Source organism: Nycticebus coucang, chromosome 8, assembly GCF_027406575.1.
Source record: "Nycticebus coucang isolate mNycCou1 chromosome 8, mNycCou1.pri, whole genome shotgun sequence".
Lineage (NCBI taxonomy): Eukaryota > Metazoa > Chordata > Mammalia > Primates > Lorisidae > Nycticebus > Nycticebus coucang.
This window is the reverse complement of record NC_069787.1, coordinates 125,300,814-125,444,992: the sequence shown is the minus strand read 5'-3', so window position 1 is coordinate 125,444,992 and position 144,179 is coordinate 125,300,814. Positions and strand designations below refer to the sequence as shown.

Sequence of the window (144,179 nt, the reverse complement as noted above, 5' to 3'; positions counted from 1 at the left end):
AAATGATAGTGGTAGAAACACTAGCAAAAATGAAGTTCTAGTTATTGAAAAAGGCAGCAATGGGAAATTATAATTAAACTAGAAAAATTGAGAAAGAAAAAAGATCTGTATGGAAAAGGTTAAAATTAGAAAACAAAACAACATCAACATCAAAATAAACAAAAAAACAACCAAACCCCCCCCCCCAAAAAAAAAAACCACACCCACAACCAGAAACAAAGCAGTATGTATATGTTGTTGAATATTGTCTAGTCAACATGTGGTCTTCTGGGGTATGAGATGTTAATCACAGTTCTGATACGACTGGAGGCTGCTGATTTCTCAAACCCCAGTAGGTAGACACCCTAAATCTCTCTTCAGCCCACTTAAAAGGCACTTTGAACTTGTAAACTTGCTGAGCAGAAGCTTTCCCAGGAAAGTGCTTGTCGCTGGAATCACTGCTGAAGTGGCTATCCACTTACCCAGTGTGTCAAAATTGGTCTCACTCTGCCCCTGAGGGTTAGGGCTGCAAGGCGGCTCAGACCCCACCCTTAGGCTACTCAGTTGCTAGGTTACCAGCTCCCACCTGGATTCTAGCTCTGCCACCCTGAGGGCGGAGCCTGTGGGGCAGATCACTCATAATGGCTCCCTGTGGCCCACAGCCAAACACTATTAGCTCTGTCTGGCTCAGCGACTCAGACTGGGGCCCTAGACAATGGCTAAAGTTCTCCACACTCCCACTCAGGCTCTCCCCAAGGCAGTTCAACTGAATGCCAAGTCCAAAGACACCAAAACAGTTCACAGGTAAGGCCTTTCTGGTTTGTAGTCTCACTGCTACTGAACTTACAGATGCGGGCGGGTTTAGACACACGGGACGAATCACCATTTTTCCACTGTTTTAGTCCTCCTCTTGGGGTCCAGAAGTCTCTCGCTGACTCCCTGTATCCTTACAGGGGTGACGATAGGCAGATCCCACCAGCCAGAGGTGCCTGGAGTCCTATCTCCCCAGACTCACAGTGCCCAGATGCAAGGAAGCTGTTACTCGGCCGCCATCTTGCTCTCTCCTTCACATGTTAAAAGATATTTTAAATATATTGGATTATATAAGGTAGAATATTAAAGTTGATTCTACCTGTTCCTTTTCATTCTTTTTAAATGTGGCTACTAGAAAATTTTAAATTGTTAATATGTATGTGGCTCATATTCATGGGTTGTATTACACATCTATTGGACAGAACTATCCAAGACGCTATTTTCACCAAGAATACAAAAGAGACCAGAATAACGTCCCCGCTCTTGTAAGAGGTTACTTTCCAAAGTACTGCGATTGCAAATCAATCTAAAAAACAGAAAGATAAACACATTCTTTATCATATATACAATCAATCCCCCATAACCCAGAACTGCAATGTTACACGGATATCCAAGTCTTACATGGGCACCAAGGAGTCCTTCAGAGATTGGCCTGACTCATCGAGAGTGTCTTTGTACCTAGCAGAGGCCACAGGACTTCACAGGCAAACAGAGTGAAGTGATTCTATTAGACAATGTGCCAGAATAATCAAATCATGCCCGGACACAAAAAGTAGAAGTGGACATGTCAAAAAAACCTATCGTGTCAATACCATAGATGTCGTCATTATAAGTTGTGGCTATTCCGGCAATTCAACAGTATCCATCATGTTAAATCAGGACTGCTGCCTTGAGTTGTATTGGTATTGTTTTTCACCTCCATTTGTTTTTGTTACGTTATTTTAGTTTTATAATTCATAAAGATATCAGAAATTCATAATTGGTTTTGTCTGAACCAATTATCATTATAGAATAATTTTATTGAACACCAGAGATATATTATAATATTTTTCCCTTAAAAGAGTCCTTATTTTACTCAATTTTGAGAGATCCTGTCCCAGATTGTGGTGCTTATGCCGTTCACTGACCCTCTCCCACCTTTCGTCATTCCCCCCCTCCATAATTCAGGAGCTTCTCAGTCGCTTTCTATCTGTCTGCAGCACCTGACAGCCCAGTGAACAACCAGGCCTCTCTTCTGGCCTAAAAAAAGATTCATGGCAATTCAGGGACCCATCATTGGGATCATCAAGCCAGCCATGGCTCCTGGGGGAAGAATATACTCCAGGAGTGATGCTGAAAACATGCCAGGACTGTGAGCCTCGGCCCTGCCAACCTAGAATGGATGCTGCTTATAAGAAACAAATTTAGCCTCATCACTGTGTCCCTGCTGAACACCGTCCTGCATGTCCCACCACCACCCCAATCCCACCTTGTTTCTCAGGCAAGGGAGGGCTCCCAAGAGCTCCCAGTTGCCTGGCCCGCCAACTGTCTGCAGGCCTTCCCTGGGAGGGTCCCTCTCTCTGTATCACTCCACAATGACTCTTAGATCAGCACAATGGAAGGTAGCAGAGGCGCATACATCCTGCAAGGCTGGGAAACAGCAGAATATAATAATGTTTAAAATAATAAACTCTGGAGTCAGAGAGCCTGAATTTGAATCTCAGCTCCCGTAATGAGCAAGGGTGGCCTAAGACAAGTTCTCTGTACCTCCATGTCCTTTCCTGTGAGGTAGGTGTGAGATAAAATCCTCAGCTGGATTTATGACAATGAATTAAGATATTGCTCTGAAAACTCCTGCAACAACAACAATTAACAGTTACTACTGTTGGGAAGAGCAAGGATATCTTTTTCTCCTACAATGGAATTAAAATGTGGAACTCAGAAGGCCCAAACCCTACAGAAAATCTGTCTTCCCTGACTGTGGATTGCATCCCCAGCTGCCTTTGATTAGGGAAGCCTCCATCCCTGGTCAAACAGGGAAGACAACCCTATTGTCGCAGTTGGTTTACACAGTCTCCTCTTGCCCCACACATAGCCACAACCAGGGTCCCTTGGCAGAAAAACAGACCTGGGAACTCCTATAGCAAAAGATGCATTTGTTGGGGAAAACAAGAATTGCCTTGGCACAAACCAATACATCACCTGTGAATCCACACACTTGCAGTCATATCAACAGAACTCCAGAATTCCTGAGCTCAGTTTTAAAGAAAAGAATGCATGAGGTCTTCCTGGGCATGAAGCATGCGGAGCCTGCTGACTTCAGACACTTTGTAAAACACCATGCTTCTGGAATGCAGGAGCTGGATATCACAGCTAAAGCACCCAACTCAATGGGCACAATGGAGTTAGCCTCCTCATGTATCCTGTGCAGAATCCAGAATCATTGACCCCAAATACTAAAGCAGTGGCTCTCACACTTGGGTGGATATATAAAATCCCTTGGGCAACTTAATGAAAATGCAAAAGGCCTAGGCCCTCTTCTGTGAACTTGGACGTTTGTGCTCTCTGCTGGTTCTTTTGAGTGTTTCCCAGAAGCAACCAAATGTGGAATCCACTGGCTCTGAAGCAAAGAAGGCTCAATAGCTCATTCCTGGGCTCTAATCCAGCCCTTCGAGTCTGAGTTTACCAAGCAGCCCTTAATCTCAAACTCAGCCTTTCAATACTCTGATTAATAATATTAATAAAGATATAAAAGTACCAGTCATGTTTGAGTAATGCTGTCTACATACCCTGTGGCATTTTGAAAAAGTATTTGCATAAGTTTATTTTAGACTCGGGGATTCTTAAAGCTCTCATGTTGTCTCACTATTACTGAAAGAATACTTTAAAATTATGACGTGAAAACATTTAATTAACTTTTAATTGAAATGGCTTCAGGAAGAAAATTATAAATAGCACATTTGTCTTCACTGTGTTTACCTTACAAGACACAGAAAGTGATCGGTGGACGAGAAATGCCGTGAAACTCATCACACAGAGAGTCTGGTTACCAAAAACGGAAACCCAAGGCTTCCCAGAATGGTGGTTTAGTGTGGTTATTCCCAAAATGTGAGGGCCAGATTCAAGGAATGAACCACCTGGGTCCTAGGAAGCATCTTTTAAATATCAGAAAGGACCGATAGAACACACTTTTGGACATACATACCAAAGAGACTCCAGATGGTTCTCCCACAAGGCAGAACTTGGTGAGCTTCTTTCTGTTCATGGATATTCCCTGGGAGTCGAAGCCCAAGTCCTCACCATGACCTACCAAGCCCTGTGCCCTCCCTCCCCTCCTCCACTCCAGTCCCATGGCTTCCCCACTTCTCTCCAGGCCACCCAGCCCCGCCCTCCTAGGACTCTGCACTGCCTGCTCCCCCTGCCTGAAACCCCCACAGGACCCCCCGAGCTACACAGCTCGCTTCCTGTCCTCCTGTCACACTTCCAACGTCACCTTCTTGGGGACCCCTATACCTACTGTAGTTGTGTATATATAGGAAACATCTGGAGAACACATAAGAAACTGTCAGTAGCAGAACATTTAGTATAAGTGGGATTGGTTAGGGGAGAAGGGTGAAGGGAAAGACTGCTTACGCTATACTGTTCAGTATGCTTTTTGACATTTTGACAATAAAACAGTTAATGGTAACTAATAGGATGCTGCTGCTGAGTGAGTAGGTTCCCAGTTCACAGAAACCCAGGTGGCCCTAACAGTTCTGCAGCCTTAGCAGAGCTGTAACAGAGGACTAGAGCTCAGATGCCTTATGTGTTGAATGGGATTTGTATGGGCCAGCCTGGGAAGGAAGCTGGACTTGAGTCCATTATCACTGAGGGGAAAAAAAGTAGCTTGCTTTAGCCTATGAGAGGTGCTTTTGCCCTTCTCTTCCCCTCTTGTTGCCTCCGCACCTGTCCCCCTGCCACATTGTTCCTCATCTCTGAACACAGCACCACACCCAGACAGTCCAGCACTGGCCAGGTGTGTGGCAAGGCTGCAGTACGACGGCTCACGATGTTTCACCTTCCTCGTGGCCTAAGGCATAGACAAGCCACCTGCTCGTGTGTCTAGGACATCTATGAGCCTGGTGTTCTCAGGTTCCAGCCTGGCAACCTGGGAGGGATTGGCAAGAGAGGTACCCTCTCTCTGGAAGGCAGCTTTGTGGTTAAAAGTCACGTTGAGCAGCCTATGAACACATCAGGCCAGGTGCCCTTCTGCTGCATTACAATGCCAACTCAGGATTGAAAAATAGGAAATAGCCAAGGTTAGAACTGGGATTCTCATAAACTATGGTAGATGCATAGCATGGGACACTATTTAGCCTAAAGAAGATGTAGATTTTGTACCTTTTGTAACAACCTAGGTGGATTTGGAGAACACGCTCCTAAGTATCACAGGAATGGAAAAACAAACATCATATGTGCTCAATACTAAGTTGAAACTAGTAGAATAAAAATTACTGACTCGCTTAAGAGAAAAACCCAATTAAATTCAAGAAGGGGGGAGGGTGGAGAGCGTTTGGCAAGTTCCCACCCAAAGGGCACAATGTGTGGGTCTATGGCACACTTCCTGGGAGACGAACACAGATACCGCTCTAACTTTACCTTACAAATGCAAACAAGGTGGCCGGGCACAGAGGCTCACACCTGTAATCCAAGCACTCTGGGAGGCCGAGGCTGATGGACTGCTTCAGCTCAGGAGTTCAAGACCAGCCTGAGCAAGTGCAAGACCCTGTTTCAAGTAAAAATAGAAAAAAATAGCTGGGCATTCTGATGGGCACCTATAGTCCCAGCTACTCAGGAGGTTGAGGCAAGGGGATTGATTGAACACAAGAGTCTGAGGTGGCTGTGAGGGATGACACCACAGCACTCTACCCAGTGCAACAAAATGAGACTTTGTCAAAAAGAAAAAAAAAATGCAAACAAGGCAACCCAATCGTTTATACCTTCACATTAATCTGAAATTTTTAAGAAACTGAAAAACAAAATAAAATTTTCTTGGGCTAGGAAAAGAAAAAAAACACAGGATTTCCCTTGTCAGTGGTTAGTGTGTGATGGAGAAACATGCTCCACGGACCACTGAGGAAACCAAGACTGAGGAAGCCTGTGTGCCCCACAGCTGTGACGCCCTGGCCACATCACCCATCCGTGGGATCTGGTGCCCACCTGGGTGCTGGCAGATGATGCCTCCCATCCTTAATGGTCACTGCAGTGCACTGAGCTCATACTATGTGACCGACCCTTGATGGCTGTCACACAAATCCCCTTGCAAAGCTTCATCATCACAAGAACCCAGAGGGGCAGATATTACAGAGAACTAACACTCAGGGGTAATTATAAAACTTATCAAGGTGGTGCTTAGGCTGCTTGGCTCTGGGACTCAAACTCCTGCTCGTTCAGTTTTGCTGCCCTGCCTCCTCCCTGACACCGGGCCTTCCCAAACCTCTGCCCTGCACAAGCCCCTCCCACCAGGAGCCCACTCCCCAGGGCGGGCAGGCATTTACTCACCCACTCGCTCATTTAGCCAATTGTTAGACACCTGCTTAGAACGTGCCTCAGTGGGCTTAATCCTGAAGGAGGCCGTGGGAATCAACTCTGACCAGTGCTAAAGCCCAGCACTGTGACCTGCTCAAGTGGCTCACAACATTCAGAGCAGATGGGGTTATGATTACTGACACAGTGGCATTTGGAACCGGAAGGAGTGGAGTCAGGGCACAGACCTGGCTGCACCACACAGGCTGAGCTCTAGGAAGCTCTCCTTGGTTCCAGTTGTCCCACAGGGATGCTAAGGGGAAAACAGTACCCCAGACAGTGATCTGTTAGAGTCAGAGGAGAGGCCAGGCCAGGCAGCACAGGCCACCTGGCTTAAAACCCTCCCCTCCTCTAGGCAAAATTCCTAATGTCCAGCACTGTCTCTAGATTCCTACTTCCTCCCTGCTGCTCCAGCTAGCACCCAGGTGTGGGCCTTCAGGAAGGGACATTTCCCAAGGCCGGGTGGGGCAAGCATTGTTTCAGCATGGGTGCTCCCAGTGTGCAGCCGTGTATGTCCAGCCCAGAGGATAGATGGCATCGCTTTAAGCAAATGTAGACTTTCCTTGCATCACAGCCAGGAGGCTTGGACATAAGAGTGCTAGGCTCAGTGTGCAGACGTGAGCCCAGCTCAGAGCCAGGGCTGCCACCGAGGGCTGTGATCTATGCATGGGTCTATCTTCAAAGACATTTGGAAACATTACGTTAAACAAAGTGAAATGGATTTGATTTCCTTTCACTGTGGTCATGGGCTTTTTTGTTACCTCCTTAAAGACTTGTCTGTGTCTTCATTTGACGACAGTTCCCTCTTCACCATGGAGCTCTGTCAGAACCAGGGTTTCAGGGACCTCACTCTGGGAAACGTCCCATCCCACAACATTCCAGCATCCAAAAAAGGTTGGCAACTGTTTCCAGAAAGGACCAAGGAGTAAACATTTTAAACTTTTTGCACCATGAGACAGAATCAAACATATAATAGAGGCACTTAGGTAAAAGAGAGGAAAACTTCCACAAACAGTTAAAATTTAAAAATATATTTTAAATTCTATAAAATTTCTACAAGTATTCAAAAAGTCAGAATATAACCATTATGATAGAGTAAAATTTCTTGCAATACAAGTCTATTAATGAAAAGATTAGGCTTGATGCCCGTAGCTCAGCCACATACACCAGAACTGGCGGGTTCAAACCTGGCCCGGGCCTGCTAAACGACAACAACTACACAAAAAAAAAAAAAAAAAAAAAACTACCTGGGCCTGTAGCAGGCACCTATAGTCCCAGCTACTCGGGAGGCTGAGGCAAGAGAATCGCTTAAGCCCAAGAGTTTGAGGTTGCTGTGAGCTGTGATGCCACCGCACTCTACCGAGGGCAACAGAGTGAGACTCTGCCTCAAAAAAAGAAAAGATTAAAATTATTGTGAGGGCAAATAACATTTTTTTAAATCAGGATTCAAAATATGTCTGCCCTATTATTATGGAAAAAAACTGTAGCCAATAAGTGAATGATCTAAAGGAGGCGTCCCTTAGGTTACAGAAGGATAGAAGGCACCTCCTCAAGGTCTCTCACGGCCACACAGAGCCAAGAAGCCTGGTCCTGAGACCTGTGTTTCCACTGTTCCTCTCTCTAGAACCTCCATCCAGAAGTGCCTGGACACACATCCAGGAGAGCCTTCTTTAAGAGGCCATGCTCTGTAATTAAACCCATGCAAACGGCTCCTTAAGACTTTGCCCCACTGTGGCTCATTAGAGCCATGCTGTTCTTATTCATCCATAAGACTGTCTTTCTCCACTGGACTGTAGGCACCTTGAAGACACAGTGCATTATTCATCTTTCTTGGCACATGGCACTTAAAATTAATAAATGTTTGTGAGCTCAATAAGTCATGAAGTAGATAATTGCTCTTCTTTTGCAAAAATGTTTGCCACTCCTTCACATTCAATGAGGTGTTGGTCAGGTCATCACTCCCTGCTCGAAACTCTCCCATGGCCTACGTTGAACTTAAAACCCAAGCTCCTCACCCTGGCCCAGAGAGTCTTCTGGATCTATGGCTGGCAACCTCTCTCACCTCATCTGTTCCCACTCTCTGCCACAGCAGCCACACGAGCCCTTTTTCTTCCCATCCAGATGCTCTAGATCTATTTCTGCCCTGTGCTTAGATCTCTGCATGCTTCTCCCTGTGTTTCCCTGCCCCTTTTCTCAATCATCTATCACTTCCCAAACCTTCTCATTGTTTATATCCTCTCATTTATTTGTAGATGAGTTCCCCGAGAGAGGAGGCCTTTGCTGTCCTTTGCACCACCACTATTTCTAGCCTTTCAATTTATGTCTGGAGTATAGTAGGCACTTAATAAACGTTTGCTCAATAAAGGTATTCATTTCTCTAGGATTCCTTAGCCCTCCGTTCAGTATATTCATTTAATACAACTATTTGTTTAATAAGTAAATTAAGTCTTAATCCATCTTCCTCTTGGCTTCAGAGTGAGAACTTGGCCTGGGTGAAATGTTTTATTTGGCTAGAAACATGGGGGCAAGGATGTGGTGAGAAAAAACAAAAAGAGCCTAAGACAAAACTGATGGTGCTATTGTGAGTCTATCAAGTCGCCTTTCCGATTTGTTTTCATCTTAGTTTACGTTGCTTTAAACCAATGACCCCAAAATTACAGCCTCTGACTAGCTGGCACATAAATTTCTGACTTTAAAACCACTTTACTTCAAGCTTGATAAATAGCTTTTGTCACTAGGTAGAGTAATTAAGGGAGCAGCATGGGCCCTTACCAGGTGGGGCTGACAGTACGTTCTTTTCAGTGTTTTGTTACCTGCCTGTTGGATCTGGCAGAGCTCACAGAAAAGCTCAGGGCTGAGTTACGTACATTTTCTCCTGGCAGGAGCTTTGTCAGGAAGATGTATCGCCCCCCTCTACCAAGCAGCCTGTTTTCCAAGAACCATAGCAGGCGTGCCTGGCACAGTGGCCAAGCCTCTCTCTTCATCAAAGTGACTGCTCGGTAAGTCACAGAGATTGGTACCCAGTGCAAAGGATAGACATTCCCAGTTGAGATCTTCGTACTTCGTGACCTTCTCACTGTCTTCTAGCCTTACTCTCCACAGATAGTAATTTGTTAATAAGTCAATATAAATTTCAAAACAAATGCTTCAGAGCACTGGAATTGCCATCTTGTAAGAGTGAGACAAACAAATTCAATGAACTTTTCAAAGCGCAATCTCTATAGCACCTTCCAAGAAAGAGAGACACACAGGGCATCAAAGGGAGCCTTGGGCTATCTGTTAAAGCCAGACTTTAGGAATTTGAATGCATCCTTTTGTGGATGATGAAGCTGAGTCTCAAGAGATAAAGTGACATTTTTATGCCACACAGCTAACCAACGGCGGCATGACTGTGTGTACACAATTACCCCCTTGGTGTCCTAGGTGGTTGGCTCCAGAATCCCCATGGATACCACAATCTGAGGATGCTAAGTCCCTGACTTAAAATGACACAGTTTGCTCGTAGCCTGCGCACAACCTCCTTTATACCTGAAGTCCTCTTGGAATTATTTATTATATCTTATACAATGCCTGCACTTCATTCATTCACATGCACTAAACATAGTTCTTGGTGCATGGAAAATTTAAGTTTGTTTTTTGGGAACTTTGTGGAATTTTTCCAAATGATTTAACATATTTGTTTTTGTATAGATTGAGTCAAAGTTATAAATATGCCTTTCAATCAGATAGTGTGCACTGTACCCAATAGGTGGGAATTTACCCATCTTCCCTCCCCCCAGCTTGACTTTCATTGAAATTCATTTCCACATAAGCAGTTACATATTGGTCGATTAGCTCCATGGTGGTGTTGAGCACATGTGTTTGTTTCTTCATTCTTGTGATGTTTCACTTGAAAGAATGGTTTCCAGTTTTATCTACCCATGTTGCCACAAAAGATATTAGATCATGATTTTCTTTATGGCTTACTAGTACTCTATAGTATGCATATGTGTGTACTACATTTTATTAATCCCTCCATGTATTGGTAGGCACTTGGGTTGTTTCCACATCTTTGGGATTGTGAATTGTGCTGCTATAAACATGTGAGTACAAGTAGTGTCTTTTTTTATAAAATGACCTTTTTTACTAACAGTAGGATGGCTGGATAAAATAGTAGGTCTATTTTAACTTCTTTGAAGTTTCTCCATTCAATTTTCCATAGAGACTGCACTAGTTTGTGGTACCACCAACAGGGTATACAATTAGCAGACAAATACATTAGTGACATATCAGGGAAAACATCAGAGAAGTAACAATAGAAACTATTAAATGTAAAGCAAAGGAAGGGTGCAGGAAATACGGAAAATCAAAATTAACAGACTTCCAGTGTGGGGAAAAAAATAAATTTATAGATTCGAGAGACTCAGAGAACCTCAAATGATAAGAATGACAAACTCAAGAATTCATGCCCAGATACTTCATAGACAAACCACACCAAAGAAAAATTAATGAATCTAAAGTTCTCATCAAAAAACATTAACACCAGATGAAAATGTAACAACACCTGTAAGGAACTGAAAGAATATATTGTTAACACAAAATTCTGTCAGAAATATCCTTTGGGAACAAGGATGTTTTGTTGTTGTTGTTTGTTTGTTTTTGAGATAGAGTCTTACTATGTTACCCTTGGTAGAGTACCGTGGTGTCATAGCAACCTCAAACTCCTGGGCTTAAGCAATTCTCTTGCTTCACCCTCCCAAATACAGGGGCCTGCCACAATGCCCAGCTATTTTTTGTTGCAGTTGTCATTGCTTTTAGCTTGCCCAGGCTGGGTTCAAACCCGCCAGCCTTGGTGTATGTGGCTGGCACTGTAACCACTGTGCTACGGGCACAAAGCCTGGAACAGCCATTGTTAAGAGAATGACAATTCAAATAAATGGTGAGAAATGCCATGTTCATGTGCCAGAAGACTCAATATTGGTCAGCTACCAATTCTCCCCAAATTTATGAATAGATTCAATATAGTTCACATCAAAATACCAGAATTTTTTAACTGACAAGATGATTCTAAAATTTATATGAAACATAGGACATAGGACAGCCAAAATATTAGAAAAGATAAACAAAGTTGAAGGATGTTGTATCTTGATTGCAAATTTTACTACAAGGCTATGGTTATTTGGAAAATGCTGTATTGGTGTAGAGACTGACATACTGATCAATTGAATTGAATAGAAAGTCCAGGAATATATACACACATATATGGTCAATTCACCTTCAACAAATTTACCAAAGTAATTAAAGAAGGAAAGGAACATTTTCAACATATGGTACTAGAAATGGATATTCATATGGAAATGCATAAACCTTCAACCTATCTTACATGACAAACAAAAATCAACTCAAAATGGATCATAACCATAATGGTAAAAATTAAAATATATAGAAGAAAACAGAAGTAAATATTTGAATTGGATTAGGTAATGATGTCTTAGATAAGGCATAAAAAGGATAAAGCATAAAAGAAAAAAATTATAAATTGAACTCAATCAAAATTAAAAACTTTTGCTCATTGTAATACAAAGAAATTAAGGAGGCTAGGTGCGGTGGCTCATGCCTGCAATCTGAGAGCCCAGAGAGGAAGGATGGAGTTCGAGATCAACCTGAGCAAGAGTGAGACCCCATGTCTTCCGAAAATAAAAAAATTAGCCAAATATAGAAAAATCAGCGTAGTGGCGGGCACCTGTAGTCTCAGCTCCTCAGGAGGCTGAGGCAGGAGGATCACTTGAGCCCAGGAATTTGAGGTTGCTATGAGCTAGGCTGATGCCATGGCAGTCTAGACTGGGCAACAGAGTGATAATCTGTCACAAAAAGGAAGGAAGGAAGCGAAGGAGGGAGGGAGGAAGGGGGAAGGGAGAAAAGGGAAAAAGAAAGAAATTAAGGAAATAAAGAAGCAAGACACAGACTGGGAGACTATTTAAAAAATATACATCATATATCTAATGAAGGGCTTGTATCAAGAGCATATAAAGAACTGTCAAAACTCAGTACTGTAATAACTTTGTAAAAAATCAAATTTTTAAAACAGGCCAAAAATTTGAGCAGATACTTCACGCAGGAAGATACATAAAATGGTAGAAATGTATGTAAAAAGAGAAAAATCATTATTCTCTTTTGCAAATGCGAACTAAAACTACAATGAGATAGTATGACCCAGTACTTTAAAACTCAGTGGAAAACAATAACCATTTAATCCTGTTTCATGATTGTGTGGATCATCAATTCAGGAAAAGCTCAGAGAGGTGATCCTTCTGCTCTCCGTAATATCGCCTGGGGTCAGTTAGTGGTATTCAGCTGGCAACTGGGCTGGCCTTGAGGGACAATGATAACTCCACTCACTACACAAATTGTTTCAGAGAATATAAAAAGCAATGGAAGACGGTCACCATAACTTCTATATTAAAACATCACAAGGATATTTCAAAAGTGGAAAACTACAGCCTAATCTCTCTCATGAAAATGTACATAAGAAAACAGCAATATGGATATAGGTATTACAGGAAACTACACAATTATCAAATGGGATTTGTTCTAGAAATGTGAGGTTGGTTGCATGCCTAGTGGCTGTAAGACCACTAACATTTGAAAATTATAATTTGCCACATGAACTAGTAGGAGAAAAATTATATGATCATCTTAATAGATGTAGAAAAGGTATTTGACAAACATCAACCCTCGTTAATGATTTATAAATAACTCTTACTTAGCAAACTAGAAAACTAGCCTCTTGTTTAACCTGGTAAGAGGTATTTACAAAAATCCTATAGCTATCATACATAATTATAACATTTTAAATGCCTTCTCCTTGAGAAAACAAAAATTGTTCACAGTCATCATTCATAGTGAACCTTGTACTGGAAGTCCTGGCCAGTACCATGAGGTAAGAAAATGAATAAATGCTGTAAAGTTTGGAAAACAAGATAAAGGACTCTAATGTTGCCACATGACATTCTGTATATGTAGAAACTCCAAAAGACTCTGACTTATTATAATTAATAAATATGGTAAGATCACTGGACAAAAAGTAAATATATGAAAATCCATTTTCTTTCTATACACAAGCTTAAGCAAAAAGAATTAGAAAAAGAAGATTTAAAAATGGCACTTCTCTTATTAGTACCAAAAATCACCAAATAGCTAACACTAAATATTACAAAAGATATGCAAGAGCTCCACACAGAAAACTTCAAAGCATTATTAAGATACACACGTATTACAGAGAAACTGAATAAATGGAGCAGGGGTTGGCAAACTGCAGCACCACGGCCTGTTTTTGTACTGCCCATGAGCTAAGAAGGGTTTTTTTCCTTGTTTTTTTTTTTACATTTTTAAAGGGTAAAACGAAAAGGAAGAATAAAAATGTGTGACAACAACAGTATGTAATCCTCAAAGCCTAAAATATTTACTATTGGACCCTTTACAGAAAATGTTTCCATCATTAATTACAAAAATAAATAATTTCCATTGATTAGAAGACTCAATATTATAAAGATTTCAATTCTCTTTAAATTAATCTACACATTCAATAACTCCAAATCAAATTCCTAATAAGTACTTTCTTTAGAAGTTCATAGCCGATTCAAAAATTTGTATTGAAACACAAAAAGCCAAGAATACCTCAGTCTTTAAAGAAGAAGAGCAAACTCAGAGATCTTACGCTACTAGTTATATCAATAGGCCAGTAATAGGACATTTATACTAAATGAAGCTATAGTTACAAAAACAAAATTGTATTTGTACAAAATTAGACTAGAAAGTTCAGAAACTGACGCTTTTGTGTACAATCAGCTAACTTTCAATAAAAATGGGAAAGTACAATCTTTTCAATAAATGGTGCTGGATCAATTAGATTTCCATGTGAAAAAAATAACCTTGACTTCTATATCACACAGATATACAAATCAATTCCACATAGATTATAGGCTTAAACACAAAAAGGAAAAATAAATATTCTAGGAAATAACGTGAGACTATCTTAATGACCTTGGCGTGGGCAAAAGATTTTTTGACATTATAGCTCACGGCAACTTCAAGTTCTTGGGCTCAAGAGATCCTCTTGTCTCCATTTTTTCTTTTCAGTAGAGATGGGGTCTTGATCTGGCCCAGGCTGGTTTCGAACTCCTGAGTTCAAGTGATCCACCTGCCTTCACCTCCCAGAGTGCCACGATTACAGGCGTGAGCCATCATGCCCAGCTGGCAAAAGATTTCTTAAACAAGATATCAAAAGCTCCCACCAGAAATGAAAAGATAGATAAACTGACTTGAGTAGAAGATGCCATTAAGGAAAACAAACCACATATATATGACAAGAACCTATATCCAGAATATGTAAAATACTGCTATAAATGAATAATCAAAGGACAGAAAAACCTAATAAAATGAAGGGGAAAGGCTTAATTAAAAAGATACAACACAAAAAGAACATCTGAATGCAAATAGTGAAATATGCTCAATGCCATCAGTCATCAAGGAAATGTAAATAAAAGGCACAATGAGATTTCATCGTATATATGTCGGAGCATGATGCTAGGTCACCGCCCCGGCCCATGAAACTGCCAGGACGCAGACGGCTGTACAAGCTTGCTGGTGGTATGGCTCCCCATAGGGGCCAGGGGGCCATTGTCCCAGTCAGCTAAGGCTCCCCATCAGGAGGAGCCAGTTGTCTCAGTCAGGTCAGAGGTACCAGAGCGCCTCAAAGGTGCAGCAGTCAGTAGGAGCCCAACTAGCTTCTCCCATGGCTATTTACCCCACAGGTGTGGAGACTGCTGAGCAATGATGTCTGTGTGCTCTCGTAGTTTTTACTGAGAGACCAATCCCTTCCCCATTCCCTTATGACCAAGGTGTTTCTTTTCAGGTGTTTCCTACATATATATTTGCTAAAATGGCTAAAAAGAAAAAAATTCAAATGTTGGCAAATATGTGGAGTAACTGAAACTTGTCTACGCTGCTGGCATGAGTGTACACCGCTGTAAACCACTTTGGAAAACCGAGAGGCTCTGCTAATTCTAAATAAATACAAACTCTAAGACCTGAGGATTATACTCTAAGAATGCAGGTAACACAAACACAGATAGAGGAGCAGTGTTCACAAAGTATATTCACAAGCAAGAACCGGAAAGCAATTCAAATGCCCATCAGCAGGAGTATGGAAAAATAATTGTGCTGTATTTATATACTGGGATATTAGGCACCACCCCCCAAACTACAACGATTCCTAATAACATGGATGAAACTCAGTCACAAAGTCAGACAGAATAGGCCAGATACAAAAGAGTATCCACGCGTCCCTTTCAGGTTCAAGTAAGACTAATCTATGGTGAGAGAAGGCACAATAGTGGCTATTCTAAGGGGAGAATGACTAGGGGAGGGCGTGAGGGAAGTTTCTGAGCTGCTGATAATGTTCTGTTTCTCAAGCTGAGTAGCAGGTACGTGGCTATGCATGCTCTGTAAAACTTCATTCACCTACAATTTGTGGATGTGTTCAATATGTATGTTAAATTCCAATTAAAAGTTTACCAAAGGAAGAAAATTACACCATGTACTTAAAATATTTCCTAGAACAAAAGCCTTAGGCTAGAATTGCTAATACCACACCACATATACACTCCAGCAAGAAGAACCCTGGGCAAGTGTACTGGGTTGAATAGTGTCCCCCCAAAGCCAGGCCCACCTAGAACCTCAGGATGAGACCGTATGTAGAAATACAGTCTCAGCAGATATAATCACACAATTACAGTGTGTCTGTAATCCCAGCTACGTAAGAGGCCAGGGTGGGAGGATTGCTTGAGGCCAGGAGTTTGAGCCTGTAGTGTGCTAAGATCATGCCACTGCACTCCAGCCTGCGGAAGAGAGGGAAAGGCTCTTTCTAAAATAAACAGAGAGATAGATTAAACGAGGTCATACCGGATTAGGGGGGACCCTAATCCAATGACTGGTGTCCTCATATGAACAAGAAAAACTCACAGAGTGATACAGGAAAAAAACACTATGGGCAGACACAAAGGCAGAGATGGGAGTGATGGGCCTATATACCACCCAAGGAAACCAAGAATTGCTGGTAAGAGGCAAGGAAGGATTTTTCCACAGAGCCTCCTTTACAGAGAGCATGAGCCTGCTGACACCTTGATTTCAGATTTCTAGCCTCCAGAACTATAAGAGGATCAATTTCTGCTGTTTTAGGCCACCCAGTTTGTGATACTCTGTTATAGCAATCCTAGCAAACTAATACAGCCAATAGAGAAGTTAGAGTGCAAGAAGAAAACTCATTTAAAAAACAAGCATCCAGAAGTTTGAAAGGGGGGATGATGGGCTGGGGCAGGTGGGGGGAGGAAGGGCTGGAGAAAGCACACCTGTCTGAAACCATGAGAAAGTCAGCCCTCAGTCTCACCCACCTGGGCTGTGTTTGGTGCTTTAAAGAGAATCCATTGATTTTATAACACTGTCAAGCCCTATTTCAAAGCCAAGATATGGACAAATAGTCTCTTTAGGGGAAAACCACACAGAGAAAATAGAAAACAGATTTCTTAGAAAAGGGAAGTAAACAGAGTTTGGACATTTTTTTAAGACGTGGTCTGCACACCTGTAAATCAAAGACAAAAGTGTTTTGCTTATAGAATATCATTCTGCCATGGAGAGACAAATGTTTTTACATATTAAAAGTTAACAGCTGTGTCATTTAACTGCACAGAGAAAGTACATGCAAATACGCCACGCTGGTGACCCTGCAGCAGATGACTTGGAGCTGTGAGCCGGGGCAGGCAGCAGCACAGCGCTGGGACCTGGTGTCCAGCGAGCGCTCTTCTGTGCTGGGGGAGGGAGGAAAGGGTCTCTCAAGAACTCCCCCAGAAAGTTCAAATCCTGAAACTGGTCATAGCACTGAAAGGATAGATTGCACTTGACCTCTTCAGCATCTGACATTTATTGTACCTACTGAAAGGAGAAAAGGGAAGTTTGCAATAAGGTGAAGGCTAAGAGGAACTGTATTTCTCATACTGATTGCTCATCTTCACAATTAAGCTTCTTGATAAATTAATAGCAACCTTAATGTTCTAAAATGGCAATGGCAATCAAAACGCACATTCCCCCAGATTTGAACTGCAACTGTCAGATAATGCAATTTTTGTTATAAACTTTATGCTCCTGTCAGAATGGCCATTATTTAAAAATCCAAAAACAATAGATGTGGTGAAAAGGGACCACTTATACACTGTCAGGGGGAATGTAAACAGTACAAACTCTACAGAAAATAGTATGGCGTGGCAGAGCCTGTGGTGTCAGTGAGTAGGGTGCCAGCCCCATATACCGAGGGTAGTGGGTTTGAACACAGCCCCAGCCAAACTGCAATAAAAAAAAAAAAAATAGCCGGGCATTGTGGTGGGTGCCTGTAGTCCCAGCTACTTGGGAAGCTGAGGCAAGAGAATCTCCTAAGCCCAAGAGCTGGAGGTTGCCGTGAGCTGTGACACCATGGCACCATACTGAGGGCAACAAAGTAAGACTCTGTCAAAAGAAAGAAAGAAGAAGAGAAGGGAAGGGAAGGGAAGACCATGGAGATTTCTCAAAGAACTAAAAGTAGACCTACCACTGGTTCCAGCATTCTCATTACCCAGTATCTACCCAAAGGAAAAGTCATTATACACATATTAAAAAGACACCTGCACTCGTATGTACATTACAACACACTTCACAATTGCAAAGATATGGAACCCACCTAAGCACCTATCAACTGATGAGTAAATAAAGAAAATGTGGTGTGTAGGCCGGGCATAGCGGCTCACGCCTATAATCCTAGCACTCTGGGAGGCCGAGGCGGGTGGATTGCCTGAGCTCACAGATTCAAGACCAGCCTGAGCAAAAGCAAGCCGCATCTCTAAAAATAGCCAGATGTTGTGGTGGGTGCCTGTAGTCCCAGCTACTTGGGATACTGAGGCAAGAGAATAACAAGAGCCCAAGAGTTTGAGGTTGCTGTGAGTTGTGATGCCACGGCACTCTACTGAGTGCAATAAAGTGAGACTCAGTCTCAAAAAATAAAGAAAAGAAAAGAAAATGTGTGTGCAAGGGAAGTAATTCAGGAATGAAAAACCAAACACTTTATGTTCCCATATACACATAATGGAATACTACTCAGCCATTTAAAAGAATGAAATAATGTCTTTTGCAGACTTAGATGGAATTGGAGGCCATTATTCTAAGGGAAGTAATTCAGGAATGGAAAACGAAATCCCCTATGTTCTCCTTCATAAGTGGGAGCTAAGCGACAGGTGTGCATGGCCATACAGAGTTGTGTAATGGACCCTGTCAACTCAGAACCAGGAGGTTGGTAGGAGGTGAGGGATAAAAAAAATATCTATTGGGTACAATGTACACTACTCAGGTACTGGGTACACTAAAACCCCAGATTTCACCACTGTATAATTTATCCATATTACAACAAAACCATTTACACTCTAAAAATATACAGAAATAAAGACAAAAAGCCCTCAAAAGCTTGGGCATAAGAGTTACTTTAAAATGGGGTGATAACACATTTGGTAACTCTCTTTTCTTAATAGTTTTTTTTTTTAATATATATATACACACACACAAAACAATCAGTGAATCCAAGTAGGATAAACTAAAAAAGAGGAGCAGAGCACAATCTTCTAGATTTAAACACCTTTTACTTGAAAATTGTGACAACCTGCCTGAGGCCTGAGCTACATCTCCATTAGTTGTTTAAAAAATATGTGATTCCAGCAGATCCTCAGTGCAAATTAGATGACAAGGAGAATGCCAACCCAACTACAGAAATCATTTGTGAAAGGCTCTCAGACATTTTGAAAGCATTTATTTACATCATTTGCATATGCTAATAAAATATTCTGATTATTAATTCCAACAGGTATAGGAAGAGCCTCCTATGCAACACTGTTGACTTGCTTACAATTAGACATAGTTTAAAATAATAAATCTTTTCTAAAAAAGATTCATTGGGGGAGAGGAGACAAGATGGCTGACTGAAGCCAGCTTTCCACAGAGGCTCCCGTCCAGAAGGAGAGTTTAAGGACAAAAATTCAGCAAGTAACCTGGTGGATTTGAGCTGCACTGAGAGAGAAGGTTGTAGAACGCACGTCAACCCCGCTGAGGGGAGCTGCGATCACAAGGATACAAACAAAACATACAAAATCCATCACCAAGCGGACGGGAGTCCCCTCCCCCATGAGAATGGCTCAGAGTGCCCCACAAACAACCGGGCAGAGTTCAAAGGTCCTCCCACTACATTCCACAGGAGAGACCCTCTAAAAACTGGACCTACCTCCCCTACTAGGGTGCCACGGCGTCCTCCTGCCAGGCATAAAACTGTATAAACTGTATATAGTCTCTACCTGGAATTCTGAGCTCCCAGCACTCCCCTTCACTCACACTGGGGTCTGGAGGCCAGTCCCAGTTGGTCGGCAGAGAGGGGACTGCACTGGAGTGGCAGTTCCCTGAGGCACGGTGCGACAGCCATCTTTTGGTGACAATACGGCCAGGCATAAAACTGTATAAAGCTGTGTGTGTTCTCTGCCCAAAACCCCAGGCTCCCAGTGCTCCGCGCGCTCCCCTCTGCTCTCGCTCCAATGTCTGGAGGCCTGTCCCTCAGGGGTCCAGACTCTTGGGCAATTGCTCGAGGGGTGTAGATAGTGCTGGGCTGCAGCTGGTCGGTGCAGACTCTGGGGTATGGTAGCGGAGAGAGGACTGTTGGCCGGAGGGGAGTACACGGGAGCACCTGTTGCCTGAGCCATAAAGCAGCAGCCCTCTTTTGCTAGCAATACTGCTCACTACTGAATATTCTGAAGCCACACCCCCTGTCTCCCTGGGCAACCAGAGACTCTGAGTTTGCCTGAGGCAACTCCAACTTGCAAACCAGGGAAACTCCCAGGGCGGGGCTGACCCAGAGGTCCGCTTTACTAAACCTAAGACGCACCTGGCCCTCAGGGGATCGTCAGCCTAAAGACAATACAAAAGCAAAGACAAGCTGATTTGGAACTCAATTCTGCTTCTCTTCTGCAGGGGAACCGCAGAGTTGTTCTGTTCTGTTCTGTTCTGTCAGTAACATTAATCAGGGGCGAGACTGGACCTGGGTGAAAACCCCTCAACCTTCAACAAGTGCCCGAGGTTGTCAGGCCTCACCTCCTCCTGGTGGAGAGAAGCAGAGCGCAGCGGCCTGGCAAACTTCCTTGTGATTCAGGCAGGTACAAACTCCTGGAGTACCGATTCACTACAGGCAACTGGGTCAGCCAACTGCAGGGCTATCAATGACTGGGTTTGAAGTGGTGCAAGGTGGGGAAGGAGGCAGCAACCTTCCCAGACTGATTTATTGGCTGGGTGGCTTCTCCTGACTCCACACAGCACTGGAGCAAGCCACACCAGAGTAGTCACCAGACCCTGTGATCCAGCTCCCAGAGACCTCTTAAACTCTCTCACCAGAGACAGGTGCAGACTGAGACAATTGATTTGGACCTTTTTGAACTCAACCAATCGCCTGAGGTGCATGGTGGTAGGAAGGTTTGATTTTTCTTTTCCACTTGTTTGCCGGTGGGGGGCGGGGTGACCTAATTGCTGATATTTCTCCACAGCTGAGAATTCAATCCAAAGTATCTGTTTCACTAGGGTGGAACAGAAACCAGCTGAAAACAAGACAGAACCACTTAGCCCCACCACACCAGACAGGGCCCCAGTTTCTCAGGCCACAACACTGTACAGGCCCTTGACAAAGCCCCAAGGGAAAAAATCAGAGGGAGTAAAACAACCATGGGGCGGAATCAGAGGAAAAACTCTGGTAACATGAATAACCAGAATAGACCAACCCCCACAAGGAAAGATATGGCAGATGCAACTGAAGATCCCATTCATAAACAACTGGCTGAGATGTCAGAAGTCGAATTCAGAATTTGGTTTGCAGACAAGATTAATAAAATGGAATTAGGAATTCGAGGAGAAATTCAAAAGTTCTCTCAAGAATTTAACGAATTTAAAAACAAAACCACCAAAGACTTAGACACACTGAAGCAAGAATTTGCAGCCCTCAAAGATATGAAAAATACAGTAGAATCCCTCAGCAACAGAATGGAGCAAGCAGAAGAAAGGATTTCTGGCATCGAAGATAAAGCCTTTGAACGCTCCGAAACTCTCAAAGAGGAAGAGAAATGGAGAGCAAAAATGGATCCTTCTCTCAGAGAGTTCTGGGATAATTCAAAGAAAGCGAATATCCGAATCATAGGAGTTCCAGAAACAGATGAAGTGGCCTCACTGGGCACAGAGGCCCTTCTGCATGAAATTATGAAAGAGAATTTTCCAGACATGCCTAGAGATTCTGAAATTCAGATAGTGGACAGCTTCAGAACCCCAGCACGACTCAACCCCAATAAGACATCCCCGAGGCATATCATAATTAACTTCACTAAAGTTAATATGAAGGAGAAAATCCTCAAAGCTGCCAGGAGAAAGAAAACCATTACCTTCAAAGGGAAGAATATTAGAATGACTGCAGATCTCTCTGCTGAAACTTTTCAAGCCAGAAGAGGGTGGTCACCGACTTTTAATCTCCTAAAGCAAAATAACTTTCAACCCCAGATCTTTTATCTAGCTAAATTGAGTTTCATTTATGATGGAGAAATTAAATACTTTAATGACATTTATATGTTGAAGAAATTTGCCATAACCAAACCAGCTCTTCAGGATATTCTCAGACCTATACTCCATAATGACCAACCCAATCCTATAGCACAAAAGTAAACTCACTCAGAAACTTCACATCAAACTCCAATTTCCACACTGGCGAAAGGATTAAAAATGCCCACTGGACTTTTGAAAAACTCGATACCCAAAACTTCACCAGACTTATCAATATTCTCCATTAATGTGAACGGCTTAAACTGTCCTCTAAAGAGGCATAGGTTAGCTGATTGGATACAAAAACTCAGGCCAGATACTTGTTGCATACAAGGGTGACATCTTAACTTAAAAGACAAATATAGACTCAGGGTGAAAGGATGGTCATCCATATTTCAGGCAAATGGTAATCAGAAAAAAACAGATATTGCAATTGTATTTGCAGATACAATAGGCTTTAAACCAACAAAAGTAAGGAAGGACAAGAATGGTCACTTCATATTTGTTAAGGGTAATACTCAATATGATGAGATCTCAATTATTAATATCTATGCACCCAACCAGAATGCACCTCAATTTACAAGAGAAACTCTAACAGACATGAGCAACTAGATTTCCTCCAGCTCCATAATCGTTGGAGATTTCAACACTCCTTTGGCAGTGTTGGATCGATCCTCCAACAAGAAGCTGAGCAAAGAAATCTTAGATTTAAACCTAACCATCCAACATTTGGATTTAGCAGACATCTACAGAACATTTCATCCCAACGAAACTGAATACACATACTTCTCATCAGCCCATGGAACTTACTCCAAAATCGATCACATCTTAGGTCACAAGTCTAACCTCAGTAAATTTAAAGGAATAGAAATTATTCCATGCATCTTCTCGGACCACCATGAAATAAAACTTGAGCTGAGTAACAACAGGAATCTGCATACTCATACAAAAACATGGAAGTTAAATAACCTTATGCTGAATGATAGCTGGATCAGAGATGAGATTAAGAAAGAAATCGCCAATTTTTTGGAACAAAACAACAATGAAGACACGAACTATCAGAACCTCTGAGACACCGCAAAGGCAGTTCTAAGAGGGAAATTTATAGCACTGCAAGCCTTCCTCAAGAGAACGGAAAGAGAGGAAGTTAACAACTTAAGGGGACATCTCAAGCAACTGGAAAAGGAAGAACATGCCAACCCCAAACCCAGTAGAAGAAAAGAAATAACCGAAATTAGAGCAGAATTAAATGAAATTGAAAACAATAGAATAACACAACAGATCAATAAATCAAAAAGCTGGTTTTTTGAAAAGGTCAATAAAATAGATAAACCTTTGGCCTACCTAATCAGGAAAAAAAGAGTAAAATCTCTAATCTCATCAATCAGAAACAACAAAGACGAAATAACAACAGACTCCTCAGAAATACAAAAAATCCTTAATGAACATTACAAGAAACTCTATTCTCAGAAATATGAAAATCTGAAGGAAATTGACCAATACATGGAAGCACTTCCCCTTCCAAGACTTAGCCAGAATCAAGTGGAAATGTTGATCAGGCCCATATCAAGTTTGGAAATAGCATCAACCATACAAAACCTCCCTAAAAAGAAAAGCCCGGGACCAGATGGTTTCACGTCTGAATTCTACCAAACCTTTAAAGAGGAATTAGTACCTATATTACTCAACCTGTTCCAAAAGGTAGAAAAAGAAGGAAGACTACCCAACACATTCTATGAAGCAAACATCACCCTGATCCCCAAACCAGGAAAAGACCCAACAAGAAAAGAAAATTATAGACCGATATCACTAATGAATATAGATGCAAAAATATTCAACAAGATCCTAACAAACAGAATCCAGCAACACATCAAACAAATTATACATCATGACCAAGTCGGTTTTATCCCAGGATCTCAAGGCTAGTTCAATATACGTAAATCTATAAATGTAATCCAGCACATAAACAAATTAAAAAACAAAGACCATATGATTCTCTCAATTGATGCAGAAAAAGCTTTTGATAATATCCAGCATCCCTTCATCATCAGAACACTTAAGAAAATCAGTATAGAAGGGACATTTCTTAAACTGATAGAGACCATCTACAGCAAACCCACAGCCAATATCATATTGAATGGAGTTAAATTGGAATCATTTCCACTCAGATCAGGAACCAGACAAGGCTGCCCATTGTCTCCATTGCTTTTTAACATTGCAATGGAAGTTTTAGCCACCGCAATTAGGGAAGAAAAGGCGATCAAGAGTATCCATATAGGGTCAGAAGAGATCAAACTTTTGCTCTTCGCAGATGATATGATAGTGTATCTGGAAAACACTAGGGACTCTACTACAAAACTCTGAGAAGTGATCAGGGAATACAGCAGCGTCTCAGGTTACAAAATCAACATTCATAAATCGGTAGCCTTTATATATACCAACAACAGTCAAGTTGAAAAAATGGTTAAGGACTCTATCCCATTCACAGTAGTGCCAAAGAAGATGAAATATTTGGGAATTTATTTAACAAAGGACATGAAAGATCTCTATAAAGAGAACCAGGAAACTCTAAGAAAAGAAATAGCTGAAAATACTAACAAATGGAAAAACATACCATGCTCATGGCTGGGAAGAATCAACATTGTTAAAATGTCCATACTACCCAAAGCAATATATAATTTCAATGCAATCCCTATTAAAGCTCCACTGTCATACTTTAAAGATCTTGAAAAAACAATACTTCGTTTTATATGGAATCAGAAAAAACCTCGAATAGCAAAGACATTACTCAGAAATAAAAACAAAGCAGGAGGAATTACGCTACCAGACCTCAGACTATACTACAAATCAATAGTGATCAAAACAGCATGGTATTGGCACAAAAACAGAGAAGTAGATGTCTGGAACAGAATAGAGAACCAAGAGATGAATCCAGCTACTTACTATTATTTTATCTTTGACAAGCCAATTAAAAACATTCAGTGGGGAAAAGATACCCTATTTAACAAATGGTGCTGGCTGAACTGGCTGGCAACCTGTAGAAGACTGAAACTGGACCCACATCTTTCACCATTAACTAAGATAGATTCTCACTGGATCAAAGATTTAAACTTAAGACATGAAACTATAAAAATACTAGAGGAGAGTGCAGGGGAAACCCTTGAAGAAATCGGGCTAGGTGAGTATTTTATGAGGAGGACCCCCCAGGCAATTGAAGCAGCTTCAAAAATACACTACTGGGACTTGATCAAACTAAAAAGCTTCTGCACAGCCAAGAACACAGTAAGTAAAGCAAGCAGACAGCCCTCAGAATGGGAGAAGATATTTGCAGGTTATGTCTCCGACAAAGATTTAATAACCAGAATCCACAGAGAACTCAAACGCATTAGCAAGAATAGAACAAGGGATCCCATCGCAGGCTGGGCAAGGGATTTGAAGAGAAACTTCTCTGAAGAAGACAGGCATGTGGCCTTCAGACATATGAAAAAATGCTCATCATCTTTAATCATCAGAGAAATGCAAATCAAAACTACTTTGAGATATCATCTAACTCCAGTGAGACTAGCCTATATCACAAAATCCCAAGACCAGAGATGTTGGCGTGGATGTGGAGAAAAGGGAACACTTTTGCACTGCTGGTGGGAATGCAAATTAATACATTCCTTTTGGAAAGGGATATGGAGAACACTTAGAGATCTAAAAATAGATCTGCCATTCAATCCTGTAATCCCTCTACTGGGCAGAGTACTACCCAGTACTACCCAGAAGACCAAAAAGCACATCATAACAAAGATATTTGTACCAGAATGTTTATTGCAGCTCAATTCATAATTGCTAAGTCATGGAAGAAGCCCAAGTGCCCATCGATCCACGAATGGATTAATAAATAGTGGTACATGTACACCATGGAATATCATGCAGCCTTAAAGAAAGATGGAGACTTTACCTCTTTCATATTTACATGGATGGAGCTGGAACATATTCTTCTTAGTAAAGTATCTCAAGAATGGAAGAAAAAGTACCCAATGTACTCAGCCCTACTATGAAACTAATTTAGGGTTTTCACATGAAAGCTATAACCCAGTTATAACCTAAGAACAGGGGGAAGGGGGAAAGGGAGGGGAGGGAGGAGGGAGGTGGGTAGAGAGAAGGGGATTGGTAGGATTACACCAGCGGTGCATCTTTCAAGGGTATATGTGAAACTTGGTAAACGGTCTGTGAAGCTAGTGAATGATGCCCCATGATCATATCAATGTACACAGCTATGATTTAATAAAAAAAAATAAATAAAAATAAATAAATAAAACTGAAAAAAAAAAGATTCATTATTCACTAGTCCTAAACTAATCTTCTTACCAATTATTCATCTATAGCATCTTACCCTAGATGTGGGTAACCTTCTCAAAGTGAATTCAATTTGTGAAAACACACTTAACCAGGTGGTCCAACCTTGTTTTCTCCACTGAGTTGTCTTGGGCCACACATTAAATACACAGACACTTAGGCAAGCTGATTGACCACAACGAAAACTGTCCAGGGGCCTGCAGATTGGATACCCTTGTAAGGCATCATTATTATCATTATTCATTTTACCAGTGAGACCTTCATTTTAGAGAGAGATTCACCACAAACAGATCTATAATAAGCTTCCCTATTATGCTCAAGATAAATCCATACAACTTTTTAGGACCGTATCTGAGTAAAAGGAGACACAAGTCTGCTTCCCACAGATCTCTATGGTCACATGGCCAATCCTTCACTCCCATAAATACCCTGACTCCGTGAGAACTGCCCTGATCAGCCTCTAACCGCGTCCCTGCCCATGATTCCACCTCCCCTGTCTCTCCTTTATCATTTCCAAAGTCCTTACCACCACCTCCCATACGACTTCCTTGTTAGTCTTTACTGTTGATAATTCTGCTTCTCCTCATTAGAAGGAAACCACCTCGAGGGCAGATTCTTTGCTGAGCCCCAACACCAAGAATAGTCCCCAGCAAATAGAAGGCAATACTGATAAATAACTGCTAAATAAGTTAATAAATGCCATGAAGTAATACGAAATAGTCCTAGAAGCGATCATGAAAAGAAGCTGGAACATGTGCTTAGATGTGCAGTACTAAGTTGGGAAGAAATTATTCCACGTGGGGTATTAATAACACAGCCATCCAGTTTCCCATAATTATCCTCCATGGCGTAAAAAGCTTCAGGGTAGATCTTTCAGAGCCAGCTAGCAACACTTTCCATTTTAAGTCAACAGAGATAATTAACTTAATGCAGGTTTAAAAAAAAAAAAAAAAAAAAAACAATAAAATGATTTAAAACTTTACAACCCTTCACAGTGGCTGTGGTTAAAACTCTAGGGGTAGGGGCGGCGCCTGTGGCTCAGTGAGTAGGGCGCCAGCCCCATATGCCGAGGGTGGCAGGTTCAAACCCAGCCCCGGGCCAAACTGCAACAAAAAAATAGCCGGGCGTTGTGGCGGGCGCCTGTAGTCCCAGCTGCTCGGGAGGCTGAGGCAAGAGAATCGCGTAAGCCCAAGAGTTAGAGGTTGCTGTGAGCCGTGTGACACCAGGGCACTCTACCCAAGGGCAGTACAGTGAGACTCTGTCTCTACAAAAAACAAAAACAAAACTCTAGGGGTATAGAATAAATCAAGTCTCTCCCAAGACAGAATAGCTCTTTGATTCAGGTGCAGCCCATTTTGCCTAAAGAAGGAGAAATTGCAGTGTCTCCCTTGTGAGAATCCTGACCTCCAGCAGTCGACACTGGTGATGAAGCACTTGTCATTATTATGCACTTTGTGTGGGTAATGGATGGCTTCTTTATTTTCCTGAAGGCAGAACTCTGTTTATGAGTCACCTCTCAAATCTGTTTTCTTTCTTGGGTGGCCTTTCATTGTGCTCTACTGAGGTGACAACTATTCTTCATTTTTGCCATGCATAGGGTAAGGGGGCATTTCAGAAAATAAATCTGGAGTATACTTTGCACCACAAATAATATGCACCCCATAATTTTTCAATATGTTCATGCTTACTATGTTAGGTGGTTTGTGTTATTCTTCAAAGAGCTGTTTTTGACCTCGCACACTCCCCCCCTCCCCCCATCAGTAATTCTTTCCTGCACACACCAGGCAAAGAAAAACGGGTGCACAATGGCTTCCTCTACCAGCGGGAAGCCTTCCGAACCTGCAAATGGCCTCTCTGACTTTTAATAGGTGAGCCCCACAGGACTAACTGTCTTTATTTCCGTCTCCATGGGGAAACCTTGAAGGACCACACAGAATCCCTAGGAAAGATGTGTCACTTCTAAATGGACTAAACAAACCATAGGAAGCTCCTTACACAGGGCTTTCAGAGGGTGCTCTGTTGAAATCTGAATGCAATTCAGGCTCCTGATTATTGGATCAGTCAGTTCAAGCAAAATTATGCTGCCAGCAACAAAGAACCTCCAAATCCCAGGGACTTACAATGATATGGTCTATTTTTTACTCCTATGATACATTCAAAAAATTAACTTCTGCTCTGGCGCCTTCATTCCCAGACAGGGCAGCCAGTGTGCACCTTTCTGGGACACGCCAGTCTCGTGGCAGAGTAAAGAGTGATGGTGGGACCAGGCAATGGCTTAAAAGCCTTTGCTGAGGAGTGGCACATGTCAGAGCTACTCATTGCCTTGGTCAAAACAAGTTCCGTGGTCAAACCCAGCTTCAGCAGGGAGAACTCGAGGCCTCCTGCAGGTAGAGGCCCACAGGGCAGCACAGGGAAAAGTTCTGAACAATAATAGCATCGACCACCCCAAGGAGCTAAAGCCCTAAAGCACTGAAGACATGGCATTAGAGATTCACATCCCTCTTTGAGGACCTGATAAAAATTACAGACCCTACCCCTAGAAAAGGGTACACTCCTATAAACGTGTTCCCAGAAAAAAAAGCACATATGCAAATACCTACAGCAGTTTGAACATTAATTTCAAGGATCAGAGACTCCTGAACTCCATATATGAACCCCAAACCCAGGATAATTGCTCTTTTTTAAAAGAGAACATTTCCCCATAGGTCGTCAAACAAACTGCTGTGTGTCACCATGAGGCCAGCTTCCTCATTCCACCTGAAATGAGAGGGAAAGGCCCATCTGGGAAGGGGTCTAGGTCTCTGCACCCTACCTGCTGTGCCTGCCCCGAGGCTGGGACCCTAAATCACCACCCTGCACATCACCTGCAAAGCTCACAGAATGAGGGCTTTGTTGCTTTTAAACTTTAAAATGCATTTTCTTTCTATTCAAATTGCGTGCTAATTTGTCACAGTGCCTTTCATATTACGGTATATATACAAGCATACATATATATTTATAAATATATACAACCCTAAGTCATCCTGAAACTTGGTAATATTTAATAAGTCATGCCACTTTATTCTAAAGCAACTAACCATTTGTTGCCTACACACACACACACACAAAAATACCTGCACATCTGTGGCCTTCTCGTTTCCACGAGCCTGAGGATCATACACAACAATCACCATTTTCCTAAATTCCAGCTCGGTCCTCAACTGTGGCCGTGAGATGAAGGAGCTCAGCGAGACGGGCCAAGGCCATCTGTCACCCTACCCAGAAAGCACCTCTAGCAGGGGACCCTGCCCACGTTGTGGCCTGCCAGGAACATGACATCTCACTGAACATCAGTGAGCAGTCGGTTACCTACTAATGCGATAACAATGAAACAGGATTGTCAGCTGGCTCCTGGTGGGAGCCATTTTTGTTCACACTGTGGTCTGAGCTCCCCTGATTTTGAAAGGTTTAAAAGTACACTTGCTTCTTTCCTTGTGATTTTGAGCCAGAAATTCAAAGGATGTCAGTGTTTTCAGAAGTGTGTGAGATGAGGCTACGTCCCAGTCAGAGGTAGGTGGCCGTGTGTGCCCTGAGCAGAGCTGGATGTTGTTTTGACTTTTTGGCCTGAATGTCTCTCTGCAGGGTAGATTAAAAGATGGAGAAATTTAAATTTCTTTTTTTTTAAGAGACAGAGTCTCACTTTGTCATCTTCCATAGAGTGCTATGGCATCACAGCTCACAACAACCTCCAGCTCTTGGGCTTAAGCGATTCTCTTGCCTCAGCCTGCCGAGTAGCTGGGACTACAGGTTCCTGCCACAACACCAGGCTATTTTTTTGGTTGCACTTTGTCTGGGGCTGGGTTCAAACCCACCACCCTTGGTATATAGGGCTGGTGCCCTACTCACTGAGCCACAAGCACCGCCCATTAAACACACCCTGAACACCTGTTGACTTCAAATTTCAATGTGGAGCACCCAAACTTAAACATTCTGCTTCTGGATGTGGAAAGCAAGCACCGTGATTCACAAGGCGTCTCCCGTCAGACTGGGCTCTGCTCCCTGCGTGGCACAGGCAGCCTCGGCCTATGCATGAAGACAGCACTGCTAGTTCCAGGGGGAGGGAGGGGCAAAGCACTCCCAGCAGAGAAGCCTCCTCCCTCAGCTGCACATGTATTTCCTATGAAAGCATGCACATACACACACACTTTGAGGGTGCTACCAGATTTCATTGCGAATTAAAGCAAAATAACTTTACTTTGAAATTTAGACACATTCCGGAAGGATTCTATAACTCCATTTGAATTTCACATATAACTGCATGCACTGCTCTAAACCCAACATATAAACATCCTGATTAGTGGGTAAGAATTTGCTTTGCAAAATACCTTCACTAAGGAATCCTTTAACAGCAACAGTCTCTGACTGCCTGAAGATATAATTTACACACATTTTGATACACAGCTAATGTTTTAGGAAAGTAAACCACACACCTCGGGTTTAGTTTTAATATTGTTGCTGAAAAATTTGCTAATATCTCATTCTAAAACAAAAATACAAAAAGAAACTCTAAATGTAAAGAATAGTCATACTTCTGTTCTTGTTTTCCATCTTTCCGCCTCTTTGAATGCTTTGATCCTGCAGTTCCATTAATTCCATTTTCCCAGAAGAATAAAAATCATTTTATCACAAAGACATTAGCACCAGAATGTTTATTGATGCCCAATTCATAATTGCCAAGTCATGAAAGCAGTCCAAATGCCCATCCATCCATGAATGGATTAACAAATTGTGGTATATGTTTACCATGGAATACTATTCAGCCATAAAAAAGATGGAGACTTTACATCTTTTATGTTTACATGGATGGAGTTGGAACATATCTTCTTAGTAAAGTATCTCAAGAATGGAGAAAAAGTATCCAATGTACTCAGTACTATTATGAAACCAATGTATAAAGACTTACACATTCATACAAATGATAAAACACAAATATAATCTAGCAAAAGGAAGGGGAGAGGAGGGAGGGGGGAGGTTGACTGGTGGGAGGAGGAAAGGCATTTGTTGGAATCTCATCTAATGTGCACAATGCAATGGTACACTTCAAAATAACTAAGAGTAAATTATAAATGTCTTACCACAAAAAATAAGTGAGGTGATAGTTATGGTTAAACAGTTTGATTCAAGCATTCCACATTGTATATCAAATCATCACATTGTACCCCATAAATGTATACAGTTATGATGTAATAAAAAATTAAACTGAAAAAAAGAATAGTCACATTATGATCAGCAGAATAAATAGCTGTTTAAGGTATTAATAAAGGAGTGATATTTTTGCAAACTATACAAAGTGTAAGTAAATACTATTTATTTTCTAGAAATATGGATTAACTATTCTTAATTTCACTTCAATGGATTAAGTGTCAAAACCAAATGGCATATTGCAATTTTTACTTTCTGACTATAATGGCTGTGAAATGAGTGAGAACACTTGTCACATTTTTGTCATGTGGTTCCACTTTAAATCCCTTTCCAGCCATTATCCCCAACTAACCATCTACTCCATCCCAACTACCTGGAACTCCACCTTTGCCAGGGCCCAGAAATGGTCAGCTATGGAACAGGCATGATAAGTCACCTTTCAAGTTTTTATAAACCAATGAGAAGATGGGATTCCGGATAATTGGCCCTTTTAACACTCCAACGCCTCAGATTCAAATGTATCCCAGCATAGAGATGTCATGATTAGAAAATTCGAACAAAAGAAAATCATTGTACATAACTTATGTCTCTCCTGTATTATTTTAAATAAATAAACATAAAATATCACATAACCTTCATAAGATCTTATTATATTACTTAATAGCAAGGCAGGCTACCTGGTGGTATCAGCTGAAAATTGGATAAAATGCCTGGAGTGGGAGGGTGAGAAGGTGTATCAGGGAAGAATTAGAGCCCAGAAATCTTGATTAGCAATCACTTCACCTTGTAATGAGTTTCTGGACGAGGAGAGGTGAAATTGCATGCCGAAAATGACAATAAATTATCCTCCATTGGGACACAAACTAGCCATACTATCACCTAGTTCCAGATTTAGAAGACTGAACTTACCAAATATATTACTGAACAAAAGCTCACCCTCATTTTCTAGTGTATTTGTGCTTCAGTGACTGATGGTGAATGGAGGCTCAGTAATATGAAACCACGATCAAAGACCATATATCAACCACTGGACACGTGATGCTGTTGTTATGGTGTCAATGAGTAAGCACAGTTTTCAAAGAGACTCTTCTAGTAATGGTAATTCAAGAGCTAGGCTGGTCCATAGAATAACAGCTCCACAGATAAACGTATGACACGGTGCCACAATTCCAATGTCCTTTCCTTCAGTTAACATCATCTGACACCGCAGTGAGCTATCTATGTCTTCTGGATACTTTTTAAACACTGAATAACCTTTTTACCAAAATGGTTTTAAACAGCCTTGAAAGCAGATCTTAAAGAAACCACTTAAATATTTGTATCTACATGTACCAATATCTCCACTCCCCTATTAATCTATGTCTTTCAGCACCATCACAATAAGAGGACACACTTTGGTATTTTTTTGGGGGGGTGGGGGACTGTTACACATGTGTCAAAGAAAATAAAACCAATTAGACAAACAGAAAGAAAAAAATGTATTTTTCTTTAAGGATCTCTGCTTCAGATTCTTAATTAATATGAGTAAGAATGCGAATTTGTATTTATATCTAGTTTAATAAAAAATGTTTCCTGAGGTATTTTCTGAGTCAATAACACTATGTTATCTGTGTACAAACAGTCCTTGAATTTCAATCATTCATTAATTCATCCAGTCAAGATTAATTCAACAAGCACTGACTCAGAGCATGTGCTAATCTCTGAACACAGCACGGGAGACACAAGATGAAAGCATTTATCCCTCTGTAAGTTGGCCACCCAAGGGACTGTAACAAACCAGTCCACGTACAGAGGTGGTTGACACAAGGAACTGGGCCTGCTCTAGTGATAGGTGCATGTGGTGCACGTCCAGTCTATGAAAATTAGTCAACTTAAAGAGGTGCTCAGTGTAGGGAGGTGGCCAACTATGGAGGTTCTACTGCCATGGGTAGGAGAAAGAAAGAGTGGGATAAGTGCAGTGATGGAGATGGAGCAGAGGATTTTTAATCTCCTACAAGATCACCCCAGCAGGACAGAGAGCCCTCGGGGGACACTCCCCAGGAGATGATCCCTGAGCTGTCTTAGGACAGTGGTTCTCAACCTTCCTAATTCCGTGACCCTTTAATACAGTTCCTCATGTATTATTAATTATTAAAAATTTTATGGTTGGGGGGGTCACCACAACATGAGGAACTGTATTAAAGGGTCATGGCATTAGGAAGGTTGAGAACCACTAGTCTTAGGGGAAAGTAATCATCACTTCATGACAGATGAGAGGGGGGTGGATGGAAGCCACAGCCTGAACAAGCGGCAGCTCTTCTGCACTGGTGAATGTGAAAGTGCCAGGCAGGGAAATCACTCTGGTGGGAGAGAGGGAGGCAGGACCCAGCAGAGGGTCTTCCAAGGCAGCCCAGAGTGGTCTGAGCTTAACCCACACGCAACAAGGAGCAATGGGAAAGGAGTGGCTTCTCAATGAGATACACGTCCTGAAGAGACCCCTTTAACAACTGTATGAAGAATGGATCTGGCCAGAATCAAAGTGCCCAGGTGTGAGTGGCTGAAGGCCTGACTAGGGCAGCAGAAAGAATAAGTTCTAGACACGGGAGACAAAATGGCCAGACACTGGTGCTTCCCTGGTGTGAAGGGAAGGGAAGGAGAAGAGGCACTGAGACCCAGTTTGAGGTCCTCCTGGGCCACTGAGTGAAGGTGATGCTGTTGAAGCAGATGGAAAGTGAAGGAGGACAAGGGGCTAAGATAGAATGCACATGCTGAGTCCAGTCCTCATCGGGGTCCTGGGGCCTGCAGGACCACAGTCAGTCAGCTGGAGTTTTTAATCTAGAGCTCAAGGTGGATGCCTACTGGGATATAAAGGTAAAGAAGTTGTATCTAACTATACAACAGTTGGTGTCCAATAAGTGCATGATAACAGCTACAAAGAGTATGGGAAGCGGAAGAACAATGGCTGAGGCCAAACCCTGGGAACTGCTCAATATTTAAGAAATAAGAGGAAGAGGAGACCCTTTTGAAAAAGAGAAAGGGTAGTCAGAAGATGAAAGGGAGGACACCGGAACCTGAGAAAGGAGGGATGAGCAGTGCCCAGGGCAGGAGTCCAGCACAGAAAGAGCACAGAGCTCTTTCTCTCCCACACAGGGCCTGGAAATAGTCACCGGCTCTGGCAACCAGAGGATGGCATTGTTGCCCCAAACGATAGTCACATTAATGGTTTGCCAGGGGGTTGAGAAATGAGCGTGCCAGGGAAGCAAGCAGGAACTGTTCTTCAAAAACTTAGATAAGAAGGGAGCCATCCCAGATTTAAGGATTTGACATAAAAATTTTAAACTTTAAATTTTCAAAAGAAAATATAGAAGAATGTCTTTATGGTTATAAAGAAAGATTTTTTAAAAAATAAAATGTCTTAAATGAGAACAAGAAAGAACTAATGTAAGTGGTCATTGAAATTAACTTATATCCTACAAAAGTTATCATAAATAAAAGTAAAGATAAGAGACGGATGTGAGCCCCTTGTGATACATACAATTACCAAAAGGATTAATGTCTAAAATTCACATAGAACTTCTACAATTTGATAGGTAAACAACACAATAGGAAAATGGGCAAAGGATGTAAACAGACAATTCACAAAAAAGGAGCAAATCTGAATGAACCGTCAATCAATGAGAAAATATTTGAGCACAGTGGGAATCAGTTGCAAATGATGTAATATTTTACACCAATGGACTTTCCAAATTAAAAATTTTGATTACATAAGTACTAGAGACCATTGATAGCGACAAGAATGCCCACCTACTGTTTAGGGATGTATCAACATCCTTGGCCTTATCTAATAAAGTTGAAGATGAGCTACGATGCAACAAAGTGATTCTACTTTTAAGGACAGTGTGCACTGCAGAGAAAGGCCACATGTGTGTACCAGCAGAGAAGAGCATTCATTGTAGCCCTGCAGTGAAAACAACATAAATATCTATAAACAAGAAAAAGGATTAAAAAAGAAAAGGGGGTGGGGTGGAGGGAGCCAGGCTAGTGGCCCACTCATGCCAGTAATCCCAGCTCTCTGGGAGGCCCGGAGGAGAGGCTCACTCAGACCCAGGAGTCTGAGGCTGCAGTGAGCTGTGAGGACGCCACTGCATTCAGCCTGAGCAGCACTGCCAGATGCTCAACAAAAAGGAAAAAAAAGAAAAAAGCTTGGCTAAGAAGAGGAAGGAAGGGGTAGAGATCAAGCCCTAGTTCAAAGAGGCACTGAAAAGGCTGAGGAGAGTGGGTTTGTTCTGTAAAGATGGCGGTTGGATGTGTTCATCAGCTGTGGGGGTGTGGGAGAGAAGCTATGACGGGAAGGAGGGTAGAAGGCTGGAGGCCCAGGGGGATGAGAGACGGAGCAGAGGATCACAAAGGAGGTGGGAGGGGGCATGCCAAGAGGCAAGCAGAGTGGACTGAGCCTGGCGCCGGCCTCAGCTCTCTGGACACCATGCGTTTTGCCTCCCTTTCTTCCCAATAACAGACACAAAAAAATCATTTGTGCCTTCTCAGAAAAGTTGCTGCCAAAAGAGGGATGAGGTCACTCCAGATCCCCTACTGAAAAAAGACCATGCAAAGAATAAAAACCCACAAGACAATTATTTATATTGATACGTGACATGTTTACCCGTAAAGACATAAGCATGTTCATTAAGTACATGTGTGTGCATGTCACACTAACTTCTAAACAATGTCCTATAATAAATAGCTGTTTAGGTCAAGATTTGAAAAACACAGCAAGTTGGCCACATCTCAACAACCCGAGAATCTTTTTTTTTTTTTTTTTATTAAATCACAGCTATGTACATTAATGCAATCATGGGGCACCATACACTGCTTTTATAGACCGTTTGACACATTTTCATCACACTGGTTAACATAGCCTTCCTGGCATTTTCTTAGTTATTGTGTTAAGACATTTATATTCTACATTTAGTAAGTTTCACGTGTACCCTTGTAAGTGGTCCCACCAATCACCCTCCCTCCGCCCCCTCCCCTCTCTCTCACTTCCCCACATTCTTAGGTTATAACTGGGTTATAGCTTTCATGTGAAAGCCATAGATTAGTTTCATAGTAGGGCTGAGTACATTGGATACCTTTCTTCCATTCTTGAGATACTTTACTAAAAAGAATATGTTCCAGCTCCATCCATGTGAGAATCTTGACTGTCAAATAACACACAGCATCCAGCCTCATAGGCACCTAGGCTGGGCCGGCCTTGTCAAGGCCTCACTGCATACACAGACGCGTGCTCTGCACCTGTGGACAGATGTGTATTCCGTGCCTGAACCTTCTTCCTTTCTCCCAACAGGAAGCAGGAAGGCTAATCCAGTTCACTCTGGGGGCCAGAGACTATTGCAGAAACACCCAGGAATTAGACAAAGCAAGAAAAATCAAGAGCAACCCAGGTAGGAGCAAGACGAAGGGGAGAGAAAAACAGCTTAGAAAAAGGCAAGTGCTGGAACTCATCACTTGTATCCCCCAGAGCGCCCTGAGCCTGCTCTCACTGCTATAAAACTCACACTCCTCTAAAACCATCTTCAACAGCTCTGTGTGGTGAGACCACTGACTAGCCTGCCAGAGGGAAAAACAAGAGCATGAGGTCATTCCCTCACACTTTCTAATAAAATCAATTCTAAATGGATCAAAGAGATACATCTGAAATATCAAACCATAAAAGCATAAAGAAGAAAACCCGGGAGAATTTTATTTTATTGTTCGGGATTCGTTGAGGGTACAAAGAACGAGGTCATGGCCCAAGTATGGCACAAAAATCCAGCAACAATAAAAAACAAAAGAGCCATGAATTTGACCAAAGTTTAAAATTTCTGAGTAGTTGAAAAAAAAATAAGCAAAATGAAGAAAAATATTTGCAACCCGTATCCCAGACAAAGCATTGATTTCTTGAATAAATAAAGATGTTCTTAAAATCAGGTAAAAAATGCCAACAAACCAATAGAAAAAGGAGCAAAGAATATGAACACATTCTCCGCTGAAAAAGAAAGAAGAATTCCTCTTAAACATGTGAAAAGATGTCCAGGCTTATTTAACATAAGAGAAGTATAAATAAAAACTGTCTATAATGAGATGTCACTTTATTAGATAGGCAAAGATCAAAGTATCTGAAAACACAGAGTACTGAAGTCTAAGGAGGAAGGGAACAGCATACATTACCTGTTAGATTCTGAGTTGACACAACACGTGGGAAATAGAATTGGCAACATCTATCAAAATTGAAAGTATGCGTGCCCCTGGACGCTGCGGTGTCACTTCTAAGGACTCATGTGTAAGATATTTGTAGAAGTATCTTTACTGAAACATTTTGTGTAGGAGCAAAAGATTACGAACAACCTAAATGTCCACAAATAGGTAACTCATAAATAAGTTCCAGTTTATTTATACAATGAAATACTATGAGGCTAATTTTAATAAAAATGGGATGTACGGATTAATACGCACACGTCTATGTTTATGAATTTTACACGTATAAATTATCTCAGGAAGAGTAAACAAAAAAAGCAATTGCCTTGGAGCAAGCAGACCCAGCTGACAGGGGCCAGGGCAGGCAGGAAAGTGGTTATTATATGTCATTTCACATCCTTAGAGTTAGATGGCATGCCCTTATGTTACCAATTTAAGAGGAAAAATTTTTAAATATGTCTGCAGTAACATAGACTCTTCATGCTACAGTCATATGATAGTCTCTGTCATAGGGAGATTTATTTTCAGGACACAGATTTTTTTTCTTTTATGAATTTTCAAGATCCTGTTTCTATTTTCGTTATTTGTCACCACTAGAGGACAAGCACAGGTGCCTGGGAATTTGCAATGGCATCTGCACCACTTGGAGGCTTAAACAATTCAGAGACAACCACATCTAAAGTTAATCAAAATAATTTTAGAGCCTTCTTAAATCCCTTTTGGAACTGAGTAAGGTCTGAATAACCAAATCACAGCAAGCTGTAATTTTATAGCCATTGTCTTCAAAGTAGACCAAAAGCCCTAAGAAGGAAGCACTGTTTTATTGGTTGGCATGAAGTGTGTGCTTAATCACAACTTGTTGAATAAATGAATGAACGATGCAATTAATTAAAGGATAAAATGTTATTTCCTTTGAAACAGTCATAAAAAGAACAGAAGATTTAGATGGAATCCTCCCAAATTCAATGAAGTCCTTCCCTATAATTTTTTACAAAACTCTTTCAAGGCTAATTGCAAGTCTTACCCGGGCCCTTCCTTCCTTCCTTCACACTCGCCTACCCTCACCCTCTTCCCAGCTCTTGCACCTTTACTCTGGAATTTAAATGAACAGCTGTTAATATTGGCCCCTAGACGCTATTTGGTAATTAGATACCTTAATGTGAATACATTTTTAGTTTTACTGAAACCCTGCTGGAAAGCCTTCACAGTTTTGCCTGCTCTGCAAAGGCATCAAAGATGCAATGGGGATTTGAGTGGATCATCGCGGAGTAGCAGATATCCTCATTTATTTCACAATTTGGATGCATATACTCTTCTCTGTTCCCCTCTAGCTTTTCTTACTAGAAATGAGCCTTGAGGGCAGCAAAGCCCTTCCTGCCTGATCCCCAAACTTTCCCACAGGATCAGGAAGGAGCCCACGACCATATGGTTCTACACGGAGGTGGTGTATCCTCCCCCTTTAATGAGAAATCCTGCATGCAAATTGGTCTTATAATACCATTCTGTGGTTTTTGATATTTTAGACTTAGATTTTCTCAGATACCATTCATTGAGAAAGCAAAACTCATCAGACTCTCTGTTGTAGTGTGCTGGCCACATGCTGTTTTCCACACCAATCAGATGATCAGAGATCATTTCAGCTTTGTGTTCATCATCGACAGACATGTTAGGTGGTTCTACAGCAGAGCTGAACACACTCACTCCAAGGAGAAGGCAGACCCACAGTGGAAATGGACATTGTTACCTTTAATTTTCCTTGGAATGTTATCAGAAGAGCTGGTGGTAACACCTCCAGTGGATACTGTCTTAGCCAAGGATGTTTGGATTTAAATAATAGGAGCCCATTCTAGACCATCCTAAGGGGGACAGGGAAGGGAAAGGGCATTTACTACAACACAGTCTCTCACACCCTCCACTCTGTGCTCCTTTCTTGACACCTGTCCTCCTCTTCTCTTCGCCTACAGGTGCCCAGCAGCCCCCAGTCAGTGCCCCTTGTCACTCCATGAAGCCAAACCCAGGACTGCACTTCTCTCCAGGCCTACTCCAAATTCCTGCGAAAAATAATTCCACCGGCCCCTTGTAAGGTAATCAATCAACTACAGCCAAAGGTCATATGAGCTTGTGAGAAAGCTGAATGCACACCTATGGCCTTTCAGGAGTGCTGTGACAGCACGTCCCAGCACCGAGGACAGGCCTCTGTCCACAAAGGTTAGCTAATCCTGTCATGGGTTAATGTGCAATTGGGTTGCTTCCACATCTTGGCAGTTGTGAATTGAACTGCAATAAGCATTCTAGTGCAAATGTCCTTGTGATAAAATGATTTTTTTCTTCTGGATTAATAACCTAATAATGGGATTCCAGTAGTGATTAATAAACTATGATGTATGTATGCTGTGGAATACTATTCAGCCATGAAAAAGATAAACACTTTACATCTTTTGTATTTACCTGGAGTTGAAACACGTTCTTCTTAGCAAAGTAGCACGAGAATGGAAAAGCAAATATCCAATGTACTCAATACTAACATGAAGCCAAAAATAAAACAACTACAGGCCCACACAAGAGAAAAGCACAAGTATATTCAAGTGGGGGAAGGGGGAGGAGGAAAAGGGGCCAAGAGAAGGAGGGGGAGGGACTGGCGGGCTCTCACCTAATGTGCACAATGTAAAGGCATACAGCACATCCCCTGGGCAAAGGGCTCAACTACAACTTGAACTTTACCTTAGAAACACAGACAAGGTAACTTAACCATTTGTACCCTCATATTAATCTGAAACGCAAAAGGAGAGGTAAGCTAGACAGTGCCGTAGCAAGGAACAACCTCCAAATGGCGCAAGGCCTCACGCAGCAAAGTCTCAGTTCCCAATCACAGTCTCTGTCCACTGCACATCAGCACCAGGCTCTTTGTGTCACCCTCACTCTGGGAACCCGGCAGACAGGAATGTGGTCAGGGCACACAGCTCCCACGTTCAGCCCAGACGCACACATGGCACTTCTGTTCAGATTTCATTGGCTAAAGTGAGTAGTGACAACACCGACTTCACAGGAAGAGGTGTGTCAAGGCCAGGGTGGGGGAGACACAGATGACTCTTGTCACAGCAGCAGAGATGGTTACCACAGGCCTCGTGACAAGGAAACCCTCTCCACTCAGAAATGCCACTGACCCACAGCCCATGGAAAGCTGGAGGCCAGTTACACCCCTTTACGTTCACTTTGAGCCCTATTTATCTCTTTTCCTCTCGTGTAGTCCTGAGTTATGACTTTATAAATAAAGTAACCTTGGCTGTGGCTCACACCTATAATCCCAGCACTCTGGGAAAGGCAGGCAGATCGCCTGAGGTCACCAGTGTGAGACCCCTTCTTTAAAAATAGCCGGGCGTTGTGGCAGGCACCTGTAGTCCTAGCTACTTGGGAGGCTGAGGCAAGAGAATCGCTTGAGCCCAAGAGTCTGAGGTTGCCGTGAGCTGTGATGTCACAGCACTCTAGCAGGGGCAACAAAGTGAGACTCGATCTCAAAATAAATAAATAAAGGAACCAAAAATAATTTAATTATACTTTTATTAGCTATCGTCAAAATTAAAATAAAGAAAATAGGGAGAAATTATGATTTTTAAGTTATAGGAAAAAAATCATTTGTATGCCTACTTAATTTTTGGAATTATTTCCTTAAAGACTGGTTCTAACCCAGTTATATGGGCGATACAGAAATCTGTGGGACAGCCGTCCATTAAATCAATTACCACAGTGGTATAAACAAAATCTCAAATCAATTTAACTTCTTAAATAAAATCAAGAATATCCCATTAAGTAAGAGTTCAACCATTTGAAAACCTTCATCAGTGTAAAAATTCTCATGACTTTTGGTTACCTTTATGTATCAAAAGATTGTTAGTACAACTTTACTTACCTAAACCACCATAAATATACATCATGAAATAATATCAAATCAAAAGCAAAGTGATTATGTAAAATGTATCTGATAAACTCAGATACAGTTAAAGGAATATATAAACAAAAAAGCTCTCTTAAGGTGTTTAGATAATGAATTTTTGGTTTATAATTTATATTGTCAACAAAACTTTATGATTAAAACGCTATACAGGCTATAACGCCCCAAAACATCCAGTAGTAAAAATGGCCTTCCCCACTGGCTACAACTCAGAAAGTACAGGAATGAAATTAATGAACAAAAGTCATTAATAAACCACATGCATTATAGGAATTTCAAAGGCAATTAGTAAAAAAAGGCGCTGGTGTCACATTGGGAGAGTGTGTTTATGGGTACCCATGTACATTGCTTTATTTATTTTTTTTTTTTAATGTTTCCAACCTAACTTTTATTTTTTTTCATGCAATTATCTATTTATTTTTTTTATTTTTTTTTATTAAATCATAACTGTATACATTGATATGATCATGGGGCATCATACACTCGCTTCATAAACCATTTGACACATTTTTATCACAGTGGTTAACATAGCCTTTCTGGCGTTATCTCAGTTACTGTGCCAAAACCTTTACATTCTACATTTACCAAGTTTCGCAAATACCCCTGTAAGATGCACCACAGGTGTGATCCCACCGATCCCCCTCCCTCTACCCACCCACCCCCCTTTCCCACTTCCCCCTATTGTTAAGTCGTAGCTGGGTTATAGCTTTCATGTGAGAGTCCCAAATTAGTTTCATAGTAGGGCTGTGTACATTGGGTACTTTTTCTTCCATTCTTGGGATACTTTACTAAGAAGAATATGTTCCAGCTCCATCCATGTAAACATGAAAGAGGTAAAGTCTCCATCTTTCTTTAAGGCTGCATAGTATTCCATGGTATACATATACCACAATTTATTAATCCATTCGTGGATCGATGGGCACTTGGGCTTTTTCCATGACTTAGCTATTATGAATTGGGCTCCATTAAATCACATTAGTCCGCTGGACTGATAAAATATATACTGCAATGTTTGTATTTAATTATCTCTACCTACAGCAGAATAAAGGCAGTATTTAAATGTAAATTGAAAGGTGATTTGTTTATAAATGGTGCTCAAAGAATTATTTATGCACCTGGAAGGAGAATAAAGGTAGACGTTCATCACACACCACTTAAAAAATTAATTCCAGAGTGGCTCCTGTGGCTCAGTGAGTAGGGCGCTGGCCCCATATACCAAGGGTGGTGGGTTCAAACCCAGCCAAATTGCAACAAAAAAATAGTCGGGCATTGTGATGGGTGCCTGTAGTCCCAGCTACTTGGGAGGCTGAGGCAAGAGAATGGCCTAAAACCCAGGAGTTGGAGGTTGCTGTGAGCTGTGTGATGCCAAAGCACTCTATCTAGGGTGATAAAGTGAGACTCTGTCTCTACAAAAAAAAAAAATAATTAATTCCAAATGAATTTAATGTTAACAAATAAAGTGAATAGAGTAATATAAAGTTTTAAAAATATATATGGTAAAATATTTTTATAAACTGGGAGTGGAGAGCTTTCTTAGGCAGGAAATCTAAAAACCAGAAAGAAAAAGATTGAAAGAACTGATAACATAAAAATTACAAATAGTTTAACAAAAGATACCATTAGAAAACTTAAATGGCATGAAAAGATTGCAGTCCAGATGGCCAACAAAAGTTTATTATTACATGGGCGATATTGATAACATAAATATCAATAATTAATAATAAAATTGATAATTGATAACATAAAAATTACAAATAGTTCAACAAAAGATACCATTAGAAAACTTAAATGGCATGAAAAGATTGCAGTCCAGACGGCCAACAAAAGTTTATTATTACATGGGCAATACTGATAACATAAATATCAATAATTGATAATAAAATTGATAATTGATAACATAAGAATTACAAATAGTTCAACAAAAGATACCATTAGAAAACTTAAATGGCATGAAAAGATTGCAGTCCAGATGGCCAACAAAAGTTTATTATTCATAAAATACTTAAGCCTCCCATATATTGATAGGAAAAAAAACAACCCAAACAAAAATGTGCAGAAGCTATATACCACCAAGCAAGTGGCAAGAGAACAAATTTAAATGACCGATAGACATAGAAGAGACGTTCACCTTCACTACTAGTCAGAAAATGGCAACTTAAGTAAAAATGAGATGTCCTTGTTCAGTGATCAGATTGGTACAGATTTCTAAGAGCAATAACACCCAGCATGGCCAGCTTTGGAGGAACAGACTCTGTGAGAATCAGACTAGCCAAAATTGTAACCCAATAAACCGTGATTTGACCCAATAATCCTCCTTCTGGCTATTTATGCTAAAAGAAAAAAAAAAAGTTAAGAGCTCTGGTATGTGAATAAGAATATGCTAACTGCAGCTTTGTTTGAAGAAGCAAAACAAGTGCCTTTTCTTCAATATGAAGTGCTTATAAACTGCATCAAATCCTTTTCTAAATTAAACAAGATATAGATTATGCATAAAATATTTCAAAGAAATTCTCAAATGTACATGTGTATGATATAATTTGGCATAATCATGCCTAAGCAAGAATAAGACTTTGATCTCTTTGATCTGTATTTTTAAAAATTCAAAGACTGCACTAACATATGTATTAACAGTGAACAAAAAGCCATCTTTTAAAAGTCTTGAAAACTAGTCTATTAATTAGTTTCAAAAGCCATATTTCTTAACCTAATGGAAATTCTAACTTTCAATTTTTCTTCTTTATTTGTCTGTTAGTTTTAAAATCCTAAATCAAAGTATCACTGGCCTTTTACAAATAAGTCAGCTTTCTAATTCAAATTAAAACATGTTTGTTTGACCAGGGTTGGTGGCTCACAACAATTCTAGGACTCTGGGATGCCAAGGCAGGAGGATCCCTTGAGTTTAGGAATTTGAGACCAGCCTGAGAGTGACCAGCTTGATCAAGAGCAAGATCCTGTCTCTACTAAAAATTAGCCAAGGTCTCTACTAAAATTATCTAGAGTGTTGTGGCAGGCACCTGTAGGCCCAGCTACTCGGAAGCCTGAGGCAGGAGGATCACTTGAACCCAGGAGTTTAAAGTTGCTATGAGCAAAGTTAACAACACAGCACTCTAGCCTGGGCAACAGAGTGAGACTGTGTCTCAAAAAGAAAAAAATGTGTGTTCAGTATAATCCTACATGATAGGTAAATTACTCCCTAAAATAAATGAAGCATTTGATAATTTTAGCAGTTCCAACCCTTTAGGGAAACCAAGTACTGGAGATGCAGTTAACACGTCCATGAAGAATGTAACTCTGTTTTTTGACTCATCCAATTTAACAGCCCCGCGGCTGGCAGAATTACGTCCAATGCGTTCATCGTGACCTGATATCAAAATACGCTATTACTATTACAGCCGTTTAGTTTTCACACTGCAAAAGTAATTCATGTTCATAAAAAAAAATTTAGAAAATAGAGGGGGTGGGGAAGACAATAAAAATCACCCATAATGCCTATGGTCAGAGATGATGACAACAAACCTTCCGGTTCATTTCCCTCTGATGTCTGTTCTAGGCATATATATACACACACATATATGTATGCATGCCTGTATATAAAAATATAATTTTTTTTGAGACAGAGTCTCACTCTGTCTCCCCCTAGGTAGAGTGCTGTAGTGTCATAGCTCACAGCAACCTCTTGAGCTCAAGAGATCCTCTTGCCTCAGCCGGTAGCTGGGACCACAGGTGCCTACCACCAAGCCCAAAGCCAGCTTATTTTTCTATTTTTAGTAGAGGCAGGGTCTCGCCTATGCTCAGGCTGGTCTTGAATATCTGAGCTCGAGCAATCCACCTGTTTGGCCTCCCAGAGTAATGGGATTACAGGCTTGGGCCACCTGGCTCAGCTGTTCTAGGCAGATAATCAACAACAGCAGGTGTTTGAAAGAAAGGAAGTCATGGTTGATCCCAAATCACACTGAAAACAGCCAGTCAACAGGAGACCCAGCATTTATTAAACAGGGGAAACATATTTTAAGATTTGCCATTTTATGGTGACTTTTATATTCACTTGAATTAACTTCCTCATTTCCTAGCTGATCTTTTTCCAAAGAAGCCTGTGCATCATTTCTTCATTGGTGAGCAAATTATTCTTCCACCTTTCTAAAGAATCCAGAAAGATGGTACAAACAACGAAAGCCAGCATGAAGCATGACTTTGTCTGTGTTCACTGGCTTCAGGCGTCTCCATCCTCATGAACTCTGCCCTCCTCCCAACCCCCACCAAGAGTCCCCCTAGTCCTCATTCTCCTCCACTCAGCCCAGGCCAGGACCTAGTCCAGCAGGTAACAGAGATAACAGCACAGTCAACCCTTAGTACCTCAAACCTCACAGGCAGCTCGGCCTAGCCACTAATTAATGTTATTTTCATCAGCTTTTCTCTCCTAGAAAATTGATTTACTGTCGCAGTGTGACAGGTCCACTGTGTAGTTCCCAAAGGCAGAGATCTCCTACTACATCTCTGCTTTCAGTTATTTCAGAAACGTTTTGTTTTAACAACACTGTTTAACTACACTTTTCATTATTATTTCTATCACCATGAAACCAAAGCCAAGTTGATCTATCCCAGATAATTAAGAGGTTTTATTTGGAAGGGAAAAAAATGGGCTCTATCTGTTTTATTTTACTTTCTAAAAACTTCTTCCAGCTGCTGATCAATCTGTTTCAATGGGCAATATTTGTAATCTTTTTTCTTCCTCTTCTTTTTTTTTTTTTTTTCAAAAATGGGATCATTCTGGTTTTGTGTTTACTGTATTGTAACTTACTATATTGGTTAATCAGCAATGGAAATAACTGGAAAATATAACGTGTTCTCACTCATATGTGGGAGCTATAAGAGTCGATCTCATAGAAGCAGAGTAGAAAAGTTATTGCTACAGGATGGGAAGGGGAGGAGGGAAGGGAGGAAAGGAGAAGTTGGTTACAGGACACAAAATGACAGACAGAATTAGTTATAATCTTCTACAGCACCATAGGGTGACTATAACCAACAATAATTTATTATATATTTTCCCATAGTTAGAATAAGGGATTTTGAATGTTCCCTACACAAATAAATGATAAATGTTTGAGATGATGAATAGGCTAATCAGTCTGACTCAATCACGTGTTATATGTATCAAAATATCACCATATGCCTCATAAATACGTACAATTATTATGTGTCAATTTTTTAAAAAGAAGAAAAAAGAAAGCCAAGTTTTGTGAAAAAGATCTTTTCACCCATCAAGACTAAAGGGCACACTTATAATTTTGACTTAAAATATGTACAAGCAAACTAAGTAAACAAAATGTGTGTATCTCCATAATATTTGGAAATTAAAAAATTTTTTTGTAGAAACTTGAATTTTGCTGTCAATAAAACTGTTTCTATAATAGGACTTTTTCTTCATTTAGGACTATCATGCCACCAAGAAAATACATATTTCCATAACATAGAATAAATGCAATTAGGAGAAACCAGTCCATATTAAAGTTTATAGTTTGTTTGTTTGTTTTTTGGTAGAGACAGAGTCTTACTTCACTGCCCTCGGCAGAGTGCCATGACGTCACAGGACCCACAGTAACCTCCAGCTCCTGGGCTTCTGTGAGTCTCCTGCCTCAGCCTCCCGAGTAGCTGGGACTACAGGCGCCTGCCACAACGCCCGGCCATTTTTTGATTGCAGTTCAGCCAGGGCCGGGCCCGAACCTGCCACCCTCGGCATATGGGGCCAGCGCCCCACTCACTGAGCCACAGGCGCCAGCCTAAAGTTTATAGTTTTAAAATAAAATTAACCAAAGAAGATAATGCTTAGCCAAAAGTTGAATATATCAAAAATATGATGAAGTAGAATTTCAGAGACCCTAGAAATAGGAGAGATTTCCGGGCAAGGCTTTCCCATGCTGCTCTCTCATAATATCTGCAAGGAACCATCCATAATGTCTGCACAGAAACCAACTCTGTCAACCACGACCCTAACTAAACAGGGTGAAATTTTAAGGGTACACTGATGTATCTATGGTCACAACACAGTGGCAATCAGTGTTAGCACATTCTGGAAAGCAAGACCTCCTTCTGAAAGATGCACAGGCGTACAAGTCATGCAAAATCCGTCAGGAGGACATCCCAAAGCCCCAGACAAATACAAGTCACAAACCAAGAGGAAAGCCAGAGAATGTCAACTAGATTGCCATAGTCCAGCACGATGTAGTAGCAGACAACCAAAGCTTCAGATGCTAGTGCACTGGTTACTGACTGCGTGAGCAAGGTGAATATCTGAATGATTCAAAAATTTAACTATGGTTCAAAACTGTGTTTTGTGTTTACTAAAATTCTTCATGATACATCTAATGTTTAGAAGTACAGTAAAACCCTTCAAGAGAGGCCAGTTTTTTTAAAAATGTTCAAGCTTATAAATTTCTCCATTTGCCCTTTTCCACTTAATTGCATTTATAGCTTAAGTCCCAAGCCAGAAAAATTATTTGAATACCCAGGTGGATTTTCTAGAGATTCTGACAGCACTAAGCTATAACTTCCTCAAGTGGAAAGTGTCATTTGATAGCTACAAGCAGAAAAGTGCACAGTTTAAACAAGCAATCCCGGGCGGCGCCTGTGGCTCAGTCGGTGAGGTGCTGGCCCCATATACCGAGGGTGGCGGGTTCAAACCCGGCCCCGGCCTAACTGCAACCAAAAAAAATAGCCAGGCATTGTGGCGGGCGCCTGTAGTCCCAGCTGCTCGGGAGGCTGAGGCAAGAGAATCCCTTAAGCCCAGGAGTTGGAGGTTGCTGTGAGCTGTGTGAGTCCATGGCACTCTACCGAGGGCCATAAAGTGAGACCCTGTCTCTACAAAAAAAAAAAAACAAGCAATCCCTTCCGCTCATCTTCAAGACAGATCTCTCTCCTCCTCAGGGTAAGATTATTTGTCAAATCAGCAGGATTTCACCAGTCAGGTCTTTTAGCCTGTTCATTTCATTTGGTAGTAGGTGTTGGTTCTGGTGTTGTTTAGATAATTAGACTTTATGAATAGGAAAGTATCAGATATCTAGACCTGTTAAGTAGATTTTTCCATCTCTCTGCAAAATACAGTATTTGCAAGGAGTTAATTACATAGGACTCTCCACCACAAATGTCATCTGCTATAATAGGTAAGGATAATAATAACATCTGTGGCCATTATGTAAATACAGGCTATAAATAAAATAGCGCTCACAAAACTCTCCCACAGGCTCTGGCTGCACCGCAGCACAGCACGAGCATCATTCCCTCCAACAGTTATCTGATCTCAATTCTGAGAAGCTGACAGAGAAAGACAAGATTTAACCAAAGATAAATATATACATAAGTAAGATGATGTTTAATGTCTTATTCATTCTGAATGCTATAGTTATATTTATCAAGGTAGTCTTTATTCTCAGACGCTCTAATACCAAGTCTGCTTATAAAATAATGACAGGGCTGTTCTCATTTGAGGTATCAGTCTCACGGTTTGGGTTTGTTTGTTTGTTTTAATCATTATGTCTTATGCACAGGAACTCTCAGGAATGTCATAATGATGGGAGATGAGCTTGGTTAAAAATTCTAGATAGGGATCAGGTAGGACAAACACAGTACAGATATGTTTAATTTTATATCAAACATGGGTATATATCAGTTTCTGTTAAATTAGATTTGGAGGAAAAGGGGGATCTGCGCAGATTTTGATTCTGTTCTTTCAGTTCAAGGCCGTTTCAAATAGAAAACGGAAGGATTCTCTGAAGAAAAAAGAATCTTTTCCCCTTGCTGTTAGGAAAACATAGTCCTCTCACTTTGTGCCAGCATATTTCCCACCATCTCCTTATCAGCCCAAATCACTGAAACATTCTACCATTGAGAAAAGTCAGGTCCTCCTGGACTTAAAAGGAAGAGCCCTCTTGTAAAGTCCCCTTTATTTGTTCAAGTTTACTTCCACTACCATTTTCTAACATTCATATGGCACAGCCCACCTACTGATGGAGAGGCCTGTGCCATGGTTGAAGTTAGATTCGGACTATAGAAGAGGTAAAAATTGGTTTGAAAATTTTTTTAAATTAATCAAATCATTCCTTGATTCTGCTCCAGGGATAGAAGTCAGATTTTTTTCCCCACCACTAATATCCCCAATGGGAAGATAAGCTCTTCCACAGAAATTACTCCCTTTGAAGAAAGTACTTGTTCAATTTTACTTTTTTAATTGCATAAAACACTTGAAAGAATAACTTTCTATAGTAACTAAGATGAACTCAACCTTCCTATTTACCACTTATGTTTATGCACAGGAGAATTATTTGGAAGCAATATATTAAGTTCTGAATTCATCCAAATCTTTTGTTGCACCATTTTCAAAAGAGATGCCACAATCCAGTCATTTTGGCACCTTTAAGAGTCATTCTCATTAGAGGAAAAGAACAAATACTCATTGACTAAAAACAATACCCTTAATACCATGCCATTCTCTATGAAGGGACAGGACAGAGAATAAATGGGCATTTGCTACACAAGCCTACAGAAAGGCTGGAGAGAGAAAATTGAACAAGGTACAGCCCACCCCCAGGCCCAGCCAGGCCAGCCTAATCAGTCTGTGTGTTTCACCCTCCCATCAACAGTGATTGGTTTAAATTTAAACATGTGACCAAATTGGACCAAACTGGGGTCCATGTGGAACTTTGGCTGGAGTTGCCAAGCTGGAAGGCTCATTCATTCATTTATGCGTTCAATCTTTGTTAGGTTATCCACCCTGTCAGGCACCCTTCTAGATGACAGACGCAAGCCCACAGAGGAAAAAGAAAGGGAGGGAGGGAAAGAAAGAGATGGTTGGAAGGATGGTTGGAAGGATGTAGCCTCAAGCTACATCAACCCCAGGACATTTTAGGCATAAGAATCGATAAGTCTCTTTTAGTTTAAGACTAGTTGGAACTTCTGACACCTGCAATCCGGAGTCCTTAAACTCTTTTAGTTTAAGACTAGTTGGAACTTCTTTTTTTTTTTTTTTTATTGTTGGGGATTCATTGAGGGTACAATAAGCCAGGTTACACTGATTGCAATTGTTAGGTAAAGTCCCTCTTGCAATCATGTCTTGCCCCCATTAAGTGTGACACACACCAAGGCCCCACCCACCTCCCTCCTTCCCTCTTTCTGCTTCCCCCCCATAACCATAATTGTCATTAATTGTCCTCATATCAAAATTGAGTACATAGGATTCATGCTTCTCCATTCTTGTGATGCTTTACTAAGAATAATGTCTTCCACGTCTATCCAGGTTAATACGAAGGATGTAAAGCCTCCATTTTTTTTAATGGCTGAATAGTATTCCATGGTGTACATATATCACAGCTTGTTAATCCATTCCTGGGTTGGTGGGCATTTAGGCTGTTTCCACATTTTGGCGATTGTAAATTGAGCTGCAATAAACAGTCTAGTACAAGTGTCTTATAATAAGAGGATATTTTTCCTTCTGGGTAGATGCCCAGTAATGGGATTGCAGGATCGAATGGGAGGTCTAGCTTGAGTGCTTTGAGGTTTCTCCATACTTCCTTCCAGAAAGGTTGTACTAGTTTGCAGTCCCACCAGCAGTGTAAAAGTGTTCCCTTCTCTCCACATCCACGCCAGCATCTGCAGTTTTGAGATTTTGTGATGTGGGCCATTCTCACTGGGGTTAGATAATATCTCAGGGTTGTTTTGATTTGCATTTCTCTAATATATAGAGAGGATGAACACTTTTTCATGTGTTTGTTAGCCATTCATCTGTCGTCTTTAGAGAAAGTTCTATTCATGTCTCTTGCCCATTGATATATGGGATTGTTGGCTTTTTTCATGTGGATTAATTTGAGTTCTCTACACCAGCAATCCGGAGTCCTAACAAGCACTCCACCCTCATCCCCAGAGTCTAACAGCAAGGTCAGGAGTAAAGCCTCCCCCCTCCTCGTACTGGAGGCCTTGACTACTCCCAGTATCATGGTCATATGCCTCAGCCAGTTCCAGAGGCCTGGCAGCCCATTTTTCACTCACCCCTTCATAGCATTGCTATACTCAGTTTGGGTGACTCTCCTAAACTGGTTTCAAAGTAGGCTTAGAATGGTTTCAAAAATTTGGAGGTTACTTGCCCTCCACCTCCAACCTAGACTGGACTTTTTTCCTCTGGGCAGAAGAGAAACCTGCTCAGTACCTACAAACTCCCATAAATACATGGAAACGCATCACTAGAATCAGAGATGTGAAGCTGGAGACACCCACCAGGGCACCACCTTCTACCTCTTACGCAATGCAAGAATGATGCGTCATTGTCCCTGACCAAGAATCAACCAGCCTCTGGTTAAATACTGCCAGAGGCAGGCAACTCGCTCCCTCAGGCAACATTCTGCTCCACAGAGGGACAGCTTCTGTATATGAGATGTGTCGCTATTATACCAAATAAAATCTCTCTCCCTGAATTTTCCATTGTATTATGCTATTTATGTTAAATAGAGCAACAAAGGGAACATTTCCTTCCTTGTCTACTTGTCAGCAATTCAAATATTTGAGGACATTTTGAAACTTTGATAACAAGTAGCAAGAGTTAATTGGCTCTTTTTCTTTAAGCAAACACACCACATCCTCGATTGACAATTTAATATTATGTGATCCCTGACACATGGCAGGCTTCCAGAGGATTTGGTGGCAATGAAGCTCTGAATGATCTAAAACCTCCAGAATTTTTCACAAGAACCTACTGCCTTGAGCGCCAGCCCCTCTTTTCCTTCTCTAGCCCTTGTAATGGGTGATTTGGGCTTTTTTAACCCAAGCTCCAAGGTTGGACCCGAGTTTGTTCATCATTCTATTGCCAGTACCCAGAACATTGCGTAGCACAGGGTAGGGACTTAATGAGGGCCCTTGTACTCAGTGAATCTAATTGCAAGAACCTCCATCCACTGCTATTTACTTAATTTTTAAATTCCAGCCTTGAAATTCAATTAGTTGATTTTCAGTCTAAATTTCTTATTAGTTATACTTTTTAACTCATGTTCCCTCTAAATTTAGTAAGTCTGCCTTGTTCAGCTTTCCCTAAAACATTGATGAAAACATTGGACAAACTGGAGCCCAGGTTAGAGCACTTCAGGAAAGAACTCAGGTCAGGGTGACACTGAGCCTTTATTCACACTCCTGGACTAAAGCACCAAACACAGCTTCATCACCTCATTTTAGGGAGGCTTGTTAAATGCTCTGTTGAAATTGAAACATAGTATTTAGTCAATCAAGTGTCATGAGGTTATCTTTTCTCTAGGTCAAGAATTATCCAGTGTCAGCAATTTCATTTAGCTCATCCTAATTAAAGGCAACCCATCATAGCTAGCCAATACTATGTTAACTAGTCAGGATTTTCCTTACAGAATCTATTGGTTCTGTTCTGCCTTATCTGGAATCTACCATCTTCCAAGGTATTTGCCCTTATCTTCCCCAACTCATAGAGCTCACCTGTGCAGATTTCTTCTTAACTTAGGATGCCATTTGCTTGAACCTAGAGACCATGACCCATTTGATTTAATTGAGGGGTGTTTTTCTACCAAAAGCCCATAACCTGTGTATATGTAGGGCTTTCACTAAACTGGGTTTCAACATTTATGGCCTAAAGACTATTCTTCTAAAGAAACTCTTAAACACACATAGGAGTTCTAGAAATAAACTTTGGAGCTAGGTAAATGACATTTAAAGTGCCTTGATAAATGTGAATGTTAAAGTATTTTTAAAGGTAAATAGCAAGGTGATAATTTATACTATTATGCAATCCCTCCCCCTACCCCAAAAATGTCAAATGATCATACAAGTCATAATACAAGTAAGTTAAAAAGAAGACATTACATAAGGCAGGTTTGTATGTGTGTGACCTTCAAGTGATAAATATGAATTTTAAAGGGTCAGTGAAAAATATTATTGAGGTAAGTTCAGAACTATTGAATATATGAATTTGAAATGAATGCCAAAATGTGTGGAAAAATTTAAAAGTTATACCACGCCGTCTAGGCAGAGATTATATAGGCATTTACCTACATGTGATTAGGAGAAAAACGAAGTACAGAAAATTGTCTCTAGATCGTTATTACAGTAAAACTGATAACTAAATCTGTATGTCATAGTATTCTAACATGATCCTAGTTCTTACAAATAAATGGGTTGCAAAAGTATAACATCCTGTGTATGGTATACCATATACTTCATTTTCCTAAGTTTACTTTTGTTCCTTTATTACTCTGTAACTAGTAACAGTGGTCAGATAGGGAGAGTGAGAGAAAAAAATCTCTGCAGTAATGTAACATCATCGATGTTTATTGTTTTTAAATACATGTAAGCAATCTTAAAAAGCAAACCAGATCAAAGCTTTAATTAGAAAATACCTAATAAGTATTAATATCTATCATCACAGTGGATAACACCAGCACTGAACCACCACACAGACGTCATTAATATTTTTTCATGAATATTTGGTTTTGAACAGTATTTTTGGCACTTCACCTTTATCCAACCATTGTGCCGAATGCTTGCAATTCTGGATTGTCAAGAAGAATCCATTTCTCATCACACATAACAATAGGTAGAGAAATGGTTTGCCTTTATGTCAAGCTTCGGGACAATTTTTTTTCTCTGACGCTCATTTAATTCATGTGAAATCCTATCCAGCTTCTTACCTCACTGATTTCGTTTCTAATGGCCCAATATTGTTGGAATAGTAACGTCAAACCTTGCTGCTAATTCACATATCAGTTGAGATGGGTTCACTTCCACTACAGCATTCAGCTCATAATTATCCACCTTGGTCTCAAGTCACCCACGGTTCATTTTCAAGATTAAAATCACCATAAGGAAACCTCCCAAATCATTGATGTGCTGTATATTCATTAGCCACATCCTTCCCAAACATTTCATTGAAATTTCAAGCTGTCTGTACTACACTGGGTCCATGACAGAACTCATACTCAAAAATAACATGAATTTTTGACTTATCAATGGTTTCACAAAAATTGCTCTAAAATTTTTTTGAAAGATAATGACAAGCCATTGCTTGTCATTTGAAGGAATGAGGATGTACCTTCACAATGAAAATATACAAGAAATGTCAAAGTGAAATGTCAGAGATAATCAACTGTCAAACTTAGTAAGGAAGGAAATCCGACATTTCATACTTATTAACAAAGCACTTTGCTTCTCGCCACTTTGAACATTGCCCCTGCCTATTAGCAGAAACGGTGCAAACGCAGAAAGGGAAGGTGGGCCCTCCAGCCAAGCCATCCAGAACTAGTCGAACCCGCAATGGGAAACACATCCGAATCCACTGTGTTCATCTGGGCTTGGGGACCAAGTATGGATTTGAGTTTTTCCTTTAATGCGGCAACATTTTGGAGTATCTTGCTCACCTCAAATTGGTTAACTCTTATGTTTAAAATCTCTGGGCTCACTACTATTTTGTATTTTCAGGCAGTTAGGAAGCACATGCTCGGTCTATTGCCCTAAGTCACTTTTCAGAGGCAACTCATTGAAAAGGATTTGCAACTACAGCCAAGGTGACAAGTTGACCTTTACTAGCTTCAAAGACCTTGGTCATAATAATCAGTTGCTTTCTGGTCTATAAGAGAACGATTCTCTTGGCTTTCATTTGCTGTTTCTAATATCATCTGGGTCATTATAAATATTATTTTGCAAGTCTGCAGAGAGCCAGAGTTTGAGTGATGATGCCCTTGAAATGCCCCAGACCTTAATTTCAGCTGGAAAATCAGGCAAAAACAAGGTGTTTTCTCTGGTGCCCTATCTTTTGAAGGAAATGTTCACCATGCTATTGGATAAATTAACCAATAAAACCTATTTTGAGCTTATAGTGCGTTAATCCTGTATACTTCCTATTTAAATTTGTGGTGGAATTTGCCTCAAAAGAGACCACAAGTTCACAGTAAATATTCCTCCAAATCTTTCCCAAAAGAACATGCAGCCATTTACTAGAGTGTCTGTATATCAGGTAAAAAGAAATACCCAAACCTTTCAGAAATTACTGAACACTGGCTCTGAAGTGACACTAATTTCTAGAAACTGAAAATGCCCCTGTGAGCTATGCAGGGCTCACCGTGGTCAGGTGATAAATGGGGCCTTACATCAATTTCAAATTACTGTGGATTCAGCTGGTCCATGAACTTACCTGGCAATTATTCCCCAGTTTCTGAAAGTATAGTTAAAATAGGCACACTTGGCAACCAGAAGAATCCATATGGGATGAAGGCAGCTGGAACTTCCTTTCCCTATGAAGATAGTCAATCTGGGGATTTCAAAGATTTATTGCGTCATAAAGGTCTTGGAAGGAGCAAGGATGATGGTGTCTATCACACACCCATTTAACTCACCAGTTCAGCCCCTGCAAGCATCAGATGGATTTTAGAGAATGACTGTGGATTATCATAACCCTAATCAGGTATTGACTCCAATTCTAGCTGCTGACCTAGAGCAAATAAACATAGGCTCTAGTTCATGGGAATGCTGTTCAAGTTGTAAGGACGACCACAGGAAGTTTGTGTTTACCTCACAAGAAAACCTTCATGGTCTTGCTTCAGGGATACATGGATTCTCCCACTCTCTGCCATGACATAGCCTGCAAAGATCATAACTGTCTTGAGGCTCCACTAACTTCTCACTGATCCACAGTGATGGACCCCCACAATCAGGAAGGAGCCAGTACTGAGCATCTTAGAAAGATATATAGAAGACAAACCCCACAAAATATCAAAGATCCCTCCCCCACCACAGTGAAGCTTTCTGAGGGTTTAATGGTCTGGAGCAAGTCCACATACTCCCTCCAATGTTAAGACAAGTTGCCGCACCTCATATCCCCTACCACCAAATAAGAAGCACAATGCTTAGAAGGTCTTTTTGAATTTTAGAAACAACATGTATGATTCTTTAGTGTGTTACTTTACCTTCTCTAGAGAATCCCCCATAAATTTACCCATTTCAACAGGGGACCAAAGCAAATAAAATATTGCAGCAAGGTCAGCTCCTTATATAATTGTGCTTCTTGTGGTTTACAGACTGCCTTCTGAAAGAAACCAGCCAGCGTCTGCTAAGCTAGTGAGTTTGTTGGAAGGTAGAGGTTTTCATTATTTAATTCTTTGGCTTTTTTAAGGTTTTGGTCAAATAGTGAATAACATACACCTTTGACCCCTGTCCACTGTGAATTTTCATATTAGAATTTTAAATGGAATGAGAAGTTGTCTTTAAATATGACTCTTAATATTTTTGTGCTCTCATCATCCACTGACCTCCACAGCTACATCAGTTTTCCTACTCAGGAAAAAAATAAAGGAACAAGCAAGGTCAAGGTGGGTGGATGCCTCAGTTTAGGAGTTCAAGACCAGATGGGGCAAGAGCAAGACCCTATCTCTACTAAAAGTAGAAAAACTAGCTGGACCTTGAGGCAGTCACCTGTAGTCCCAGCTACTCAGGAGGCTGAGGCAAGAGGATTGCTTGAGTCCAAGAGTTTGAGGCTGCTGTGAGCTATGGCACCATGGCACACAACCCAGGGTGACAGAGACTCTGTATCGGATAGATAGATAAACAAAAATAATAAATAATAAATGAAAAAGCATTCTCTAAGTAGGAGTCAGGCACTTCATCCGCTCAGAAGACCTGCTGTTGGCCCCATTTTATACATGGGGAGTTAAGCCATTTGACCACTGTGAAGTAGATAAGAAGCAGCAGACTTGACTCTGAATCCAGGTCTTCATGGTTCTAAACTCCAAGGAACTCTGTCATCATGAAAATCCAAATAGAGCAAAGAAACCAGTCCAGAAATACTTCCTGACTCAAAAAATTAGATCTTCTTCAATTCAACTGTTCAACCTTTGTCTGTACCAGAGAAACCTTTCAAGATGGTATCACACCCCTTGTCGCAGAAATTCAACCTTAAGGACTATATCTAAAGAAAATCATTAAGGTTGCAGGCAAATGTTTATGTACTGGTGATGTGAGCTACAAACCCAAATGTCTATATATAGGTTAAATGTTACAGCCCAGACACAGAAATCAAATATTATTAAATACAAACTTATTGCTTGAGTTAAATAAGCAATAAGTTTGTAAATAAGAACTGGACACAGGTACACAACTCAAGTTTGTAAATAAGACCTTCTAAGCATTGTGCTTCTTATTTGGTGGTAGGGGATATGAGGTGCGGCAACTTGCTTATTTAACTTGAGTTAAATAAGCAATAAGTTTGTAAATAAGAACTGGACACAGGTACACAATTCAAACTCACAGCAGCCTCAAACTCTTGGACTCAAGCAGTCATTAAAAACAAACTTTTCTAGAAGTTTCAATGAAGTTTAGTGTGAGAAAAACCATGCTACAAAACATCATAGAAAAACTAATTATGTAAATGCAGACACACATATATACACTTTTTAAAAAGACCAAAACATTTAACAGAGATTAGCTCAGCTCAATGAGACTATAACAATTTTTTAAATTTTCTTTACATTTTTAACTGTTCTCTACAGATGAGCATCACTATATAATCACAATGAATGCAACTTATTTGTTATAAATTACTTCTAAGGCTTTCCGAATGAGCAAACATTTGATTCCCTAAAAATTTAGTCCATGGAAAATAATTTCAGAAATATGTAGTTGTAGTTATAAGGCTTATTTAAAGTCCAACTATTATTCCAGTATTATCTTATTTCAATAACAGGTAAAACTTACATTGTCATATGCAAACCACGTGTAAATTCAATTATAGCTCCCCTGATTAGTTCATATATGTTGATAATGCCCTCAAAAATTTTAATCGCAGAATTCTGATTTTAAGTTTTAAGAAAGAATTATCAACTTAAGCCTCATGTATCTCTTTATTTTGTCCCATTCCATGAGTTAAATTTTTGTTATAATGGACAAACCAAGAAATAATCTGTCCTATATGCCCAAATGCAGCCCTTCTCCAAGTTGCCTCTGATAATGGCATTTAGCTCAGGGCAATAGATTATGACAATTACAACCACACACTTATTTTAATTACTTAAATTACTTTTCACATTTTCCATTTGCCGTCTTGTCAGAACGAGGATGAAGCACAGTGAACAACAGCATGTGTGTGAGTCTGACTCAAGCCGGGTCCAGCTTGTTGCTCAGGCCAATACCATGATGATCCTGACAGTTGCATGTCATTAATTCCAAACCACCAACTTGCACCGCCTTGCTCTTCATGCACAGAGAAGGGCTACAGCTAAGACCTTCCTCTGTGTCCATCTGGGAGAACAAAACTGATTCCAGAGCAACATGGGTTGTCATACGTTCACACTGTCTCCCTATCCAGTACGGCCTCTGCACGGAGCTGATATTCACAAATGCCGGGCACATTGGCTGACACCACACTGCTTGTTGTCATCAATAGTCTGGAGGCTCCTCTGTGTTCTCAACCACAAAAAATGAAATTTGTTTATTTCCAGATGGAATGTGTTATTCCCAGATTTGCTGATGGTTTAGACCTACAAAAACAAAGGCTTTGTTCCTGAGGTCTCCTCAATTCTTACAAATTCTTTTTTCTCAGAGTCACAGGACCATTGGGATTTTTCGGTGGCTTTCTCTTATTTGATTCAAGAACGTGGGCAATGGATTGTTACTTTTTAACATTTGGGTTTGTAAATAAGAACTGGACACAGGTACACAACCTCAAAGTAGCCTCTGAAAGACAATAATGCCTCCCCCACCAAAACCTTCTCTTTCATAAGCCTTTCCGATTCCAGAAAATCAGCCCATCATTTATTGCTTTGGGCTCAATCCCTGAAGGATCTCAGAAAAAAAAAAAGAAAGGACAGAGTGCAGTATGGGAGAAACAACAAACCTCTTTATAGTTTTGTTCTGATAACCTTCTAAATTCCATTCGAGGTGTTTGAGAACTCTGCCTGCTGGCTAAGCTTGGATTTGTTACTAGTAAGAGATCAGCCCTGTAACAGGAAGTTGTTTGTGTTGTGTACCAAGTTTACGTGTTTGAGCATGTAAATAATTGCATTAAATTAATTAAATTTAACGAGCATGTTTAATAATTGCATTAAATTAATTAAATTATCTGCAAATTCCAAGTAGCATCTGGAAAGATGGAGCAAAGGAGGAGATGCTCTCTGGGTTACTAAAAGGAGACCAGTTATCCACCAACTGAATAATACGGTACCTAAGAAAGGTGTGGACCAGGGAGCCACCACTGCTAAATCACCTTTCCTTGTGACTTTTATCAGAAGCAAAAAGTAAACTCCAAAGGGATTAAGTTAGAACTATACAGCCTTTAGGAGCAGGCTGTATACAAATGCGGTTAATGAAATGATTCACTGAACTAAAATAGCCATAGGTGCTGCAGCATCGAAGCACAGAAAGATTTTGGAGCCCCACGAGTCTGACAAATGATGGCCGAGAAGAACATCCCACTCTACACCAAACATGCATTTGAGGGGTGGCTGTCACCTTAAGGCTAATGTGTTAAAACCAGAGCTGTATTAAAAGGAGGTCACTAGGCATGAAGCAAAAATAAGAAGAAATAGTTCTAAATCGGACCTACATGTTTGATTTGTTAAGCCCAGTGAGATGTGTGTGATCGTACAAAGGTCAAATCAAAGGTTGACAAGCTCGTTCATGCCCCCTCCACCTCCACCTCTACCTGTCAAGCACCATCACATGGCTGTTCAGCCCAGACGGAGAACTTTCTGAGGCTGTTCATTCAATCTAGGTCTCTTGTCAGAAAAATCTACCCCCTGTACTAACTGGTCCAAATTCTTCTGAAGCAAATGCAAGCCCCAAACCATTTCTATGAGACAAATATTTGAAAACAGCTTACATGTGCCCATTAAGCTTTCTGTTCTCCAGTCTAAATTAAGTTTCTTCCATCATTTCACAATATCAGTGGCTTCTGGTCTTTTCTTCCTCTTGGTTACCCACTCCCGAGTGAGCTTCACTCTAAGTCTTTCAGAGTAAGGCACCAGAGTGTTCGTTCCAGATGCCTTTTCTGTAGCTGACACTAGAAGAAAACGATCATCTTCCTCCTTCTGTGTATTATTCTGCAAGCACAGGCCAGCGTTTAGGACAGGCACTCTCACATTGCGTCTAGGCTCATGCTGTGCCAGGTACTCGGTTTTCCAAACCTAGATTGGGACCTTCCACTCCCTGTTAATTGCAGACCCTCCTCCCAGCCTCAAAATATGTTCTGTATTCCTGCTGTGTCACCCAGCACCTCGGCCAGGCTTCCAGACTTTTGGCCTGAAACGTGGGTCTCTTCCCCTGCCTGTTGATAATATGGGGCCAGAGGCCTCATCTGCTTCCCTGCCTCGTGCAAGAGGAGACATGTTGCATTCTAAGACCCTTTAATGCCACACCACCACATCCCTCCACACTCTCGGGTCGTTATTTCAGATACCATTCTGGCCCCCTCTCTGAATACCTGCCTACTAAAAATGGAGAATTGTGGGTAACCACAACACCCCCGCTTCCAGTTCTTACACGTCATGGATTGGCCCTTTGCTGAACTCTACATCCAAGTTGACTTAGAACATGGATTGCGTAGAGTCAAATCCTTATGAAATACTAAGAAGACAACTTTAATAAAATGAGAGAGAAAAAGAGAGAGAGGGGAGGCTGAGGGATGAAGAGAGGGAAGAGAGAAGGAAGGGAAAGGAAATTTCTAAAAGAAAGTCCAACTAAACTGTCTCTATCTTTAAAGCCTTCCCAAGTATACCCCAATTACCACAATGAATTGATTTCTAAATTTCCATAGCATTTTGAGTATAATTCCTAAGAGCAATTTTAGCTTTATATCAGGGGTCAATACATTTCTAGGAAAGAGCCAGAGAGTAAATATTTTAGGTTTTGCAGGCCATGTAGTCCCTGCTGAAACTACTCAACTCTTCCCTTCCACGTGAGCAGAAAGCATCCATGTAGAATATGCAAATCAAAGGGCTCGGCTATATTCCAACAGAACTTAACTTGCACAACTAGGTGGCAGGCTTGGTCTGACAATTTCTGTTTTATATAAAGATATATTTTATTTGTGTGTTATCTCCCACCAAGCCTGTGAGTTCTTCAACAGCATATCGCATCCATCATTGAATTCCTGGTAAGGGATTGATAAGTGTTTGCAACATACGTAAGTTAACAGCAGCTATGAGAAGGAGCGTTGTCCACTGACCAGCTGAAGTCCAGAGTGACTGTGATACCACACTTCCCTTTCCTATAGTCCAGGAACCCGTCAGGAAGAAAACCCTTGACACGACCTTCCACTGGAGTCTTGTGACATCTGCCTCAACTTCTGCCCTAACTCCATAATCCTACCTGAAATCAAGATCACCGTCATGCATTTTGTGGGCTCTATCTTCTGCTCCCCCATTGGAATATTGGGAAATGTGTACATTTTAACACCTCTAGCCTTCTGGGACTTCTTCCTGATTATGAACATCTATTCTGGGAGCTCGTGGGAAAGCTCCTCTGTTGACCTGAGTGTAACATGGCACTTAAAAAAGCCAGAGTCTTCTTGTGGGTCCACATCCCACCTCCAGTCCTCAATACTCTTCACCACCATCTATTCCACCTTCTCCCTTTCAAAGAACATTCGTCATGGCACAAAACATAAAAAACAAAATACGGATTGAGAAGAGAAGGTGGAGTTTTTGTTGAATAGTCAACATTATACTCACATGTGCTCTGAGTACGGATTTTTAAAAAATATATTGTTGTCATTTTCCCAAGATTCCACTCTTGGGTTTGAAGCTTCCATGACACCACTCTTACAGAAACATGCTGTTCTCGTACTATTATCCTTGCACATACCTTTCTTTCTATCTTTTTTATTATAAAAATTCAATTTTAAAAATCTGAACTCCTTGTTTACCTGTCTGTGCATTTGCTCATTCAGATGATTAGCAATTGAACAGTCACAGTGTTGGTTCTAGAATTATAAGAAGAGCTTAAGGGTGATGGCAGTCTGACTGGAAACATGGCCTAGGCCTTGAGACGGCAATAACGTAAGGCAAGTATCTTTTGCCTATGAGGTCAGACAATTAAATTAAATTCATGAGCACATCCTAGAAAAAAGGGCTAGATGCCTCATTGCTGAATACTACTATGGTCAAAGCAAATTTTGGAACTTTCTCTGGAATGTTCCTTACAGCTGTCATCATACAAGGTGTGACAATCAAGTTCACCTGCCCATCCTTTGAAGGTTGGACTAGGCACTGGTGTTGGTGCATAGCACCCACACTTTGAAGGTGACTGTAGCAATACTCAGCAATGACCTATGTAGCACTTTTTGCAGGATGAGTTCATGAACTTAATTTTCTCACCTCATATACTGTACATACGTTACAGACCAATTAAAATCATGAGATTAATCAGTATGCTTTCATACCTTAATTGAAATTAATACTATACCTCCTATTCATATCAATAAATAATATATTATCATTATTATTCCCATCCTTAGGTCTTGGTGGGGGCTGTTGGAGATTAGTGAGGGGAGAGAGCTAAAATTTTCCAAGCCACCGCTTGGCACCACCTTTTCAGAGGAATAACTGCATTTTTGTGAGCTTCTCCTGCACCCTGGGCCACCTTTCCTCCCTGGGTATCACGCCATCCAAATGACCATGTCTTTCATTTATCTGAATTTTCTGACATCTTTGGCAAGTCTGTTGTGCTTGCCCTCACCAGGCAATCATGACTCTTTCCCAGTGGAGGCCTGCTCCTCCTAATGGTCAGAGCTAGAACAAGCATGGCGTTTTCTGTTGACGTCCTCTCCTCTTTACTAGAGAAAAAACATCAGGTTAAAAATGTTGGGGCTACTCTGCTTTTGTCCAAAAGTCATATTAGGAGATACTCAGGGGGGTCAAAGATCCCCTTACTATCGTGTCTTGGACTATTACAATGCCAAGTTTTTTATAATCTTAGAGGAAAATACACTTCTAAAAGTATATAGCCACTTCTATACTTGCACTGACAAAAACTCATGAGACGCGTGTAAGCATTTCTCATAAACGTGTGTTGCACACTTCAGAACAACATATTTCTCACCTACACCTGTCAGGCACTATGCCAGGCATCAGGGCAGCCTGCTCTGAGCTCCATTAGGGCCTGATCCAATTCTAGTTTGTCTCTTACTGTTCTTTTTTCATTTATTCTCTTTGCGTTCTCAAAGACATCATCAAACTTAAAGTATATCTCTATGTGGGTATAAAACTTCTTGATAGTATTCTAATTCCTCTCTCAAGAGCATAAATGTGATCCACTTTTCCATCATGATGTCCTAAAATTGAGCCCTATTTCAGCAAGTCTTGGGGATACCTCTGAGTAAAACATACTCCTCCGCGTTTAGTGGTGATGTCGACACTTTTGCAAGAAGCTATCATGAAGAAACTTTAAATCCTATTATAGAAATTCAAGGGCAACCAATGGTTTACCAAAATATCTCCCCTCTCTTCTAGTATCACAGTAGATGCCAAGTAGAAGAAAACATCATGCTGTGATAGAAGTCCCCAATATGTGCCCATGCACACACACACACACACACGTGAATCACACCTCCCGTAGACACACTCTTATGTAGTCCATTCCCAAAGTAAACTTGGACTCGTCCTTATCTCCAACAGAATGCAGTAGATATAGCTCAGCGTGCCATCCAACACTAGATTAGAAAAAGGCTCTCAGTTTCTGCCTTGCTCAGTGGAATGTTTCCTCTGAGGAAACCAGCCACTATGGAAGAAATCCAATTACACCAATACCCTCATTCCGTGGGGAAGGCCAAGGTAAACATGCAGAGAGAAGGCACGGAAACAAGACAGCACCTGGCCAGCCCGAAGCTTCTCCAGACATCCCAGCCCATACACCCGATGAGTGAGGGAAGATGCCGTCTTGGAAGTAGGTCCTCTGGCCCAGCTGCACCTTCAGATGGCGCGGCCCCAAGCACAATCTGACTACAGTCAAAGAACCACCAAGTTGAGGGCGGAACTGAATTCTAGAATAACCAACTAAACCATTAAGCTTTGCGGCAACTTGTGCAGCAATAAACAACCAAAACAATACTTCATGTACTTAAGCTGAATGCCCAAAGTCTCCATAAGCCTGAAAGGTATTTCAAGGTTCTCTTCTAAGATCGTCATTTGTTCTCATAGAAAATCATCAGGAACAAGTACGTTTTAGAAAACAGGTTGGTGCACATATTTGCTAACTGAACCTGTCAAGTATTTCTTTAGTGTCCTTATGTTTCTGCCTCCCCCCCCCCCAGTAGGGAATCGTCAGGTACCAGGGCTTTTCTCTTCATTCTCACGTGCTCTTCTTCCATCTGCCCACCCCTCCTGCCACTCTGGGGGCGCCCATCACACTGACCGGGGTCTCCAGGAGAGGGGGAAAGTTTCCCGTCTCATCGTTCTTCTCTGTCGTCCTCCTCTTTCCAGGCATGTGGCACCTCTCCCACCTTAACATAACCACCTTCTAGCACCGCTCACCAGGCCTCTTCACTTTGACCTCAAGTATAGGTAACAGTTTAGGGTGTATCCTCAACAGTTGTTTTCATTCCAGGCAGGGAGATCAACACTCTTCAGTGCCCTCAGCCTCTTTTCCTCTCAGTGGAGTCTTATCCCTTTCCCAGGTTTTCATTCTTTGGTTAAGGTTGCAAGCCTTCCTTCCCTGCACCATCTCTGACCTGTTGTGAGGGCTGCTAACCAGACAATCCTGTGAGGCTTCCTTCCCTTTCTGACCTGGATTCCCCCTCCCCACCACAGATCAGCTTATATCCTTGGCCACCTGCCCAAGTCTAACCTGACTTTCCTGATTCAATCTTAGTGCCACTCTTCTGCTTATCTGAGGCCAGGGAGGGCCCCAAAGAGAGGAATCTCTCCTCTTCCAGGAGCCCTTGTTCAACTTTTGCCACTTCCATGCCTAATCCAAGTCCCCCATTCTCCCAGTCTTTGCTTTGAGTGCACATTCATCCTCACTCAGCTGGATAATCCTTCTCCCCACCTCAGAACCCAACCAAATGCCCTTTGAGAGACACTTAGACAGAGAAGACACTTAGACAGAGCCAGGTACAAGAGAAAGACAGAGCCTCAGCTTCAGCCATTTCATCTCATCATCCACCCCCAAATGGGATTATCTAATCCATGGAACATTAAAAGTAAAAAACAATAAGGGAAATATTTTACATATAGAGTAGAACCTCTGTAAATTGACCACCTAAGGGACTATAACAAACTGGTCAACATAGGGAGATGGTCACCATAAGAAACTTGGCTTACTGTACTGATATGTACAGGTGGTGCATGTCCAGTCTATGAAAATTAAGTCAACTCATGGAGGTGGTCAGTGTAGGGAGGTGGTCAGCTATGGAGGTTCTGCTGCACATCATACCTACATTATACTTATTACTACCTCACACATGGATCATACATATATATATACATACATACATACATATATATATATATATATATATAAAAGCACAGACCTCTATTTGTTTCTTCACTTTTGTGTCCCAGATGTTAAGGACAGAGCCTAACACTAGGTGTTCAGTAAGCATTTGGTGAATGAATAAATCACTGAATATTCATAGTCCCACCAGAAAGCCTGTGGGCTCACTGATGCCCAGCTTATACTTTAAGGTCTTTGGTTCAAGCAAGAGCAACCACTTCTGTCTTGGTTAGTGCAGGAGGACTTACAGGGGTGATGGGTTGGCCACATATGAGAAATGGAGGAGAAACAGACATGGCAAATAGCTGTCCCTCCGACAGCAAGAAAATGGGAGAGAGAGGAACAATCTGATCATATTGGAAATAAGCAACTCTAAACTTTTCCAGTATTTATCTTTCTACTCAAGAATCAGATTCCAAAAAGGGACACCCATTTGGCTGTGGTGGGTCAGGGACTGGTATCTTGGAATGGGAAGGATGGCACCAGACTATCGCCAGTGGGGAAGGGCTCCCTCCCCCAAGGAACTTGCTAGGAAGGAGAAGTGAACCCTGAGCAACCAAATACAAAAACTCTCTAATCAAAATTTCAGGCAATTAACTTGGGATTCACAATTCCTACGCCTTCACTGGCTCTGACACTGCTTTCCCTCCAAGAAGAAAATTTGCATGCATTTTCTTCTACTACGGCATAATTAGATAAGCAAAACAAAATTATATTATAAACTTATTTAAAACATTGTAGAATGATGTTTTAATAAACTTTAGGAGTCAATACTATATAGACTTGAACTACATTGACTCAAGAAAACACTGGCACTTAGAACCTTCTCTTGAGGCCAATCATAGCTTTGGGCTGCTTTGATTTACAACATCAGCTGCTGTGGTCTGGCCATTTAATCTTATAATCAACATCAATCACCAATTTTTATTACAACATTTTGCAGGCTGAGCAAAATATATTTCTCTTGAGGACAAATTAGGAACCCCAGAGTGACTCTTGCAAATAAATACTGTTGGCTATAACTTGCTACGCTACAGTCCACCCACAGCAATTCATTCTCTAAGTGCCACAGAAGCAAAAAGCAATTGTATAATTGAAAAAAATCAAAGAAATATCTAAAGAGATTCATATAACATAATGGCTATCTGGCGACTGAGTAAAGATTTTTAGTGGTTCAATGACAACATGTACTTTCATTTATGCCTCCAGTGGTTGTCATCCAAAAGATATTAAGTGTGTCCAAATATCCTTCAAGACAGATCATAACTCACCATTAAGATGATGCAAGGCCCTATTAGTCTGACAGGCGGACTTCCCCATTGGTGCAACGGGCTCATCCCTGAGTCTGCACTCAATAGTGGAAAAGTAATGGCCAAACAGAAGACCCTCTGCAGAATGGCTAATTGCCAGATACACAACCAATAAATCAGCTTGACCCATTAATATGTAATGTAATGGAGCTCAATTTAGTGTTAATTCAGATACTTCAGGCAAACCCAGGGAGCTCTTTAAAGTAACTGAAGTAATAATTTCCCTTTATATAAGTCAAATAAAATTAGCATTTAATCCTAGAGTTGTATCTTATAGAAATAATCATTATGATAAATTATTTAAATATTTCTCAGCACAGATTCCAGATTCTGGAGTCCTGGGTCCACTACTCCAACTTGGCTATGAATACATTCTGCGGCTCCTCTCGCATTTCCACATTGCTATTTATAAAAAGAAAGGCCTAAAATATTCTATAAATAACAAACAAATCCAGATCTAATCACTATTAGCTATAACAATATTTCTGACGATTTTTACATGCTCATTTGATTTTCCAGATCTTATCACAAATGGTGTACCTTTAAACAAGAGAGATACAGAAAAATGTTCAACAAGGAATCAAGAGTTCACTATTAATTGTTGTAAAGTAAGAGACAGTTTCCCCTTTAATCCTGCAATTTCTCCTCTGAGAAAATAGTCCATCTACCAGATAGAAAAAACAATGAAATATGGTCTCTCCCTGGGGACTGATACACCCAAACCCAATCTGAACACCTATAGGGACACTGGCCAAAAACACAGTGAAAAGAATGCTTGGGTTTCTATACATCTTTTCCCTCCCACACATTGCTGGGACTTTATCTCAAGCAAAGGACATTAGTGTCAACTGATATCCCAACTTCCTGCCTGGACTGTTGTAAGGAACAATGATTTGATGCCCAAGACAGGACTCTGCAGAACACTAAGAGCCCTGCTCATGCTGATGTGTGTGGGCTATTAGCATAAATACAACTCAGGGATAAGGGCACTGTGCAAAAATAGCCCTCTGCGGTCCATCATACCAAGTTCTGCCTGTGGTCTCAGCATTTCCTCTGAGAGATATTCTGGACCAAATGCATATATTTAAAAATATATAATCACCTCCAAATTACAAATTATTTTCAAAAGACTATTTGGGCTATAGACTAGTGATGGCCAAACAGAACATATGCAAATAATAATATAAGCTTTAAAAAATGTGCTAATAAATGTTATACAGTGATTATTTTGTTGGTCTTCAAAAGGCCAAACTGATATATACAACAGGTTGAGCTGCTAGATTCTTCTCTCCAGCTTGTCAATGAGCATCTCCCAAGCTCTTATTTCTCCAGATCTGAATATTATAAGATAGTTCCACTTTCCCTACCACTATGAACCACATGAATACCTCCGTTAATTAACTCATGCCTGGGCAGCAATTGGGATCAGGCAACATGAATTTCTAGCATGGGAATCACAGGAATTCCTATACGCCTTTATAGTTCCTTTTAGTGGAACAACTAAAAAAAAAAAAAAAAAAAACCACATAAAAATTTTCCCACTTTTTCTTCAGTACTAGAAATTCTTTTTTTTTTTTTTTTTTTAAGAAAAAGGGGATCAGGACCTTTTGTTCAAATTAATTACTAGCTTATGTTATGCATAAATTTGCTTAATTGAGTTCAAAAGGTTCAAAGTCTAAGTATATAAAGCAAAATAAATGAATTAGAACTACAACTCTAAAGTGCATTTAAACTCAATATCTAAGACATCAAGAATATATTTCTGCCATTTCTGAAACCAATCCAGTTAACATCCCAGATTAGAGAAAATACATATTCATAGAATAATTCCTACTGTGAGCTCTTGGAAATGAAAGTTTTCAACCGGGGATAAATTTCAGTTCTCCACAAAGCTGGGTAAAGAATGCAACTCCCAGCCTTGAGAAGGACCACCATAAGAGACTGCCCCTCAGAGCAGGTGGTTACCAGGTGTGCTCAGTATACCATATATCTGCCAAAGCCCCATCTCTGCCCATCACAAAACCCTCAGAAGGCCCAACAGACTGTGACAACTACGCAGATGTTGCCAAGTCCCTGATGATTTTATTCTATGACTGTTACATTACACATCATACATTCATAACACTAAGTCTGGGGAGCTCACGGCTGACACAAAAATGAAAACCTGCAATTGGCTTGATTTTTCCATCAGAAACAGCGTTTCCCAAAGGGTGGCAAAAGTGCTTTAATTTTAGATAACACACACATCTAAAACAAAATCGATAGTTACACATCTATTTTCATGGCCATTTAAAAAACATAACTAGTATATTAAACCCACATTTTTATTATTTAAGTTGAACACACTGATTTAAACTTAAGTTTGTTTGTTTTTCAATTTTTTTTTTATTGCTGGGGATTCATTGAGGGTACAAGATTAAAATTAAGTTTTAAGAAATCAAGAACAGTAGATAGAGATGGTTAAAAAAAGTGAAAGGTTTAAAATTTTCTGACTATTTAGAAATGGCAAAACCTTTTTGTTACTAAAATGTATTTATTTTTAATATTTACAGTTTAGGATGCAGAAAGTTTAAAATGACAAATTTACTAGCCTAAGTAGTACTGGAGATTTTTCCTCTTTTGGTTCTGTTAATGCCCTATTCAGTGACAGGGTAAATGCGACTAGTAACCCCGATGCCCCTGTACGTTAAGCTGCATCTATAGGCATTTACAAGTACAGAGAAACATGCGAGCTTAAAATTGTGGCCGGGCAGTCTTCAGTGTGATGATTTAACAAAATTGAAAAAATTTAAACCACTAGTGTCGGAGGCCCTGATGGGCTGAGTGACCATGAGACCCTGGGCAGTTTCCTGAGCCCCTCTAGGGCTCATCTACAGAACAGGGCCCATGGGGATGCCCACTTCAGCAGGCCACAGTAAAGTATAAAGGAGTGATTTCTAAGAAGTCACTTTTTAAAAATATCTATAAGGCAACTGTGTTGTTATTCTTATAGCTTTTATTATGGAAAAGTCCTCCAAAAGGATTAAAACAACCTCCCATCCTGCTCCGGCCCTAATTTTAAGCTACCATCAAGCTCACCCCCAGAGCGTGGGAGCATCTCCAGCCAGCAGGCTGCCGACTGATCTCCAAACTTACCTGCAGTCAGCACTCAGCTTCCCAACTCATCTCTGACGAAGTCTGCAGAGAAATCAAGAGTCGAGCTCTTCCCCGGGAATAACAGATGGTCTGTTACAGCAGGGACAGGTAGGAGAAGACCCAGTGCAGAAGTTCCTGAGTGAGGCTGTCATCTGCATGGTCCAGCATGGTCCCAGGAACTCCAACAGTTATGTCCACGTCCATCGAGAGAAAGACAGACATGAAAAGGGGACACCACCGGAGGTGCATCCTCAAAAGCTGCCCCGGAACACTTCCTTCAGCTCCACCACACGTGAGCACAGCCACATTCAGCTGGAAGCGACACTGAGGACGGGCTCAGCAAAACTGGGGATTCTGTTACTGAGGAAGAGGGGAGGGCAGACATTATGGAACAACTACCAGCCTCTGTCCATAACAATTTAATTAAACTTTCCTTTCTAGAACATTTGCTTTGACTCAACTGCACTACAACTTCCTTAAGAGTTACGAGCTATCTTCTGCTCTTCAATGTCAGGGCCTCTGGCTTACATCAAGCATCCAACAAAAGGTACAGAAAAAGAATGAATGAATAACAAATGAAATAAGCAAATTCTTAAAATCCTGGTAAAGTGTACGTGAACGATTTTCATGGCTGAGCTACAGAAAGAGTGTGACTGTGAGATAATGAAACTGATTTCTTTTTCCGAGATTTATCACTGGAGGATACGAACTTTTTAAGAGCCATGACTATGATACCATTAGAAACAGGTCTGGGTTTGCTTTTGTTTAACAAACTAGACCTTTATACACTCGAGACAGAATCTTCACTTTCAGTTCAACAGCCTTCTGCACATCCATTTATATAATAACGAATGATACTGAAACTTAAAAAAAGGCCCCTGAACCAAGTCTGATGAATAGTAAGGTGGATGGTCAAGCTGTTTAAGCCAATTCAGGTTTTAAAAAAGAACACAACTACCCAGGAATGGATTAACAAGCTGTGGTATATGTATACCATGGAATACTATTCAGCCATTAAAAAAAATGGAGACTTTACATCCTTCATATTAACCTGGATGGAAGTGGAAGACATTATTCTTAGTAAAGCATCACAAGAATGAAGAAGCATGAATCCTATGTACTCAATTTTGATATGAGGACAATTAATGACTATTAAGGACACAGTGGGGGTGGGGGAAGGGGAGGGCAGAGAGAGAAAGAAGGAGGGAGGGGTGAGGAAAAGAAGAGCAGAGATAGCCGGGCGTTGTGGCGGGCGCCTGTAGTCCCAGCTGCTCGGGAGGCTGAGGCAAGAGAATCACATAAGCCCAAGAGCTGGAGGTTGCTGTGAGCCGTGTGACGCCACAGCACTCTACCGAGGGTGGTAAAGTGAGACTCTGTCTCTACAAAAAAAAAAGAAGAGCAGAGAGAGGGAAGGGGGGTGGGGCCTTGGTGTGTGCCACACCTTTTGGGGGCAAGACACAATTGCAAGAGGGACTTTGCCTAACAAATACAATCAGTGTAACCTGGCTTATTGTACCCTCAATGAATCCCCAACAATAAAAAAAAAAAAAAAGACTTCAACATATAAAGTTTTGGGAGGACACAATTTAGTCCCCGTCACCCTTTTATTCTCTAAACAAATTAAACTATATGTTGAACAAAAAAAAAAAGAAGAACACAACTGCAAGAGGGACTCTACCTAAAAAAATGCAAACATTGCAAACTAGTTGTTTTTACTCTCACATTAACATGAAATAAAAACGTATATATTGAATAGAACACAAAACTGAAAAAAAAAAATGATAAGTCAACAAGTCTAGATTCTTTACATGATTATAAAATTTGATGGAAGCAATTTCCGGAATGTAATTCCTAACATCTTTTGAAGAATGTTGAATTAGCTAGATGTCATTAATTAGTAGTTACTTATCATGTTACATTATTTCAGGAGAATAATAGTACCTACATAGGTAAGCATATTAACATGACTTACATGTCCTTGTATGTATACATATGTGCATCTATGTCCCTATTATTTAATGAACAAGATTGTGCGTTACAGATTATGCACATTAACATCATATACATATACTACATACACACGCATGTGTATGTCTTTTCCCTTATTATTTACTGGTCGGTGTTACCCAAACTGGATAAGCAAAACTTGTACCAGTCCAGGCCTTCCTTGACATAATTTACTGGGCTCAGCACTATTTTAGATAGGACTGAAAACAGTAACAAATATAAAGGAAACACTTTGATAAGCAAATAAGAATACAATGACAATACAATCAGTTTAACTCATGTAATAATGTTTTTTCAGAAGAACTGAAGGCATTTTACAGACATCCATCTTCCTAGGGGAAAACACAGACCACCTCTCTCCCGCCAGCAATTCTTGGCTATTTATGTGATGCTGAGCCATTATCTGATACGTGGAGAATTTATATTAACCACAAGAAAAAAATGATCAATAATGTTGCTTAGAATGGGCACAGCACTCTTCACCTTCCTAGCACTTTACCAACATTGAGAATTAAGCCTCCCACCATCCCAGGGAGTCACACTCCTTGACCCAGGAAAGGAGACAGAGACCAGGAGGTCAACGAACTGTCCTCAACTCAGTGGGGAGTAAAGGTCAAGGCCAGTACTAGGATGAGGACATGGCATTGGGAGTCACAAGAACCACCCTCAAGACTTCCGAGCCTCCCACCTCCATCCCCTCAGCCTGTCTTCAGAGAACAGTGGTCTTGAAGCCGGGGCACCCCATTGTCTGAGGCAGTGAGGACAATGTGTTTTCAAGTCAAATATCAATCAACACATATCGATTTTCTTTAATTATCTCCACAAAGCAGACTTGATTCTGAAGAGCTCATGTGATCTGAAAAATGTATCACCTATTTGCAAGATATGTATAATGTATGAAGGCCCTTTTGTTCAAGGTCTGCAGTCCCAAACTGGCCATCGGTGAGTTATTAATGTGGTATTAGGGGCACCCTATTAAGATGTGCAGACTTTCAGCCTCTTACACAAAAGCAGGAGAGACACTACATACATTATCACTTATTCTATGAAGCTCAGTGGATTCTGATTCTAACACCGCCCCATGAATCTATTCCAAGGAACTGACTGATACAAGAAACTATCAAAAATTATATTTGCTTTAAACTTGGTTTAAACAAGCCTGCTTTAGATGGGCTTCCACTTTACTGGAATGTGTTGCGGTGGTTTCCTTCCCATGCACAGGCCTTGCCAAGACTGATGTGAAACTTAGCAGAAATTCTTGAGAAGTTTATTACCAACACAGGTTTCTGAATTGGAGGCCAAATAATCAATCTTACGGGTAACTTTCTCAAATATAACTCACAGTACTTAATTCATGAGAACATGCCCTTTACATTATGTTTTGTTTACTCAAAGTAATACTAAATTTAAATATGTCCAAAGACATATGGTAGGAATGTCTATGAATTGGGGAAGATAATTTTATACCTACCATTATCTTATGCACAGCAAAAATGGAGCCAGAATGAATGGACATTATCACCACTGATAAGGAGGAGGAGGGTGACCTGGTTGTGCTTAATCTCTACAATTCTAATTTCAGGTTAGTTGGTGAGACGTGATGAATGTGCACTAATTGTATGTCCTAGCGACCATGCTGGATGCTGGGGACCCAGCAGAGAGTGAGACCACTGCAGACACCCGCAAAGGGGTCAAGGAAGATGGCCTTGAAGATTCATCTGGAGCCTGGAAGAGGAACAAGGGCAACAGTAGGCAGGCAGCGGTCACTCAGGATGCGCCACCCCCCCGGAGATGAGGGACTGCTGCAGTTGGAGAAGGGAGAAGTCATCAGGCCTGGGGCTGGATAGTGTAGGGCTGCAGGCCACAGGGGCGCTGGGGCTTTTATTCTGAGGACAGCAGGAGGCCATAGGAGAGTTTTCTTTTTTTTAGTTCATAATATATATATATATATATATATATACATATATATATATTTTTTTTTTTTGTAGAGACAGAGTCTCACTTTATTGCCCTCAGTAGAGTGCCGTGGCGTCACACAGCTCACAGCAACCTCCAACTCCTGGGCTTAAGCGAGTCTCCTGCCTCAGCCTCCCTAGTAGCTGGGACTACAGGCGCCCGCCACAACGCCCGGCTATTTTTTTGTTGCAGTTTGCCGGGGCTGGGTTTGAACCCACCACCTTCGGTATATGGGGCCAGCGCCCTGCTCACTGAGCCACAGGCACCGCCCTGTTCATAATATATTTTTAATAGAAAAGAGTATAAAATGTTAACAGAAATTTAAAATAATATTAAATATAATAAACACATAAACTTATGCATAAGGAACATATGTAAAATGTCAATAATAATTATTTCCAGATAAAACATAAAAGAATTATAGGCCATTTTAAAATTTTTTTATTCTTTTTTTTTTTTTAGAGACAAGAGTCTAGGCCAGGTTCCAACCTGCCAGCCCCGGTGTATGCGGCTGGCACTGTAACCACTGTGCTACAGGCGCTGAGCCTTTTTTTTTTTAAGACAGAGTCTCAAAAAAATAAATAAATAAAAAAGACAGAGTCTCACTCTGTTGCTCAGGTTATAGTACCCTGGCCTCAGCCTAGCTCTCAACAACCTCAAACTCCTGGGCTCAAGGGGTCCTCCTACCTTGATCTCCCAAGTAGCTGGGACTACAGGGACCCACCAAAAAGTGAGATCCTACTTCTACTAAAAGTAGAAAATAGAAAAATGGGCTAGGCCATAGGAGGCTTTTAAGAGAAGGAGTGGCCACAGCAGGGTTGGGGCCTCCGGAATCCTTGAAACAGGTCCTTATAAATGAAATGCCCCTAGAGTCCAATTCTTTTTTTCAAATCTATTTCAAATCTGAGTTTGAGGTGATATTTTTATTTAATTAATTTATTTATTTATTTACCTACTTACTTTTACCAAGACCTTGTCTATGGGAGAATCTTACAGTGATTACCCCTGAAGTGATAATTATAAATTTAAAGAAAAAGTTGTGCTTGTTCCAATAGCACTTACACTTAAAAAAAAAAACAAGTCGGGATGGGGCCTGTGGCTCAGTGGGTAGGGCGCCAGGCCCATATATTGAGGGTAATGGGTTCAAACCCAACCACAGCCAAATTGCAACAAAAAAATAGCCGGGCGTTGTGGCAGGCACCTGTGGTCCCAGCTGCTCGGGAGGCTGGGGCAAGAGAATTGCCTAAACCCAAGGATTTGGAGGTTGCTGTGAGCTGTGACACTACGGCACTCTACTGAGGGTTAATAAGTGAGACTCTGTTTCAAAAAAAAAAAAAAAACAAGTTGGCTTCTCAAAGCCATGTGAGGCAAATCCAGTCTTCTCTAGGGCATTTTTCACACACCATGCTACTATCTCTCTCTGAGATTATAGGGAAAAGTAGAATAGCAAGAAAGAGAAATAGATTATTTAATAGTTTTCATATGTCAAAAAGTACGAAGACACAATAATAAATACCCCCATGCTCACCACCACCAAATATTAACCAAGATTAACATTTTACAATATTATTTTTCTGTGTCTTTCTTTCTTTTGAAAAATAAAGCAGTACAGATACAAACTGACCTCCCTATCTATTTTCCCCTCCTTCTGTGGAGATAACCATTATTCTAAAATTCTTATATATTTTATTTTTACTTATTTTTACTTTTATCATAAATGCGTGTACGTATATATCATACATTGTCTTAAATGGTTTTGTATTTTAAGCAAATGGTTTCATATGGTATATATAATGGTACAACTTGCTTTTTTTCCCCAGTGTTTTTGAAATACAGTGTGTCCATAAAGTTCGTGTGCGACTTAAAATAGTTGCACATTGGAAGAAAGCAGCCTGTTCAACTGAATTAAGATTTAATCACTATTAGTAATAATGAAATGTTCAGAGAAGAGTTCAAAATCACCGTTTTCAGGACTAAATTTGAGAATACACACACGTGTCACTTAATGACGAGGATACGTTCTAGAAAAATGCATCGTTAGGTGACAGCATAGTGCAAACATCACAGAGTGCTCGGACGCAGACTGAGGCGGCATGGCCTCCCGCACACCGGGGCTAGAGGGCACGGCCTATTGCTCCTACTGTCTAACAACTGTAACACAACGCCAAGTATTCATGTATCCAGACATCTACACATAGAAAAGGCATAGGAAGACTACTGTGTAAAAGATGCAAAATGGCAGACCTGAGCAGGGCACTTGCCATGAATGGAGCTTGCAGAACCGGACAGTGCTCTGGGTGAGTCAGTGAGTGAGTGGCGAGTGAACTTGAGGCCAGGACACTGCTGTACGCCACTGTAGACTTTACAAACACTGAACCCTTCGGCTATACTAAATGGACAAAGCACTATTTTTCTTTCATCAATATTAAATTAAACTTAGCTTTACTGTAAACTTTTACTGTATTAACTTTTGACTTTTTGCAATAATACAGCTCAAAACACAAACACACTGCACAGCTATATAAAACTACTTCCTTTATAGCTAGTCTATATGCTTTTTTCTATTCAATGTTTTTAAATGTTTAAACTTTTTTGTTAAAAGCTAAGACACATACACACATGCGCTGGCTGGGGCCTAACGGGATCATCAAGATGTCACCAAGCAACAGGAATGTCTCAGGTGCATTATAACCTTAGAGACCTCAGCTGCACATGCGTCTGCATTGCTGGAAAGGCTGTTAACGCAGCACATAACGTGTGCAAAATCATTTAAAGTATGATGGAGAGTGGACGTGTAGGAGTCTACCAGAACCTGGGTGGGTTTTTGATTCAGTGGCTGAAACCTGGCTCAAAGAGCTGAGTGCTTCTAATTTAAAGTATATGTCACATGAACCTAAGTAGCACAGGAAAATGAGAATAGATGTACTGAGAAAAAGAAAAAAAAAAAAAACACCTCCTGACATGTTCAAGTTAACACCTCACTGAACAAGTTCTCCAAACTCCCTGAGGCTCATCCACCATCAAGAGTTATACAGAATTTGCTGCAGATGGATGAGAATTCCGAAGTCTGTTTTTTTCAAAAAAATTTTTTTCTTTCTAAAAGCTAACAATTTAGGGCCAGGCTGAAGTTAGTGTTTTCATTCATATCTTTCTGCTGCCTTTTTTTTTTTAAATCATCACTCATTGACAATACTCAAGGAGCCATCCCGTCAGAAATTGCCCTCTGGCTAAGCGAACTGGGAATAAAACCCTTCTCAACTGGGCAGTAGTTCCATGAAAGAAAGTGGCACAACTTTGGTGGGAAAAAATTAAGTACAGGCTCCATCCTATGCAACCTCCACCAAGGGGAAAGGTCTCAGATCTCGCCGCCTGCTTCCAAAAGGCAGGGCAGCACTTTCTAACAGCCCTGAGGAGCCCTGCAAATCAGGCCTCAACACTGTCCCCACCGTCACTCAGACACCCCAGCCAGCACAGACGTGGAATCCGAGGACCAGAGACGCCTTTGATTTATGAGGAACTCTATCTCAAACCATATGTTTTGCAGAAAAGGGAGCATTAATGTATACATGATTTATGTATTTATGACTTAATAAAAAAAAAAAGAAAAAAGAAAAAACATCTTGTCCAAGCACACACAGGAAGCTACTGGAGTGCAAAGACTCCAAACTCTCTGTTTCGTGCTCTTAGTCCCCCAGTGTATGCGTTACACGTGATGCCAAGACATCCCAATAATTAACAATATCCGTTCTTTTTATCTGTAATGTTTAGGCATTAGAAGTTGTCAAAACTTTCCGCAGCAGTACTCCAGGTCTTCCTTAGAAAGTTCCTGTGTTACACTAACATCTTTAACCAGGAGCTCTGCCTTTCCGGGAGAGGATCACCTTGCCCACCGAGGACAGGCCTGACTTGCTTTGGCCAACGACACAGGTGGAAGTGAAGCAAGCCACTTCTAAGCAAAGTTTTAAACGCAATTGGATATTTCCTCTCTCTTTTCTCCCTCAGCTATAAAACAAGCATGTCCAGATAAGGATGACTCCTTTAGCCTGGACCCCAGAATAGCAAATCAACGCAAGAAGAGCTGAAAACTGACTCAAAATTAAGACGCTGTGAATGAGAAATAAACCTTCACTGTTGTGAACCATGAAGGTTCTTGGGATCTTTGTCTTCGCCGTATACCCCAGTAGAAGATGACTGATACAGTTCCCAACAAACTGCAGTGACAACAAAAATGCCTGATTGGTCACCATGAGACAATTCACAAAACTGAGACCGACCCAACCCATTGTTTTTGAAAATGAGGACAAGATGTAATTGACTCATTCTTTTTCTTTAATGTACTGATGACCATGGTGCCCAGAACTTTCTTTCCAAGAGCAGCGCTAGAAATTTGCTAACAGGTGCTTTTCACTCATCCTCCTAAAGAACATCAATTCTCATTGCAAAGATATTACTCAAGATGTTCTATCTCAACACCAACTTCTCACAGAAATGCCTGGCCTCTGGAAAGGAGATTAAAGAGTAGCAGCCATAGGGAGGCCCCACCCAGCAAAGCCAAGACATGCGGCCAAAGGTGTTGGCAGTTTGTCAGCTCGGTTATGGGTTGGAAGAGGAGAAAAACACACACTGGTTGGTGTGGTCAAAGTCTAAAAACTGTCGAGAAAAACAATGGCCACAGATATAGGAACAGGTGTGGTGTATTTTGTTTTTGTTCTTTTTTTTGCAGTTTTTGGCCGGGGCTGGGCTTGAACTCGCCACCTCCAGCATATGGGGCTGGCGCCCTACTCCTTTGAGGTGCCTACTCCACAGTGATGGTTAGGAATAACCACTGCCCAATGGCCAGCCAGTCATTGTCAGTAGGATCTGATCCAAGCTGAAAGCCTGGTAAAAGAGCTGAATATTTCTAATTTAAGATGAATGCCAAGCAGACCTCATTTTCAAGGGAAATGAAGGAATGGGACCCTCGGCAGAGCAAGCCACTTGCATGCTTCCTTTCTTAGATGGTGAACAGGCAAATCTCACGTTCAGCTGAGCCTCCACAGCACAAGGTGCGCTTAGGCCCAAGGACGTAAAGAAGAACCAGACAGACAAGATTCCTACCCTCAGTTAACGTATATTTTAGTCGGGGAGAGAAACAAAAAAAATCAAGAAAAATAATGAACACAGACATTGTGAAAACTATGGAAAGTTTAAGTGAGGTGCTGTAGTAAGAAATTTCAGCACAAATTATTTTTCAGATAGTAAAAAACCCTCTCAGAATGTAACAGTGTAGCTAAGATCTGAAGGATGAGAAGAATTCAGCCATGCAGAGAAAGAGCTGGAGAAAGTGTGTTCCAAGCAGCCAGCCAGGAATTGCAAAGACTCTGGGCATGAAAAAACATGACATATTCAGGGAACAGAAAAGCTTTCAGGAAAACAGAGTTATCATTTTGGTCCTAAGATCCAACTCAGCATGGGATTCACCCAGCCTGAATCAAAGGCAGGGAGTGAACCTTGGGGAAACAGGCTTTCTAGAACACTGGGAAGCTGAAGGCAGACGTGGTTTTCCAGCATAATTGAATACGGACTCGCCACCAAAGAGGATGTAATTTTGTTGATGCTGAATGTGATTTATATCAGGTAAGTCTAAGTACATAGACTGTTTAGGTAAGTTTTGATGTGAGTCCGATGTATAAGAGATTTGTGATAAAGTAAAAATATGGCCACTTAGGACCAGCAAGGCACTACCTTGCTCTATGTGGACACCACAGTACTGAACTAGCAATAGGGGGAAAGCCCTATTAAAATACACCACACCTGGGGCAGCGCCTGTGGCTCAAAGGAGTAGGGCGCCAGCCCCATATGCTGGAGGTGGCGGGTTCAAGCCCAGCCCCGGCCAAAAACTGCAAAAAAAAGAACAAAAACAAAATACACCACACCTGTTCCTATATCCGTGGCCATTGTTTTTCTTGACAGTTTTTAGACTTTGACCACACCAACCAGTGTGTGTTTTTCTCCTCTTCCAACCCATAACCGAGCTGACAAACTGCCAGCAGCCAGACTGAGTGTGGCCCCACAACCAAGGAACAGAGTGGATGAAGCAGGCTTGGAGTGTGGGGTGAGGACAAGACCTACAGGGGACCCCACAGTTCGAGGGAAGTTGTTGGGACTTCATTCTGAAGAAAAGCAGGAAAGCAGAGGGGACTGGAGAAGAGCCCACGGTCTGATCTGTGCATCGTCTGATCAGCCTCGCTGCCTCGCGTGGGCCCTGCTCAACTGGGCACATCAGAGCAGCACAAGCCGTCCACCTTTGCCAGGAGTGAGCCGAGGTGGATGATTTGACAGATACCTGAAAGCAAGGGGCTGACATGAGAGAAGGGGAAAGGGCAGCATAGAGAATGAATTCTCAGATTGTTGCTTAATAACTAGATACATAAGAACGCTATTTACTAAAATAATAAAGAATGTTAAATAAAATGGACATTTTGGTAGGTAAAAAAAAAGAGAGACTTAAGAGATCACTATCGTCCATGTCAGGTTGGTGAAATCTATAAGGTATCCAGGTGGTGCAAAGCAGATAGTTTGATTATCAGAGTCTGGAGCTCAGAGTGCAGAACAGAGCTGTGGATATGAATGAGGGGGTTGTCAAGATAAAAACGGTGTCAAAAAATGAAGCTTCACATATGATTTAGAAAGAATTATTCTAGAATAATTTATTTTCTCAAATAAACCTAGAAATAACAAGACAGTCAAGGTAAAGGGTCTCAAGAAAAGGAGTTATGGAAAAATTAGTGAGGTCATTAACATGCTGGTGGGCTCATGACAACTTAAGTACATAAATAACAAACTCCTATTCCAGGAATATTTTAATACATACACTTTCTTGTAACGTGTATAGTGAATAAATGGAATTCTTCACAAAAAATATGTAAAATAACCTTTGCAATAACCATAGCCTCAGGGTTAATGATTATTTTCCTTACACGATTTCAATAAACCTATATAGTAAAGAAGGGAAATATCACAGGAAATTTCTTTACCTTTCCAGAAAATAAATCAGCCAGAAATTCAGTTTCATAATGAGAAGAGCATGTATTTGGGGATGTAACCTTAACAGGACTTTAACCCACTTAGCTAATGTACTTTGTTCTTTGTACCTTTATGGTAACTATTTGTAAATATTCTTCAACCTTGTCCCTTGTCTTTGGAGCAAAGGATAAGGTGTAACTTAGAGCTTTGCATTCTCAAATACATGGTGTCAAGTCTTCCTTGATGCCAAGATTTCCCACTAAATGCTACTTCTCATTAAATTCCATGGTCTAATGGGCGGCGCCTGTGGCTCAAGGAGTAGGGCGCCGGTCCCATATGCCGGAGGTGGTGGGTTCAAACCCAGCCCCGGCCAAAAACCACAATAAAAATAAAAATAAATAGCCGGGCATTGTGGCGGGCGCCTGTAGTCCCAGCTGCTCGGGAGGCTGAGGCAAGAGAATCGTGTAAGCCCAAGAGTTAGAGGTTGCTGTGAGCAGTGTGATGCCACAGCACTCTACCCGAGGGCGATACAGTGAGACTCTGTCTCTACAAAAAAAATAAATAAATAAAAATAAATTCCATGGTCTGCAATTCGAACTACAGTATTAGCCAAGGTTGACTCAGAATCCTTAGGGCTATGATAACCTTCTCTTTCCCAAAGCACTAGATGAAATCAACTCGAGAGCAAGTAGAGATACTAGAGGAGATGGGGAGGAAGGCCTGGAGTGGGCCCTGACCAGCTCCCTCTCAGAGGCCGAATTGGGGTGGGGGGCGTGGTGAGCAGGAGGGAGCCAGCAGGAACGTTAGGAAAGTGCTTGGTCAGAGAAGATATTAACGGACATTTGCTGTGTTTGCTACCTGGGATTCAGTCCCTTCCATGTGTAAACAGACCCCAAATATGCTTTAGAAGAACTGCCCTTCCCTCCGTCTAAAGGCCTGGGATTTGGGTGAAGCCAATTCTCCCTAAGTCCTAGGGGCGAAGCATTCAAACAAGGCGTTGGCCAGTCAATGCCTCCACTCCCCTGGCCACAGGGGCTGCTGTGGGACGGGTGCCGAACTTAGGACACGATTATAGAGCCAATCAGTACTAATCCCAGGACTTCCTGGCTTAGGTACCATTTTTCTCACTGCATTCACAGACTGGTAAATGACAGAGGGAAGTCTGTGGCAGCCACCTGGTCACTGTGGGAGAGGAGAGCAGCTGTGGAAGGGTGCAGCCAAGAGGCAGAGAAAGCCTAGTCCTGGCAACACCATCTGAGCCCTCGAGCCCAACACCCCTGAAGCAGCCGCACCAGGACAGTGAACTCCATGAGCTACTAAGCTACCTTTTCGCTTGGCTATCTTGGCACAGATTCTTTCTCCCCAGCAAGGAAGCCTTGACTAATGGAGACCTTGTCAAGGTTCCCAGTGGCCTCCACGTTGACAGGACCAGTTGAGGGTGGTGCTAGAAAGGAAACCAGAATCGGGTGGCCCTGCGGAACCCCTTTAGGCATGTGTGTCCCCAGTCACGGCACCTAAGTGAGAACCTGGAGTAGAAAGGCCCTGGACAGGGATGCAGAGGTGCAGGCTCCAGCTACAGCTTGGCCACTAGTCAGCGATGTGACCTTGGACAAGTCACTCCCTTGACCTCTTCGGGTTTAACAGCTTCTTCGTCTGTGAAGTAATTACACCTGCCTGGCACCCAGGGGTTCCCCTTGCTCTAAAATTCTCAGTATTTTGCTGTTTTTAGCAGACTTGTACTGTTCTAAAGCCAAGTAGAAACAGAGACCATCCAAATCTTCCCAGGGTTTATTAGCATTTTCTCCGATGCCGCTATATTCAACTCTCTGTGGCTCAGTTTTCACTTCATGGCAATCACCTCACTGAAGGCCATCTTGCTGTCGTGGTTCACCTGTGCAGAAGACGGGGCAAGCAGCCCTCACCCTTAGCATCCCAGACCTGGTCTCTTCCCTGCCATCACCCACAGTGGACACTCCCTCCACGTCTCTGTCCTGGGGCTTCTGTGCCGCTTCTCACATCATCATCTCTCCCCACTCAGCAAACATCCATGCTGTGGGCACCACAGTGTCTGTCCAGGAGTTTCACAGGTCTGTTGATCCCTCCAAGGCAAAGATCTTTGCTGACCAGCCGTCGCTCTTGGCAGAGTCTTTTCTATAGAGTGTTGAGTAGGCACTGCTCCTTACATCACTGCAGACTGGACACTGGCCACAGAGTAAAACACACACGTAAGGCCAGTGGCTGTCAAAAAGCATTCCTCTTATTTAGCACAATCAAAAGCAGGAGACAGGAGGGTCATTTTTCAGCAGGAGACCATACTGTACACATCAGCACTAACAACGAGGTTTTCTTTCCCTGAGTCAGCTTCAAAAATAATGTTGACTTTTATGGTCGATACATTATAGATCACCTTATTTATGTCAGAACATATTGGCAGGAAAATAAATCAATGAAAATAGAAATACATGAGACCGTGTTTAAATGAAACCTTGCAACTCCACCCCTTTCCCCTCATATTTCACCGAGAGCTTTCAGAGACCTCATCTCTGGTGAGTTTCACTGAACATGAAATGAAAGTCTATTTTCATTCTAACTACTGTTTTTAATCTGTCCTATATATAATCAGGTTCACAGACATACTTTGTTCTTTTACCATAAACACATAAGTGCGTTCCATCACTAAAAGATCAATTCAAATTTATGGTTTATGTGTAAACAAAATGCCTCAGAGCCGAAGCTACTACTAAGAAATGAAACTCTGCGTGGCAGGCAAGCTTCAAATATTAGATTTGCTATCCACACTTGCTTTTGAGACATGAGGGATTTCTACTGTAAGGATGTGTTTTAGAAGGCAACTCCAGAGTTTAGACTTTTTAAAAATGGGGCGAAAAAATTCACTAAGTGTGTCTTTTCGTTCTGACCCTTCTCTGTACTCACAGGACTTGTCACACGCCAGCTGTTCCCAGCCACCTGTTCCCACCCTCTGAGGGAAACTGTGTTTCTAAAAGATCCTGCAAATAGAACCACCCTCAAAGTTTACCCATTGAATGTGGTCCTGCTCGTGACTCCAGGAGCCCCGTAACACCAGTCCTGGCCATATTGAAGGGGCCGCCCAGCCGTGACCCGCAGCACGTGGGAGGTCTGGCTGTGCCGTCCTACCCAAATGGTGACGACCTGGGCCAGTCTGCGTCTAGGAAGATTTCTTTGGCTCTGTGAGCAGAATGAGCAATCTGCAAAATGAGCAGATGCCGAAAGACGTCCAGAGAAAGAGAATGTCAGGAGAGGCAAGGAGGAAGCAGAAACTGGATACGGAGAAACAATAAAGCAAAAAACTACAGAGGGGTGATGGCCTCCGTTAGTAGCCCCAGAAAGGAGAGCCACGAGGGGGGATGCTTCAGCCTTCCCTCACTCCCATATTTAATTCATCACCGCCACATACCCACCCATTTCTCACCTCTCTCCTAGACCGACGATGGATAGCCTTCTATTTAATAATTCATCTCCCCAGGCTCTCGGCTCTCCAAATAGCGAAGTGATTTGTTTCAAAATGCAAATCTGATCATGTTTCTCTGAATTTCTTACCCACACTCAGAACTAGTGAGACACACACACAAACGTTAAACCCTTTAGTGGGACAAAATCAATTAGATCTAAAGAGAAAAGGCTTTCCTATGCTAATATAGAAGAATATCTTTATGACCTGAAGGCAGAGAAAGAATCTTAAACCAGATATGAAAAGCAGGAACTATGAAAGAAAAATGGATAAGTTGGACTACGTTAAAATTAAGGATTTCTATTCCTCAAAAAAATGTATATAGCTATGTGCTGTTACCATTAGTCCAGTGAACAGGTAAGGCACAGGGTAGAAAAAATATTTGTAATATGAGTAACTTAAAAACTTTTATCCAAAATATATAAAAGATGGCTAGAAATCAATAATCAAAAGACAAATGACAGAAAAAAAACCAAGTAAAAAGAAATGGGAAGCATCCCTTCACAGGGAAGGACCCAGGGTGGATACAGCAGAAATCCTTCACCACCACCACCCCCCATGCAGAGACATCTCAGAAGTACGCGGGGAGGGAGGGGTAACAGCCCAAAGGGCAAAGTAAAATGGGCCTCAGTGAAAAAGAAAATTCCTTCTCTTAAGTGTATCTTCCCTTTCTGATGCTCTGTCCTCAGAGGCTGTGTTGCACACCTGCTGTTACAGCCCCCTCTGCGGGAACTGACTTTCTCAAAGCTCCTGCAGGAAGAGTGGTCCCACTGCCCGTCCATGGAGAGTGGACCTGGCAGTGGGGGGTAGGAGTTGGTGGACAAATTCCTCCCTCTTCCTGTGCTAGAGAGGACTTTCCTGATATACAGTCAGCTCAAACTTCAGATTCTCAGAAGACAGCCTCTCTGGACTGAGCCCTCGTTGCTTTGTGTGGGGGCCACTCAATAACACCTTCGAATCCTCCCAGGGTTCTGCCTTGCTCGCTCCCCTCATCCCTCACCCCTGCGCTCTCGGATTGCACTCTCAAATAAAATGCGGGCACGTTTAGCCTGGGCTCTGCTTGCTGGGTGGCGCAGGCTAGACCCCCAGCGTTCTCCCTCCTCCCCAGGGCACTGTGTGTCCAGAGGCACCATGAATGCTTCTCACACGCTCCCCCAGAGTCCCCATAGCAACAGGCAAGCTCCAACGGTGTCACTACTGTGAGCAGCATTTCCTGGGCAGGCTGTGAGGGGAACCTGCTGCCTGAGGGTAGGACTGGATGAAGGAGGGGTCCTGGGACACAGCCCCTGCTCTGCAGATGCCCGGGGCGACGTCGCCACTACCCTCGGAGCCCTAGGCCCTACCACAAATCTTTTCTCTTGCCCCAAACCAAACCAGCTTTCTCTGTTTCTTTATACATGACACACAGGGAAAGACTCAGTCACGAAGCATGTAAAGATCTTTGATGCTAAAAGAAAGGAAAAGGGAAAAAGTCTTTTCACGAACCCCTTTCAGTGTCCTGAGCCCCGCGGCAATGACAGCTTCCACAACTGCAGGATGGCAGAGCTGCCGTTATCTTTACCACGCCATTAACTGAGGCTAAAAAGTCCGGTTTCAGAGTCAGTTTGGGGGCATCACACAATTGTTCAGATACATTAAAAAGAGAACAGCAGCAATTATTTTTCCAGACAGAATAACATCCGTTTCAGAGCAGCCACCTTCTCTGTTGTGACAACACAGCGTTTCCCAATCACTTCCCTGTTTACACAAAGTCGAAGCTGCTCATTATGCCAGATCTGTGTCAACAGAAAACAAAAATGTGCCTGCTGCTATATGAATTCATTGTTGAAATTAAGTGCTCGCTGTCTCCAGACAGACTTCCAAAGTATTTAAAGCATCTGATTTGCATTCATTGTGAAAAAATAAAAGCCCTCAGATTCTCACATTTCAGGACAATTCACACATGAATTGGGCTCCAGGTACAAAGAGGTATGAGCTCTGTAAAAATACAACACAAAATCATTAAAAAGCGAGTATCACTGCCTTTCACCCTAAGACTCAAGGTCCATCTTAAAGCTGAGGAGAGGGTTGCTATGCCAGTCTCTCTCTTGACAGCTGGGGTTGTTTTGTTTTTTTGTTTTTTATCTTTTATGTTCTATTATCTCTCTTTGAACCGCGATCTCCAGGTGATGCTTTTTAAGCGAGGGTTCTGTTGTCTATAACAAAGGCCTTACACTGAGTGACTCCACAGATGACCTATTTTATCTCCATGTTTTTATTTCCTGGGGTGGTGGTGATGGGGGTGGTGACAGGGAGGTAATAACACATTCCCCGAAAATTTGTTGAGTCTTTGCTTTACAAAAGGAGTGCAGGTTTTCCCCCTCAAACCATTACGGACGTGACTTCTACCTGGCCTCTCTGAACCTCAGTTTCCTCAGCTGTAAGATGAGGGGACATCTGCTGTGCCACTTCTCACGGGGTTCACTGCTGAACCACCACAATTAACAGGCAGCTTTCAGCCAACTCTCTGTGTGAACCCAGCAAAGGAATTGTAGATGACAGACCCACATATTTTGGTTGCTGGAATTCTCCATGTGTCTTCAGTGAGTTATATCTCACTCACAGCGACTCTGCCTGGACAGGACCCCCGCCCTCCGGCTTCCCAGTGCTCTGGGGGCTTGGGGGAGATTGGAACCCGTCTGTTGGTCTTCATCGCCACCCAGTGGTCAGTTAGCCAAATAACATAAAATTATCGAGTGAATTTGAAACACGTTAAGAAAATTAATTCAAAATAAACCATCTGCTACTTTGATTCACCACCTAATTAAATTTACCTGGGGTCCTCCATTTAAAGAAACTCATTAAAATCAAATACCTGTGATGTTAATAAGTCCCTAACTCATCTTTGTAAATTGAAAAATGTATATACTAATCAAATTTTTTATAAAACAAAAAACTTGTGAAAACATTTTTACTGGCTGAAAGCATTTTTAAGATTCCATTAAAATGGATTCATTCATTTAAGAAGTTATTTAGGCTTGACGCACATAGCACAATGGTTACAGTGCCAGCCACGTACATCGAGGCTGGCAGGTTCAAACCCGGCCTGGGCCAGCTAAACAACAATGACAACTGCAACAACAACAAATAGCCTGGCGTTGTGGCAGGTGATTGTAGTCCCAGCTACTTGGGAGCCTGAGGCACAAGAATCACTTACACACAAGAATTTGAGGTTGCTGTGAGTTGTGACACCACAGCACTCTACCAAGGGCAACATAGTGACTCTGTCTCAAAAAAAAAAGTTATTCAGATACAAGTAAAATATTAAATATTAAAATCAAAATATTAAATATTAAATTCAATCCATGTCCTCACATAGGAAAGAGAGTGAGCTTTCTGGTATCACTAATTTTAATAAGGAAACTAATCCCATAAATTTAGGCCCCCACCCTTAGTAACTTCATTTAATCTTAATTACTTTCTTACTCCAAATACAGCGACATTGGCGTGAGGGCTTTAATACATGAATTGGAGGCAGATAAAATTCAGTCCATCAACATAAAAGAAAGAAAAGCAACACTGTCCCGTTATGGGGTAGCAAAGCCACACCTGGCCTCCCACCCACCCACATGTACCAAAGCTCAGGTTTCCAAGGCCACATACTCTCTTGAGGAGGGTGAAGGAGGGAGGGGGAAGAGAACTAAAACATGCTGGGTCTCTCCCTGTGTCAGGCCGGTGGGCACTGGCCTTTCTTCTACATAATTCTCACAGCAATCTCACCTGAGAGAGGGTATCCCATCTTACAGCAGAGGACGCTGCAGCTCCGAAAGATAGGTGATGGCTTCAGATGGCACACTGGTCCCTGGTGGACGCGGGGGGAGCACCTCCCACTACACAAGGCAGTCCTGGTAGGGGCAGAAGCCCAGGAGGCCGTGGTCCAGGTCAGGAGGACAGCCTATCAGATTAAGAGCCTAATGAACCCCAGAAGGTTCTCATCCCTGACTTTCAATTTCTTCATCAGTAAAATGGAAGTAATAATGCTTCCTTCATTCACAAGGCTATTCTGAGGATTGAGTAAGATCACTCGTGTGAACTGCGGGACCCCACCCAGTGCTGCATCAAAATGGGTTTCCCTTCTTCGCACTGGGCTGGAAAAGCAACTTCTCTAGAAATGGCTAAGCGTTTGCCAGTCTCCCAAGCATGAGAGATTACAGGGAACAGAAGGAATGAAAATCACCCAGCCAAGAAGGCCTTGCTGTCCCGATTCTTAAGCTGGCAACTGAGGTGGGGAGCAAACAGTGGCACAGTGAGCCATCACCCCCCACAGCCTCAGCACACCAGCTCAATCCCCATCACTGAAGACCTCAAGGGCACCCTCAATTCCTCTGTCTCAAGTACTGGGTCCTATCAGGCCTGTCCCTTCTGCCTCAGTGGTGTCTCTGGGGTCTGGTCTCTGCTCTGCATCCACCCTGCACAGCCTTGCTGGGGAAATGCCATCTCCCACCTCCACACACCACCACAGCCCCCACTACTGGTCTAACTGGTCTCTGCCCACTCCACACACAGGGCCGTGTTGCTCCCCATGGCCCTTGTGGCATCGTCCTCAAATGCAGCTGTATTAGTCAGCGTTCTGCAGGGAGTAGCAGCCGACTAGCTACAGCTGTAGGTGTGGAATACATACAGGGAAGGGGATTTATCGTGACAGTTGGCTCAAGCAATTACGCAGGTTGAGAGGTCCGATATGTCCCTAGAAGCTGGAGAACCAGGGATGCTGATGGTATGGCTCAGTCTGAGCCCACAGGCCAGAGAACCTCAGTGTTGATGTTTACCTTTCCTCTGCCTCTTTCCATCCCTGATGGGATGGTCACAGCCACTACAGGTGGATCCTTCTTACTCCATCCACTGATTCTATTGCCAGTCTCTTCTGGAAACATCCTCAAGGTTATGCTCAGAAATAATGCTCTGGGTTAAATCAAGTCAACACCTAAAATGAACCATCACAGCAGCCTTATCCCCCGTCCTGCTGAAGATCCCCCTCTCATGGCAGCCGACTCTCCTGCCACCCTCGAGACACACTGTGCCCTTTCTGCCTCCATCCCCCTCGGGGTGCCATTCCCCTGCCCAGGGCCCTCCCCCTTCTCAGCCTCGTGCCTGGCAAACTGCTGTGTGTTCTTCTCCCAAGCAGCACGAACGTCACCTGTTCTGAGAAAGTGGCACTCAATTCCCTCAGAGAATCAGTGGCGTCCTGCTGATTTTGTTACAATCAGCTGTATCTATTTCTGTCTTCCCCACCAGACTAAGAAGACTGTGGGATCCTGAAGAGTAAGGGCTATCTTATTTATCTTTGTACCCCCAGTGTCTGACTCAGTAAAAGCTCAATAAATACTTGTTGATTGATAGAGTGAATGAAGGCCCTGTGACGTCTGCTGTGAATAAAACTCTACCATTCTTTCCCAACCTTTAATCTCACAGCACACTTGCACCTATGGTTAAACTTCTGTGGTACACTTATTTGATCAAAACAAAAAAGTAAAAAAAAAAAAAAAAAGAATAGACTTACCATGCTTTGAACTTCTTTTTGAAAATAATTTATTTTATGATCTTTAAAAATGTAAGATCCTCTCACGGCACATCAGTGGTTGAAAAATCACTGCTATATCTCACAGTTTACAGTCAACACTCAAAGGCCTAGAATTAAGCTTCTTTGGGTCTTCTGGGGCATGATGCTGATTGGCTGACCAACACACTGACTTCCCTAAAGCAACAGAAACCTTCGGGCCCCACACCCAGCTTCCTTCACTACCTGGGCCCACCTGTTGGATCTGCTTGGTCAGCAGGGCTGGGAATAAGGAAGGAGCCACACCTGGCTTCATGGTTCAGATTTGTTTTCTTAGATGCTTGGGATACTGAGATGGTTAATAAGCAAATCAGCCTCAGTATTCAAATACACAGTTAATAAATCCCGAAACAGATACAAATCAAAAGCCTCCTGTAGGCAAAACCTGCACTTTCCCTGATCCTCTGTACTAACACAGAAGGATCACTTTCCATCCCACCCAGGTCCTTGTAGTTGGGACCAGATGGGGGGCAGGATCACCTCCTGGGAATACCACAGCTTCTCTGTCGGGAATATCTGTCCTTGGAGATTCCCAAACTCTATGCAAAGGATTCTAGCCAGAGGAGCCACAGGGCTGGAAGTTCTGTCTACCCTGTTTCAATGACAGCATTGTTCCCCCACCACTCCCATTGCAACCCAGCCTAGAGCAGAGAGCATCCAGGTCGGTGCAAGCCAGCTCTCTGGACCTGGTAAGTCTAGAAGCCCTGCTTTTGGAGATTCTTTTGTTCTTGGGTTTAACCCTCCCCACCCCAGAGGTGGTCTCTCTCAAGCAAGGACTCTGAATCCACCCTGGCAGCAGAGTTGAATGCCAGATAGAGGCAGAGGCTGACACACAGCTGAGGTCGTGATGCTAAGCTGTGGGTTTTGTTTCCTCCCAGGGAAAGCAGAACCTGGAGCCGTGACAGAGCCCTGCTCCTTGAGGGGACCTCCCAGGAGATGGAGAAGCTGGACACCAATGCATCAAAGGAGCAAGATCCCTGCCAGCTCTCAGAGAAGTACAAGCACGTCTACCTGTCCCTGACCTACAGCGTCACCTTCATTCTGGGGCTGCCCCTCAACGGGGCCGTCCTGTGGCTCTCCTGGCGGCAATCCAAGCGCTGGAGCTGCGCCACCATCTACGTGGTGAACCTGATGGTGGCCGACCTGCTGTATGTGCTGACGCTGCCCTTCCTCGTGGTCACCTACGCCCTGGGGGACAGCTGGCCCTTCGGGGAGCTGCTGTGCAGGCTGGTGCGCTTCTTGTTCTACGCCAACCTCTACTGCAGCGTCCTGCTGCTCACCTGCATCTCCGTGCACCGCTTCCTGGGCGTGTGCCACCCGCTGCGCTCGCTGCCCTACCGCACCCGCCGCCTCGCCCGGCTGGGCGCCGCGGCCACCTGGGCCCTGGTGGTCCTGCAGCTGCTGCCCACGCTGGCCTTCGCGCACACGGACTACATCCACGGCCACAGGGTCTGCTACGACATGACGGGCCCCGAGGATTTTGATCAGTTCTTCGTCTACGGCGTGGTCCTGACGCTGTCGGGCTTCGTCCTGCCCTCTGTGGTCATCGTGGTCTGCTACACGCTGATGGTGCGGAGCCTGAACCGGCCGCGGGCGGCGCTGTCGCGGGCGGGCAGCGCGGCGCGGGCCAAGGCGGTGCGCACCGTGCTGCTGGTGTGCGGCCTCTTCGCGCTCTGCTTCGTGCCCTTCCACGTCGCCCGCGCCGTCTACCTGGCCGTGCGCTTCCTGCCCTCCGAGGACTGCCGGCTCCTGGCCACAGCGGGCCTGGCCTATAAGATATGGAGGCCTCTGGTGAGCCTGAGCTGCTGCCTCAACCCGGTCCTGTACTTCCTGTCCGGGGGCACCAACAGAGCCAGGCTCTTCCAGGAGCTGAGGCAGAACAGGACGGGTGAGCGCCCCGCTGGGGCCAACGCGGAGACACCCAGGGCTGGGCAGATCTGGGTGCTGCCAAGGTGAACTTGGCCAAAATGACTCGTTTGAACACAGATGGGTGCTGGTGGGGTGGGCAACACCTCCTGAATGCATCCTGCTGGAAAGGATTCTGTATTGATGATGGAGCTTAAAATAGAGAATATTTCAGATTGTATATGAATCCTGCACATTGTACCCCTAGATTGCACTAATGTACACAACTGTGATTTAACAATAAAATAAATTAAAAAAAGAATAAATGCAGATAAAGCAAAAATGGCAAACAAAATAAAAAAATAGGAACACGAGCTGAGCCACCAACAGAGTAAAACTTGCGTATTTTAATGAGAGCTAACTTTGATCTCCTGTCATTCCCGTCTCAGCTGGATGGCACCTGCTCAGACACCTCTCCTGCCCGCCCTAGTGGTGCTGACCTCCCTCTAACCCTGTCACTCTCCTACATGCCTGCCTGTTGCCTTTGTAACATTTATAACGACCTGGACTGGTTAATTTGTGTACTTACTTATGTTCTGTCTCTTCCCAGTAGAATACAGGCTCCAGTAGGACATGGACCTCATCTTACTACTAAAGCCCAAACCTCAGGCTCTCCAGCAGGGCCCAGAGTCAGTGTGTAACAGGCAGGGGCTGAGGGAACACAGGATGAGGAGGTGAAGCCCTTGAGGGTCCCCTACAAAGAGCCTCATGAGAGCACTTGGAGATGGGGGCTCTTGTCACCCCTATTTATAGGGAAGGACACCAGTACCCAGAGCTTTAAGTACCTTGTCCAAGCTCACCTAGGGTGAGAATGCCCAGATCTAGTGTTAAGAGGAGGCTTTGCACCCCCAAAGGACATGCTCTAACCTTGCAGGTTCTGGACCCACCCAGACACCAAGCAAGAGCAGGCTGAAGTCCCATGACAATGCCAGCTTGCCCACTGACCTAGCTGCAGTTACCTGTGGACCTCTGGGCGCACCTGGTGTGTCCGTACATTTCTTAGCCAGTGTTGTTGTAAGGAAAATCTCTGTAGTATAAAGTAAGAGATACAGAAGAAAGTGGATGCAAGAAAAACGATTCACTTTATTTAAACATGATGTCTCAGTTGTGACCCCAAAAACAACTTTACCACTGACTTAAGCCATAATAATGGTTTTTCCCTAAAAGAGAATTTTTTAAAAAAATTATTTAAGATCCAAGGTTATCCATTAAAAATAACCCTTAAGAAAAAAAAAAACCTCTCCTATTTAAATAGTAAGATTGACAAGCTTTCTCAGATCTGACATACCTTATCTAATAATTCATTATAACTTTCCTATGAAAAGAACATAAATCCTTAGTATAAGAACCAAGTATAACCCTTAGTTAACTATACTGTTCTAATTATGGGAAATGTCTGAGTAACTCATATATATGTCTAAATTATAAAATTTTATTTTAAAAGTACAGTTTATTGCTTTCAAGGCCACATAATAATTAGAACCAGACTAAGTGTTGCCTAGCAGAATTCATCAGGATAATTGGTTTAATGAATAGGCAAGGGTGTTTTCTAATTAGCAGGTCAGCTCTTTCCACATAAATGTTTCTACAGTAGCTAAAAGATTTTAAAGTCGTTTGCAGTTGCAATCATTCAGTTCTCTTGCTTATATAATTAATTTCTGTCCCTTCTGCTACATAACATACAGGTAAGTTTCAGCTTATAGTCCCTATTGTCAACCCTAACAAATTTGATATGGTTTCATATTACTGGAGAACTAGTGTGTCAGTCTCCCCCAATTAAAGCTTAGAGCCATCCCATATTCTACTAAGCCATGATCTCTGGCATGCACAGCCTGTCAACCCTGGAGGTGGGAAGAAAACTCATCTAGAATAGTCAGGATGCATCACTTTATCTAAGGGGCAAGTACTTCACATCCCTGGCCAAAGTTTTCCTGCATTTAAGTCTTGGTTAACCTATGTGCTTGCAATTATTTTTCTGATCCACATAAGGCTAAATTTGCTTTTTTAACCTACTAAACAGCCAACTATAAGCATCATTGTTAACATTTCTGGGAAGCTGGGATCAAAAAAGTTTACCTTAGCTGACATCTTACCCTGGGTTTTCAGGGACAGTTGTCTCAAGATACTAGGATCAAACTAGACTATTCCCTTTGGGGAAAGGGCCCTATTGCAAGTGGAGCAGGAAGCCTACGGTTCAGCCTAAGTCAAGGTTCTATTCCTCACCTCCCACGAAACCCCTTGGCAGAGGGGGTAGGAAAGCCAGGGGGGAAAAAAAAAACACAAAGTTCTTCCTGAATCTGCCCATTCAGTACCCCCCAGGATCCTCAAATCTGTTATCCCCTGGGCCCTGAGAATATTCCATTAATCTTCCTGGCTGTTTAGACAGGTTAAAACCAATCCAAAGGTCAGCAAATACCACATTCAAAATACCACAACTGGGGCTGTACTGGATGAAAATCTAACAGCTGTAACCACCTGCAGAAGTGTCAAACAGCCCCAGCTCTAAAGGAAGTCACAGACTGTTGGAGAAACAAAATATAGAAACATACAAACTACAGTATGAGGGCTGATTAGCAGTTTAAGCAGCTACAGACTAAACCACGTCAGGCCCCTGCTTATCAAAGTGAGCGTTACGGTCTGTGAGGACTAGAGAAGTCGGGGGAGGAGGAGCGCACCGCAGGGCTGAGGCTGAGAGGGCCACGGACGGCCTTATGCGTTTGCTGTTGGCTGGGTAAAGTTTCAATCAGAAGAATTTCCCAAGCAGTAGAGAAAATGGGAAGAGGGATCATTGTGAGTAATTGTAACTTGTGTGAGAGTCATGCGTGGGTTCCTGAAGAGGGGCAGAGGCAGACACAATGCTGGGAGGGCAGCTGAATGTGATTGCAAAGCCCCTCTGAAGCCCAGACAGAGCCGCTCCCAGGGCAGGGGAGCCACCAGCAGCCTTCAAAAGAAGTGCAGTGTCACCAAAATTGTGATTTAGAAATGATCTGGCAGCCCCCATGTTTTGAGTGAATTAGAAAAAAGAAAAAGAAGGTCACTAGATTCCTGCAAGATCTCCTAACTGGCCCACCTTCCTTCTAACGGCCCCTCCAGAGTGTCCTTTACACAGTATTTTCCATACATCACACCAATTGTCCGCTCCTCCCCCATATCCTACAGGGTAAAGCCCAGATCCCCCATCCTGGACACTCACCCCATCACAGTCTAGTTCCAGCAGAACTCTTCAACTCAGAACTCTCCTACCACCCATGTGGAGTCCCAGCCTCGTCACATGTGTGCCCCAGGTCCCCCAACTGCCACTCTATGGCTCCTAACAAACCCTCTACAATTGCCATGTCATCGTCTGCCGCAGGGCTTGGGGTCTGTCTCCCCCAGCGGTCTCTGATCTCACTCGGCACTGACTTCTGCATGGGGCCCACCCCATTGGAGTTGATGTGGTTCACATCTGTTTTATTTCCCTCGTGACTCCACTTTCCCACCCGTAGACTATGGCATCCTGCTGCCACTCTGAATATGGTGGGCAGTAAGCAACGGTGATGTTGATCCCGCAGATAATGGGAAGAACGGGGTAGCACAAGGAGGACTAAAATGTTAAAGCATGTTGGAAAGAATGAATAGAAATACAATTATCATAGACTTGACTGATAAGGAGACATAACTAAAAAGAGGTAGTCTTTTCATTATACAATAAAACAAAGACTAAGGAATCAAAAGAATGAGAAGCTAGCACCTCCCACAAAGTAGACCCTCAGAGGGTGCAGAAGGGGAGAAAACGAGGGGGAAAGGGGAGAGGGAGGGGACTGAGCACAAGTTACACAGCGAGACCTCAAGCTGTGGTTGAGGCTGAGGTTCAGAGACAGCTTAGGCTCCAACTCTGCATTTGGAGCTGGCTGAGTGAACACACATTCGAAGCTTTACCCATAAATGATAATCTCGGAGGGAGAGGTGAAGAAAAAGAACAGAGGACCCAGATGTACAGCAATCATAGGAAGTCCTGATAGAGTAGAGGGACAGGGGTTGCCATGGATGACAGAGCATGGGGGGAAAAATGAATAAACACTTTTAAGAAAAGACAGTCAAGTGCGTCACACGCAACAGCCTAGTCAGAACAAACAGCTGTTTCTCAGTAAATAGTTCAAACACCACCTCTTCTCAGAAGCCACCCTGATCCCCCACCAGGAGGCCCCCTCAAGGACCATCCTCCATACCTATCTTAAGGCACGTCTTGCCTTCTACAAAGTATGAGAGGCATTATTTAAATCCTCTGATCTCCACCCCCCGCCAGGACCTAGCAGAGGCTTGAGCATATGGGTCCTCACTCAATCTCTGTGGAATAAACAAAAGCAAATGCTTCTTCTGTTTGCTTTTCTAGAATTACTGCTAAATCCAATTTATGAATCTGTGCCTGTAAAACTAAATCACAAGTTGCTTGGGATTTATTCATTCTAACACCCACCGACTCCAGTTTAAAGCAATTCCAGGACACCGGAAACCTGCAAGCCTTCTCACTTCTTCTTAGCCCGTATTTCAAAGGCAATAAAAAGGGGAAAGTGTTTTCCCAATTAAATGCGACCTGAGCTTATAAAGTTATGTATTCTCATTTTTATTTTCTTATAAATAAGTTAAACTTCTTTAGTATTTCTATTTCCCAACTTTTTGTGTTGTTGTGAGGTTTTTTTATGTGCTGAGCAACTTCAAAGGTAATGGCTTCAAGAAGAATTCCATAATAAGAAGCAGAAATTATGTTCTTGCAGAAAGCTGTAGCTGGGCATTTTTATAGTGGTTAAATCATGAACAAAAAGCAAAAAGCACCACTTCAAGAAAATTAAAGAATCACACAGCGTGAGAATGTTCCACTCTGCAAATAGAAAAACTCATCAACAAAGAGACTTTATAAAGCATCAACCTGAGAATCCAGCCGCAGTGCTGGAGACTCAGGCTTGCTCGCTTGCTCCTCTTACAGCCCCGTTTCTTGCAAGGGTACGCTGCACTTTTTATTGTAATTTCTACCTTGGATTCATATTCCAAACCATTGCCCCCTGGCTGCTCACTAGCCCCTCACCCCCACCCCATTGAAATTACTCTCAGCAACACACCAACGACATGCCAGTTACACACTGAAGGCACATGGTCTGCCCCATGCATACGACCTTTCATGGCATCATCACCATCGTCCACTCCCTTCTTAAACTTCCCTTTGCATCCACTGATGGCCAGGCTGAGGGTAGGGGTGGACATGTGCTGAGACCCTGTCCTTGGTCCTCCTCTCATCCCACACTCTCGCTGGGTGATTTCACCAACTCCTGATGGCTCCCAAGACTCTCTCCAGAGTGACCCTCTCTCATTTTGAACCCAGTTTACTGTCCATACAAACCCTTTGAGCACCACAAGCTCCTTAAAGCCCAAAATGAACTCATTTTCCTCCCAAAGCTGCACCTCCTAACCTGTGGTCTTGGTGGTCAAATGCTGTCACTGTCCACCCAAGCCAGAAATCAGGGAGTTGTCCCTAAGTCTGTCCCCCACTCACGTCCAACAAGTGACCACCTCTGTCAGCCACCTGTTCTCCCTTTCCATCTTCATGGTCACTGCATTAGTTGAAGTCTCGCTCCAGCCTCGTTGCTCCAACCTCTGTAAACCTTTCTCCCGCCTCCAGATTTGTTCCCCTGAACCCATTTCACTCCCTCCCTACTGTTTCAAGGGTCTTCTTTCTAAAATGCAAACCCTATCTTGACAATCCCCAGCATAAAAATCTTCCAAAAGCTCAAAAAAGATCACAATCCTGAACTTGGAAGAAAATGCCTTCACGGATCTGCCTGTACAAAAGCTTTCAACCTAAACGCCCCACATGCCACCGTCCCTCCATTTCCACCAACCCACAGGCCCTCAGGATTAGCTCCGGGTGCCTTCTCCTTCCTCTCTCCCTGCCCCTTCACTGCTTGAACAAACCATCCTAATCCCCCTTACAATGCAGCTCCAAGACCATCCTTCCCCAGAGTCTCGGAAGCATCCTCATGAGGTCCTAATCACTGCTCTGGGACAGCCTCATCACCCTGCACCACAGTCCCGGAATCACTGATCCTGCACCCGTCCCCCCACTCATCGATGTGACCCTTGAGCAAGGTGCTCCAAGTTCTCCACGTCTCTGGAGTCACCAGCTCCAATAAGATGCCAGAAATGTTTTATGACACAGCAGCCCATGCACATCCCCCAGGACAGTGGTTCTCAACCTTCTGAGGGCTGCGGCCCTTCAATACAGTTCCTATGGTTGCAACCCACAGGTTGAGAACCGCTGCCCCAGGAACAAGCCACACTACCTCATTACAAGCATCATGCTGGTTTCCCCACTCCTGTATTTCTTTGAATCCTAAGATGCTATCAAAGACAGACATGTCCCAATTTCAGAGATGGTAAAAGTTGAAAAATTGGAATCAATAAAATGTGACATATTAATTTTAGTAGCATGATCATGAAAACTTTATGTAGTCATTAGACTAGAAAAGCATTTTAAAAATCTAAGTGCAGAAAAATAAAAACTTCCTAAGATAACTCAGGTATTTCCATATGATGGGAACACTTACATGTTATCTTAAAAAGACACAGTAAGACCCCTTCTCTACCAAAAAAACAAAAAACAAAAAATAGACCATTACAGTATTTTTCCTTTGAAATGTTCATTAAGAAACTCTTTATCCTGAATCCTGATTGTGGTGCCATAACATAAATATTTATCTACTAAAATTCACATAATTATAGGAAAAAATGTTAAAATCAAAGAAAAGATTTCTCAAGGTCCATTAAATATGACTGTTCCCATAGGCCCATCCTGGACACCACCTCCATGGACCCACCAGAACCCAGAGAGGACTCTTATCTTTCCTACAGCACTCTCACGCCATTCCATGGGCAACGACTCCAAAATCCTGACAGCACCTGTTCCCAAGCCCACCTTCCCATTGCCTCCATGTCCCTGGCCAGGCTTCTTGCTGCTAAGTGGGGCCCTGTCCTCCCTCAAGTTGAAGTTCTTTCCTAGCTGTGAGCCCTGTTGCTCCCAGCTCACACCCAGCCTCTCTCTCACCTCACTCCAACCATTATCCACCTCTCATCCACTTTACTCCATGAAGTCCAGGCTCTGCTGTGGGGTTTCCCGTTTGTCCTGAAGCTTTTATTTACCTCTTCCCCAGGGAAATAATGTCCACTTTAAAAGGTTAAAGACTGACTACCTGAACATGGTAAGACATGAAATCCCAAAATAATGAGATTTTCCTTGGAAAACTGTACAAGCTTCCCTGTTTTGGACAGTGAGGTTAGAATCCTTGCAGGAAGCTTGAACATGTCATTTACCCACACTTTCAGCTGTTTAGGAACAACCCATTATATCCTAGCAATTCCAGAGTACACCCTGCTGCCTCCCTGGGGGCCTTCATTTACTTGCCAGGGTGCCCATAGAAAGGTGAACGAGCAGGCTCGCCCAACTCATCAACCAAGCACAAGGTATGGGGAGAAATATTTGTAGACAATGTTCCAGGTCATCCATCAGTTAACACACTTCTAACATAACGTAATTAGCCACATCTTTATGTTGCACAAATTAAGACTGTGGGAATACTGGAAAGAACTCTCCAACCTTCTATTTTGCTAATAAGGAAACTGAAGCTACACCTACTTAGCAACACTGGGAGACTCGCACCCAAAAGGAAAAATAACAAACTCCCCCAAGGTCATGGTAATCCCAAACAAAGTGTCCCGCAGGTCCAGTGATTTTCATTACACAACTGATCTGCAGTCAAATGTAACAGGCAACAGTCAGGTTAGGGGAGAGTAGACAGGACAGCTGCCGAGAAGTCCGACTGATGAAGTCCCGCCGTGGAGAAGACGTGTGCAAAACAGCACGTGGCCACACGCGCAGCACACCAGGGACAGAGGTGCTGCTAAGTTACAGTAAGCTTGGCTTCTGGCCTGCACAGTAATAGGACTTTTCAGAGTTTCCTACAAAACCCCAAAGCTTTCCCCATCAGCCTCTCAGCAGCAAATCACTGCTCAAAGCCTCCACCCCAGCCCTCAAGTGGGTACTCAAGACACTCAGATAGAAAAGGCCATTCGGTATGAAGCTGAGACTGAGGCATTCCCAGAATTCACAAACAGTTGGCACGCAAGCTGGAGCTGTTTTTAGATACCACTTAACACGAGGTCCAAAAAATAAATGCATTATTTCATTTATCCTTTAATAATCCATCCTTTCTTCTGTTTTGTCTCCAACGATTCTCTTCACATGCAATTTTCTGTCAATGCAAGTTCAATTTCTAACTCATGGCCCTGGTGAACTCCCACCTATATCCTCAAAGTTCCTTGGAAAACACTACCATTTTCCTCCCTTCTTAACACAACCACTTTAGTCAAACAGTAGCACTCAAACTTGCACTGAATTATGTTCCTTGCAAATTTTTAAAAACTTTTATTACACAGTAAATATTTGTTGTGGAAAAATTAAAAGTCATCACTCAGGGACATTGATAACACATCCTTCAAAAACATTCTTGCCTTTGCTTTACAAAAATGGCAGCACTTTCAATTTTCCAAATAAAAATGCCATCAATATCATTCCCTGTCAATATGTTCTCTAACAAAACCACATAATGACTACTTCGTATTTCACTTCGGGCATGTGATATACTTAACTAATCTCCCAGTCTTATTATAAATTTGAGCAGTTTTCTATATTATACTGTTTTAAAATCTGGCAATGAAGATACTGCCTTAAAACATGTTCATGTGTACATTTGTCTGATAGTTTCCTCAGGACAGATTGTTACAAATGGAATGGTTAAGCCAAAAGGCATGCAGACACCACCACCCCACTCAAAATTATATCAATACACAGTCAGCGATTCCAGGGTAGGAATGGCTTCTAGAAATAACTCCACTACTGTGCATACATTCAACTTTACAATGAAGGTGCTCAGTCCGACAGCGTTCCACCCGCTGAAGTCTGTGTGTGCTGGAACACAAAGCAGGTTCCGCGTTTAGAGGGCCCAGAGTCAGTCTGTGCACAGGGCTTCCACCTTGTACATCTCATATACTTAAGACGGTTTTTTATAAAGGGTTTTCCCAAATTTGACAATATATCTAAAATGTTATAGAATGAAATTTTCGTTATATAATGTGAATTATGCTTTTCTAAGTATGAATAATATGAAAGCAATTTCAGCCAGCTACGCTAGATAAAGCACTAATTGTTTTATTATCTCCACAGGAAACAAAACAGTAACATTTTACTTATATTAGGTCTTTTTATTCATATTGCCAATTTATCCTCCAAAAAGCTTATTTCAATTCACTCTTTTTATTTATGTACCATTCAAAAAATATTTATTTTGTGCCCACTTTTGGCTAGGCACTATGAACACAATCATCAGTAACGCCACAGACACTGTCCCTGCCCTCAAAGAGCATCCAACCTAAGGAAGACACAGACGCCCACACCCACACACTACAAGTCCCTTACAAGCTGAGGTAAGCCGAGAAGAAACAGCTCAAACCCATGGGAATGTTAGGAGAACCGGCCACAGTTTGAAGAGTCTGGAAGAGGGTTCATGAGGAAACACGGTCTGGGACAGGCACTAGGGCTTTCTGTTGTCCCTCAGGGGAAACTTGGCTGTGGAGAGCCCTGCATCCAAAGCAAAGGGAATGGTGTGGACATAGCCCCCCAAGAGGGGCAGCAGCAGGAACTGCCTGTGCTCTCCGCAGTGGCCAGAGCGACACTCCAGTCACGTGCTAGAACCGTCAGCTGAGCAGGGAGCTTTGAGAGCTAACAACTGAATAATGACACAAGGCACCTTAAATCACAGAATGGATGTAACCAAGTGACCCTGCACACAGGGAATGAATTGTCAATCTGCTCCAGAATATTTAAGCAAACAATGCTATGCCTCATACTTTAAACAACAGAATTGGCTGAATTCGTTGTTTAGTGTCTGCTGCCTGGACTATCTGCACGCCCACAGACAGCAAAACACATGAAGAATTCCTAGCCCTTAATAAGTAACATGCTAAGGCTGAGCCACTGAAAAGTGTTTCAGGTTTGTCAGAGAAGCTCCATATTCATATCTTATTTAACACAAAAAAGCATAAATGTTAAATGCCTACTCTGAAGAATAGGCTAATCCCATCATCTTTTCAATGACCATAATCAGGTAAGTTTTCCTTATGCCAACATGGGTTTTCTTTACATAATTTTCCACATGAATAAAAGTTAAAATCAATGTTTCAGCAATATTTTTTTAAAAGTCCAAAGTCAGAAAACATCAAGTATTCCTTTTGCAGTGTTTTTTGTTTTGTTTTTGTTTCATTTTATTGCCCTGGCTGGAGTGCAGTGGCATCATCACAGCTCAGGGCAACCTCAAACTTCTGGGCTCAAGCAACTAGCCCTAGCCTCCTGTGTAGCTAGGATACAGGTATGTACCACCACACCCAGCTAATTTTTTCCTATTTTGTAGAGATGGGGGTCTCATGATGTTGCTCAGGCTGGTCTTGAACTCCTGGGCTCAGGCGATCCTCCCACCTCAGCCTCCCAAAGTGCTAGGATTGCAGGTATGAGCCACCTTGCCCAGCCCAGTGTTTTTATTCATCCATGTAAATAGACAATTAACATAATTTGAAGGACACTTCTTCAAAAGTTAATTAGACTATAAAAATCTGTACAGAAAGTTTGTATGACAAAATTATGTCCCCAAAACATGATTAGGTTCCTTAGTAACATAGAAATAAGAAACTCAAAAGGGTCCCCTCTCAGCAGCCCTCCTGACTGCAGAGAAAGGAGACAAGCTGCGAGTCACGAGTGGGAAGGGCCAGTCCTGTATCCCTAGCATTGTTCCCTGTCCAAAAAGAAGCGCCCATCGCAGTGTACTGTTTATTCTGTAGGAAACACCGTTCCATCCACCTCAAAAAGTTTGTTTTCTGCTCTAAGATAAAGAAAAGGCCATATCCCTGAGACATACTTAGAGAAAAGTATCTCAACAGAAGGTCCGATGTTTTCCCTTCTTTACTGTCCCTCCTGAAGTTCACTGGAATGTTCCAGAGCAATTTTATTGACATTTCATTGTTGATTATCCTATTCTAAAGTAGAATTCTTCAGCAGCACATGATACAAAAGACACAGGCTAAAACAGACCTCACAAACACAGGCTGGCACAGCAATATCTGAAATACGGATACACTTTCTAGTCTATTATTTTTCCTGATGACTAAACGCTAAATTTAAAAAAAAAAAGGAGGTTTTTTGTTTTTTTTTTTTTTAAGAGACAGAGTCTCACTTTGTCACCCTCAGTAGAGTGCTTTGGCGGCACAGCTCACAGCAACCTAAAAATGGAGGTTTTTCCCATCGATGGCATGTGACACCCATTCTCATGACACAGTCGTTGAAACTTCTCATCTGCAAAACATAATACAATAAATTATCAATAAGAGGAAGAAAAACTGTGAAGCTCCATCTGGCTTACAAAATGAAAACCATAAGATTATAGTACATACAGTAACAAATATTAAAATTTATACATTTTTCTGGATAATTTTTTCACTCTTCTTGATTGTAAGAGTAAAAGATAAATGTAGAAAATTTTTAAAATATGAAATAGCAAAGAAAATCCCATCCCTGTCCTTCAGATGAAACTATTAATATTTGGTGGTAATTTCAGTATTTTTACTGTTATAAACAAGTAATTAGGTTTAAGATATGTACACACCAGTATACTTTTTCCTGAATAAAATTAGGATATTATGTTTGCATTTTTATTTTTTATTTAACACATGGCATATTAAATATCCATGGCATTAAAAGTCCTTCTAAAACACACTTTTAACAACATATCATATACGGATGTGTCGAAATATATTTAATGACTTTTCCCTACTTTGGGACATCTATTTTGTTTCTAATTTTTTAACATATTAAATAAGATTGTCATAAAGATATTCAAAACTCAAAAACATCCAATTATTTTCTGACAATGATTTCTTTAGAAAGAACAGGAAATAGAATCACAGTATGTTTTAGTATATACCTATAGAAAACCATTAGCTCAGTTTAAACTCCACACTATAATCTGTCCTGGGTCAGAGAACACAGGACACCATGGTGGTACAGGGAGAGGAACCCTTATCTCAACTCCTTATGAAAGAAAAACATCAGAGAAAGGGAAGGACAGGTCCATCCCTGGAACTAAGGACAAAGGACTTTCCTCTAACAAACTGCAAGTACTATAGACTTCTCTCTCTCTCTCTCAGAAGACAACTTAAACCCAATTTTTATTTTTTTACTTCATTTTAAGCCCTGATATCCATTTTTTAATTTTCTGAAACAAACAAGAATTTTTTATAATAGTTCCAGACATAATAGTTCTCCAAACTCAATAGAAAGATCAATCTCCCAAAAGTTCAAAGCCAAAACCCTGAAAATAAAATGCTAATATTTAAGATTTTCAAAATTTAACAACTTTTCTCCCTTTAAATACTTACTCAGTGTGGGAAAGTTTCATTTCTTCCCTTTGTTTTGCAGAATAATTTAAGTTTCCACCTAAAACACAAAAAACATACAATCTTTTCAATCTAAGTATTATAAGTTAGTAAAATTCAACCATACACACATACGCAAGCATTTGCATAGATATGCTTTAAGTAACAGAAAAAGCTACAGAAGGGAAAAAAATAATTTATCTGCTGGAACCTTCCTGGGAGAAAAAACAGAATCCTTATGTGACACAAATATTTACCCCTTAATGTACGCTTTTTTTTTTTTTTTTTCAAGTTTGGACTTAGTATTACTTCAGGTTTTGTTAACAAGGACATTGTATTCAATAACAGTGAAAATTAAGAGAAATTAAAGAAAATTATGTCAATAGCATGGTTATTACAATCTACTAACTACATAATACTCTTTAGGAGCAAGCACTTACAAAAGTTAATAAGGGCAACATCAAAATCTTACAAACAACAACAAATAAAGCACTAATGTATACAGTACAACTCAGCAAAAAAAAAATTCTATAATTTGGAATACTAAACCAAATACTTTTAATCTTATAATGTAAATAAATTATAGCTATAAATTTAGTTATTTCTTATTTTTCAAAAATACAAGACTGTAACACAGGAGGGGCTTATTTTTTAAATACCTTATTTCTTTATGTCAATATAAAAATAACATCCAAGATTTTATATTATAAAAATTGAACTGATCTAGCTAACGGATGGAAAAATAAGATAGCAATTTTAATAAATGAGAAGATTCAGAAAATATAATTATATATTACATAATGAGATGTTTCCACCATTATGAACAGAAAGTCATTATTGTATGAACTAAAACACTGGCCCCCAAAAGATACAATCAATCCAGAAAACACACAAGATGGCCCATGGGGGTCTGAGATGGAAACATCAGAACTTCTACTTACCTTGGGCACGGTCCACCAAATAGAGTAAGACCACAGACAAAAATGACACTGGGAAGGAAAAAACACAAGACCCTTAGAAAATACACACTTCCTCTCCATGATCCCTCTGCAATCATAATTACAGAGTAAAGCTTAGACACAGTTAAACCTTTGTTAACCAACATTTAAAGATAAAATACTATTCACGTTATTTTACGTTCTAAAATCATTAAACAGAACGTACACACCATGTTCTCTAGGGATGGCAGAGCCAGACAAGGAGAAGCAGAGGCCCCAGAGAGGAGGGAGCTGACCCCCCCGGCCATCCTAACCCTTTCCTCTCCCTTGCCAGTGCTGGTCCTTACTGGCCCTTCCCCAAGTACAGATTATTAATCATTCTAGAAAAAGCCAAACAGAAGTAGCCCTCTGGGGGTTCTAAGTCTGAAAGCATCATGTCCATTTTATAAATTAAATAACCAAACATTAAAACACAGCCACTGGACTCCAAGAAATCCACAGCCAGTAAAGACCTGGACATCAGGCACTTGGCTTCTTAGTGTGGCAGGCACACTATGTAACTTACCTTAAAATAATGTGGCAACCACAACAAATGGCACGGTGTTTGGCCTGACCCCCAAACACATGTATATGCTGAACTGTGGACTGAACTGTGACCACACGCCACGGCATCAAAATAGACCAAAAAATACTTTACAACCTCATGTTTTAAATTCTTCTGTGAAGCAAATTTTTAAAACAAATGATTTATTGTTAACGTCTGGTGTGCTTGTTTCTAAAACAATGAGATAATAAAATGCATTCAAGGCTGCTCATAAGTAATTATCTGCAAATGCACACTTCAAATATAGGTAAGTCTCTATTCCCCGAAAATGAAAACGAAGTTTGGAAAAATCGTCACTGGGGCTTGCCATTTTTAAACACACTATTGAAGCACACGGGACATCCTGATTGCTACAGGAGAATATATTTTTAGATAAACACAAGGCATTTGCGTGCTTAAGATTATGAACAAATGCTGGTATGGTTTTCCCATAGTTTCCCAGTGCCTTCTGTTTCTAACTAATGAACACTTAATAGGTAAAAATCAAATTAAAAGACTAAAAATAAAAGCCATTAAAACCACCTCATGAATAAATCATGAGTCCTGAATAAACCCAAGTCACACCAATGTCCGCATGTTCACACTGGACATACTCAGACATATTCCAATTATTCCACTCTAAAGGGAAAAAAATTTTTTAAGCCATAAATATTTTAAAAAGGATATGAAGCAGATTCCACTGTTGCCTTTAAGGATAAGAATCTTCTGAAAAATGCCCGTGACTCTTCAAAGAGCTAGAAAAGTCATCAGCTGCGAATCTGACCCACAGGCTAAGAATGAGGCAAATCTAAGAGACATGCCTTTAGGGATCAGCTTCAGAGGGAGAAACAGAGAACAACAAAACCCTCAAAGTAAAAATGAGAATAGAATATTCTGCCACTCGGCATACTCACAAGAAACACAGGCAATGAAGAAAACCTCTAAAAACAAATATCCTCGAGTATCCAGTATCATCCCGGCAACGATGGAAATGATGGCCAGCCCCAGATTCTGAATGGACTGCATGCTACAATTTAAGAAATATAAAAACAGATTTCATTGTCTCAAGTCTTCACGCACAGGGTAACACTTCCCTATAAATGTTAGTAACTATGAACCATATACTACAGGGTTAAGAGATGTTTTCCACTAAGGATGACTGGATTAAATTTTGTTCTTCTTATCCTGTGACTGTTTCCATGACTGGAGTGTCTGCCCAAAGGTCAGGGAGCTTGCCTCCTCAAATGCAGTTTGTATCTGACACCTTCCTGATAAAGAAAAGAAGGGCTACATGAATATCAGCTATGGGTGCGATTTCTCCCTTTTGCCTCTTTGGGCCAGAGAAGATCCTTAACTTCTTACCAAAAAGCCCCCACTTAAATGTGCAGGGAGATGGTAATTACAGCAGCTAACCTCTTCTGGGTTAGCCGTCTTGATGGAGGCTTGCAACTCTTTTGTTGCTACACTATTAAACAGATTGACTAACTTTTCCAGTCATCTCCAGGTTCAGAGCTCTCCCAGGAGATGATGCCTGGTTTCAGGATATCTGGAGTTGCGTGTGATAATTAAACTAACACAGCAGAGGAAGGAACGTGCGGCGTGTAGCCTCAATACTTACAAGCCATATGCAGTTCCCAGCTGATGTTCAGGAACTACAAATGCCACCATCGGCCACAAGGCACAGGCGAGCAGTGAGTAGGACAGTCCCAGGAGACACTGCAGAAAGGCACACAGCAAGGCAGAAAAGCCTTATCTTAACAAAAAGGGGATTTCTTTTTTGTTTCAGATTAGCAAAGGGGACACAGTAGCTAATATACAAGCAGTCAAGCAAATTTTGTGATTAGGCTAAAACTCATATTCAAAAAATACAAAAAAGTCTTAGACCTCTTTAAGAAGGTCCCTCTAGTGACAAGATACACATGCTCCTCGTTAACCATTTCCACTTGTCCCCACTGTGCAGTCAAGGACGGAGCAAGAAAATCAAGCTGATATGCAAAAAGTTCTTACCAATCTTCCAGGCAAGCTAGTGATGACAAATTAGCCCATCAAGACAACATTATGCCCACATTCCATCAATCTGCCTCCAAGTCAACACCCAGTTGGAGGGCAGAGAACCACCACCACCACCACCGGTCATGAAACACCTCCTAATGCTGACCTTTCATTCCAATAAAAAATACTTCATAATTTTAGGAAGTATCATTTGTACCTATCAGATCATCAAAGAGTAAAACAATGTCAGTAACTAATAACGGAAAGGATACGACAACACAGATACCTGTGTATATTATTAGTGAAGTTATAAATGGGAGGAAAGTTACTGTTACAGTATATTCCAAGACGCTAAGCTACAAACCCTCTGCTCCGGCATTTCTACTTCTAATAATTTGTACTGCATCTGCAGAAACACTTCCACAGAAATGCTCACCAAGTACACAGATATTTATGTTCAAGATAATTATTAATTAACGCGTGAGAAATGAAGCACCACATTTTGAAGAACAATAACAAATACCTGATAAGTTCATTCTCACTTTTTAAAAACCTACTAAGAGAGTCAAAGACAAAACAATGGACACTGGGCCAACAGATTTTTTTGCCACCTATGATGGAATGACTTCTTTTATTTATTTTAGAAAAATAAATGGGATTAATAAACACACTACCTTTTATAAGGCTATTTTATTTCAAATTCTATTTCAACACTGAGGATACCCTGCTAAATAAGCCAAATGAAAGGAAAAGATACCTTATGCATAAATAATTCATAATTATTTCTTTCTACAACTCTTTCATAGAAATCATAATCCAGTCATCGTTTCCCCACTGCCATGAGCGCTGCCATCTGAGTTACTGAGCTCAACCCCTCGCCCCTCACGTGGACTTGACGGCGTCCTGGCCGGAGCCCTGAGCCCTGGCACGTTAACGCAGACATTACCATAGCAATCCAAGGGTTCCACATCGTGAAGGCCAGCATCATGTGGGACACAAGCGTGGTCACCACTGCGCACAGAACCCAGATGACGTTCTTCCCTGTTTTATCCACCAGGAGCCCAAATACTGGGGACATGGGAGCTGATATGACATACACAACACTGCCCAGAGAACACACAAGAGATTTAATGACACCCAACAACAGGAAAGATCAATGTCAAGAAAGTCACTAAAAATATTAGGCAAAGCAAATCCTAACTCATTTAACATTATTCTAAAACGGTCATCAGAAAACAGAAATATGAAAAGCAACTGAAACCTATCTAGCTTCCTATTAAAGCTCCACCCTGGCTGTTAGGGCCCAAACATCTCTTTCTGCCTCTTACAACATTTGGTTGTAATTAATGACCCACACTGGTCACACAACAGCACTGACAAAATTCATGAATTACCTGTTAATTGCACTTGCTGTCTGGGAAGAAAATCCAAATTTCTCTGTAAAGAAAACTCTAAAATTAAAAAGATAGAGAAAGCAGTATATTAGAAAGAATGACTCTTTTCAAAAAATGAGGGCAAAATAAAGATGAATACAAAGTCTTAAGTTTAATAAACTTTTCTTTCTTGATTCTATTTTCCCAATTTTTTTAATATTCACCTTGAAGCAATTTGCTCAAGCTTACAGAGCTCACATAATGTATATAAATACTTCACTGACTAAATAAAATACGATACCTATTTCATCCTTTTTACATAGACAGCAAGCATTATGCACACATTTTCAGAAAACCAAATACACTAATACAAGGAGTTAAGGCTGTTTCTTTTCCTTTAAAAACAGTGCTGGCTAGGTTCTTTGCTAAATAATAAACAGGGTTTTTGTGTCAAATGGTTTAAAATCAGCCTGAACTGAAAGGTAATAAAGATACGCTCACACACTGCTCTGTTTAAGCAGCTGCCTGTGGAGAGGGGGAGAAAAGCAGAAGATGAAGAAGAATTTGCTCTGAGCCCTGAATTTAAGTCTGGCAAAAACACAGGCCTGACAAATGGAGACGTGCTGGGCATGGTGCACCAGGACCCTGTCTCTGTTCTCAGCAAGAAGCTTTCTCATCAAGGGAGAAAGAGGAAATAAAAAAGGATTCCAGTCAAAATCGACTATGAAAGCAAATCAGTACTATGAATCAAAACTGTTATTAGGCATTTCTTCAAAAGAATAATAAAGGAGTAAAACCAGCATTTGTATCTCAGGATATAAAGCCATTCCTAGGAAAAGAAGCTATAATCACAGAAGCAAGACTTAGGACTAAAAAAACCCCCCAATATTTATGTGATTGAATTCTCATTATAATTTAGTCAAGAAAAATGGAATGCCTGCGGATACTCACTTCCCAAGGCCAATGAAAGGGAACACAGCAACATAATAGCAGACACAGATGATAAATATGAGCCACAAGGGTAAGGAGAAGTCCTTCACGTCAGTTAACTTAATAACTTCACCTTAGAGAAAAAAAGGAAGAAGCCATCAGCATTAACTCTGCACACCTACAGAGACACCATCTACAGTCAAGACTTTTTTTTTAATCGTGTGTTTAACCTTTGCAATTCAGTATAAAAAATACATCTCTCATACATTACACAAACATCAGTTTTGGGATAACTTACAAAGATGTAAGGAAAATGCCAAACCAAGATTGGTACCTACCATCCTGCTCCCTTTCAGGAATAATAATCGTTTTGCAAATACACAAAGTACAACTGAGAATGTAAATTCTGCCAAAATATTTAAAAGGGAAAAAAATGTATCCAAAATTTACAAAGTAAATAGATTTTGAAATAAAAAAAAAACATATATTAAGCCTCACTGGGTTTGTAGCATTGCATTAGGAATGTATCTCTTTGTAAATTATCTCACAAAGGTTTTAATTCCCCAAAGTCCCGTTCTTCTTTAATTTAGACGTACCTGTTTTTCCTTGTTCTTTATGAAGGATTCTCTCTGCTCTCTGATCCAAGTAAGCAAGGGCCAAGGCACAGATGAGTGAAAGAATACACGTTATGCCCCCTAAATTAAAAGAACAGATTTTAAAGAGAACCAGACTAAAGCTCCTAACAGGCAATACATTATAGCAACAGCAGAAAACTCAGCCACGGAAAGAGGCGGCGCTAAGAAGCTAAGTCAAGCCTACCAGGACTGAGCCAGGGCCGAACAGGACATGCACATAGTAAAGTCAATAGTGGTGACTTTTACCGGCGATACTTCCCAGTAGAAGGTTGGAGATTAGAAAAACACTACAGCAAACTAGTCCAGGTTTTTTGTAAAGGAGAACACACACTGAAGAAAACTGGTGACCAGCGAGCAAATCAGTCCTAATTTCTTCATTCAGTCTAAGCACCACCGTCGACGGATACCAAGGGAACAAATTACAAAAGCCAAGTCTGATTCTGGGACCATCTCTCCTCCTTCTAATGCCTTCTGAACGTCTACAACTTTGTTCTTTCCCCCTGGCAGCCCACAGGGGCCCACTCTCCCAAAGCACAGCTCTTTGAGCCTCTCCTGTGAGGTCAACATTTCTCCCTAATGCTGACCTCATATCACCATAGTAAACCAGGATAAAGAATGAAGAAAGTTCACACTCTAGGAGAAGTTTAAAAAGAAGCCTAGTAAAGTCATACTTTATGGGGGCAAGACATGATCGCAAGAGGGACTTTACCTAACAATTGCAATCAGTGTAACCTGGCTTATTGTACCCTCAATGAATCCCCAACAATAAAAAAAAAAAAAAGAAGCCTAGTAAAATAAATGAGGTCTAGCTGAGACATCACAGCAGACACTAGTTCCACTGCTGCGCCAACTGCTAAATGATCTTAGACGCCCAGCTTAACCGCTCCTGGACTCAGCCTCCCCATCTGTAAACTAAGTGACTTGGACTTGATGCCAGAGGTCTTTTCTGGCTCTAAAATTCTTTAAAATTCCAAAGATCTCCATTGTGGAGGGAACTTGATGGAATACTGAGGACAATTTGAAACTCATAAAAAAGAGGGTTTTTGTTTTTTTTTTTTTAATGTTGGGGATTCATTGAGGATACAATAAGCCAGGTTACACTGATTGAAATTGTTAGGTAAAGTCCCTCTTGCAATCATGTCTTGCCCCCATAAAGTGTGACACACACCAAGGCCCCACCCCCCTCAAAAAAGAGGTTTTAAGTAAGAAAAGTAATTTAAGAGGGACGGTTTGGAAGAAAGGAACCTTCAGACGTTGTAGCCTGTTTAGGATGCCTTCTCACTGCCCTCTCTTTACCAGGCTGTACACACTCAGGAATTATAGGGAATAAACGATGTGCAAACCTCGGGCAGCGTTTGTACCTCACCGAGCCACAAGTCTGTGTAGAGCCCTGCAAACTGTCACGTGCACACCACAAGGCTCAGATAAACTCACCACTCCGAGAAAACAAAAGTAATGTGACCTACCCTGCAACCAGCACACTGGAGACTCTGGCTAAGAGAAGTTAGGGGTAGGAGGGCACTTTTGATCAAATACCTGCAATTTTACAGAAAAAATAACCAAGACACAAAAGTATTAACCTCCTTGTCTGAGATGACAGAACAAGTTACAGGCAGCATTAAAACCCAGGCCCCTGGACTCCTGACTTGGTAGATTTTATCTTTGACTTGAAAATCTGAACACCTCACATCAACAAACTCCCTGATTTATCTCCCTCACAGAGTCTGCACATACACTAACTCTCTGTATCACAAGATATAAGTGATAACACCGAAATACACAAACAGGAATAAGATCCTTCATTCTAGGAACGTGGGAATTAAAATACAAATAGGGTAAACAACAGGCTACTTCTAACTAGGTCAAAAAACTAGTAAACTATACTGGTAAAACTATGCCCAAAGTAGTCGGACACCGATTCCTGTGCTCCCTCCCCTCGTGGCAAGCTTTCCAGAGAGACGTCAGGATTCACTCACCAATCATAAGTGTGACCCCCAGGGTTGTGTGACCGGCAGAGCCCAGCGAAGCTTCCATCTTAGAATACAACCATCCCATGAGGTTCATGTTCACCGTACTTCCCTAAATAAGAAGAAAAAACAACCAACAGAATTTTCAACTACTTATACATAGTCTTTGTTCAAAAACAATTAGAATTTGAAGTAGTTTAGAGAAGCAGGTATAAAAGGATTCAGATTTAAAAAAAAAACAGTATAAGGAAAAATCTGACAAAGATAAAGCCACAGATAAAGTTACTACCCTACCCACTAAAATGCCAACTTTTTAACAAAGGCTAACATACAAAATAACATAGTACATTTGCCACTTCCTAGCAGCCAAAGCAAAAATGAAACATTATAATAAGACAAAAATACACCAGTAGCTCAGAAAAAGCACAGCTTTTCACGGTACTGAAATCTGGGGAAAAAATTCTTCCTTTGAATGTCCATTAAAAGAATAGTGAAAGTTATAACATCCCCATTCATTTATTTATTCACTCGGCAATTACTGAGCCCCTATTTCCTGTCAGTCACTGTATCAGATATGAGGAATATAATAAAGAACAAAACAGAAAAATGGGCAACTTTCATAAAACTTACATTTTAGTGAGGTAAAAAAAATAAAATACACATAAATAGTATACCAAGCTTTACCAAGTGCTCTGGAAAATGAGGAGAATGTAAAGCAGTGAAGGAGACTGTAAAATTAGGAGTGAGGGTCTCACAGAGAAAGTTTCTTCGGAGTAAAAATCCAAAGGAAGTGAGGGGCGGGCAGGCCGGGGCAAGAGGCCCAGGCAGGAGGAACAGCAGCGCACATAGGCTCCAAGAGGGCAGAGGCCAAACGGGCAGAAAAAAAGGGGGGACAGGAATAAGATGAAGTCCAAGACAGGAAACGGTGGGGCGGGGGCTGCAGGCAAAAAAAAAGGACTCCCAGCCTTCATTCTGCGCGAGCTGGGCAGACACTGGGGCCCTGAGAAGTGGCAAGATGCACTCACGCGCTGACAGACTCGCTCTGGCTGCTGTATTTACAACAAACCGCAAGTGGGGCCAAAGCAGAGGTGGGGCAGCGGTGAGGACGCTGCGGCAGCAATCCAGAACCCAGCTGCCGGGCCAGCCCGGGAGGGCCGCAGTGGTCAGAATAGGAACGTGTCTACACACAGGCTGCCCTCAGTTTCTGGAAGAGAATCTCCCGGATTGCACGCGGCAGGGTTGGGGTTACAGGAGTGGTGGGTGGGTGGGAACTGCGGAGGTGGAGGGAGTCAATTCTCAGGCAGTCACCTCAGCTTCAGCCAGCGTTGCTCAACTGTTATCTGATTTCTGAATTTAAAGTTCACGTGAGATGTCATTCGGTCAAAGTATTTCATGACCAACTGATGGAGCCATCCAGCTGCACAGACAACGGGGATGACACGGATCCAGTTTCGTGCTTCTCCTTTCCACGCTGCACCCTCCAGAGTGATCACAGCCTCCGGGTTACCGCTCTGTGATTTCTCTGCTGTCCGAACTGTGCCTTTGGTTGAGTTTAGATGCTTAAACCTTCTTCAGGCATTTTCTAATTATTCATGTCTCAGCTAGGACTTGAGGGTCCAGCACCCTTTTGACTTTCCTTCATAATTTATTACTTTTAAACATTTTTTTCAACAGAAACTGAAATTTGCTCCGTATTTGCTGTGAAATACTGCTGAGGACGCACCCATTCCTCAGCGTCAGTGTCTGACTTAGCTACAGCACTTAACACAGCTGACGTTCCCTCCTTCCTGATTTCTGTCCTTGGGTTCCAGGACACTGCGGTCCTGCAGTTTTTCTCCTGCCTTTCTGTATAGCACCCCCACCCCCACGCCAGGAGCTCTTTTATTAGTCCCATGTCAATCCACCTAACCTGTTAACGTGGTTTGGTCGCTGGACACCATCTCTTTCCTTCAGCACTCACAGCCCTGGGGATCTTATCCAGTTTTGCAATTTTAAGTAGCATTTTCCTTGTCCCTGAATTTATGTCACTTGTCCAGGCCTTCCCTCTGCATTCCACTGCCGGGTATGCAGCTGCCTACTCAACAGTTCCACCTGGATGTCTGCTCGGCACCTGATGTGCCCCAAATCCAGTATGAACACCCTGCCCACCATCGCCCAACCAGGTCCTGCTGCTGTGCTCTCTCACCCTCACTAGGGACAACTCTTTCCTTCCAGTTGCTCAGGCAAAAACTTTGGTGTCACCCTGAGCTCCTCCTTCCCCACTCCGCTAGTCTACACATTTTCTATCAGCAAATCCTGTTAGCTCAATCATCAAAAACATACATAACACACACACACCTACAGGTATGAACACACACACATAGAAACTATGGGCTCCTTGGAATGTAGGTTAGTAGATCACAACAAAGTCATGGTGACACAGAAAAGAACCTGATGACCACCAGCGCCCGGAAAGGAATCACCAGGAGTGAGTCTTAACTGACTGCACTTCCCTCTTGAAAGGTTACTAAGCAACTGGACCCACAAACTGCCACAGACATATCTTTACTGGCACAAGACACATTAGCAAAGTCTGTTGGAACATCCTTGGAGATAAAATTTAGAAAACATGGGAAACCACACTATTTACCAAAGATTTACAAATTAAAATTATACTTATGTTTCCTACCAAAGTTTTAAAATGACTTTTTTTTGAAGTCATAACGTTTCCTATCAAAGTTTTAAAATGACTTTTTTTGAAGTCATAACCGCCTGTACTCTTCAAGCTACCACAGAAGGGTCCTCTCATACCCTACAGAGGGGGATGTCCATCTGCGGAAAGATAATGTGGGCAGAGGGCCTGGCAGTCCCAGAAACCTTAAGAAACTCCACGCCCAGCCACCTAAGCCTAAGGCAACCGCAGAAATGCAGACGAGTTTTACAGTCAGAGTTTTAGACTACAGCACTATTTATAATAGGAAAAAAATCAGAAAGAACCTACATGCACAAAAATATGGACATACTCACATGAAAAAACAGCATGTTAAAAACATTTTGTACTTGATTTTTTTCCCCTAAAATTATGTTTTGTTAGTCTTTGATAGCTTGATTTTTAATGGCAAAGGTTTTTTTAATCCTTTTATTCATAGGACTTTATGAGGAAAAAACCTAATGGGGTTTGGGACTGCCAAAATACCTTACAAGATGCATTAATAAAAACATTGTGTTGTTCCCCTGTGCAGCCATTTTCAGACTAAACCTGAAACACCATGACCATTTCCAGGCTCCAAATACCAGGAGGTGTCCTGGCTAAGTCCAGAGAGGTGTGAGCACCACAGTGAGGGAGCTGGGACCCATGTCACACGCCCTCCACAGCCACAGGAAACAAGCACATATAACCAAGAACTTAAAAACCTGTCTCCAAATGAGCGAAGCACTGTCACACAGCAGAGGAGGAAAACTTTACAGAGGGCAAAAGTCAGAAGATCTGATAAAAGCTACTCGTGAAGGAGGTTTTGTTTCTAAGGGTGAGCTCCAGAAAGTTAACTCAAGTAGACAGGCTGTTTCATCACACAGCGAGCTGCTGATCTCCGAAACATGCAGGTAAAACCATACGTGGGCACCTGGGAGGCCCAGGCAAGCGGCCTGCCTGAGCTCAGGAGTTTGAAGCCAGCCTGAACAAGAGTGAAACTCCACCTTTTTAAAAAAATAAAATAGTGGGGCATTGTGATGGGCAGCTTTAGTCCTAGCTACCTGGGAGGCCGAGGAGGGTGGCCTGCCTGAGCTCAGGAGTTCGAAGCCAGCCTGAGCAAGAGTGAAACTCCACTTCCAAAAAACAAATAGTGGGGCGTTGTGATGGGCACCATAGTCCTAGCTACTTGGGAGGCTGAGGCAAGAGGATTGCTTGAGCCCAAGAGTTTAAAGTTTGAGGTTGCTGTGAGCTATGATGCCAACACATTCTACCAAGAGCAACAAAGACTGTTTAAAAAACAAACAAAAAAAATGTGGAGAGTCTCATAGCAAAAATACCAAAAATGGGAAAGAAATAACACCAAAAAATGTATAAGATCCCTCTCGACAGTAGGAGTCTTTGAATTAATGAATGCTGATGTAGCCATTTTAGACTGTTTACTAACTCAAAGGTTAACAGGTGTCTTACTTAAAGTAAATTAAATGCCATCCTATGTTCTAGAGAAACATATAAATATTAATAATCTATCATGCACAAACACATTTCACTCTGTTATTTTTAAGAGATGACGAGATCTAGTTTTTTGCTTCCTATTTGGTTTTAGTTGGATTGTCATCATACTTACAATTCTAGCCATGCTAAGCTGGAGACCAAACACCAGATTTAGTTCTTTGCCTTTAAACCAACTCACAGCATATGTATTCTGGGCAACTGCTAAGGACTCCCCACCAATCCTAAAAAACAGGAAAAGGAAGAAAAGTCACAGCTTTTGAAGAAATACCATAGCTAACAATGCAGCAGGTTTAAAATACTGACGCTTCTCCCGTGAAGAGGTGGAGTCCCCCTCCCTTTAGTCCAGGTGGGCTTCTAACTGCTTCAACCAATCAAATGCAGTGCAAGTGGCACTGTACAGTCCCAAGGCTGGGTCATACAAGATGACATCCGCCTTTTCACTCCAACATTTGCACTTGGAGCCTGGAGCCACCTAGTAAGAAGGCCAACAGCCCTCGTGCTATGAGAAATCAAGCCACACAGAAAGGCTACACACCAGTACTCTGGCCAATAGCCCAGCACCCAGCACAGGTGCTGACATGACTCAGGAAGCCTTCAGATAAATCCAGTCCCCAGCCTTCCATGAACCTTCCCAGCTGAGGCCCCAGACATCAGGAACAGACAAGTCACCCATGGTATGCCCACTCACAGTCCCTGACCCATGAAGTCCACGAGGGTAATGACCCGGCTGTTTTTACTGCTAAGCACTGGAGTCATCTGAGATGTCATGATAACTGTGACAGGCAACAAAAGGAGTCTGGGCTACCACCTCACCTCTGTACACACGGAGGCTGATGCTGGGAAAGTGGTCCCCACAGTGTGAAAACATGGAAGTTTACACTCCAGGCCAATATGCCAAGCTCTCCATCCATCTTCCTAATTCACCTTCCATATTCAACATTCTCCTGCCTCCTGGGTTTTAGTTTTCCTTTAGTACTTTCCAAATATTTACCATTCCCCACACCCTGAAGGCCTTGAATTAGGAGCTTCCTCTCCTCCACATCTTGACACTGAGCCTCCTCACCACCCTGTCCCAGTCCAAAAATACTTTCCCTCTCTTCTAACCCAAACCCTGTACTTCTGCCAAGGCCACTTCGTCCAAGAGGCCATTTCTGACCACATTTCTGTCTCTGAATCCCTCTCATATTTTCATATTCTGTTTCCTTCTCTCTCACTTAGAGAGAGGAAGGTCACATCTGTCTATCTGTGTCCCTGGTACCTGTGAAAAGCTTGAATAAATATACTTTTAGGACTGAATAACTTCTGTCACCTGGTCCCTCAGGGAAGGAAGAGCAAGGCTGCACTCAGACGGGGCTTCCTGAACAGACGCTGAGATGCAGGTACAACAATCGGCCTGTAGGTGTCCTGCTCTCTCAGGACTCTTCAAAAGGGTCTGCACGTCGCCCACTAAGAAAGACTGAGTTGTCCACGCATGAGCAACCTAGACATCAATGGTCTCCACTCTTCTAAACAAAGTTTAAATCATAACCTTCAATACAACAAAGCAGGCAAAACACCCAAGAAAAATATCATTTCTAAAGAACTATTTAGGGTGGCGCCCGTGGCTCAGTGAGTAGGGCACCGGCCCCATATGCCGAGGGTGGCGGGTTCAAGCCCAGCCCCGGCCAAACTGCAACAAAAAAAATAGCCGGGCGTTGTGGCGGGCACCTGTAGTCCCAGCTACTCGGGAGGCTGAGGCATGAGAATCGCCTAAGCCCAGGAGTTGGAGGTTGCTGTGAGCCGTGTGACGCCACGGCACTCTACCGAGGGCGATAAAGTGAGACTCTGTCTCTACAAAAAAAAAAAAAAAATAAAGAACTATTTAATATTCAAAACCCACAGAGTGAAATTAACTGTGACCACTCAACATTTTTTCTTAATTTCTTTTTTTTTAAATTGGGAAGACAACTAAAATACAGTCTTACATATATGTGGCTAGATTTCAAGGATTTGAAGTGAACCCCAAGAATAGAGGGGAAAAAAATGTTTTTAAACCATTTAATATGAATAGTTAGGATAAATTAAATTATGCGTAACTTACCCAAACACAAACCTCCCAAATTCCATTAGCCAAAAAGCATTAAATATTCCACCCAGAGCAAAAACAACCTGTAATATAGAATTTAATGCTCATTCAATAAAAAAGTAAACGCAAGGTGTTAAAGAAAAACAATAAGTAACAAATCACAACTTCTACAATGGGTTTTATTAATATTATAATATTCCTTCTTAGTAAATCTTTGAAATTAAAAAATTAATGTTCATTTATTTCAAGGCCTAAAAGGGACTATGTCTTTGACCACATGGACATTTATGGGCACTGCTTAATTAAGTTAGGCACTAAACACATCTTTGTCAGCAGACTTAATTAGACAAGAATTCAAAAGTCACTGCCAATCAATGAATGTTTTGACCTTCCTTACCTGTCCAAGGCAAACAAAGCAGCTAAAAATAATTGTGCCCCATCTGTTTGAAAGAGAGAGAAAAGTTCCTTCATTTCTTCTTATATGACAATAAGTAATCACAAAGCCTATGAGTAACAATTTCCTTTTGGTTTTCTTTGCCCCTTCTATATCCCACTCCAAGGAAAGACAAATAAAGTGTTCATTTGCCTCTGAAGTCAGCAACATCGCTAGGCCAAATACTAATTGACAGAAGTCTACATTTCTGAGGAGATTCCAGATGCTTAAGTAATGGCATATATTGGCTTAAAAACCATTGTCATCTCTCAAATAAAACTTATTAAATAACCTTCAAGAAGTTCCTAGGGTCAAAACTATTTTAAAATGGAAATTCTTCATAAAATTTCTATTAAGAATTTAGGATTGAGTCCAAAGAATTCTACACTAAATAACATTAAGTGATTATAATGTTTGATAACTAAAAACTTTTAGAAGGACAAGTATCAACCATGTTAATAAAAGTTTAACATTCTACAAACTGAACATCTGATTAATTTTCTCCCAGAATAAAATGCCAGTGTCGGCAGAGTCCTTCAGGGTCAGCGGGCTTTTTAATCCCTCACAGGATCCTTGAGAAATGATCACACCACATTCTACTGGCTGTTCTCCAGGACTGGAAAACACATTCTATCGTCCCAAAACAATTTATGTCACCTCCTGTCAACCTGACCAAGTAAACTTTTCATCATGCGAAGTAGAATCTGTTCCACCTAAAGTTTCAAGCTAATTCTAACCCTTGAGACCAAACGAAATAAATTTAATTCCTTCATACTCGAGCCATTCAAATTCATAAAAAGTTAGTGTCCAAGTCTAAACACTTAAAATTTCCTCAACCCTTATCTACTAAACATGGTTTGAAGGATCTTCATCACCTTGGTCTCTGCCTTCCAAAAATACTCCCAGCTCCCATCCCTCTTCCGTCACCATGAACAACGTAAACACAATAGTAAGACTGAGAAGTGACAAAGCTTACAGTGTTATTCCTTCCTCAGCATCTAATCAAAGGGGTCACAAAAGTTCATGCCTAAAGAAAGGCAGAAATAGAAAATCTGCCTGGAGCTGGGAGAAGCACATACTACCAACATGCTAAGTACTGTACGTATTCGTAGTCTCTCACTTCATAACCACCCTGCAAAGTAGCGATTATTATCCATATTTTACCAATGAGGGAACAGAAGCTCAGAACAGCTAGTAAGTTGAGCAAGTGGTAGCAATGGGATTCTAACTCTGCTTTGTCTGATCTCAAGGGTGAGCACAATTTACCTCTAGATAACTGAGTTATTTCATTCCGTCAGTAGTAGCACTTGCTACTCTTGACCTTAACTGAAATACCAATCAAATTTCGGAAACCAACTCTAGAGAGAAAAATCATTTTTAAAAATTCACACAGGTTATCACAGTGAAAACAGAAGTCAATTCAATTCTTTGTGGAAATATCTTAACCTAGCTCCGTATTTTCCCTATAATTAGGTGAGATTTACCCAGAGGTGAGATTTTTTTAAGCTTACCGTATTCCAAATATTCGGTCTATCAAAAAGCCACCAAGGAAACACAACACTACATTGGGCCAGGAATACCAGGCGTACAGCAGCATGAACTTCGTGGTATTCACCTGCATGTCCTATGTGGAAAGAATCAAACTATTTTTTTCCACTTAAGTTTAACAACTAGCAAATCAAAATTATGACACTCTAATAGGAAATAAAAAGTGCTTACACTATTCTTTCTGTGTAGGGCAAGTTTCTCAACCATTTGTAGTAACTCACTAACTTCCTGGAGAATCTCATGAAAGCTACGGCCCTTGCCCAGAAAAATGGTCATATAGGGAACTTCTTGAATACGTATAGCATTTCAGGGGGTTCACGGATTCCAGGATCAGATACCCCCTACAGGGACCACGTCACTCTGCCTCTACCTGACCCAGTCTTATTCGGTCAACGCTAACTGCAATGGAAACTCCTCCCACCTCTTAACAGAATCATGTTAGACTTTCCCTACTCACCCTGCCTTCTCTATGCCTCCCCCTTGGCAACTCCTACCCGCTTTCCTCTTTCATCCTAGAATGCAAAGGGTCAATCTAGGTATTTATTTTTCTGGTTCAAAGGTAAAAAAAAAAAAAAAAAAACAACTTACCTTCTTTGTTCTTAAAAGAAAAAAAAAAACATCAAAAACCCAAGAAATTATAAATAGCAAATATATTTTCATAATACAAAACCAAACTAAAAATACTGACATAGACAAGCCAATGCCGTCAGTATCCTCTTTGAAAAAACACAGTAACAACAACAAAAACATATTTACGAAGGCGAACAGCTAACCTACCAAATCACATGTCTGCGTATGATTGAGCACTAGGAGAATGAAATGTGAACCAAAATCTGCTGACAGTTTTGGCAATAAAGTGGACATACCACAAGATTATTTATGGAGGGCCTGAACCAATTTCAAGTCACATATGCATCATAAATGAATTATTTGTGGCAACTCATTTCGACTCAAGAACACTCCTTATGGCTTATAAATTTGGTGACTATAAACATTAAAACAGATTCAGCAGACATTTCAGACTAGCAAGCTAAGAGTCGATGATGCCTCAGCAACTACACCTGCCCAAAAGCAAACAAAAAACAAAGGTGAAAAATCAACTTACCTGTTTAATCTGAGTCTGAAGGGCAGCAGGATTATCATAGCAAAAATAGCTGCCTGGAAAAGGGAAGAGCAAATATTTTGTAAGTGATAACAGCACCCATATAAAAGTTTCAAATTGCAAATACTTTTAAGTGTCTATACTACGGGCTTGAGGAATGCCACTTCCTTATCCCTCAGGACTTTCTAATAGTAACATCACTTTCACAAACGAGTAGCAAGCACGTACAACAAATATTGGGAATCTGACTTAAGAAGTCAACAATCAACTGTTTTTCCACTTTAGTTTCATCATGCTTCACACATCTGTTTTATTAATATCTTCATGAAGCAGCTATATCTTCCTTATTTAAAGCTACTAAAGCACACACATACACGCTAAAAATTTTGCAAACATCCTCAACGGTTTCCTAACAATGTTAGCTCTGGTCTCCTTGTCCTGAGAGCAAAGGAATGGAGTTTAGTCATTCTGACTAAACCGTTATCTGAAACAAACTCTAATACCCAGGATCAAATAATTTAATAAGACAATCTTAGGAATGAAGAAAAACGCAGTAAACTAAATTAAAACCTAACATTTATTTTAGTGCAAGTAGAGAGAAGGGAAGACAGATTTGATATGCATTCACTCAAATCTACTCCAGAGGTAAAATAACAGATTCTTTGGTAGGATACAGGATAATATTGCCTCCAGCCCTCTGCTAATGCCTTCCCTAAGTACACAAAACTACTGTCATTAGAAAAGTATGAATCTGGCTTCTAAACTCAGGCAGATAACCAGAATATACCAAATAATCTGTGTGCTTGAGTTGGGACAATTTTTTTATTAAAGTGTTTTGTTGTTGTTTTTCTGGATTTTTGTTTCTAAACGCAGAAATTTCTGGTGCCAGCTTTTATTGCTTGTAAGGAATTCAGTGTCATGCTTCAAAGTTAATGAACGTATTAATCGCATTAATGTACACAGCTATGATTTAATAATATAAAAACACGGGAAAAAAACAAAGTTAATGAACGGGCAACATCTTTCAAAATAAAAAAGAGAAAGAGGGCAAAAAAAAAAAAGTTGCAAAGAAACCAAGGCCTAAAGCATTCTTCATGCTTACTACCACATTTCAAAGTAACATGCGGTTATCGCCATAATGTTCCTAAGCCTGCTAATTACACGGGTTGCAGCTAGCCACCTAAAAAACACTTGTTTTCATACAAAACTAATATCAACCTTAGAATAGTTGCAGAATAAATTGAAAAGAAAAATATTTCCAAAATCATCCTGGAAAACTACTTTTCAAGTCATCAGATTTCGTAAGTAAAACCAACCACCGCCAAGCCTTCCGCCAGTCCGGTCCAGCAAGATTGCCTAACAGTCCCAGGGCGCACGATCGAGAAAACACAGCCACTCGCTGAAACTATCAGCAAGACAACGCTCATACATTTTCTCAAAGAGGGTGAAAAACCTTAAAACGACTGCCCACGGAATTACTCATTAAAATAAAAAAGGAAGAAGGTCATTTTGGGGTTTAGGCGGGGGACAGGGGTAGTGAAGTCTTTCTGAACTTCTCCCCAACACAGACTGCGCTAAGAGGCATCTAGAGATAGCTCGGCCTCAGTCCGGAGCGAGCTCCGGGCCTGCGAGACTTGGAGAGCAGAGGAACGGGGCCAAACCTGCCGCGCTGCCCCCGACATCCACCCTCGCAAAGCCTAATAACCAGCAACGTCCCCCGACCCGGCTGGCGCCGCAAAGGGCAGCGCAGCGCGGCCCGTGCAGACTCGGCTCGAGAGAGGCGGGACCCGGGGGCAGCAGCCCCACCGGCGGCGCCGGCCGCCGCTCACCGAAGCCCAGGAAGCACATCAGCAGCAGCACCACCAGCCGGTGCGCCAGGCGGCCGGGGTCGCAGAGGGCCGGCAGCGGCCGCGGGGCCGCGGGGCTGTTCCCGCCGTCCCGGGCCGCGCCGCCCGCCAGCAGCGCTCGCGCTTCTTCCTCCTCCTCCTCCATCGCGCCCACCCGAGACCGAGAGGCCAAAGCGCGGGCACGTCCGGGACCCGGAGGAAGCGACGCGCCCACAGCCGGGCCCAGACTGCGATCACGTGACGGCGGCGCTCACGCGGGACGGCCTCACGTGAGGGCGTGGTCACGTGGACGGCAGGGCTGACGGGGGCGCGCCCGTGCGCCGTGCGGTCCCGAGGCCGCCGTCTTCCTGGGTAGACGGCCTTAGGGCCCACGCCCAGCCGGTCGCCGTCCCCGCGCTGCCCTCGCACTGTCCTTTCCTGCGCCGCTGACACTTGAACTCCAGTCAGACTCAGCGCGCTGCCCCGGGAGAAAGTGCGGCCTCTCTCTGGCCTGGCCCCCAGTCCTCCCGAGGATCCGAGCTGCGCCGGGACCCCAGAACACCCACGGTCTGTTTTGTTTTCTGTGACTGCTCTTTATACTGACGAGCATCGAGCATCTTCTGACGTGCCAGGGACTGGGAATGCAAAACGAAATAAGGCGAGCTCTCGGACCTCAACGATTTCGGGGTTTAGTTGGAGAGATCGACAGAAACTAGTACTTCAAAATGCGGTTGATGAATGAATGAATGTGATGAGAACAGTGACAGAAATTTAAACTAGTACTTCAAAATGCGGTTGATGAATGAATGAATGTGATGAGAACAGTGACAGAAATTTGCACTGAATACCGTAAAAATGTCTGCAAAGGTCATCTCGGAAGGAAATGACAGGTGCCTGGAGGAGCCAGCTTTGGAAGTCGGGCTGGTGCTGAAGCTCCTTGAAGTCGGTCCCGACGCTGGAATTAGGAAGACTTAAGTCGGTCAGGGTGCCTGTTTGAGGGGATTAGTGGGAGGGAGGAAAGTTAGGAAGGGTAATAAAGAGGTAAGTGCATACACTGGATGTGTTTGCAATTAATCCGCGAAGGAGTTGAAACTGAGTATGGAGACTCTTAAAAGAACTCAAATTAGACCTCTCATTTGATCCTGTAATCCAATGGTTCTCAACCGTCCTAATGCCGCGACACTGTAATACAGTTCCTCATGTTGTGGTGATCCCCAACCGTAAAATTATTTTCCTTGCTACTTCATAACTAATTTTGCTACTGTTATGAATTGTAATGTAGGGTGGCGCCTGTGGCTCAAGGAGTAGGGCGCCCGTCCCATATGCCGGAGGTGGCGGGTTCAAACCCAGCCCCGGCCAAAAAAAAAAAATGAATTGTAATGTAAATATCTGATATGCAGGGTGTATTTTCATTGTTACAAAGGGGTCGCAACCCACAAGTTGAGAACCGCTGCTGTAATCCCATTACTAGAAGAAAAAAATCGTTTTATCCTAGGGACAGTTGCACTAGACTGTTTATCTCAGCTCAACCAGGCAAGAATTTCAGAACAGCAAGACTGCAAGATAGTGTTTTTTAAAATCAATCTGGCAACATAGTATCACCCTCCCCATACTCTGGAATTTTGAAGACAGCAAGGCTAGAGGCTTATTCGGAAGATGCTGCAGTAGTAAAGGCAAGAGACAGCAAGAGTCTGGCACCAGTTTGAAAAAAAATAGGAATGGCCATAGAGTGCAGTGGCTCACGCCTGCAATCCTAGCACGCTTGGGAGGCCGAGGCGGGTGGACTGCTTGAGCTCAGGAGTTGGAGACCAGCCTGAGCAAAAGTAAAACTCTCCTCTCTAGTAAAAATAGAAAAACTGAGGGCGGCGCCTGTGGCCCAAAGGAGTGGGGCACAGGCCTCATATGCCAGAGGTGGAGGGTTCAAACCCAGCCCCTGCCCCCCCCCCAAAAAATAGAAAAACTGAGGCTAGAGGATTGCCGGAACCCAATTTGGAAGTTGCTGCAAGCCATGACACCAGGGCACTCTACCCAGTGCAACAGCTTGAGACTCTGTCTCAAAATTTTGTGTGTATATACACATACACACATTTATAGGAATGGCACAAAGGAGATAGAATCACTAATTATTGAGGAAGTAAATGCAGACTACTCCATAATAATGTGCATGAGGTCTGAAAGACAGGAAGGACTTGAGAGTGTCTTCCAGATTTCTAGTTTGGGCCCCCAACAGAGATCAAAATAACAAGAAGAGAAGATGAGAGAGAGTATTGGAAGAGACAGATCAGCTATGGGATGTGTTGCCTTTGAGAAGTCTCCTCTTCCCACCTCCCATTCTCTTCAGCTTCAGTGGAGAATCCCCCAGTGCAGTGTCTTGCCAAGATGATGGACAAGGCCATCTTTCCCAATGCAGTGATCATTTCTCTGTCCTCATCTTCCTAGACTTCTTAGTGTCAGCTGAGGCAGTTGACAGCCTCTTTCCTTTCAGCTGCCTTGACACCAGTCTTGTTTCCTCCCAGTTGACTGTGGTTTGCTGTCTCACTGTCAGCTCCTTTTCTGCTCCAACGCTAGACATTTAAGTACTACAAGGCCCAAACCTGGGCCTCTCCCACTCATCCAGTCCTTACCCTGCTGCCCCATAGGTCCTCACTCACCAGATGTGGCCATGAACACTTGAAAAACGGCTAGTCAAAATGAGATACAAGCAAGTGTAAAATCCACACCGATTTTGAATACAACTATATCCATTCTTGTTAATTGTAATACTGATTATACATTGAAATGTTTTGCACATACTGTGTTAAATATCTTAAAATTGATTTCAACTAGTACAAAGTTTTTGGAAAGAAGTATGGAGAATCTTCAAAGAACTCAAATTAGACCTTTCATTTGATCGTGTAATCCAGTGGTTCTCAACCTTCCTGATGCTGCCTAATGCCACAACCCTATAATACAGTTCCTCATGTTGTGGCGACCCTCACGCCTGTGGCTCAGTGAGTAGGGCGCCGGCCCCATATACCGAGGGTGGCGGGTTCAAACCCGGCCCCAGCTAAACTGCAATCAAAAAATAGCCGGGCATTGTGGCGGGTGCCTGTAGTCCCAGCTACTCGGGAGGCTGAGGCAGGAGAATCGCTTAAGCCCAGGAGTTGGAGGTTGCTGTGAGCTGTGTGAGGCCACAGCACTCTACCGAGGGCAATAAAGTGAAACTCTGTCTCTACAAAAAAAAATAAATAAATAAAAATAAAATTATTTTCGCTGCTACTTCATAACTAATTTTGCCACTGTTATGAATCGTAATGTAAATATCTGATATGCAGAATGTATTTTCATTGTTACAAAGGGATCACAACCCAAAAGTTGAGAACTGCTACTGTAATCCCATTACTAGAAGAAGAAAAACCATGTTATCATAAGGACATTTGCACTAGACTATTTAGCTTAGCTCAATTTACAATCACCAGTATGTGGAAACAGCCTGAATTCCCACCAACTCAAGAATTGATTAACAAACCATGGTATATGTATACCCTGGAACACTACTCAGCCATAAAAAAGATGGAGACTTTGCATCTTTTTTACTAACCTGGATGGAGTTGTATCATATTCTTCTTAGTAAATTATCGCAAGAATGGAAAAGCAAGAACCCAACGTACTCAATACTAAGGTGAAGCTAATAGGCAATCTAATACATGCCCACCTAAGAACTCAAATCAATTCAAGGTGTGAGGGGGGAGTGTGTGGGAGAGGGGAGGAAGGAGTGTGGATGTGCTTCCACTTAGTGGACACAATGTTAGGGTATATGGCACACCTCTTGGAGGAAGGACATAATTATAACAGGGACTTGACCTAACAAAGGCCAACACAGTAACCTAATTCTTTGTACCCTCGAAATTAACCTGAAACAATTTTAAAAAGAAAAAAAAATAAAATTAATGAATTTCACCTGTTTTTACATTTTTATGTGACTGCTAGAAAATTTAAAATTTGGAGTACATGGGCAGCACCTGTGGCTCAGTGGGTAGGGTGCCAACCCCATGTACCAAGGGTGGCGGGTTTGAACCCAGCCCTGGCCAAACTGCAAAGAAGATAGCCGGGCATTGTGGCAGGCGCCTGTGGTCCCAGCTGCTCAGGAGGCTGAGGCAAGAGAATCACCTAAGCCCAGAAGCTGGAGGTTGCTGTGAGCTGTGACGCCATGGCAGTCTACCGAGGGCGATGAAGTAAGACTCTGTCTCAAAAAAGAAAAAACTGGACTACATTCTACTTCTGTTTATCAATTACAATTTATATTCTGATGACACTAAAATACTTACATTCCAGACTCCTTTCTTGAGTGACTCCTTACATCTCGATGGTTCATTTTCCAAGGGCCTATTTGACAGCTTCATGAGGATGACTAATAAGCATTTCAGACTTAACATGTCCAAAGCAGAATCTCTGAATTCTCTCATTCTGTACCTGTCCCTCCATAAGTGCTCCCCAAGAAGTGAATGTCTCATGCTATGTCTGTCCCTCCCTTAGTGCTCTCCAGCAAAGTAAATGTCAGATTTCTCCACTGGTCACTAGCTGCACGTCAGTCATCCAGGATCTCACACATCTCCATCAGCACATCTTGTCAAATCTCCTCCAAAACACAGCCTGAATTTGGCTTACTCTCCATCGCTACTCCTCTAACCAGAATGATACCACTTGACAACTGCAATGTATTTTAAATATTTTTATTTTGCTTATTTTTGATGAGATACATACATCTACCTCCTATGACATTCAAATGGTACCAAAAAGAATAATGTACATAGCAAGTCTTTCTGCCTCTTTATCCCCAGTGCTCTTGGGTACCAGATTTTTTGTGTGTTCTCCCAGTTACTGCACACAATTATTATTTTTTTATCCAACAATATAGCCTAGAGATTGTTAGAATTCTGTCGTATGGATCCATTGTACTTTACTGATAGATATTTAAATTGTTCCTCATATATTATAGCATGACTGTACACAGGACTGCAGTGAATCACTTGGACAATGGTCATTATACAGATTTTGACGTTACTATAAGGATAAATTCCTAAAAGAACTGCTCAAATAATAGATGTATTTTTAAATTTGTGACAGTACTGATTTGTTCTCATTACAAGTTGTACTTCTATATGCTACCACCAGCATTGCGAGAAATAGCCTGTTTGCCACACCATTCACACTCAAGCTTGTTACCAGATTTTTTGTCTTTGCAAATCTAAATAGTGAAAAATGGCTACCATAGTGTAGTTTCAACTTATATGTCTATGGTATTGAAGGAGGTTGAACTTTTTTTGTATAATTAATAAATATTTATATTTTCTTTTCTAAGAATTCTCTTTATGTCTGTTTATTTTATCAGAGTAGATACTGGGGTTTTTCTTATGATGAAATTGGCTCCTTGTTTCTCATATGAATCACAAATATTTCTTTTGACTCTATTTATGGCATTTTTCTATATAGTTTCTAATGCCAAATTTATCTTTTTTAAAATGATCCTCATACAAAATTTTCAATGGCCCCGACTGGTCTCTCTGTTTCCACTGTTGCATTTATGTGATGTGTAAACAAAATGATTAAATTTGGGGTTTGTTTTGTCAAAGAATAATGAGACAACTATTCCATGTCTGAACTAAAGAGACAAAATTGAATTTATAGTACTGTCGGCCTTTGAACAACTTGAGGATTAGGGACTATGGTCCTGTGTGCAGTTGAAAATCTGCATATAACCTGACTCTCCCAAAATTTACTAAAAGAGACTGTCGACTGGAAGCCTTACCAATAACATAAACAGTCAATTAGCACACACTTTGTAGGTTATGTTATAAACCATATTTCTACAGTAAAGTAACCTGCAGAAATAGTGTTAATAAGAAAATCATAAGGAAGAGGAAACATTTACTACGCATAAGGAAGAGGAAACATTTACTAACCATTAGGAAGTGGGTTTTCATAAAGGCCTTCCTTCTCATCTTCACACAGAGTGGGCTGCGGAGGAGGAGTGGCTGCTGTTGCTGTCTCAGGGGTGCCAGAGGTGGAAAAGGTGGAGGAGGTGGTAGGGGGAGGCGGAGGGGGGCACATTCAGTGCAACTTCATGGAAATACACTGTAATTTTTGCTTTTCATTTCTCTAAAATCGCTCCTGTATAGTACCTGTCATTCTTCCACCATTTGCTTTAGTTTCAATGTCCATATCACAGGAAGGTCCATGTTTTAAAAGAAGTCAAATGCAGTCTTGAGAAATCAGAACCCTCTGCCAGATTATCTAATGTCAATTTGTCTTCTTGCGCTCTCTCTCTCTTTAACACTTACTTCCTCATCATCTGACATTGGTTTGGAAAGCCCTCATCTCCCCACCAAGTCGTCGTCCATTAATTCCTCTGGTACGGTGTCTGTCAGCTCTTGAATTTCTCCAAGATCACTTCTTGGCAGTCTTCATCCCTCATCTTTGTGCCACATTCACAATCTCATTCAGGATTTCCTTGATTGGCTCTGTTGTGAATCCTGTGACGTCGTGCGCGACCTCTTGACCCAGTCTTCTCCAGCAGAAATGTATCATTTCAGGCTTGATTACTTCCACAGCTGTATCTGTAGCAATGATAGTGTCTTCAGTGGTGTAACCTTCCAAACTTCCATGATGTTCTCCGTTTGGGCTTCTCTTCCGTGGCACTGACAATCCTTTCCATAGAGTGCCACATGTAATGAGTCTTAAAGGTCCTTATGACCTTCTGACCTAGAGGCTGTTGCAGAAAGGTTGTGTTTGGAGGCAAGTAGACCACCTCCATGACTTCACTGTGGTCCTCATGGGGTTCTGAATGGCCAAGTGCATTGTCCAATGTCAAAATAATTTTTAAAAGCAGTTCCTTACTGGAGAGGGACCTCCTGACTTCATGGACAAAGCATTGATGGAATCAGTCCAGAGAAAAGATCTTGTTGTGCAGGCCTTCTTATTGTAGAACCAAAAAGACTGCCAGCTGGTGTTTATCCTTTCCCTTCAAGGCTGGAGAGGTAGCAGCTTTATAGACAAGGGCAGCCTTGATCTTAAACCTGATAACACCTGCACACAACAGCAGAGTTAGCCTACTCTATCCTGCCTCAAACTAAGGCTAAGGGTATTAGAACCCTGTTGAGGCAGAGATCCTTTCTCCTCAACGATTTTCCTAATAATGGCATCTGAGAACTTGTCTGCTGCCTCTTCACTGGCAGAAGCTGCTTCTCCTATTATCTTGACATTTTTAAAGCCAAACCTTCTTTGTAAAATTGTCAAGCCATCCTTTGCTGGCATTAAATTCCCCGTCTTTAGATCCTTCACCTTCCTTTTGCTTCTAGTTGCCATATAGTGACTTCGCTTTTTCTCAAACCCTACCAGAGTCTATAGGCATGGTTTTGTTATAAAAATCCTGCACCCACATAAAAGCTGCATTTTCAATATGAGATCAAAATTTAATGCAAAAAACTGCAAGGTTTCCATGCCTGCTGGCATAGCTGCAATGGTGGCTTCATGAATTTCCTCTTCTTTTTTTTTTTTATAATAGTCTTTATGCTGGATTTATTTATCTTGAAATGGCAGGAGACTGCAGCTGCAGACCTCAATGTGTTGTACATATCAAGCAATTCAACTTTTCTTGTATTGTCATGACTTTACTTCTTGGGAGCACTTCAGCGTCTCTAGGGACACTTCATAGGGGTCCCCTTTCATAGCTTTTCTTTTTCAATGTTTTCCTGGATATTCTTATTTACCCATTTGAAATTATTACCAACTTAACTAGCTCCATGAGAAAATTTAGTGATATTTTTAAAGTTAGAATTGAATGAACTTTCTTAATTTACAGAAATGACATTTTTAATATTGAGTCATTGTACCTAAGAAAAAATGTTGTATTCCACTTATTCAGATCTACTTTTGTGTCTGTCAAGAGTGTTCTAAAGTCTTCTTCATATACATTTTACATATTTCTTGTTAAATGTATTCTTTGTTGCTTTTGTAAATGGGGTTTTCTCTACCTTTATTTTATATAATTACAAAAATGAAAGCAATCGATTCTGCATGTTAATTTTATATCCTGCCATCTTCCTGGATTCTACTACTGTTTTAGTTTTATTTGTTAATTCTCTAAGGTTTTTCTGCTGTACTTTCATAGCATCAGCAAAGACAGAGAGCTTTACTTTTTCTTTTTTCATTATGCCACTAAATAAAATCCATTTCTCTAGAATGTCTAGAATAAATTTTTTAAGGTAGAAATCATTCACTTTTTGGACAGATGTATTTTGTTATTTTTTTTCTGCTTAATCCTTTTTTTTATAAACTTTTTTTTTTCTTATTGTTGGTGATTCATTGAGGGTACAATAAGCCAGTTACACTGATTGCAATTGTTAGGTAAAGTCCCTCTTGCAATCATGTCTTGCCCCCATAAAGTGTGACACACACCAAGGCCCCGCCCACCTCCCTCCTTCCCTCTTTCTGTTTCCCCCCCATAACCTTAATTGTCATTAATTGTCCTCATATCAAAGTTGAGTACATAGGATTCATGCTTCTCCATTCTTGTGATGCTTCACTAAGAATAATGTCTTCCACGTCCATCCAGGTTAATACGAAGGATGTAAAGTCTCCATTTTTTCTGCAAGCTGCCAGGAGTAAGCACCAGTTGACCTACAGGGGCAAATCCATCAGAGTGACCGCAGACTTCTCTAATGAAACTTTCCAAGCAAGAAACAATGGTCATCTACCTTTAATCTACTTAAACAGAACAATTTTCAGCCCAGAATTCTGTACCCTGCTAAGCTAAGCTTCCAAATTGATGGAGAAATCAAATCATTTACGGATATACAAACATTGAGGAAATTTGCCACAACAAGACCAGCCCTACAGGAAATACTTCAACCTGTTCTGCACACTGACCACCACAATGGATCAGCAGCAAAGTAAGAACTCAGAAATTAAAGGACAGAACCTAACCTCCACACTGATGCAAAAGATAAAACTAAGCAATGGACTGCCACAAAATAAGACGAATAGAATACTACCACACTTATCAATTATCTCAATAAATGTTAATGGCTTGAATTCCCCACTGAAGAGACATAGATTGGTTGACTGGATTAAAAAACACAAGCCATCCATTTGCTGTATTTTGTTATTTAAATCATCTGTCTCCTAACGTTCTGCTCTGTGGCGCTCATCGTCAGAGGGAACAGCTCCCTCCTGCAGACACTAACGCTGTTTGGGCAGTAGATGGCACTCCAGTGCAACTTTAAGAGAAATTCTTGCTCATCCATCTCTGTGAGTGTATTTTTAGGTCATTAACTCTAAAAATCTGTGCTATGTGTTCATTAGGAAAATGAGGCAGGAGTTTCCGAGGGTCAAATCCTTGTTTAAAAGCCCAAGACTAATGTGCTGAACAGGAGACAGCTTTTTGAAGCACTAAAGAAAACCTATTCAGCATGTTCTGATTGAAACAAGGCGTGTGGTAGTTTTGATCTGATAACTAACTAAATCATTCTCATCTGGCTCTTTTATTTATATAAATATTAACAGCTTGGCATCTTTGTCTTTTGATGGACAAATGTTCTACACAAGTCCAGAGAACTAGAGTCTCTTCTATACTTCCACAGGCTCCTCTTCAGCTGGGGACAATGGTTTTTTTTTCTTTTTTTGTGGTTTTTGGCCAGGGCTGGGCCTGAACCCACCACCTCCAGCATATGGGACCGGCGCCCTACTCCTTGAGCCACAGGCGCCACCCCACAATGGGTTTTTAACATGGAACCATCTCCAACCATGAAATGTAAACATCTTAGCCAAGCTCTTACAGTCTCTCTCCTATCACTACCTTCAAAAAACTGATCTTTAAATGAGTTTCTAAAGCATTGATGCTTTAGGAGAAAAAAGTGAGGATGATCTTTAGGACCAAAGACTCCTTTAATTGATTACTTTGTTGATTAAAAAGGAAAGAGACATATTAGCAAGTCTAGGATATTTGATATTGTACATATTTAATATTATTTATTTCAAGAAGTAATTTTCAAACTTAAAAAAAGATAAATTCACATATCACAAAAAGATCAATTTTGTAGGGTTATATCCCTTCTTTTATTCTTGACTTTTTTGGTAACTTTAGTTTTCTTTTTTTTTCTTCTTGATCAGTCTAGGTGAAGTTGTGTCAATTTTGTTGAAAGAACCAACTTCTGGTTTTGTAGACTTTTTTGTTTTTGTTTTTAGATTTTTCTCTATTGTTTTTCTGTTCCCTGTTGCATTTATTTCCATTTTAGTCTTTATTATTTTCTTCCTGCTTCTTGCCTTGGGCCTAGTTCTTTTTTCTGGTTTCTTGAGGTATAAAATTAGGATACTGATTTAATATTCTTCTTCTTTTTTAGTATAGGCATTTAGAGCTATAAGTTTTCCACTCAACACTGTTTTAGTTAGAGCACATACATCTTAGGATGCTTCTTTGTGTTGATTCGTCCCAGAGCATGTCCTGGTTTCTCTTGGGATTTCTCGTTTCGGCCATTTGTTATTCAGTAGTGACTCCTTTAAGTCATATTCGCGATTCTCCAATTTCCTTCTGTAATTTCTGATTTTATTTCCTTTTAGTCAGAGAACATACTTGGTAAGATTTAAATTTTTTTAAATGTGCCAGGCTTTCCTTATACCTATTCCATGGTCTATCCTGGGAAGTGCGCCCTGTGTACTTGGGGAGCTGGGTCTCTGCTGCACTGGGTGGAGTGTTTAGTACACAGATACCTCTTAGGTCTAACTGATTTACAATTCTGCAGGTTGTTCAAGTCTTCATCTCCTTCTTGATTTTCTGACTATTTCTTCTGTCTTCTGTCTGTCTATTGTAAGCAGAATATTAAAGTTTTCAAATACAGTGTTAAATTGTTTATCACTCCCTTCTTTTCTGACAGCAATTCGTACCACCATTCCAGAAATCTTATCTTCTCTTCTTAAAGAGTCAATGCTTCTAATTTTAATGAAATTCAATTAATCTATTTTTCCCTTTTATGACTTCTGCTATTTTGCATCTCATCTAAGACATTCGTCCCTAATTCCAAGGTCACAGAAATTTTTTCTGGTGCTTTATTTTATAAGACTTATCATTTTAGCTTCTATATTTATTATATGATCCATTTCTAGTGAACTTCTGTGTATGATGTGAGATAAGGGTCACATCCAATTACTCTTTTTTTCTTTGTAGACATCTAATTACTCTAGTACCATTCATGAGAGTCTTTTTGCCTTTGCATTACCTTAGTACATATGTTAAAAAATAATTGAACATGTATGTATGGGTCCGCTTCTGGACTCTGTCACGTTCCATCAACCTCTGTGGACAACCTTATTCCAATACGACTCTGGCTTCATTAATGTAGCTTGTTGCATGCCTTAAAATTAGGTATATAAATTCTGTTTGGTCTCCTTTCTTCAAAACTATTCCATATCCTTGGACATTTTATATTTTTTAGCATCAGCTCTTTAAATTCTACAGAGGGGTGGTTATAGTATACAAATGCCATTTAATTCAAACTAAAATTACAGATGAGCTGGTCTTAAAATTATTAGCTTGGAATCTACTCTCCATCCCTGTGTAAAAGTGGGTGTGTGCTTGGTGACAGTCTTGTGATACGGTTGGGGGAGGGGATCTGAAGCCTTTTCTAGGGACTAGATTCTAATGTTTTATCATTTAACATCGATGAGTTTTGATTTCTGAAGATGCAAAATGGAATTCTTAATTTTATCCATTGCTTTCTTATTACAAATGGTCCTAAACGGTAAGGGTTTTAAACAATAATCAATTGAAATTACATAGAGAAAAATAATTTACAACTGAACTGGGGATGCCTTGTGAAAACCTAAGGGTTTATTACTGTATAGATGATTCAAATTAATTTAAGTTCTCTCCAACTTCAGCCTGATAGCTCAGAAAAGAGTGAAATGTGTAACAATGCTCTAATGTGACAGTTCTGAGCAATAGTGTCCCGGCCAACATTTAACCAGTGCTGTCTTACGTATGCTCCAAGGAGAGTTCCCACGAGAGAAAGAATGAGGCCTAAACCTCCCTGGTCCTTCACTAGGTGAGACGAGCCGTGACAGCCTGGTGCTCATAAAAAATAAGAGAAGGAAGATTCAGGGACAAGAAGACACAGGAGGAACAGAGACAAGAACAAAGATAGCTCATTCATTGCTAACCCCGAAATAACACAAGCCTCCCAGATGCTGAATGTCTCTCACTGGCTCAAGGACAACCCAGGCTCCAGCCTGCTCCAATCACTAGGCCACCTTTCACTAATCAACTTCACCTCCTTTAACTTAAATTTCCTTATTTATAAAATGAATTTAAATAGGTCTCTAGATTCCTTCCAGTTTTAAAATTTTATGTGCCAAAGGCAATGGTTTATGAAGCCCTATTAGTAAAGCAGTTTTGAGTACACAGTCATAAAATGTGTATATTCAGTTTCAAAAAGAACACAAGTACTTCAGGGCTAGCACGTTATAGTAATGGTCAAACACACGCATAGACACACACACACACAAATTCTAAAGGGTGAGATTCTTAAATGAAATAAACACCATTTTATTTTTATTTTTTCTTTTTTTATTAAATCATAGCTGTGTACATTGATATGATCATGGGGCATCATTCACTAGCTCCACAGACTGTTTACCAAGTTTCACATATACCCTTGTAAGATGCACCGCTGGTGTAATCCCACCAATCCCCTTCCCTCTACCCACCTCCCCCCTCCATCCCCTCCCTTTCCCCCTTCCCCCTATTCTTAGGTTGTAACTGGGTTATAGCTTTCATGTGAAAGCCATAAATTAGTTTCATAGTAGGGCTGAGTACATTGGGTACTTTTTCTTCCATTCTTGAGATACTTTACTAACAAGAATATGTTCCAGCTCCATCCATGTAAACATGAAAGAGGTAAAGTCTCCATCTTTCTTTAAGGCTGCATAATATATTTTAAATGTCTTATTAATTGGGGTGTTCCATAGATCATCGATATCTCAAACCTCAATAGAGACATTGTCAATAAGGATAGTAAATACAAATCCATTTTCAGAGAGTATTCTTACTAAGAAGGTTTTCATTGGTTGGTGCCTGTTGCTTGGTTTCTTGTGTTTTCTTTTTTTCTCATGCTGGGAGAAAGAGGCATGGGCTGCCTCACCACTTCCTCATTCAAGTCTGTCCTTGCCACATTGTTTAGCCAGGTGTCAGTAGATAATGTCTCCATCTTATCCACCTGAGTTTAAAGACACAGGAGCTGGAGTGAGGAAGATGGAACCGATAACGAAAGCGCCGCATCAGACGGGTGCATGTGAAGAAAGGGCCGGCGCAGTGCAGGCTGTGCAGCCCCAGGAAAGGCCTGTGTGCAAGGTGGGCAATGGGGCTTTCAGGACGGCTCCCACTGCGAACTGATGAAGAGGGGCTTACTCTGCCTGAATTGTTTGCAGGAATAAGGTGGTTTATGCTGAACACCTGTTTATGCTGAACACCTGCTGTTTACCTGTTTACTGTGTCATCGCCCCAGTGAGAACCCCACACACAAGTCTCTGATGAGCTTCACTGGCGCCACGGCTCACAAGTGTCACACAGCTCGCTGCCGAGAGAGTTACCAGCATCCCGTCTGATGCCTGATTCCTTCCAGACTTCAGCCATGTGCCTTTTCCCTTTGCTGGTTTTGCTATAATCTTTTCTTTGTAAGAAACTGTAATTAGGAGTCTGATTTATCCCGAGTTCTATGAGGTCTCCTAAAGAACTGTTGAACCTTAAGAACCTTGTGACACAACTTGCTAACACACCCCCTGAAATAAACTGACCCCACGCTGAGACCTCCCTCAAGTCAGGCATTTAAAAAGAAACTGCCTTTCTCAAGCTTTCATTTATGAAAACAAAAAGAAAACCCAGATACAATATCTTAAGAACGATAGCAAGAGCATACTCGCTAATCACAGAAAGGCAATACAAATGTGTATTTTTGGCCCTTGTAGATGTTAACTTTCCATGACTTCTGGTCCTTCCCATGTACACGTGAGAATGATAATAAATGCTTATACACTAAAAAATATAAATTTGTCAAATACAAAATAAAAACAAAATATTTTTCCAAATTTGTCATCATTTCCCCCCAATTGTTTAACTAAAACATCTTAGAAATTAGCCGTAGGGAAATCAGGGGGGTTTTCACTTCTGCTGCCAACTATCTCAGAGATGAACTAGTTGGATTTTCATCCCAACTCATCTAACACTGTCTGAAAATAAACATTCCTCTCTCATTCCTATGGACTTGTAATCATAAATAGCATACCCCTGCTATGGAATTCCTTAAAATTTAGACTCTTTTATTTGGTCGGTATTGCAGTAGTTCTTACATTGATCAAACTAGGCCACCCTCCTTGTAACTACCCTGCTGAAACAAGTATGAGACCATCCCCATAAAACTAAACAGAGCTTAAGGGAATTATGCTGAGTGAGGAAAAAAAGCCAATCTCAAAAAGGTTACCGACTATATGACTCCATTTATATAGCATCCTTGATCCAACAAAATTATAGAGATGGAAAACATATTAGTGGTTGCTGGAATGGGGCATGGGAGGAGAAGTTGGGTGTAAAAAATAAACAGAATATGACTATTCATTGGGAATACACAAAAATGAAATCCTATATGTCATTGATTTTTTAAGTATTCATTGTCATACTTGTGATCTTTTTTCATTTTCACCCACATATAGTTTTCACCTTGGCGGTGACCTTGCCGAGTGGGAAACATAATATCTTTAATACATGAGTTAAATCTAAGATGATGTTCAAATGGACTGCAGGTAACTGTTTATGTCAATAATAAATACAGTAGATTACTTTTTAAAACCCATACTTTGGACTTTTTATTACAGATGCAGTTGCTGACTTACCATAAATCAATGTGCTTAAAGTGCCATATGATGTCAAATGTTTAGCTTTACAGCATAAAATTGAAGAGGAACCATAAAACATGTTTTATAGGTGCTATAAAACCCTGGGGCTGGAGGTCCTGCTTTTCACATTGCTCTGTCCATCAACTTTCCTGGAAATTCTAGATAGCCAGTACACTCGGGAATTGAAAATTGGCTCTCAGAGTTTTACTTACTTTGGTTACTATGACCTCCAGGAACAACACCCTCTGTTTCCTAGGGAGGTGAATATAAGGACGGAGTACACAGAGGCTGGTGTGGGGCCAGCAGGAGTTACAACTCCCTGTATCTCTCCTCATTTCCGTCCCTTCAGAACCCATCCTGCTGCACTGGGCCTTATCCCCACCCATTCCTAGGGGAGTCCCCTCATCATCTGAAAAGAGGCTAACTGATAAGAAAAAATGAGATCGTCACTGCTTATCTTAAAATGTTTGTTTTCTACGAGTAGTGGACACTTATTCCTTCAGCGAAGTGAGTTATCACTCTGGTTCAGCAATGGACAGCACTGAAGAGGCAGTGAGGGCCTAAGCAGGGAGCCAGGTCAATGAATTGAGAGGCCCTGAGGAGACAGAGGCGACCAGATGTGGTGATGAAAAAGTGTGAGAAAAGGGGGAGTCAAGGAGGGCACCCAGGTTCTTGGTTTAATGGCTGGGTACATGGTGGTGCTGCTGCCCGAGACGGAATACAGGGAACATCCAGGGTCATGGAGGAAGGGCAGGCACTTGGAATGTGAGATACCTGGGGGTTATCCCAGTGGAAATTTCCAGTAGTGATACAATTGGTTATGTGGAGCTGGAGCTGAGATGAGAAGGTAATGTAAAAGGACCATTCCTACTGCAAAACATAACATTCCTACTGCCAGAACTATCTCTTACTATAGAGGATTAAAACATCACATACTTATTTTTCCAGCCTCCCTTGTAGCCAGGACATGTGACCTGATTCTGAGTAATGGCCGCCATGGAAGTCTGATAAGGAACATTTTGAAATGTTTTCCTTTGTGATTAAAAGAACTATCTGCAAAGAAATTACCTTTTTTTCCCCATCTTTGGACATAGTTGTGCAAAGTGTGATGCCTGGAGTGATGGCAGCCACAGTGCAACAATGAAGAGAAAGGATGTGGATGAAAACCAATGTACCAAGAATGCTAGCTTTAAAAGATAAAAAGATCTTGGATCTCGAATATCATCCCTGAACATTTCACCAGTCTGCAAACAATCCTGTCTCTGGGCTCTGGCAATGGAAGATTACTAATGTCATCATTATTTAGGTTACATTTAGTTGGATTTCCTGTTACTTGTAGCTGAAAACATCCCAGGTAATATACCAACCAAGAAATGAATAAATAATAAAATAAATTTTTGAACAGTAGAAAGAAAAAACAGGCTCTATGCACAGTGTCTGCACATATCAACATATTGCATGTACCACATAAATATGGACAACTGTTATGTGTCATTTAAAAAAAAAAAAGTGTGAACTCCTTTCGTGCTTATGTGCATCAACTTTTGAAATAATTGTTGAACTTAAGCTTTTTAAGGAAAATTTCAAAAAAAGAAAAAAGAAATGAGAGAAGAGCAAATAGGAAAGGGAAGCAGCAGGTGAAAACCTCCCTGGACAAAGGTTCCAAGAGATTTAACGTAACCAGAGGGACAAAACTATTTTGAGGAGAAGTAGAAAGGGCGATAACAAAGATGCCATGACATGTGCAAGTAATATCCTGGGGGAGAAGGGGTTGAGAGCATTCGCTTTAGAAACGTAGAGATGGAAACTCTTCTTTAAAATCAGGGGAAAAGCCGAAAAGAGGGAAGATGACAGAAGAGGTAGGTTGTTAACAACCATTTCTTTTACTAAAACCGTCCAACGGGTTAAAGAAAAGCAAATAATGCGTTATCCCTAGTTTTGACTTCAGAATGCCAATGGAAATATATTTTACAATTGGTAAATGTGGATACATCTGAAGCCATACGGTATTTGGAAAAGCTAACATTATTTCTCTTTTTTGCCATTGTAAATCCTGTCTTTTCCACTGTAAAATCATGTATCCTTTCAAGGAATTACTGGATTCAGTTCTTATCTCTATCCACCCAGGCTATTCATTGCTCAGCGTAAGCCATCAACTGTCCACCATAAGCACTCGGGGAGTCTGGCTTTTCCTCTTCAATCTATGGAACCCAGAACTGAAGGTCAAGCCTTAGTATGAGGCCAGAGCTTAGCACTGACAAAGACGCTAAAGAAACTATGGCAAGGAGTAAAACAGAATAATAAAAAATATTTTATTAACACAAAAGAAGGCAAGAACAAAAAGACAATAAAACAGGTGGATCGACAGAAATGAGTAGCAGACAGTGGATACACATAAACCAAACAATATTAGTAATTAGTGTAAATTGACTAAGTACTCCAAGGAAAAAGCAAAATCGTAATACGAGATAAAAATATATGCTGCTTACAGGAGACATATTTTAAATATAAGAATACAGAAAAAAATTTGAAAGTGAGAATCTATGAAGTGGACAGACTTAATGTCTGCTGCAGGCTGTCATTGACAGAGTTCAAGACGAGTCTGAAGGGTGAAGCCCTACCAATCCTGAACTCACACACAAAGTCGATGCACGTTAGCGCAAAGCACCTGGCTTGCTGAGTCCAGCTGGTGGAAAGTGGTCTCAGCGGCAGCAGCTCGATGGTGAGCGTCAGCTACCCCACTAAGTATCTGGTTCAGCGAGGCCTCTAGAAAACATCTCCCACGTTTCATTCAAAGCATTATCTGTATATTATATCCTTAAGTAAAAGGAAACTATCAACTACTAAGTAAAACTGGCACATTCCATTTTCATTTTTCTAACTAAATTCCAATCAGTGTCAGCAGGAAATCCAGGGCCTTGGAATCCTCCAGGTTCTGTTCCTGTCAAAGCATAAACAATCTGCTGCATTTTGGAGCCTGGACTCTCAGGAGTCCTCATCAGACACCTGGAGCATCAAAGTGCTCCAGGATTATGGTCCAAAGGTTCATAAATCTGTTGAAAATATTAAAACGCTGGTTTCCTTCCCAGTAAGGAGTACATCACTCAGTTCCACTGTGTCACCAGTAATGTCTGCCACAGAGGCAGCTGTCTCAGGAGGACCATTTAGTTCTCTGTATTGACACCTCCCCCTGCTCCCACCCCCAATACCACTGACCACTCTCGGCAAAACCTCAGGTCATTATCTCTGCATTAGAATCACTTTCTCTAGAAATAGGTGATCACTCTGCTACATTTGCCCAGCTAGAACCTTGATGAGTTTGCTTCAGACCCTACAACCCAGCAACATGAGGGTTATCTTTCTTCTTGTATTGCAACCTTCACAGCTTAATTTAGACCACAGGAAGAAAATACACAGGGCAAGTTGGTTAGTCTGAGTTTTCCTAATTATGGCTGAGCACTATGGGAAGCTGAAGGACTCAGGCATGTTACGGGACTTTAGCTTACAGTAAGTTGCAAGTTGCACGTATCTGTTTCTTTTTTTCTTAAAATTTCCTTTTATTAAAAAGAAAAAAAAAAGGAGTCAACAATTTCACACTGGATGGGTGTGTACTTCCCCATAAGTGTAAATAGCTGCATACCTTCAGATGCAAATCTAAAAGTAAAAGGAAACTGTCCAATGGGGGTTTATCTAACAGTATGAGCCAAATTGGAAAGGACATCCGACCTAAAAACTTTGTATCCTTCAATTCTTGAACATAAGAAATTAAAGAAATGTAGCTATAATTGAATCTGGCTTCATTCTCTCACAAAATAGACTGAGGGGCTTCTGCCAACCAAATGTCCTAGAGAAGCTCTCAGTCCCCAAATTACACCCCACTTCCCATTTGTCAAACAGCGTCCGCCTGTAATGCTCCAGCTTGATTGGCCAAAAGGTCTTGGTCTTTCTCCAGGTTCCCTGTCTAGATATCTCAGGGGAACCTGGGCTGTTCCGTTATCTACACTCACTCCTGATGGCCATAGCTGCCCCCCAGCCAGGCCTACCCTGCAGCCCTCCCAGCTCCCACAGGTCCCTCTGCACAGGTGCATCTGGTCTCCTTCCCTTTACTGAACCCTCCTGGGCAGCTCCTCTCAGACCTGGACACATGCCCCACTGAGTAGACCCCAAGGCCAAGCCAACACTGTCCTGGAGCAGGTAGGGGAAGCTGTGTACTAGGGCCCCAGTCAGCCCCCTGCCTCTGCTCCTCACATCACTTCTCTCCAGGTTGAATGTGGTCCATTTTTCCTTCAGTCCTGAAATCTCCCTCCACAAATTTCCAGACAGGATAGACCCTCTGTGAAGGTTTGAGGGTAACACAGAGGGAGAAGAACCAACCCCCCAAACATGGAACCTGAAACTAAAAACTAGTCATCATTGTTTCTAAAATGTCATTGGCCACTCCTGCCCTGACGGTTTCCTGATGGCCATCCTGACCCCAGACCCATCCTGGAGTCTTGCCCAACTCTCTGCTCACATCTCCACTGCTCCTCTTTTCCCAGGCTCTTTGCCCCTCTCAGAGATACCCTGAATTCCAAATTCATCTTCCTTTGGCCATCTAGGTATTACTGTCTC

General features: G+C 41.7%; 1 protein-coding gene across 2 annotated transcripts; it reads right to left on the bottom strand.

Annotated features, from left to right (window-relative positions):
• Window positions 1-100,984: 100,984 nt before the first annotated feature.
• MFSD1 (major facilitator superfamily domain containing 1) lies at window positions 100,985-124,915 on the bottom strand. Of its 2 annotated transcripts, none has more exons than XM_053599524.1 (16): window positions 124,653-124,915; window positions 122,827-122,879; window positions 121,685-121,797; window positions 120,138-120,180; window positions 119,756-119,823; window positions 117,788-117,896; window positions 113,502-113,604; window positions 111,487-111,585; window positions 110,912-111,023; window positions 109,982-110,038; window positions 109,534-109,690; window positions 108,214-108,311; window positions 107,510-107,622; window positions 106,016-106,063; window positions 105,078-105,135; window positions 100,985-103,995 (listed from the first exon to the last, which is right to left on the bottom strand). In XM_053599524.1, exons 1-16 carry the CDS (start codon window positions 124,813-124,815, stop codon window positions 103,992-103,994), a joined length of 1,398 nt encoding a protein of 465 aa, XP_053455499.1. In that variant the 5' UTR covers window positions 124,816-124,915; the 3' UTR covers window positions 100,985-103,991. The 2 variants fall into 2 exon arrangements, with proteins under 2 accessions (XP_053455499.1, XP_053455500.1); XM_053599525.1 differs by lacking the exon at window positions 124,653-124,915 and adding an exon at window positions 124,510-124,528 and having other exon boundaries at window positions 100,986-103,995.
• Window positions 124,916-144,179: the final 19,264 nt, after the last annotated feature.

What these genes read in the sequence shown, in the direction of transcription:
- MFSD1 (XM_053599524.1), bottom strand. Translation starts at nt 124,815, where the DNA reads ATGGAGGAGGAGGAGGAAGAAGCGCGAGCGCTGCTGGCGGGCGGCGCG. An exon ending in TTTGGGAGGTTTGTGTTTGG is followed by an intron (nt 117,897 to 119,755) that starts GTAAGTTACGCA and finishes CCTGTTTTTTAG; the next exon opens with GATTGGTGGGGAGTCCTTAG. An exon ending in CTGGGAACTGCATATGGCTT is followed by an intron (nt 107,623 to 108,213) that starts GTAAGTATTGAG and finishes CTTAAATTGTAG; the next exon opens with CATGCAGTCCATTCAGAATC.